Source organism: Ptychodera flava, chromosome 14 (genome assembly GCF_041260155.1).
Source record: "Ptychodera flava strain L36383 chromosome 14, AS_Pfla_20210202, whole genome shotgun sequence".
Classification (NCBI taxonomy): domain Eukaryota; kingdom Metazoa; phylum Hemichordata; class Enteropneusta; family Ptychoderidae; genus Ptychodera; species Ptychodera flava.
Window position 1 is genome coordinate 27,670,287 of NC_091941.1, and position 122,960 is coordinate 27,793,246.

A 122,960-nucleotide genomic window follows, 5' to 3' on the forward strand; every position below is an offset into this window, starting at 1 on the left:
CGTAAGCTATTCCAGGTCAATTTAATCTAATACACGAGGCTATGAAACTAATTAGTTTTCTGACTAGGTCATATTCACATGTAGAGTCAGCAGGTTTGTCTGTATGGCAGTCAGCAAGGCTGAGTGGTGGGAGGCGTTACCAGATCCACACAATTGGCCTGCATACAGAGGGTTTTACAAACCAGGTCACTTGGAATTGCTTGACAGTTTCCAAAGGATGCCCCAGCAAATATTTTGCAGATGTGATACATTGTGCATGTGCAGCAGTTTGATCACTTCTGTATTATGTGTCACCGTGGGCAGAGCATGAATTCCTGTCTGGACAAGAATTCATTTTTATTTTAAATCAACAGTACAAACACTATTGCACAAATACAACTGTAAGCACCTCAGGCATTGCATGTCATCACCACTTCCTTCTCTATAGACATCAGAAATTTCATGCGATTCTTTCTTTCATCAAAATGGTGATGGATGTAATCTTTTAAACTATTTGTAGATGGAAAATCCTGATAATGTCTGTAATTCACAAATACATGAATCCAGCTTTTGTCATTCGTCTCTTTGAAAAGTTCCAAACGGTTTGATGATTGGTTCGCAAGAAACAATCTCATTCTCATACTTTGACGGGATCATTAAATGACAAATACAAATTTATTTACAGCTCATGCAGGGTAAATTCTCCTGCCAATTCCCTATGGCATGTTATATTGCATTGATATTAGATTTAAAGTCAGTAGAAAGGTACTTTTGTTGGTCTCAGTGTTCTGGTTAGGTTTTCATAAAACTGTGACGACATTATCAGCGTTACACCTTGAGATATTCTTTATCACATACCAAATTATTTCAATGGTAGTCTGAAGATACTTATTCAGTGGCAAAAATGCTACAAGATTGTCTTGAGTTATCCTTTGGCTGACCAGAGTGATAGTGGCAAGGACATGTAGGTTCATTGATTTATACAATTTTCCGAAGAAATGAATGCTGCAGCTTTTGACAGACTTGCACGGACAGTAAACGTAGTCACTGGTGTGTAATCACTCAATGACATAATGTTCATCTGTGAGAAATTATCCCGTTACAACATATATTACAGCAAAAGTAAGTGCTTTTAAATCATAGAACTCTTTCAACAGCCAGTCTGCAGTTTGTGTCAACATCAATCAAACATCACTACAACAATGCAAACTACACATCATTCTCACCTTAGTACAGAAGAAAGGGTATTTTATTGATTACTGCTGCGGAATTTCATCACATTGTACACATATTTGTCCGGTTAATACACATGCAAAACATCTGGTTGGTTCAAAAATTTTACATCGGATGGAAAGTGCATGATTGGCCTCATGCTATTAAAATCCATAGCTTAGTTATCCGTTCATTTTCTAGGCGTACAATTAATAGCAGAAATCTAGGCCTCAGGATTTAGCACTGATCACACAAGTAATGATACCAGTAAAGAGACTTTATTACTAGCTAGCTCGCTACACCACTTTGTTACTCTGAAGTTACAAAATGAAAGATATCACCTCTTTCAGAGTTAAACGCAAAACAACTAAAATTCTTTTTCCTTCACAAAAGTAATCTGATATGGTGCAAATCACTGTTCGTCGACCAACTTTGTAAAACTACAAAGGCAGACTGATTTTACTTTTCGGAACATTTCTGTTTACCACTACTACACAAAGACGGAAAAAGAATTCAAGATGGCACTATCAGGCACTGGAAAGTATGCGGGTCTCAGAATTCTATAGATATTGTAGGTATGTATGTTAAAACTAATTATTGGTAAACTATGCATTAATTTTGTGTTACTTACAAAGCTTTTGGCCATACTTCCAGCTTGCAAACTAAAGACAAGTGAATTTTTATATATGACTGAAGGAAAAAAATTGTTTCTCTCAAGAAGTGAGAAAATTGATTTTAAAGTTTTCCTTATTATCTGATGTTGCTGTGTAATGAAAAGAAGAGGTGGAAGAAGTTGGTGTTTATGTTCTGGCTGAATTCATGGAAAATCAAAATTTAGGAAAATATTTTTTAACTAAAATATCTATGCAAAATACAAAAGCAAAAACTTTGATAAATTACTGGCACTCATGTAGATTTCAAGGATACTGTGGTGAAGAAAATGTACATTTCTCTCTAAATGTTAAAAGTGTGCTAAAACCTCAACTTGGTTCCAAAACAGATGCAAAATGTCTGAATCTCTCCTGTACGTAGATTTTCTAAAGAACCAGGTACTACATCAGCTCTGACTGTCTTTTCAACAATATAAATGGCACATACCCAGAACATGTGAATATTTAAGCAATCATCTCTGCTGCGGCAAGCAGGTATACACAAGATTTGGGCACGATGCAAGACATATGGTGCAAATTCTGTTGAGGTTATTGCTATTCTATCAACATTTCTTTAATTTTAAATTGTTGTTTTCTCCAAAGTGTTATAACCCAAAAAAGGAGAAAGGTGAATCAAATATTGAGCAATTGTCGTCAAATGGAAATTCAGCCACTCGACATTGATACAGATGACACCACTGATTTCGCGAATTTCTATAAGCAATATTCTCTATGTTGAAACTATTCTTGTAATGATCACCATGTACTTAATCATTTACTTAGTTTTAACAATATTAAGTTTTTCCTGTATTCTAAATGATCTTTCTCTGCATTAAGAATTTCTTCATTTACAGTGTCACTGTAAATGTTGCCGGATGGATTAGCCGTTTTGAAGACGTGCAGTGATGATATTTGTTTGACTCACACCTTCCACACAAATCTGCATGTGTCATATATACTGCATTGCTACTGTATCAACAGGTAGACTTTCCCTTTTGTTAGTGTTGCAAAGACAGTCATTGAAGATATTACTGCGAAAAGTTTTAATCAGAAAACTTGGCTCTGATTTCAAGCTGATTAAGTATACATGTATTTTGATATGATAATTTCTACATTTTTTCATCACATAACTTAAGGTCTGATGAAACCTTGATGCTGTTCCTAAAAGTCTGAAGACTGGGAATGTTGCTCACACAGGATAAAACATTACATAGCTCCACAGATCACACAGAATCCCTGACATCTTGACTTTGCCCTCAGGTTAGAATACACTCCATTGAAAATATGCGCTATATCTTCCAGGAAAACATGCCCTAAAATCAAGGTACACTGATGGCCATAGTTGAATACAATGGTACACATCATCCATCTGATCATAGTGATACGTATTTAACATATATTCTTTCTTTACAACTTTTTTTTTGTGTCTCGATTGATAATTTTAAAATACACATTTCACTTGATACTTTTTGTCTGTAAACGTTTCAGCCTGTCTCTTCTTTAAGTTGCGCGATTGAATTTCGGAGCAATTGCACTTGAGCCTAAAAAATGGAAAAAGAAAGAAACAAAAAAATTTGAGTTTCGTATCTGTTAACAATACACTGAGGAAGCTGAAATAACTTGTATGATCTTCTTTACCTATGCATATCCTTGATCAAACTCAACATTCTGATGTGAATATTTATATACCAACAGTTGTAACACTTATTGTTCTCAGAATTATTCACAACAAATTATACACTTAGGATGTGCATCTACGCGATAGTACTGCCAGAAAATGCAAATACAATTTCTCATCTGATATATGACAAAAGTTTAATTCTGCTGAATATGAGGAAAATCTTGTTTGTGAAAACTTGTCCTGTTCCTAATACAATTACTGTAAACCTATCATCTAATACTAAGAACAGAAGATTAAATGAACCGCTTTGACAAAAGTTTAATTCTGCTGCATACCTTATCAAGAAAATCTTGTTTGCAATCACTTTTCCAACAGTCATTTTTACACCAAAAGAGCATGTAATGTGAACTTTTCCTCAAAATACAACTCTGCAATGCATTTGCCAGATACCGTATTCCTCCGATTCTAAGACCGTTTATAAGACCCCCCAGGATTATTTTATCAATTCGTAATTAGCTGTTAGTTCGTTTATAAGACCCCCCAGGGGGTACACCCGAATTTTGACTGGAACAATAGAGCCATTGTCATGTAATGAGACCAGAATATCCACAACACCTACGCTGCTTATCAAAGTCACAAACAAGTGTCAAAGTGAAGTATCAAACCTCACACACACACGCACACTAATGTTGGGTTTGGAACATGTCAATCGGGAACAGTTCTATAATTTCCTGGCGATAAAACTACACTTGGATTTCACTACCCAAATGAACAATATAAAAGAGTTGGATTTTTTAGCGTCTCGATCTAGTACAATATCGTCTTTTTATTACTGTCATTTTGCTACCATCAAAATAAGCAGATTTTTCAACATCTGATTATGTACGAATCGAACATTTCGATGCAATTTGGCTACCATGAACTGAACATTTAGGATCGTCGGGTTTTCGGACTTGTCGATCAAGTACGATTCGCTCATTTCATCACGATCAAACAAACACAATTTACACTCATACAAACACAAAGTATCAGTAAGTATGGGTATCAGTAGTTCTCTTTTTGGAGACTGTTGTGGCCCTTAAAAGGGCCGTTTCATTTTTTTTTGTAAGCGGCATGATTTGGTCTGTTTTAGTGAATATGTACGGTGAAAACAGTACCTCGGACTGATTGCTTTAGCAGAGGTACAGCCGCATTATTTGCCAAAACACCGACGTGACATTTCTCTGCCATGCCAACTCTTGGAGAATGGATGAATGCTTTCTTCTTTGCCTTCAAGTAGTATTTTTGTTGACTGACACGTCACGATCGATGATATTCGAAAGTAACCGTGCCCGGTATGAGTGCTGCATCTCGCTTCAAACTTTCAACTTTGCAACTATCTTGAACAACGGCTACAGCATTTCGATCGTGTATGTTGTTTGCATCTCGGCGAAGTTCATACGGCAAACCAAGTTCTAGCTGATTGCGACGGTAGTTAGGCATGCCGACAGCGAGAATGTTTTTAATAATTACTTTTTTTCTTGCCCATGACGACCGTGCACTGTCTTATGACTTTTCAGAAAATAAAGTCTACGATAAATCGACGCATTTTTATAGGATCTTGTGACGATGTCGGGAAATCCTTTTGTTGCCGTTATCAATAGAAAATTTGGGACGTGTGAATGACACGAGCTTTGAACTTGCTTCACTCAACTTTTACACTTTTGTTTTTATAGTACTGAGGCAAAAGACTACTGCACATGAAAAAGTTGCTCTTTAAATGGTGTGCTTATAAAGATTTTTTCAACAGTTTTCTATCAGGTAAGGTATCTTTTGTGATCATTGTGAATAGCTGCACGTTTTCCCTTACGTTCAAATTTACCATTAAAGTATAAAAGATTTTTTCAACAGTTTTCTATCACGTACGTTTTCTTTTGTGATCATTGTGAAGCGCTGCAAGTTTTCTCTTACGTTCAACTTTACCGTATAAGCAACCAGTGAAAATAGAAATATCATTGGCATCGTAAAATTTTTCAAAAAGACTTAATGACGACGATATCGACTTCGACTGGTTTGACTTAGATGAAGAGGGCAATTATTGTGTTGACAAACGAAACGCGATATCCAAAGTTTCTTCCGCGCATGAACTGAAAATTCTTTGAATTTCTTCCGTTTATGTTTCATCAATTTTGTAGTTTTTCTCATATAATGAAGGTATTTATTGTTTGAACGGCATTTGTTTGTGTCCTTTCCTGAACACAATGAGTAGAACGATAGTGTAACAGATTTTCAAGATTATGCACGCTTTCGAAGTCTTGCGAGGGAAAAATACCCAACTTCATAAGCTAAACGGCCCTAGGCACTTACAGTTAGAACAAAAACGTGCATGATCGTACCATATTCCGAACAGTTGATCATAGATGACTGAATTCCACATCAGGAGACATTTCGGTCATCGATACAAGTAATAAAAAAACTTCAGGGTGTATTGCCAAAAATCAACACATCAAATATAAAGCAGATTGGCGCAGCAATCTTTCGTCTCGGCCAGCCGATGCCTCAACACTTTACCTGTTCGAGCCTGCCTGTTCGTAAGATCACATTTCGTTTCGAGATACGGTTAGACTTTTGAAAATAGAGCAAAATAATAAAACTCACGACGTGTAATTGATTGTTTATTTTAAGGAGTACAGTAAATGAAAATCGTACATAGAAAACATCGGACGGACACCATACCACTGAACAGAATTTACCTTGACCTCATGCACTGACACCTTTGACCTATTGCGTAAATTGACCAATCACAGCCAGCGGAACTTCAGGGACTTTCCTTCACTCATTGTCTACCTTTGTGGCCATGCTATGGGGAGCTAGCTGCTGCTGAGGAACGTACTTGTTGTACAAAGTTTCGTGGTGATTATCTATTCACGAAATACAAAGATTTATTGCTATCGTATTGTTTAGTAAAAGAAGGTATGGCAAATACGTTATATTTCAAGACTTGTGGATCTCCATTAATTTATACTTGTACAGATTCGACTGCCAGTATCTACGCAGCATGGCCATGAGTCGATATCACAAAGTATGAGTTGTCTGTAGCGTGAATCAAAAAATCATTGGCATAAAAATTTGCATAACATTGCATAAATTAGCATAAATTAACTTCGACGTTCGATTTCGCGGTAACATCCGTTTATTAGACCCCCCATATCTTTTTCGTCACCTTTGGTTCTGAAAAGGGGGTCTTAGAATCGGAGGAATACGGTATTCATAGTATGACTTGCATTCTTTGTAATCTTTGAAAATTGCAGTCCATAACAGCTTTGATTGTGAACACCCCGAGCTGCCACTGCAACATATATGTTGATGACACTACCTCCCTTTTCTACTACTGTAGTACCTTTTTAGCCTTCAATTACTTTCAATGTTGTAAATAAAGCTCAACGCTGAAAGTAATTCAATGTTTAATTTTGTTTACAACAGCAAATGAGAAAATTATTTTGTGACAATAAAAACTAAAATAATACATGTGATAAGATCAGCCAGCTGAAACACTGAGAATTGTTCACCTACCTTTGCATGTTTCAATTCTAATTCTGCTAACTCTACCAGATTTTTGCGATATGCACTAACACGACGGGTTTTGAAGTCTGTCAGCTCATGCTTTGCAGTATCTGAAATCTTCTCAAACTTTTCACATGCCAGTTGTTGGTTTGTCTCTGCCTGTAACACCATCAGTCAAAATAATTTATTGGTTACCTATAAGACTGCAGTAGGTTGTAGACAGCAGTACAAATCATGAATCCTGTTGCACAACCACACATATTTGCATGATTACCTACCAGTCATGAACTGATAAAACTTACATTGCAGATGATACAAACTTTGTGAAAATGTACTAGTTGACTGTCGTTGTTACAATCGCAGAGACACTGACATACCAAATTTGTATATTTTCTGAAAATTGATTGATAAAATCATACCTGTTGCACATCTTTGTTTTTGGCTCTTGCCTTCTCTAGTGCCTTATTGGCATTCTCATAATTTGCCAAACATCGTGTCCTCCTGTACAAAAGATTCTGCAGTGAAATAATAATTGATTATTTGAATGAAATACTAGATTCAGACTGCTAAGGGTGCAACAGTGTAAAAGGTATTGTAATATAATCAGGCTTATGTCTCATGATATTCAATGAGGATGTCTTCGCCCATTTAAGACATAGATGTTTCAGGGTGTTGGAGTCTTTGACAGAAGATGGGAAGTAGAATGATGGTTTAGGAGCAACTGAGATTCAAAACTGCCAAACTATGATCTGAGTCAGTAAGACTAACGGTGCTTGACGTTTGACCTGATCACCTTGACTGATAGTGGCAAATGAACCTAGCAGCACTATGTTTAAGGTATTGACGTTCCAGTTGACAAACATTGCCAATATGAGCAATTCTGCTCAACTCACTGAGAATACTGAACCACCATAAGACTACAAATTTGTAGTGAGAAAAATCAAGAGCATGCAAAGAACAGGGAAGTGCATGATTACATATGAATGCATTTCCTGCAGTCCATAAGTGTTTAGTACAGATAGGAAAGTAGGATCCCTACCTTAGCTGCCTGTGAATCTCTCATGTAGTACCTTAGCAAATCTGCTAACTTCAGATCTTCATCCGAGGCTACTCTAGCTTCGAGTTTCTGTGTGCAAAATCATTAAATACAAGTCATCGTTGATGACACAGTCCCCACTTGTTAATGGGTACTTTGATTACATGTCCTCAGAGAGGATAGAGTCCTCTTCATTAATTAGATCTGTGATAAAAATACTTTGATACAGATGACGCTCAATGGCCAAGAATGAGTTCCATGGTGATGAAACATAAAACCAATGTAGGCCACCATCCTAAAGTTCAGAAAATGAGTCAACTAGGAATTAATCAACAGGATGTGCAAAACATTTGTGCACACAATTCTAACACTTGACAGATTATCACTGGTACCATATTTCATAAAGTTTGATGCAGTATTTACAACACTATGAGATTAACATCTGTATCAAGTTTCATCACATTTGACGTTGTATAATTTATGGCTATATCACCCTAATTAGGAAAGTTCATTACTTATGCAATTACAAATTAATTAAAATGACACTGATAAATGTCTTTTTCAATGTTAAAGCAATGTGAGCTTAACATCAGTTATCATCTGTATAAAGTTTCATGAATTGATGCAGTACACATTTCTTGACATATCAGCCTACTTACGAAACTTCAATAATTGAAATGTTACTGCTACATGACGTGAAACAAATTGACAAGCATATGTATGAAATACCGTAGGTCGATGTCCTTGTACCAACTTTGAATGATACTGGTGGAAATATGTCTGATTATGGCTCTGTACATTTGAAAATTGTAACAAAATCACCGCCATGCAGCAATATTTGATCTTACTGTTTCAAAACTCAACACGTATATGTATGACGACGTAAGTCAATGTACATGTACCAACTTTGAATAAGATCAGTTGAGACTTGCCAGAGTTATGGCTCTCGACATGAAATAACCATAACAAAATTGCTACCATGTGGCCATATTGGACCATCTCGTGAAACCAATCGACATAAATAAATAAGTCAATGTCCTTGTACCAACTTTGAATAAATCGCTTGATACATGTCTGAGTTATGGTTCCAGACATGAAAAAATCGGAAAAAAATGGCCACAAAACAAATCAATGTGCATATGTATGACATAGGTCACTGTCCTTGTACAATGATTAAAATTGGTGAATAAAATAAGTTGAGACATGCCCAAGTTTTGGCTAAGGACACCAAAAAATTGTAACAAAATGGCTGCCATGCAGCCATATTGGATCATATCATGAAACAAATTGACATACATATGTATGACATAGGTTAATGTCCTTGTACCAACTTTGAATAAAATCGGTTGAGATATGCCTGAGAGTATTATGGCTCTGTACATGAAAAAGTCGTAACAAAATGGCCGCAAGGCAGCCATATTGGATCGTATCACATAACAAATTGACATGCATATGTATGACATTAGTCAATCTCCTTGTACCAACTTTGAATAAAATCGGTCGAAACATATCTGAGTTATGGCTCTGTACATGAAAACATCGTAATAAAATGGCTGCCTAGTGGCCATATTGGATCGTATCACATAACAAATTGACGTATATATGTATAACAAATTGACGTGCATATCTATGACATTGGTCAATGTCCTTGTACCAACGTTGAATAAAATCGGCTGAAACATGTCTGAGTTATGGCTCTGTACATGAAATAATCGTAATAAAATGGCCGCCTGGCGGCCATATTGGATCGTATCACAAAACAAATTGACGTGCATATCTATGACATTAGTCAATGTCCTTGTACCAACTTTGAATAAAATCGGTTGAAACATGTCTGAGATATGGCTCTATACATGAAAAAATCGTAATAAAATGGCCGCCTGGCGGCCATATTGGATTGTATCACAAAACAAATTGACGTGCATATCTATGACATTGGTCAATGTCCTTGTACCAACTTTGAATAAAATCGGTTGAAACATGTCTGAGATATGGCTCTATACATGAAAAAATCGTAATAAAATGGCCGCCTGGCGGCCATATTGGATCGTATCACAAAACAAATTGACGTGCATATCTATGACATTGGTCAATGTCCTTGTACCAACTTTGAATAAAATCGGTTGAAACATGTCTGAGTTATGGCTCTATACATGAAAAAATCGTAATAAAATGGCCGCCTGGCGGCCATATTGGATCGTATCACAAAACAAATTGACGTGCATATCTATGACATTGGTCAATGTCCTTGTACCAACTTTGAATAAAATCGGTTGAAACATGTCTTAGTTATGGCTCTGTACATGAAAAAATCGTAATAAAATGGCCGCCTGGCGGCCATATTGGATCGTATCACAAAACAAATGACGTGCATCTGTATGACATATGAAGTAATCCTTGTACCAAGTTTGAATGAAATCGCTTCTTGCATCTCTGAGATATCTGCGTGAACGGACGGACGGACGGACGCACACACGCACGCACGTACGCACGCACGCACGGACATGACCAAACCTATAAGTCCCCCCGGACGGTGTCCGTGGGGACATTTAAAAATGCCTCATTGTGACTGAAAGAGTAGCTATAGTTTTATGAACAGCTTTGCTTGTAAAAGTTTGTACACCAACAAAGATCACTGCAATGATTGAAGGTATGATTGCTGCAATCTCGAAGAGCATAGGCTGTTCATTGAAAGGCAAACGTAAAGTGACACCATGAAGTAAGGCTTTATACACATCCCTGGGGTGGCATTACAAAGGTAAAGTCAATCCTGATACTTACCCTTTCTTTTTCAAATATTTCTGCTAGTTTGTTGAAGAATCTGAAAATACAGGCAAAATTGGGAAAACATTACACGTGAATTGCCATAAGCGTTTATGGTCAGTATTATGACTGATTCTGTGCTGTTAGAAAGGTCAAACATAGGCAAAAAAATTACTCATACAGGTATGAAACGCTCATTAATTTAATCACACTGCATAATGTCTTTCATGTTTGGAAAACAGGAAATAAATTGGGTAGAAAATATTTACATATGTGAACTGCAAACAACAAATTGAACAATACAAAAGTCGCTGAATACTTGCTATTGATTAGTACAGTAATCGATCATATAAGTTTCTTTATTCACAGTTAATTCACAACGGACCATCCACATATACTTTGCAATTCCTGGGTCAGTTGGTGTTCATAAGAATATGAAAGTGGAAGTTTATCAGGCCTCAATCAGACTTTCACTTTCTCTCCATATAAAAACTCTAAAACTGAAGTTTTTACAACCCAATATCGCCTGATGTCAAGACAAAGTCCTGTAGCATTACAACTGGTGCAGTGCATGAACTTAATGCCACACAGAAGAACATAAGTATGGGATGACGGCAGAAAGGCAAATAAGAAAAGACAGAAAAGAAAGTTGGTGAAGCCAGGCCTACCGTGAGGTTTCTCTGCCTCCATTTAGACTGGCGTGAACAGTAAATGGAGGACACAATGGCAATATCAGTTACATGGAATATGAAAGAAGAATGAAGATGCCTGAGGATGTTTACAAGCTATTTACAACAAAGCAGTGATGTAGAATGGACATCGGGATTACGACAACAGAAGACTGCAAAGTTGCATTTCAAATGGACACTGCAAGTCAATTGTGCAGATTCGAGTGCAAAACAAAGACGAAAGCGAGAATTCGGAACCAAAGACAGTCTGTAATTTGTGGCTCATTCTGTTGATCAAAGTTGCCTAGATGGCTTCTACCACAGTGCCTTATTCTTGAAACAGTTGCACTGGTTATTTTGTTGTGACATATGCTTGCTAAGTCAATTTTGTTATATCAACCATAACTTCGTTCACATTGGAGTAAGATGTTGCAATGATACAGTAGTATCTGCTCAAACTTTTGTTGTCTGGAAACCTGCATGTAGTTTTAATTCAATGCATCAGGTTGACTGTTGTCAGTTTTTATTTTCTTTCCTCAGTACCTACTCAACGTTAGGCAGTGGACAATCGGTGGCAAAGAGGTGATAAAATGAGATACAAAATTACAGACTTGGTCACATTTGCAATGCGGAGTGTGCTGGTATAATGTACACTAATAAGCACAGCGTTTGTAAAACTCACTTGTCAAGATTTGTGTTTTCAAGAGTTCCTAAACCAACAAATCCGCCAGATATCTTTATATAGCTATCAGCAACATCTGAAATAATAACGGTATTCAGCACTGTAAAATCACATATCGTCAAATGTATCGCTCTATATGTATCTCCCAATATCCTTGGCATGTCATGATACATCATGTAATTGTTCTGTTAAAGGGACATAAGCTGTAACTTGTGGCAAGTTTTTCAGTTCGAATTCTGCTTCTGTATATAAACTACCATGTCTGACCCTAATCCGTTTGTCGTGCTAAAATTTCAAGTATTATATTTGTCAACACAGGTTGTATGTGTGTAGTGATCACTGTTTATTGTTTACAAATGCTAGTCTGGACTTGAATACAATTTTCAACAATAACAATGTGGATTATACTCATATAGGTTGTGTTGATATGTTAAATACTTAGTATTAAATTACAGTTTAGGTATTTAATGCAGAAAGTGTAGGGAAACCACAAAACAAAAGTTAAGAAAAAATAGCCGAAAGATACAGCTTATGGAGCTTTAAAAACTCAACTGTGGTACATACTGCAATATTCCACTGAAGCAACAACTATTAATGGAAGGGACTCTGTGTCCATGTGTATGAAATAGGTAGATAATCTATTATGAAGGCTATGTCAATTTAGTGTAGAATGGGAGGAATACAACTGATAAGAAAATCTGAAAATAATAGAGTACTTTGAGCTATGGGTAAAATGATATAAACATGGACTGGTACACTTTTATTGACATCATAATGTCATCATTGGTAGAGTGGAATATTTTCAGACTACAGGCAAAGTAACATGGAAAATTTATGTGTTCCTAACACTCTACTGGTGGACTACATTCACATGAAATTGATCACTCATTGAAGTATTCCAACACAAGGCAGACTGTATGAAGACAACATTTGGTTTACATGATGCACTCTGGCCCATGTGTCTTATTTTGATTATGGAAGACTTATGGATTGTGTTCGTTTGAATGTTCAGAGGTTACAATTTGTGATTGGGTTGTAAATGAAACAAGGAATATACAACATTTTCAGATGCACTAATGAAGTCAGGGTTATCCAACAGTGTATCAAAATACAAATATGTCAAGCATGAAAGCTGATGACAGAAAGCTTATGAGATAGCGAAGTACATATTTAAATTTTCAAAGTAAACCAACTAAACTAAGCTCCTTGAAATAGAAGTAGGGTGTACCTTTGTGTTTCCTAGTCATTTTATCGCACTTCATTGTGGAGTCTTTTATTTTCGTATGATAATCTATTAAGAATCTTTTCTCCTGTTCGAAGAAGCTATCAACATCCTGCAAAGAAATCAATGCATGTCACACACAAAGATATTCACACAATATATGGACTATCTGCTGTCAGAAGGAAATCAAGATCTAACATAGAAATAGTATACTGATATCACACATATGCAGGCATCACACAAATATTATTTTTGTGATATTTATCTCAATTGAATGTTGATTTGAAGCACAGAAACTACTTGTAATGGATGATATATAGGTGGTGCAAGGCAGATTTGTAAATGGGTTCATGACCAAGCTGCAGAATAAACACTAGTTTCAAAGATACTGTCGGAACTGTCCACAAGAAATTGACTGGGAGATTTGTAAGTGACACTTTTGACAACACTAAATCAAACAATCAGACACAGTGAAGGTTACAAAATGGAGTGTGGATGAAAGTGTCTTGGAAACCACACTACTTTTGACAACACTGACTGGACCACACAATAAAAGTAAATGAGGGTTACACTGTAGACTGTGGATGAAAACACCTTGGAAAACTAAACTTTCAAGTGTACTTACTTTTTGTCCAGACAATAGCACCTCATCGACAGATTTTGTTAGAGTTTTGAAGATGCCAGTGACTCTCTCTTTCTTGTTTTTTCCTCTTACACTTAGCTACAAAAAAAAAAGACAATCCAAATTTTATCAGCCCTATGAAAGAGAAGACAGAACTTCTCAAATACTCTACATTAGGATCAAAGAGAAAAACTGTTATACGAGTACTTTGAATGCGTTTCTCATGTCACCAGATTTTTGTTTTCCCATGTCACTGCCTCAGAACATGATTAACAAGTCATTTTCAATAACATAGTCCCCACTTGGTTGTTGAATTTGGAAACCATTGACGGAAATGATGGTGAAGTGGTATTGGTCAACAGATATCCGGAAAATGGTGGAGAAAAGGTTGTATTGATGTGTATGTGCAATTTGATGTCTGATGTATGAATGGAATTAATAAGCTAAATTTAAGAAATATTGGCCGTGTAATCAATGATTGCAATGTGGTTATATGAAGTCTGAGTGTTGGTTTGTGATAAAGATGGATATGGGTGGACAGATCTAGTAGACCCTTGCATGGAATGTCTGTAGGTACTGTAATTTTTCTAAGTTGTTGACCTTGCAGAGTATGAAGCTCAGTTAGTTGTGTGTGTGTCAGTTACTTAGTGACTTGACTTGAAGTACTGGGCAGAAAGGGAAATAGGGGCTGTTAATTATATCTATAAATGTAACAGCTTTATCGAATATGGATTCAGATTCTTGCTAAGATTCAGCAAATTTCATTGTCCTATTATAAGAAATTTCCCTGCATGAAAGGCAACTGACATCCCTGTAGTTCAATTTCATTCAATGAACAATCATAAAAACTAACAAACCTGTGTTTCACAAACTGTATATGATATATTTTAACTTAGAGTTTTTTGAACCCTCATGGTGAAAGTCAAAAATTTAAGATTCGTATTTTGAGTAATTTCATTGCAAACTACAAGAGCTGACTGAACCACATTTTGCCTGGTACAAAGTACTAAACCTGACATGCTTTCACTCATTTTTATCCATTATAACACCATCAGCAAAATAACATGGCTGTTTGGCAGCCATATTGGGTCATATTGCTAAAATAATTTACATCCAAATGTGAGTTACAGTACATTGTCTTTGAAAGTTTGAAAGACATTGGTCAAAACCTGTCTGAGCATTCATTGGCTGTATATATAAATACACGAAACAAAATGGCTGTCACACAGCCATATTGAATCATATCACAAAACAAATTGACATGCACTTGCATGACATAGGAAGTAATCTTTGTGTCAAGTTTGAAAGGAATTGCTGCAGGCATCCCTGAGAAATTTGCACGAACGGATGCACACACGGACACATAGACATGACAAAACCTAGTATAAGTCCCCCAGACTTTGTCAATGGGGACTAACAAATCACTGGTGTTCGAAAGATTACATTACTGTCGTATGCAGATAAGAATGGACAGTGAAATTGATCTAAATGTTATCACACTTGTGTAATTGGTTTGTAAAGTTGTTTCAAAATTTACTACAGGATCGGTAACTTTAGTTGAGTTACGGCAAACTAAAGACGGATGATAGTGTTGTTTCACAGTAGGCTTCTGCTGTAATTGTTGATGTAAAGCAATAAAGTAGACACTGATTAGTGTCTGTGTGTGAAGGGTAAAGATTTCCTGACTTTCTATCCCCGTACATTTCGACAACTTTCTCACTTACTACTTCTGGCGTATGTACACCTCTTTTCCTGTGATCGTGATTTTTTTGCCAAAGAACTTCATACAATGCAAAGGCAACGAGAGTCTAATGACAACTAGACTCTGACTTGGCTGTGATACAATGTAACTCAAAACAGCGGTATATGAGGAATGTAATATGAGTCTGTGTATGTGAAGTGCACTGCAAAGTGTACTCCCTGGTGTGTGTTTATTATGGGTCCATAAAAGCTCTTTGATTTTCACCACAGTTATAACAAGTCAGTGCAACTTCTGTGGCAAGTTTTGGAACAACTTTACAAACCAATTACACAAGTGTGGCAACATTTAGATCAATTTCACTGTCCATTCTTATCTGCATACCAGTGTAATTTCCATACTGGTGGATACTTACTTCTTGATCATACTCTAAGAATACTCTAAAATTATGATCAGTTCTCAAAGTAGGATGGGCTGCTAATCTCTGTAAAAAAACTTCATGCATAGCAACAGTCTTCTTGAACGTTGCTAAATATTCCCTATGGAGTGTGATGAAAGAAGAAAAGGTAATTAGTTTACAAAAATTGATCACTCTTAATAAAACAGACAGTATGTTACCTGTTCACTCTATAATTTGAAATTGCTGCTGGAAGGTTTACAATGATTGTAGTAAATCTTGCGAAGATGGGCACTTTAAAATTATACATAAAATTAGCTCTTCACTGCTGATTTAAACAGTTACAGCCTAATATGTTTCCAAACATTAGCAATTGGAAACCCAGTACACTACTATATACAAATGTAACTGAACATGTCATTCTTATCACTATTGGTGATCTTCACTTTTTGATGAAATTTACAAGAGTAGTTGCTGACTTTTGTTGCCCACACATGACCTTGAAGAAAAACTAAAGAGACAAGCAGAGTCCACTTATTTGATCAACTCACGCTTCAAGTTCTTGCTTCATTTTGTTGAATTCTTCTTTGGTCATAGACCCCTCTCCTTCTCCTAGCTTTTGAAGTTTTTCTCTGGAAGCATCAAAATCTGGTCTTGGTGGAGGTGGAGGAATCTAATGAGCAAACAAATCATATCACGTTACACTTTATACTTCACTTAACATTATCAGCTAGAAATGATCAGGTGATCAAGTTTTTGTGAATAAATTATAGCTGCCATGCTTATCATAAAGGGGTACTCTGTTGGATACCTAACTTACGAAAACTTGCTATGTACACTGAAGTTACTATAATATAACATTTATGAAAGTCATTTAGCATTTAAATGAAGTACCGGCCCAAAACTGAAACTTGCCATGTATATTGATGAAACAACAGTACAGGTGAACAATATTTTGCATTTTTTTTGTCGACTAATTGACGATTTGCATAATTAATGAACTCTTACTGATAAGGGTGATAAAACTGAAACAACTTGATCAACGTGGATGTTGATTTTACAATGATATAACAGAAGTGAAAGATATTGAACACTCTCTTCTATTGCTGAACTATCCCCATTTATTGATTTTTCACTGGGACTTGACCAAAATTCATGAAAGTGCTATGAATGTTAATTATACAATTTGTATATATAATGTTATTTTCAAATCAAGCTATAACCTAATGAATATTGCTCGTGATGTTAATTCATATGAAGTTGCAAACTTGCAGCAATAATGTCACAGAGAAGTGCAAATTTACAGACGACTGCAACATGAACTGAAACATGGGAGCATTTTCAGTTCATACCTGTTTTGGACAATATCACTGAGTGATCAGGTGAGTGATCTGGAAACATACTAAGACAATATTATACAGAATGATATTGTTTGCTGTGAGACATGTTGCCTCTAGATATCACCTACACTATATTTAACACTCAGTAAATCAGTTATCAATGATTTAATTTAAGGTAAAAAACTTCAAATTTTATCATATACTTACAACAATACCTGCATAATCTTCACAGTCAGTATAGGTGTCGTGTAACCATACAAATTCCTCATGTTGACGGACCACAGAGAATTCACTCTCTCTGAATTCTGGTAAAGTTGTCTGTTTTAAAATGATCAAAGTGAATGAGATGCAATATTTTACCAAATGTGATTGTTAGAAAAGTACATTTTTCACAACAATATAATACTACTTTTCCCTTTTTAATATTTGACTATTGGCATTTGGTCTTGTTAAGAAAAGTAAGGTTGGAGCAAATGATATCAAAACTTTCACTGCAGGTACAGTGAGCTCCCTATGCTGATATGATGTTATCCATGTAACACAGACACCTGAGAATTCGCCTTCATGTAAATGAATTGCTTTGCAGCTAAAACACTGTAATTTTGTAGACTGATGACAAAACAGACAGGAATCTTGTGTGATAGGTGTTATAGTGGTAGATATACCTGACCTTTACCACAAGTCTTCCATCAGTGTTACTCTATCACATGCAACTTTGTTCGGTTGAAGGTTTGCTTACATAGAGTTTGGGCAACATAACACCTTGACATACCTTTGTATGTACGGTAAACTTTACTTTATCTCTTTCACTCAGTGCATCTGAGATATCAACGATCAGTGAAGTATCCGTATTCAAATCAACAGTCTCTGACCTCCCCTACAATTCAAAAGGAAAACATATCGACTGCAAGTATTCAACAGTATGGTACAAACATTCTAATATTTCAATGACAAGTTTTTTCCAGTACGTTAGTTAGTTATGTTCAAAGTGATGTTTAAATTAATTTGCATGCTTGTAATTGACACTGGCTTGCATGTTCTCATAATTATGAAATGTATGAACGATGAAAATTCCCTGTTCACAGACCATTTTTAAATCAACATATTTATCAAAAACCAACTGCCATAATATATAATATAAATAATACAACCTACGATGGTTGAAAATTCGACATAAACCTTATCATCTGCCTGATTATTAAAATAGGCTGTGTGTCAACAAAATCAAGTATGCCAGCTTGGTCAAAATGAAGTGTTTATTTTCTTGGAGTGTTATATTTTGAAATAAAAATATCAAAATTTAAAAAAGTGACTTAACGCAAATAAAGACAAACGTTACGCTTTCTTTAACTGAACTGCGTGTGGTATACCTCTATAATGAGTCTAATGTTGGCCCAGAGCGTAAGGGGGTGGATGTACAACATGTCACCAGCGGTGACTATGTATGGTGAAGCCGAAGCTTCAGACAAGGGTTAGTGTCAACAAAAACTGCTATAGAACAGTTAGAAAGACGAGTCACTTCCTCCACTTCAGTTTGCTCGTGATACCTACTGACTTCGTACAAGACACAAACAGAACAGTAAATTTGATGTTCTTGCTACCCTAGGGAGTATGGTTTACGTGGCCATGGGGGAGGTAACGTCTTCCTGTTTCACAGTGAAGGTAAACGTACAGAGACCTGCCATGGCATGACGAGGGCGATTTGATGATAGTGTGAGACTTTACCTTATTCTGGTCCTCGGAGAGGAGGTCAGGATGATCATCCAGTCCGTCCTGTTGGCAAAGAAAATTTTGCAAATTACTAATCATGTAAAAAGCCAATAAATTTTGTAAAAATATTTACGAGACAGTACGCACACCCACCATCATGGCTGCTACTTGGAGGGTTATCACGTGATATTGTGACACTTTCGCAAAGGACGTTGGGACTTACTATTAATTGGTGGCGCGAATCATTCGCCTGGCTGTGCTGCAAGAGTTCGTAGCTGAGTAACGCCGCCGACATACGTACCGTCATCCACGTTCCTCAAAGATGCCTGGGGAGAGACACAGGTGATGGTCTCGCTAAATCATGACAATGTCACAGTGTATTAATTTTAAGCGTAACCTCTTGGCACCTTTGCAGCTGACAAAGGGAGTCTCCAGGGTGCGGCCAGTGTATTATTGAAGGGGAGGGCTGTACATGTAGACAGATTGCACAAATATCATCATTAGCCCTGCGTACGATGCTGTGTGTTCCGCTACAGCTAATCGCCCCGAGCTGTAGCGGAACACACAGCATCGTACGCAGGGCTAAATCATCATTATCAACCATTATATTTTAGCAACAGCTATAAGTTACTATAACTATAGACTATTTCCGAGGGTCTGCACTACCACTGTGTGAATTTATCATAAATACTGATCATCATTCTGAATTCCAGTGCAGGCTGGGTACAAATATATGATCAACAATATTCATAGTCACACATCCACCATCATGACTGTTATAGCTGTGATTAATATGCAGCGGTGCTGTGGCGTATCTGTTGCGCTTGGGTTGAGGGTCATCGCTACTGAACCGCTGCGAGCCAACCCATAGGCATCAGGGCCTGAAAAATCAGATTTTTATCCACTTGTCCCAGGACAAGTAGCCACCTTTTTTCTACTTGTCCGTGGCTAAAACTCACTTGCCCTGAAATTTTCTGCAAAAAATGAATCTGCTCTTACCCTCAGGTATCACAGAAACAAAGCCTTGATTTATTATAGAAATAACGGGTGACGCGCTGACCATTAACGTTTATTTGTGGGCAAGGGCGAGAGGAAAGCCAAAAATTAACGGGCGAGGCTTGCCGAGCCCGTTAATTTGGCTTTCCTCGAGCCCGCGCCCACAAATAAACGTTAATGGTCAGAGCGGGAGTCTGTTATTTCCATTATATTATCAGCGAACGCAAGAAAACCGTCAAAATGTCTGAAAATTTCAGGATGCGAACGACAACAGGGCCCCAAGAAACTGAGCAATACGCGACGCACTGTCACGCGCGCTGTAAAAATTGGCAAATCCGGAGATGTTTTCAGAAAAAAAGTATCTCAACTTGACCTACAAGTGCTCTATTTTATTTTGTGATTGATTATGATTTACGTTTGAGCTGTAAACTTACGATACTTTGAGTTGTTAATCTTATTATCCATATTCACGGGCATGTAAAACAGATCATTACTGTGTATTTGTGGTCAGTCACGTGGTTCAGCTCGACCAATCAAAATGCGACGGGCAGGGCATGGTAATATAAATGCAGTATAACATAACTGACACAAGACTGTACATTGTAAGATGTATATCACATCATTTAAGCTTCAATAAAGAAGTGTTTCACTTTGCAGATTTTTCTAGTTCGTACATTAACACAAGGGCAAGGCAATTTGTGACCCTCTACATGTCTGTACCCCTCACAACTCACTAGCCACCTTGCTATTGCAACATCAGGGTTGAAGGATTAAAGATCTGGACCTTCTGATATTACAAATAGTTGTGTTTGGTTACAGAGGCCCCCGACCATCGTCTGAAGCCATACTGCCCGCGGGCAGAAGAGGGCTTGTTTGTGCTTGTCCGTATTAGAAATCAGTCTGTCCCGGGCGTCGGGCAAGTGGATATTTCAGGCCCTCGGCATTCTTTGTAGTTTACTACGACATTGATTGGTGTCGCTGATTTAGCTTGCAAAATAATGAAATATATTTGTCTTTTAATAGGTCAACATGTACTGCTTTATTATTGACTAGCTATGATTCATTCTCTACCCCTGCTAACTACCTCGACAATGTGTTCTCCACTGTTTTTCCGCGAGCCATCGACAGTTTCTGCTCGAATTTGAACTTTTGACCTCCAGCATATTCAGTGCGTTGTACGCGAGTGGGCAAACGTCACAGAACTTGTTCTTATTTCATTATTTTGCAAGCTAAATCAAAGACACTGATTGGTGTTGTAGTAAACTACCAAAAAGCCTATGGGTTTGCTCACACTGATATTGTGGCGATGACTCTTGACCCGAGCGTGATCAATATGCCACAGCACCGCTGCGTGATCACAGCTATGACTGTTAATGCTTTATGACCCTGTGGTTAAATCAACACCATTGTCAGTCGGGCAATTTTAGAGGTAAAGTCCCATCCTTGAAAACGACATTTCAAACCACATTAAAAAAAAATGGGTCCATGACAAGTTAAGTGGACCAGGGCTTGACAAACATTATGGACATGAATTAAAACGTGTTTCCAGAGGGCCCCTGGCTCGTAACCCATCTCCAACTCTTACCCTAATGACTCCCTAGGTAACTAGTGATCAATATAATATGCTCTTTGTGTCAACTAAGCTTTACTCTTAGTCTTGTACTGTGTCTTCCATTTATATAGCATCTGATCAACAACAACAAAAGCAACTGTTATTATAATTATAATTGTTGTTGCTGCTTTTATTTCACCAGCTTTACTATCTTGAAGTGTATCAACAGATTAACTTCTCCATCGACCACCTTCAATTTTTCCATACAATTCCACTTGCAAACAAGAGCCAAAAAATGTTAAATCTGTAGACCCAGTCTGCTTATGTATCTTTAGTACAAGCAACAAGGCCTGCACTGCCAGTGATAAGATAATAAAGGCATCATGCAGTGCAAATACTCCTGAAATAATGAATTTTGGATATGGTAATGAAATGCTTGACCATTTACCACCTGTGAGCAAAGGTTTATTTAGTCACTGAGTGAGTGAGTATCAAGTGGTTACGACCGGATAGCATATAGATGTTATCATGTAAGCTATATACACATGTGATATTTTTCTTTTCTCTGCAGGTTGTGGTGAATTTTCATTTAGGAAGCCCCAGAAAGTTGTATGCAGGTTCATCAAATGAAAATCCATGATGCTATCGGCAGTGAGAAGAGGACCGTTGGAAAGCATACGTCTGAACATTGGCGGAGTGTCCTCATGGAATATTGACCAATGCATGCCTAAGCTAACTAATAGGAGCTGCTATGGAACGTCAACTGTCAAGATCATCAGGATTGGGCCAAAGGCAGTGCAGGGGCTTGAGACCAGAAGGAGAATAATGAAAGTGGCAAAGAAAACGGATGCCAGTGTTGTGAATGAACACCTTGACCCTGTCACTAATGAAATTAATGAATTGAAGACAAAAAGCCTTGCAGTATTTCCAATGTTGCAGGCAGCTGACTTCAGGAAAGAGGACTGGAAATATATTTCAACTCACACTAAGAAGAGCAAAAGGTTCCCAAGTGTTACACACGTATTGAAAGAGACAATGCCTTTGAACAATTTCTTAATGTTGCTCAGATGGAAACAAAAGATGATTAGAGAAATGGGTGAAGAGGGCTTCATTAAATTCAATGATCGTAAGTAAAGACCAACAGTGGATTGGTTGTTTGTCCATCGAATGTTTTCTCAGTTCAATCTCTTGGAATATATTATTTTGATAAGTTAAGCTGAATATTTTCATTTGGTTCAAATAGATGATGAATATAATCAGTCATCTGTGAATGAATCTATCACATGTTGTACATCAAAGCAGGCAAATTAACCATCATAACAACCAAACATAACTGGACTGTTAGTCCCCTTGGACAAAATACAGGGAACTAAATATGAGTACATGCACTTATGACTTGTGTGTACTTGTGTTGCTTGTGTGTGGAGTCATTACTCAGACCAGCCCGAATCTTCAAATCTGGAGCAAGAACATGGTGTACATATATGAAAGCAAATATTGCCCAAATTTGCCACTTTGTCATGATTTTATTCAAATTTATATATGAATTTTATACATATGATATATGTACTGTACAAAATACATTCTTAAATGTGGAGGCTTTTAATTATTTGCAAACAATAGGAAAGGTGCATGAGAGAATAATGTTATATGTCGTCCTGATATTTGTCACTATTCATCTGTAGAAATGCTCAAAGAAGGCAGAGAATTACATAAATGCATTCAAATGTATTTAAGTGGTACTCCTCTGGATGACATTGATGTAGATGAAGAAAACCAAGGACACTGGAAGAGCTTATCACAAATCTTACCACAGATCACCGATGTCGTTGCAATAGAGAAGTACATACGGCATCCAATCCTCCAATATGCAGGATATCTAGATTGCTTAGCTATGTACAAGTGAGTGTTTTCAGAACCATGGTAGTCTGTGAAATGTGGTACCAGCAAACAAACTGCAAGCTTGCCACATATTGCTGATTAACGTATTTGATGTTGTTATTCCAAAAGTGTCTAATGTGATTACAACCACTGCAGTTCTCTTTCAGAACATGATTCTGTCCACTTGCCTGGTCTAAAACACTTAGCATGTGAAATAACTTACAGTATGGCAAAAAAGTATGTAAAGTACATGCTGAACATTGATGGGGGGTTTGACCTTCTCTCCTTTTTTTTTTTGGTAATGTAATAATAATATTACAAGAGGCAAATTCCAAATAATCTTTTAACTTTCTGAAGATATTGTGTAGCTGTGAACTTTAATATTCTTCTGTCTCCATAAAAAACAGGGGTAAATTGTGTGTGATAGATTGGAAGACATCCAAGAAACCAAAGCCAACACTGTCCAAATGTTATGATTCTCCTTTGCAAACTGCAGCCTATACTGGTGCTGTAAACTTTTGTAACCAGCTTGATGTTGAGGTAAGTTGATTACTCCATCAATTCAATGTCCTCAATGTGCATCTTTGAATAAAATTGACAGTAAGTTTACAAGATATTTTAATTCTTTTTAGACAATAATGCACAAGAAAGAACTTTCTGAAATACTCTGCAGATGACGGTTGAAATAAAACTGCCAAACATGGCATGTATTAACCCTTTGAGCACCAAAGTCAATTTTTGTTGCCTTTATAAAATATACCCTGGTCAATTTTTTTTCAGATTTTTGCCAAAGTCTTGATATAAAACTGTAGCCAATTAATTATAATGTCCATTTTGTTCAAAATTATTTTTAAAAAAACAGAAAAATTCATAAAAATTGGTTAAATGTTGCACTAAATTTTTGGTGGGAAAAATAACAGCACTCAAAGGGTTAAATGAAATTTTCCTATCAAATGCTTTAATTTGTGCTATTTGTATATTCTTTATGTGTGTGATTTCTTCCTTGTGAAAACTCTTTCAGGTAGTGAATTCTTTACTTGTCATTGCATACAAGAATGGTCAAAAGGCAGATGTTCACTTCATGCCGGTGAAGTCGACCCAGTTTTACTGGGAAAAGTGGTTGAGAAGACTGTATACATATCAATTACTGAAAGTGAAAGAAGAGGAAGCACTGACTGAGAGTGATGAAGACTGAAAACAGAACTCACAGAACCTGTAAGATATTTACTCAGGACTCAGTAAACACTAAAGATTTTCTATGCCAGTTGTTCATTGGTGCTTGAGGCTTGACTAAGTCAAGTTTTTTCTCGTGAATGAATAAGGGCATTCTGGATTAAGGGAGCGTTCAGTTTTTACGGCCTGGGGGGGCCGGCAAAATCTTGTCGCCGGTGTTCAAAAAAATATAGACCCCCCCTGCATTTTTTGTGAAAAAAAGATGACCCCCCTTTGTCAGACGAAAAAAATTGATGACCCCCCCCTGAAAAATAACCAAAACCCATATGTCAAATTTACCCGCATGGTTTGGATTTGAACTCCGGTACGCGGCGCACTTTATTCGATGCCAGTGCACAAACTTCTCAGCCACATCCATTGAAACGTCTGTTAATTAGGACGACTGTAAGGCAATTTTTAACTTCATTTCCATAGACAACTCATGTCCATGGACATTGTATAAAGTAAACTTTATTGGAGTGGTTCGCCAAAGGCAGCCCTCCGGTTAAGAGGGTCATGGGCCATTACGTAAAGTCAACTTTATTCTAGTGGGCCACCAAAGGTGGCATGCCTGTAAAGAGGGTCGATCATGGCTATTGCATAAAGTAGACTTTACTGGACAGGGCCGCTGAAGGCGCGCGGCCATTACCATTATTCAGTGCGTGATCCCAGGGGTCCCTCAAAAATGTTTCTAATACAAGCCGCGGCTTCAATTGGGAATTTTACGGTAAGATTGCCGTGGGGTATTACATAAAGTCAATTTCTTGTAGTGGGCCGCCGCAGGCGGCCCGCCGGTAAAGAGGGTCAATCATGGCCATTGCATGAAGTAAACCTAATTGGAGTGGGCCGCCAAAGGCGTCTGCCCGTTAAGAGGGTCATGGGTAATACATAATGTATATTATTGTAGTGGGCCGCCGAAGGCGGCCCGCCGGTAAAGAGGGTCGATCATGGCCATGGCATAAAGTGAACTTTATTGTTGGTATTATGTTTTTGAAATGTGGTGACCCCCCCTTTCCTACCAGTGAAAAAGCGATGACCCCCCCTTTGCGGATTCCAAAATTATGATGACCCCCCCCCCCTGGATTTTGCCGGCCCCCCCCCCCCCCCCCCCCCGCCGTAAAAACTGAACGGTACCTAAGGTTGTTAAGTTTATTCTAGTAAATCAATAAGGGCATTTATTTGATTTTCAAATGCGAAATTGGCCACGATTATAAATGTTTAAAAAACAGCAATAGACACTGAAATGTTGATTGCATGTTACTCTGGCATTTTTAATTTAAACCATCATGAAGATGACACAGAGATGTTATTTTTTTATGTGAGTGCCTATTGAAATTTACCAGTACCCTAAGTTGTTGCTTGTAACCAGTCTCTTGTGTGGTTGTGTGTTACTCACAATACTGCCATGGTTTGTTTCACATTTAGCCCAAACTGCCGAAACTTCAGATCTTTTCTCCTGGAATATTCACAAACTTGACAAAGGGTCAAAAATGGGAAGTATTTTAACCATGATACTTTAAAACCTTGCTGCACAGAGATGTTTTTGTTCACATGTGCACCAATGGTAAGTTTTTTCAGATTGCTTGATATCACTTGTACCACAAGTTATTTGACAGTTCCCAGAACTTTGATGTAGTTCATTTTATCCAGTAAAAGTTGCAGGTTGCTGCCAAGGCTACATATTGAGTTTATTCCGAATTGCTACACTGCCAGTAATCCTTGAGTGCTAATGTTGTGTGATAGATGTTTACAATAAGAATGTCCAAGTAGTGTGCAATACATTTTCACAGTAAGTAGTAAACAGCCTGGGAAATGTTACAGTATTGAGGACTATAACAAAACGTTTTATTGTGTACTTGCTTTGGTATACATTTATGTCTGAAACAGAAAATTGTTTCAAAGTCTGCAATAAAGTGGCATTGTGTAACATTATTGTAATTTATGCAAGAAATATGTAAAGTTGCCATAAAAAAGTGATTCTAAAGGGAATCAAAATAAAGTATACCAATATGTTTGAAGGTCATATGGTGTCTGCCAAGACCATTGTTAACTACTTTTGGTAAAAGCTATAAATAGGTTGAATAAAGTACTGTTCATTATTTGGAATAATGCACATCACATAAGTAGTATATTTGTTTATGCATTAATTCTGTGTATCTTTGCTATAATGTATAGGAAAATGACAGTCACTTGCGCATATAGTTAAAAATTGCGTACCAGTAGTCATTTTGCACAGAATAAGTTTTTCTCTAGCAACTGTTGTATCCAGTCTTGGCTGGTCATCGTAACTATGTTGAGAAGGAAACATGAAATTATGCAATTCATCTCTTGCTAAGTTCAGGGATTCTGTGAACAAAAGTTGTTATATTCTCAGTCAAATTTGATAATAAAATAAACCATATTGCAAAATAAAAATCCAATGGAGAACTTGCCCATATATGATTTTGTCAAATTGTGTTTGACTCAATGCAGATCTGTAAGGTATTCAGTCACCATCTTGGCCACATTTCTTCCACTAATGACTGAGCCTTCCATAGCACTGACAACACTTTCCATGGTATTGATATTGTACAAACCATTGGCCAACTTTATGCTTTGGTACTGAGAATCTTTTGTCAGAGGTCCCATGACAGGAAATGTGTATGGCCAGAAGTGGTCATAGACCTGGACAACACCTATAAAGATTTCATCTAAGAATGTTGTCATGTTGACATCGCTGAATATTTTGTAGATGTTGACCATCCCAGCAGTGTCTAAATACTGTATGGAAACCCAGGGTGTGGAGGCATTTGATGTTGTTAGGATAAACTCTGGCTCAGTCCAGCTTTCATTCTGCCCAAAGTGGCGTGGATTCACACGTGTGGCAGCCACTATTGTGACAAACCAGTTTACCCAGTTGCGAATGGGTTGACGTGTTGTTGGCTTGAAATTGATAAATTCTATTCCTGGAACAAGAAATCCAAAAGTTAAGACATATTGTGAGTGTAATGATAGACTTTTGTTTTGATGTTTACATTTTTATCCAGATTTACTTGAGTGTTGTCATTTCTCAAATAAAGAGATGACTGGACTCTGTCAACAGACTTCATTACATTTCTGTGTTTAGCCAGTTGCAGAAGGATTTTTCTAATTATCGATAACAGCATTCTGATCTTGTCATTTGTATATTTTTTTTCGGTCTTTTTACTTCTTCTGACACTTTCTGTACTCTGCGAATCCATGGAATATCTAGTGAGATTAACGTCTAGTAAGGGGTCTTTTAACCTGCTCACCCCTCAGTTCCCTGTAAACAGGTCCACAATCACAATAGATAACAATAGCTTTGGGCCGAACCATAGTGATGAAAAGGTTAAAATGTAGTTGATATTTCATGATTATCTATGTGTTCAATATATATATTTTGACTATTTGTGTTTAATAGGTAGCTAAGTGTTTGAGCGAAAGTTTGCGCTGTTTGAGGCAGTTGAACTATAAATAGCAACAGCTTTCTTCTCAGTCTTTTAACCATCTTCTCTAAAGATGGGACAAGTATATAAAGGGTACCTGAAGTAGATAGTACCGAGCCCAAGTATGAACATTTGCAGGGTACACGCAAAATGATGGGATCCCTTGAATCCAGAAGGTATGTAAGCCAAGTACTTGCAGACAAGGAGTAAAGAATAAAACTACACTGTACTAGTGTGAAAGGACTAAAGACTGTCTTTTTCTCATTGAGAGATTGTGCTTATATCAAGTAGTGTGCGATGCTGACCTCTCTGTTAACTTGGCTTGTATTGGTCATGAATGCAAACATGATATTTTGGTCCATGGCAAGTTTCCATCAAACCACTCACCTGTCCACTCTAGAGGAGCTGCAATGACAACAGCATCTGCATGTACTGTTGCAGTTTTCCCAGTCTCTGTTCTGTAATCAACACTGTATGATTTGTCAGTATTCTGAGTGAGTGAAGTGACTATGGACTGGTACTGGGCGGTAGCTCCTGAAGCTGATAGGAGGGCCATTGGTAGCTTGCTGTTTCCGCCTTTCACTGAGTATGCTGAAAGATAAAGATATTTAGTCATCATAATGTCAAAAACGCTGTCTGAAGCAATATGCCATAAGAGTGTTGTGTCGTGATCAACACAGAATTCCATTCCTCACAGATTAAGCTGAAAACATTCTCTATCTTGCCAACACACTTGCTCATCATCTTTCATGAGAAGAAAACTGATGGAAAGTGCATCGAGACTCAGCAGTTGCGCCAATATCAAGAACGATAAAATACTTTGTGGTTGCAAGGGGAAAGCAGTTCAACCAGTCAGTCTCCAGTTGGTGATTTTAACCCAATGACTTCTTGTGTGATGAAGGTCACATTTTTCCTTGTTACACTGCATGTTCAAGTTGCGTGTGAAAGTTTTAGACTGTCACTCACTCACCTGTTTCTGCTGCACTTGTCAAAGTTACCAAGCATGAAAAAGCGTGGGTACTGTCAAGTTGCTGGTGGTAGATATGTCGAATCATTGGGTCCATGCCAGCGAATTTCAGGTCAGATCGGATTCCCTTAAAGAAGTCCTTGCCACTTGCTGACACATAAGATGTTAGACTCCCTGTCTTCAGAAAATCAGGAATGGACAAGAAAGGTTTGTCTGTCAAATCAAATTCCAAGTAGTTGAGTTCAAGCCTGGTCAGGAAGGCACCCAGTTCAATAGCGACTTTGAGAGTTGAGAGTGTGTTGTTCTGCAGCAATTCTATGAGATCCCAAGATCTGTATCCATCCCATGATATCAGGGACCCTTTGTTCACTGTTGCCACATTTTGCAGGTTCACACCAGCGACTTCAACTGGAATCTGAAGTTCTTTAACAAGCTCTACCAGATACCTGCATTACAAGAATATTAAAGACTTGGAAACTTTTAGAAATTGATAAAGTAGTGATATGTGTGCATTTTAACAGTTTGGAATAAAAATTTGCACCAACATTAAATGTCCGATTTCACTTCCAAGTCCTGAATCAAAATAGAGTGGCCTGTCTGTTGTTAATGAAGTAGTATGGACACCAATCTGTCACATCTCTGATAGATTTGTCATTTAAAATAGAGAGGAGCTACCCTTTTCTTTAATTCTAAGAATATAGAATGCTCCATCGGGAACACAAATTGTGAGTACACATATCAATAAAGATACCAATGCACTCCTTGATTGTTGTCTAATTATTTGTCTGTGATTTGAGGGATGAACTTGTCATTTGTTGTGACTTTACACGTCACTTTTTTTGCAAATATATCATTATTGTTTTTCTACAGAAAATGTGGATGCCGAAAAGTCTTCACAGACATTGTGTAAACTTACCTGTTTGATGTTGCCCATGCAGCAGCACCGACTTCAATCACTTTTCCGAAAACCTTGATTGTCTTGATTCTACCACCTGTTGATACCGGGGTGTATACAGTTACAAACAAACATTATGTCAACCATGGGTTTTGGCAATAGCTTGAACTTGGACTGAGAAGTGACATTAGTAGAAACAGGCGTTCGCCTGTCATACAAAACAGCATAAAGACACATACCAGTTTAAATTATTTCCATGCGTTGGGTCAATAACCTTTGTGATAATAACCCTTCGGTCATGACCTTCGCAAATCGCTTCCCGCTACTTATAAGAAAAGCGATCCTTTGTTTTTATCGATTGCAACAATGAAGAAAGAAATTAGGGTTAGTACCGTGGAGTCTTGAAAGACTCACCTACATTTTCTGTCGATTCGAGCACAGTTATAGAAGCATTTGGGTATTGTTTACGGAGGTAGTATGAACAAGACGTGCCTCCAATCCCAGCTCCGATTATTACGATATGGCGATTGCGTGACGTCTCAATATGAAAATCCCTCTCGCTTTTACATATAACTGTTGCTATCACCAATAAGCTTATAATGGTGTACATGGAAAACTTTTCATATGAAGTAGATGCCGCAGTCATCGTTCTCTTGGTGGTACAGATGCGAAACCTGGTTGCGTCGAAACTTTGAGAACGTTACTTTAACCAGTTCCCCTGTAAGGTGATGACCTGGCGTACTCGCCAAGGACGACGCTCAGCACCGATGAAAGAAGGAAGGGGAAAATGAACTTTGACACGTATTGTAAGGTCAAAGCATTAAAAGTCAAAGGAGGAAATGCTGACCGATACTAAAGCTACCTTTTCATGCATGCCGACAGTGAGATTATATTGTACAGGTAGTATTACAGCTCACTAATGTCTTCCAATCAGATATTAAGCTTACCCTGCGAGAGAGGTCGTCGCGATACATGAGCGCCGTGGTGTAGAGACTCTCAGTCTTCAAAGTTAATACCGGTTTATTCTTTCATGTAGAAGTTACATTTATTTATTTATTTCACATTAAAGTGTTTTCCATTTACATACTCAAACAGGGGTAAAGACTCCTATAAGGTTGTAATCTGCCATGGGCTCCTACATAAAGTAATTATAATATTAAAGTTTACAACATGAAAGTAAGTAAATAAGTAAAATCAGGACAGGTAAACTGTTAAAACGGTGCCTACAGATAAAAAATATACAAAAACATTATTATATATATTACATATCGACAAAGATATATACAGAAGAGCCCACTGATGATAACGGCTAGGCTGCTATACCAAACCTAATATCTAACAATATACTTTCGTAAATTAATTACAGTGGAATTTGATCGAGTGTCCGTTTTGCCTTGCAGAGCTCGACAAGTCTACATGTTCCTTATCATTAGAAAAGTAAACATTTGCAACAAATTGAGTATTTGGTGTTAGATTACAGCGCACGCGGCGAACGTTTCCCAGACACTGTCTCGTCTACAATAATGACAGTCGTTTCAGCATGCCACTCATGCACAGCAAGCTTGACACCGCACTATAGCTATAGCACATCATCAAAGTTTTCTTTCAGCTACAGCTTTGTGTACTTTGATTTGGGAAATATAACTCAGACAAAACTCACTGGCATATTTTTCGAGTGTCGGATCTATATCTCGAGGAAAGTCCTCAACATCAACCGGACTGACTCTCGGCGTTTTATTACAGTGAAACATTGTATTTTTTCAGCAAGGTAAAGAATATTTTGAAGGCAGAGAGATATCATCGTCCCCTCCATGCTAACCCGTTGCCGTGTATGATGCCGTCCGGGAAATTAAGTGCCAAAATACGGTGAATTATTTCAGAAACACTTTGTGTGTTATTCAATGGCACAAAATGTACCGTGTTGATGAATTGCACTTGCCTGTGCAAAATCAACACTTTTCTTCAAGTCTATTTTGTAGCTCAGAGAAGTGTCAATTCAGAGAGAAGTGTCAACTGAGAAAGTTTCATTTAGCTGAGACAAAAGAGAAAGCGGGATTAAAGTTTCATTTAGGAGTGTTTAGCATTTTCTGGTTGACAATATCAGTGTTGTATCGTGTCAAACTTGTTGATAGAGTAGACTGCACTCGCAATGCTACAGACTGCATGCTGAAGGAACTGTTGTCGTGATTGCTGACATCGAGAGGAGAAGAAAGTTTTTTTCAAAGAATTTTTTTTTAAAGAATTTACTTGTTTCTTCATAAAGTTCCCAATTTAAAGTAAACACCTAAAAGAAAACTGATGGTGTGCATGTAGTGCAGTGTTATGCTTGTTGTCAGTGACATGCTGAAACGACTGCAGTGATCGTGATGAGACAGTGTATGGGAGACGTTTGCCGCGCGCTGTAATCTAACACCAACCAAAGACGAAGACTCAATTTGTTGCAAATGTTTACTTTTCTAATGATAAGCAACATGTAGACTCGTCGAGCTCTGCAAGGCAAACCGGACACTCAATCAAATTCCACTGTATAAATGTTTCCAATTCACACATAACTGTTCGAATTCATGGTGTCGGCTTACGTAAAATGCATTGATGGCTTACATAAAATATATCAGCCTTTGTAGGGATTAATATGTAAATTTATGAAAGTCCTGGAGGTGTGAATCATCTCCCCTACAACAGCATAGGCAATAATATATAGAGATTCAAGCACATGCGTTAAATATAGGAGTGAGCCTAGCGGAGTGAACGATGCTACAGTCAATGTACGTCTTATAACAAGGTATATACCACAGGGAGCATAGTACATTGTAGTATAAATCTAGATCTTGCTGTTGCTGTTTATGTTTATGTTGACATTAGCTAATAAGATTGAAGAGCTAATAAGATTGCAGGGTTCGAAATTAGCGGTAGTCCCGCGTCCACAGACTACCAACTTTTCTCTGGTGTTACCAAAATCCATGAAATGTTAGCCTACACGGACTACCAAAGCCTGGGACCTGAAATACAGTCAGTATTTCAGGTATTTGGCATGCCATGTCTGGTCTGTCACTTTGGGACCAGCTAAATGCAGTCAAACCTAGCTGGACACAGAAATGCCAGACTATGACTTTGTTATGCAAATTGCGAAGATGACCGTGCGGCGGAACTTTGCAATAAAGTTTCATTATCTGAACTGCCGTACTTGATGACAGACACAGGAAATGATAGCCAATGAAAATGCATTTTTGTTGCATTTTGATCATAATATATCAATCACAATTACACAGAAATTATATGCCTCCCAACAGAAAGCCCGTGGTCTATTGTTAGCCCTGCTACAGTATCTCAGTGCTGAGAAGGTCGTATCGATATCGTTGTCATGACAACTATCAAAATTTGCATACAACTTTGCCAGTGAAACCGGCCGTCAATAGGTCACCAAACTTTTGAGTATCACTAACATCCACTATACCTATTTCCTTGGGTATTAAAGGGGTGCAATATTCACATCAAATGACTAGAAAATTCACTTTATGGGCAGAATCTTGAAAATAGCTTTTTCTTGTTCGGTTAACGAAAAAAGATATCCCTGAACTAAAATATGCATGGTCTATCAGCCATTATCATTGGGCTACCAACTTCAGAAAATGGTAGCCCAAGTGGACTACGAGGGGGGAAAGTTAATTTCGAGCCCTGGATTGAAGGGCACAAAGTATAGCTATTGTTTCAATCGTATTGATGTCGTTGCAAAATAAGCTGAAATGCAAGGGAAAACCGTTGATAACCAAGGATTCCAGGGCAATAATTTTGAAGTAGTGGCCTGGGAGATAGGCCCTTATTAGTATAACGGTCCTACCTACAGGGTCTTAACATTTATTTCTATTCCATGTAAAAGTTCTCCTTAAGTGTGGGGGAAATTTCCCATGTTATCAATCCATGTTTACTTGTTTTTGTTTTACTGAAAAGTCGACTATGTTTTTGGGTTTTGATGAAAAAGTTGCTCATTCAACCTTTCTATGGGCGTTTTTCTTACACAGTGGATAGAGGGACTGTGACATAGGTTTACATATAACTTCTTATATTTTCGGAACATGGCACGGGCTCCTTTGCGCCTACAGCCTTGCAACTACACATATCAATTGGACATGATTTGGTGCACAGCTTTTCACTACATGCAAAGAAGAATACGAGAAATAAATTTCAAAAATTGTTCAGAGGCAATGACACTAAAATGTTCGAGTTCGCGCCATCGACATCTTTACTTTGCCGATTTTGGAATGCCCCCAGTAATCTAAAATAATAAGCTTTTAATATTAAAACGAACTAAAAATTGTATTTTAATATTACATGTAACACTTTATTGTTTAAACAACACACTTCGAAATTGCAGTAGAGCATGAACAAAACTAAACATTGCATAAAACATTGTTGTTAGTACCCTATACCTGCAGCTGCTGGGGGAAACATAGTGTTTGTAATATATTTCATGAGAGACAGCTTATCATCTGAACTTAAAATGTACAGAAACTTATCTCTTTCATTTAAACTATCAGATATTGGATAATACAACTTCATTGAAGAAACGAGAACTTTTCTATCACTACTAAGCTTATATTTACTACACTAAAATAGGCCCTACCGTAAACTCTTACTGCAATACTATATTCCGGCAGACATTGAAAACAAGATTAAGTGTGTCGGTATTTCAAGATATGTAGGCCTCATGGCCGTAACTTTGCCCTCAAAGTAGTAAATTTACCGTTTCCCCGAATAAAATAATTGTTGTTAATTCATTATATCTTGCCCCGAAAATCCGAAGGAAACCAATACATGTGTCAGTGTTACAGGCTGGCCTAGGGAATGCTATATACTTAAATTTCCGAGTCGTTTACATTCGACTTACTTCTTTATCATCTATTTCCAAAGTTCCGAGGCCTGCAAATACTCGGAATACAAATACGAAAGTGGTTCGAGGGAAAAGCTCCATGAAACTGAAATAAATGCCATGACACCGAACTTAATGAAGTATTAATGGCAACGCACTTAAAAATAGTACGAAAGTCAATGAGTTTTTTGCCGACGAATAATCTTCAGGCATCGCCACGGCCGGTCACGTGATATGCAAATAATACGACCCCACGTTGACAACAACATGCAGACGACATCCGACAGACAAACCAGCGGCGCATGCAGCAGACGACAAAATTCAGGGTTTTTCTTAAAGCAGTAGCGTGTATTTCATATGCTGTTCCTCACTTACAACGCTGTAAAATACCGTTTCAAGTACTGCTAAATAATGGTGCGCACAAAACAAGCCTTGAAAAGAAACAAACAACGTGAAGTAGGAAGTGCAAAACCTACCGTGTTCATTCAACAATGTGTCAAGGTTATCAACAAACGTGGAGGCAAAGGAAAGTATTTATCATGGAATCGTGTCGGTGGAATGAAGCGACCAGTCAGATATCGTCCAGGTACTTTGGCATTGAAGGAAATAAGAAAGTATCAGCGGAGTTGTCAACTACTGATAAGGAAGTTGCCGTTTCAACGACTGGTGAAGGAAATCGCGCAGAATATTTATCGGGGAATCAGGTTCCATACAGACGCATTATTTGCCCTGCAGGTGAGTTTTTTGGAAAATTGTAGGTAAAACAGAAATGAATTACAGTAGAAAAGTCGGGAAATAGTCAGGGTCACTCATGAATTCAAAACCAATTCTTGGCAAAACGTTATGACATACTTAAGTTAGGGGTTAAATTTCAATTTGGACGGAGTTCAAACAAACCAGCGCAGTGTTCAACTTTCTCCAGTGTGTAAATGAGTGCAGGATTGTGCGAACCCTCCCAGTACAAAAGAACTCGACCCCGTAACACAAACGCAGGCTATGTCCCGCCCCCCCCCTCCCACAATGAGATCTTGATAATATAACCTAAGAAGACATCAGCAGTCAAAATTGCTCGGCTTAATCCCCATACTTAATGAAAGTGTGGTTTAATAATATTTAAAAGATGGAAAAGAATGAGAAACTGGAGACTGTCTTTTATTTGATATTCAAATTTAAATCCAAGCCATGGAAAAAGTAGAACGAGACAGATATATTCGGACTCTCAAACTTTTCCAATTCTTTTCTGATCTACCACTTGTGGGGGTTCATGTTAAAGCTCTTGGTGTAAGAAAACTTTTGACTATCTTAGTTTTTCGAAAATCGAAAATTTTTATTTTTCCCCATAGAATTAACACAGGGATGGTGGCCATTTTGAATTTCAAATATTGAGTAATTTCAGGTAATTTGTCTCTCTGGTACCAAATTTTGCAATGACTCCTGATTTTTCATTTTGATTTGCTTAGAGAATGGTTGAAAGCTTCATTGACGAAAGTTTGAGCAAAAATTTAAGTCTTTCACTTTTGAGGTGCTAATACATTGCATGTACTACAGTCAACATCCCCCCTCCCAATACTATAAAGAGAAACTTGGAAAAAACACTGAAATCACTTTAGCTCAGAAATGACATTATCTGATGTCACATTACTTCCTTTTCTCATTCTCAATCTCTTATGATCTTATTCCCTTACAGGAGGCAGCAGAAAGTTACTTGGTTGGTGTATTTGAAGATAGTTATTTGTGTGCAATTCATGCAAAACGAGTGACCTTGATGCCAAAGGACATAGCATTGGCAAAACGGCTCAGAGGTGAAAAATACTGAGAGATGGAATTGTGCCTAAGTATTCACTATGCTCCAGCATTGGCAAGTTGGAAAACGGGTTTAAAAACATGTTTTACCAATATTTTGCCTGAAATTCCACACCACATATTCAATATTTTGATCATAACTTATTCTATTTGCAAGTTAACCACTGTAATATCCTAAAATCTGTCGGCATATGGAAGAACACAATTTTAACTTCCTTTTCTGATGCATCAGACTCTTTATATTACCAATGACAAAAAAAATAACTCCATATAACTAAGATATAACTTTATATTTATCATAATGTCATATTGTTCATAATCAGAGGTTATAGACGGCAAATGAGGGTAGTTGGTTGCAGATAAGATAAGACCTCTGGCATTAAAATTAGTATATTCGGTGGGAATTAATCACTGAGCCAAGAGACTATTTATAACTCATCATAATATTATAAAGGTGAATACAACCGGATGCAAAGTTAAGAGGAGGGTTACTAGTCATGCCAGTTGAGCAGCCTCATGCAAACTGTACAAGAACATGTCAGTACAAGCCTTGTATGCATGCGTGCACATTCAATTTCATAGAATCAGGTAATGCAACGAACAGCACAAGGCAATGTTTAAAATCATCAAACTTGAAGAATTTTATTTGCAAAACGCTCAACCAGAAATGGAAAACTAAGCAGCTGTTGATTGCAATCACTTCATGTACAAGCTCTTAATCAGTAAGTTCATTGAGCCACTCCATACTAAATTTATAGCAAAATCAGCTGATCAGATAGCCAGATTCAATCAAAGCATATTATAATATAAATTATATCATACCAGTATATTGACAGCATAAATACAGTGATCTGATTAGTCAAGACATGAAAATAACCATGCTATATTTGCAATATAGTACAGTTGGCACATAAACATGCTCTTGGCAAGAGCAAAAATGCTTTTTTGATGTTAATGCAAGAATTTCAATATACAGTTATGATATAATGGCAATAAATCACACCACTTGGTTTTGACCAGTCCACTTATTATACCCATTCACTATCGCTCGTGTATGTATTATACCCATTCACTATCGCTCGTGTATGTATGTCTTTGACCAGTCAAAATTTAGTGCTATATTGTCGCTGTAAGTGATTTATTACTTATTATATCATACCAGTATATTGATGGTGCAAATACAGCGAACTGATTGGTCGAGACGCGAAAAGAACCGTGGTATATTGGCGATATACCACGGCTGGCATACGTGGCGAGTTCTCAGCTTGAGTAAAAATCCATTTTTGACGTTCCAAACCAGAATTTCAACATACTGTTATGATATCGCTCGTGTATATATGTCGTGAACTGGTCAAAATCTCGTGGTATACCATCGCTGGGTGTGCTTTATTGCTTATATAAATAACACATAACATTATTTTATCATTACACGGACAATATATCCAGTTTTAATCGTTTCAGTGAATTTTAATGTAAATTTTTAATTCTAGTATACATTCCCTTTGTGAAAGAAAATCACAGCACAACTTTAAAAAAAACTAAATTAAGAAATCTTGAAAATACATGAATGACATAGGCAGGAAACAAACAAAAACCAACACTGACGTTATCTTTCATATCATCAACAAGACAAAATGATCTGTATAGTAGAAACAATGGGTGTAGTCTTCTTCTTCTCTACTTTCCAACTTACTTCCTGCGGGCACTACTTCGATCTAAGCAAGAAATGAAAGAGTTTATTACCAGTATATCTGTTTACTCTTGTAAATGTTGACAATACTAGAAGCTACTACATGGAGATGAAGTTGGCCGTTTTTGAATGTGGAGATACATTACACCAAATTGCCCCAAAGTGAATACCTCTGTCTTCCATTTCATAAATCCTAAGTAAATGCTTTGTACTAATGACAAAAGGAGAGCAGCCATGACCCATGAAAAATACAGTAGGAGTACTGTGTGTTTGTTATTTTATCTTTTCACATATGGTAGACATTTGTGAGCAACAATACGGCAGCACTGTTTGCTAGTTATTTTATCAATTACAAACATATAAATGTAAAAAGATACACCATTTTGTCTTTGTTCTTAATATCAAATTTATATCACGATCCTTTCAGTTAAAAACTTTGATGGAAATAAAAACAATAACTTTACATTTGCTCTATACAGTAACATGCTCTTTACATTGCATATATGCCAATTACCACAAAATATTACACCACTGAAGTGTTAACCATCTAAATCTTTATTAAACATGATACACTTAAAATAAGAGTGTTTTGAAATTGTGCACATAAAAACAGACATGTCACGTCTTACAGAACAGCTCAGAAGGTAAGCATAAACGTCTAGGGTTTGCTATACATTGTTTGCAGGACATGTGAAGTTTCTTTGTTGCAAAATTTCAAACATAACATGCATTCTCCCTGTATAAATGTTGAATGACTATTATTGCAAGTTATCTACAGTGCACTTTGTGTTATCAGGCAGCACTTTTAGGCGCAGTTAGTTATCAGCATAGCAGTGCTTTTGCGTTAATGGTAAACAGCTAATCATGCCATCCCAAGTACCGGTAATGATGTTGGTATCACAGTACCAGTACCCACCTCATTACCTATCTAACTTAGATACCAGTGCTAAGACAGTGTAATGTAAAGGAAGAAAAATACAGAGTTAGGAACACAGAATAGAGGCAAAATTAGGATCTGTTGTTTCAGTGAAGGCAAATTCTTGATGTTAGTAGAAATTGAGCTTTGGTTGTGGTGATATCCCGTGTTAACTAGTACATGTAAGTACTTGCAACAACACAGGTTTGTTTTTCAGAGCCCTAAGAAAACATTATTTTAGGTAGAAACCCCGGTAGAAACATTCAGTTGTTAACAGACAGCTAAAAGATTATGCATTCCAAACTACATTATACATGCTAGTTTTACATTATACATGCTGTTGTGTGAAGATAAGAATGGACAGTGAAATTGATCTAAATGTTATTACACTTGTGTAATTGGTTTGTAAAGTTGTTTCAAAACTTGCCTTAGAAGTTGCACTGACTTGTTATAATTGCGGTGAAAATCAAAGAGCTTTTATGGACCCCTAATAAACACACACCATGGGATTAAACTTTGCGGTGCACTTCATGATACACAGAATCATATTACATTCATACCGCCGCCCTGAGTGTCACAGCCAAGTCAGTGTCTAGTTGTCATTAGACTCTTGTTGTCTTCGCACTGTACGAAGTTCTTTGTGCAAAAAAAATCATGATCCGCGGGAAAAGAGGTGTACATACGCCAGAAGCAGTACGTGAGAAAGTTCTCGAAATGTACGTGGATGGAAAGTCATTTCGACAGATATCCAGTAGTGACTGGCATTTGCAAGTCATCAGTGTAAGACATGCTGTGAAAGTCATCCTCAGAAATGAAGACGGGCACTATCCGTGTTTGGGAATAGTATGAGAACTCAACTTTGAACATATATTGATTGTCCTGGGGGACAGGGCTTGGCGAAAAACGAGGAGAGGGAAAGCTACTGAATATATACTCGGCCATGGCCACTACTGAAATACAAGTGTGTGTACGCTTGTAGGAAACATTTATCCCACACATAGACACTAATCAGTTCCTACCGGCGACAGGTTTTATTGCTTTACTTCAGCAATTACAGCTGAAGCCTGCTGTGAAACAACACTAACATCCGTCTGTTCTTTGCCTCAAGTTAATTACAAGTACTGATACTGCAGCAAGTTTTGGAACAACTTTACAAACCAATTACACAAGTGTGATAACATTTGGATCAATTTCACTGTCCATTCTTATCTTCACACGACCATAAACGCTGGACTGTAGTAATCTTCGGTTGAGGTAATTATTTTCATACAAAAATATTGAAGATTTATCAAAAATAATGATGCTGCTGCTTGTGACTTGAGATTGCAAAATATGGATATTGCAGTTTTGCTGCCATTCAAAGACTGAAATCATATAATCAGTCAATTTTTCAAAATTTAAACATAGCATTGTATCATGGAGAGGAATACAAGTTACTAAATTGGTAGATTGTAACATTGACTAAAATTTGATAAACTCTTGATTAATATTATAAATTCAAAGCTGTTATTTGACACAGCTGCAGCCAAATTCAGCAAAACATCAAAATGAACAAAATAATTATGTCTCAGAGTTTCCAATACTTCAATGACACCTGTATGAAGTGGACACCAACAGGCTGTTATCCATACTTGTGAGTGGACCAGGAAACGTTCATGTTTCTCAGAATGCAGAAATCAACAATTTGTTTTAATGTATCAGTTTGAGTGCAGACAAAAGGTTAGTTCTCAGGGAGCATTTAGAAACAAATTTACTGTAGTGCAGCTCTTACCTTTCAGCTCTTCTCTTGCCTTGTTCAAATTCTCGTTTGGTTTAGTGTGTTCAAACTTACGAGAGTCCAGATAATCCCTGAAAGCAGTTGGTGGCCTGGGTGATGTATGAGGCCTGCTACTCTGTCTGCTTTCTGTTAATGTTAGAAAATGCAATTCAGTTACAGTAACAGAAGAAACAACTTCATTGAAACTGACAGAACACTAAAGTAGCATATATATCCAAGTACTTTATAAGGCAAGTGGTTGTGGACACTCTGTAAGACTTAATGTGACTCAAAATCATGGCCGTACAGTTGGGCTTTCTTTTACCTGGATGACCAGGGAAGCAGCTGATATAGCATAGCAACATTTCACTTTTGGCATCATACTGACTTACCCATAGTTTTGTACAATGGTTGAAAAAGCCATGCGATGCTGACTGCATGCAACATTTGCTTCCTATCTAAGCAGTAGGTCATCACATTGACTCACCTACAGGTCGTCTGTTGGCAACTGTTTCCAGGAATGTTGCCAGCAACACAAGCTCCTGCTGAAGTTTGTCAGTTATGTCAGATACCCTTTGTTCCCGCTTGTCAGTTCTTTTCTGCAGCTCTGTGATGTCATCTAAAAATGATTTATCCCGCTCTGCAAATTCTTTCTCCATGTCTTTGTCTTCCTTCCAACCTTCTTCAAGTTTGCCTGACAGGTATACAAACAGTGTATTACAGTGATATCAATCGTTTTGAATGAAAACATTTTAATCCTCTTTCTACCAGGCTCATTAGACAAACCATAGAAATGAATACAACTTGGGAAAATGAGGATTTATTAATTTGTAACACAAAGTACGTAAGACATACATATTAATATACTTTCTGCAATTCATTGATTTGTTTATTGGAATGGTGAATTACAATCATCTGCATGACTGCAAGCATAGGGCACTCTCTCCTACAGCCTAATACAGGCCAGGCTACATTTGCTTCACATATAATCAATGGCAGAGAAACTAGTCTGCAAAATATTACATATAAAAGGAAGTAAAGCTTTCTTGAAATACATGTAAGTTGGTGATACTGTATATTTGCAAGGCTTTCTACATTTTGATGAAAGTTGAAAGGAAAATGCTACCATTGTTTTATTATGGGTACGATTCGATGGGACTTGCTGGATAGCTCTGATTGACTTTAATGACAGCAGGTTCAAGATAAAAGTGTGCATAACTGAAAGAACGATCAACTTTGTTCAGCAATCGAGACATTCTCCATTTTACTTGCAACTTACCTCTTTGTCTAGCCACTTCTTCCTGTAGTGCCTCCTTTAGTGTAGCATTTGTAAGGGTTTGCTGATCAAAGCTTGCTAATTCATCGTCCATTTTCTTCATTTCCTGGAACATCATTACAGAAAAATCATTACCGAAAAATGACACTGAAATAATTCTACGTGTTTACGAAAATCTTGAACTTTGCTGTGTTTACTGACATATAATTTAAAAAGAGACAGTAGCACTTTAATAATCCTTCAAGCACCAAGTCTTTGTTCCAGCCTTCATTGGGTACAACAATACCTCAACTGTGTGACTGTACCTGTTTTAAAGGAAATATGGGTGAAATGTTGACAACAGATGCATAGAGTAATATTATTCATGTATACACTGTATATTTACTTTCACATTTTATATGGACCCCATAGCAATAGAACTGCAAAACTGCCCTCCCTTTCTAAATATATATCATGCAACAGTCATAAAAGTATCCAAGTATAGGGTATGTGTTAGGTAGTAAAGAGAAGCAAACTGTTTAACATCAAGGACTTACCTGTCTGAATTTTTCGTTTTCTTCAATGACTGATTTTAACTTTCTACCAGCATGATAGATCTTTTCTTCCATTTCTCTTGTTTCCTTTGCCTGTTCTCTCATGGTCTGAAGTGTTTTGATTCTGTTCTCTTTGAGTTGTGCACGTAGCTGGAGCTAAGGCATTATGATACAGCTTTCAATGAGTACATGACTTGTACAATGGAAACACCAATATATTTAGTTAACATGTACATGAACATGCAACAGGAATGTAAATGAACTTAAAAAAACAAACAAACTTCACATCAATATGAACATGAAACAGCAATGTAAATAAACATGAAAAGGAAAAAGTCTTCTTATTTGCATATAACTACCAGTAATAATGGACATCATACTCTAGCATTCACTAATGTTCTTTCAAACTCTGGAGAAAGTAGGAATACTATACTGCAACATCAATCTGGATGCCGTTGAAGAAACACCATTACCTTTACAAGAAGGTAATGGCAAATACTAATAGTCTTTAAAACCCAGACTGGTATATGTACATAAAATAAAAAGTTAGTTAGTTAGTTAGCGAAACAATGCTGATTCGTGAATATTTATGTTGGTTGGACAAAAGATAGGTCATGTTAGAGAGGTTACACATGTGCCTTCTGGTGAACAAAAATTGTCCACTCTGGTATTAATACTCCGCTGGTATTTGTTTATGTTTACAAACATTCAAATGACAATATTTGTACAAATGTAACAGATAGTATAAGATCAACATGAAAAACAGGTACGAAACAGTTTTCTTTTTTCATTCAACAGCCAGTGTTTAGTTAGTGTCAGTTAGTACGTAAATACATAATTCCAACAGCAAACACATATACTGATAGTAGTTTGGATTAACCTTGATTGTTGGGGCACCGTGACTCTTCATGGTAAAAAGTGTGTTGTAGTCAGAAGCACGCATGCAAGCAGAGAAAGAAATGGAAAGGAGATGAAGTGATTAATGCAAGCATATAAGAAGTGGAATAAAATGACAGCAAAGTTGATTCAGGATGCCACCATGATAGGCATTGATATTCCTGTATGATGCCAGTTAACGTTTTTATGCAGCGTAGGCATAGATAGACTACTGCATTGAGTGAAGATTTAAGGCAGAACTGGCACTGCATATTTTTAAATATGCAGTCATGATGCTGACAGTGGTGTAACTGTGAAAAGAATGTCTATGGTTTGAGTCATTATTTGAGGCATGCTTTATATAGTATGAGAGGAAATGTTACCACAACTTGCAGCATAATAGTGGAAAAAGCGATTAGAAATTATGCAATCAAGTGGATGGAATACATTTATGCAACTGGTAAAGCCATCCGGGATGAAAAAGTGTTGGCTGACATTTCAGGAGAAACAGGCATATAAGCTATCATTAAAATATGTGGTGGTACATATGGAGATCAAATGAACCACAAAAGACAAACAATGTGGAGTTGTGCATGATACCATTGAAATGGGCAGTCAATTCACTATGGGTAACTCATAGCATTTGTGACTGTTATATGAGAGGAGTTTATGATGTATCAATCTAAAGTAGACTCAAACATAGGGATAGGCTTTCCCCAAAATCAAACATGGGTTTCTCAAACCACCCTCTAACAACATCCTTTTTAAGGCGATACCAAAGGATTCAAATTGCTAAGCACAATTGCTAAGGGTAATTTTCAAAATCAATCAAAATGCAAAGTTTTCATGGTTTTCTTTGCATAATAAAGATTTATAGAACTATACAATTCCAAAAGACGGATGTTTGTCGCACGATTGATCAGTGACATCACTCATTACAAATTTTCACAGCTCTATTTTAAAACGTTTCAGCTCCTACAAATTTGCACTAAATTTTCCAAAATTTCAGAATGTAACACATGAGATACCTGTTTAGAGCCCCTAGCATGGATTAGGTTATCTGTTCAGGTACAAACGATTTTTGAACAGGAAAATATCTACTGTGTCATTTTGTGAAATTTTGAAGGGTTTTATACGGTGATATCTGTCCGGAATTTTAGAAACGCATGCTTATCTATATTCCCACCTATGACTTCAATAATCCTACAAAAAATCAGCTAAATTGGTTTACAATTGAGAGAGTTGAAAGATTTTGAGCATTTTCAAAATACCAGGAGTCGAATATCCATAGAAAACAACGGAACGGTAAGATTTTGCACGTGCAAAAGTGCGCGTTTGGAACGTTGCCAGCGATAGCAACCAACGCGCGCTTTGAATCTTTCGGTATCGCCTTAAACTCTAACCTTTTATTACTGTATGCAGGTAAATCACAATGAAGAACTATTACAATATGTTGCAAATATTTTAAATGTGAACAAGTTCACTTATCATCAGTCTTGCTTTAAGCAAAGCAAAGTACTACAAAGAAAATGTGACACTGGTCAGAGAAATAGTAAAAGCAATCTCTTATACCTGTGGCTTAGAGATTCGATCGATATCTTGTTTCTTCCTTCTTGTCTCATCAGAGAGTCCGCCCCTTTTGTTTTTCAGCTCTGTTACAGATAAAAAGAGGGAGATTCAACTATACGCTGATGTACTCCATCATCACACACAAAGCAATATTGAATACTGAAAATACAGGCTATTTAAAATCTTGCTGAAACTTTTGAAATGATATACATGTGTCTTTAACATTCTCATTTCCCTATACATATTTCAGCGTAGACTATATACTACATGCACCATTTGGGTAAAAGGGCCTTAGTCAAGACAGATGCATCGTGAACTGTGGTCAAGAGGAAATAGCTTTTGCACCGTAATAGTTAGACCAACGAATTTGGGTATAGAATTGCATATTCCCACAGCACTTATATGCATGTCCTTTTGTTTGTACCACAAGCACATCATTGTTTTTGACCAGTGTCCATTGAAGACCTGTGAGCATAATTTTATACCTGATGAGAATTTCTGTGTTAAATTTTCCCTGCCTGTACTGTCAGTTGATGTAAAGTCAGCAAGTAGTTGTTACCCTCCTCATTGGAGCACACTTTTATTTATTCTATGGACAATGACACTCACTGACAATGTTTTTCTTCATGGAGTCAAATTCTGTAGTCTTTTCATCAAACTGTGTCTCAAACTGATTGTAATTTGGTGTTTTATCCTCTATGATCTGTTTTTTCTCTGCAAGCTCCTTCTCCATGTACGTAATGTCCTCCTGAAATTAGATAAATTTCACAAAGGTTAAATTTGTGCTACTGCACCATGACTTAGTCATATGCTGAAATGCAGTGGCATTGCTGAATATCAAAGTATCACAAAAATACATGAAAAATACACTGAGAAAGCAATTTCTGATAGATAAAATGAGAATGCTGGGATGGTGTATATAAGATCTGTAACAGTTTTCATGAACGTCATCAGGTATTCCATGTTGATATGAGTTACAGTGATGCCATTTACTCTTTATTATTTAGAAACATCTAAGCAGAGTTCCACTTACTTCTAGTCTTGTGACAACGCCTGTCAAACTTTTCTCCATGGCATGAAATTTGTTTGATGCCTCTTTCAGTTCCTTGTCTAGTTCTTTCAATCTAACGTCATCTGTCCGCAAATCCTTCGTCAGTTGTGCATTCTGCAACCAAAATGTTGGTGAAAAAGTCATGATGATAAAAAATTTTCAAACACAAGGAATTAAAACGGACAAAGTTAAAAAACTACATATACATGTATTCATAGTCAGGCTATGTACAATAGTATGTAACCTTCTCCACAGATAAATATGCATTTATCAATGAAGTTATTGGATTGGTATTCCCAAAAAGGCGAATTTAAAGTGTAAATTTTGGAGGAAATCTTCATGCCCATCTAGAAATATTCCAGCGAACATGACGTGATGAGTTACATTCATATCAAAACTATACAATTTGCCAATAACAACAACAACAATAAGTTTCTATGTAATCGCATACTCAGTCTGTCATAAGAGGGTTCAAAGTCAACAATATCGGTTGCTAAAATATAATCTATAAAGTATGCCAAGCCTTTGGAAGTAAATGAGAAGGGAAGACTTTTTGAATATGTGGTTTCATTCAAACATTGCTACTATAGTTATCTGGGATCATGAACTAACTTACTAACACACACACACACTCTCACACACACACACACTCTCTCTCTCTCTCTCTCTCTCTCTCTCTCATTTGAAATTTAGTGAACTAAAACTTGTGAATATAATATTTCTCTTATGATTTCAGTTGCAAAATATGACTAAGGAAAAAGTTGGCTGAAATTTGACAAAAATTTGAATGTAAAAAACTAGCAAAAATATTGGGTTGAAGCATGCAATGTGAATACTGGATTGCAAGTTGTATTCTGAGTAAGTCTATAATCCACAAAACTGAGATACTCCATGTTTATGTACAGTTGCTAGAATTTTACATGCAAGAGGTTGGAACAAAAGTTCATATGCAGAAGCTTACTGATGGGAAATATACTTCAACAAATTGTATCAGGAATAACACATAGCTGTTCACAGTTGTAAGTTTTTGCTTGTCATCCTTGTGAATCTTTATGACATGGATCAAGTTTGGAAACTTGTCGCATATCAGTAATGTTACATTGAGAATACATCAAATTTTACCTCAGCTGTAAGATCAGCATGTTTCTGTTTATCGTCTGCTAGTCTGGTGTTCATGTCTTTCATGTATCTTGCCAGGGCTGACCTAAAATCTTCCAGTTCTTTTAGAGCGGCATCTCTCTTCTCCTGCAATTCAAATCTTTCCTTGCGTTCTTTAGTGAGAGCCTCTCTATAATCTGTAATCTGTTTATTTAGCATAGCCAAGGAAGCTCTGTTATGGGAAAAAAGCATCTCTGATTAGAATTACAAAAAGAAAAGGCAAAGAATAGTCTAAATGATGGTCAGTTTAATCTGGCCATTGAGGAAAGTCATTTTGGCTTGAAGAATATGACTGAATTCCATTAACAATAAAGTTTTCTGTTTAATTTGGGGTTTCATATGACATGGATTAGAAAAGGCAAATGATAACACACTATGCTAGTTTGCACAGGAGAATGTAAACTCAAAAGCCAGTTCTCCAGTCAAACCATTGTTCCTGCTTCTGTGACACGGTCAATATGAATACAAGCAAAATAACTTTATGTACATGAGCTCAAGCCATATTAATGCAATATGTGCCTTGAAAGTGAAAGTCTTAAACTTATGCTCAACCTTGCTTCACAGAAACTTTCAAACTTTCACTTTCAAAATAAAGAATAAAAACCATGTGTCATCATGCAAATTTGGATGCCAGAAAAACGATTACGGTATCCCAAATTTACCAATATTTGAAATTAAAGATGGCTGCCAGCCCTGTATCAACAACTCTAAGAGCTAAAAATTAATTTTTTACTCAAAGAGCTCCAAAACAAGCCCTAATAAGTGTTAGATTAAGAAAACATTGTAAAAATTTGAGAGTCTGAATATCTGTCACAGAGGTGCATGCTATTTTTACTTGATTCATGCCAACAAAAGTGACATCATCTTCACTTACTCATGATTTTCCTCTAACAGATCAATCTGTTTCTCCATATCGTCATTTTCCTGTTTCATTCTTGCCATGTCTTCTGCCTTGGTGAGTAGCTCTTCCTTCATTCCTTGTAACCTACAAACAAGACAGTTTTTCCTATCTTTCCTCCCCTTCATCCCACACAGGTATACCCATGTCACCTTGTCTACTGTGATGTTATGTATTTATTTGCCACCATGTTTACCCTTGTCACATTCAAATGTTCTATTAATGGTTGAGTTAGTGGTCTTTTCATTACTGGTGTAGTGTCAGAAGTCCTTTTTAGGAGTCAAAAGCACCCAAACATTTATTTCAACACATCAGTGACATTACAAGTGAATGAAATGCAACTCATGTCCCTTTTAAAACCGCAACATCCTAAAACACCATTATATCCTTCACACCCTAAAAAAGCATTTTTGTATGATAATGGGTTTTCTAATCACCAAAGACAAAGCATTTAATAGCACTATTGGCAATATTATAGTATTTCCAGTATAGAAATTTTACTAATTATGGTATTACTAAAATTGTTGATCTCTCACTGTACTAGCTATTTTCACTTGTTAACAGAACGATGAAATTTGAAATAACATGCAGACATTTTCAAAGGAGCTCAAGTTTCCAATTGGTGAGGTACAACTTAGGTTAAAATTCACATTTATGATGGTTCTGAATCAAAGTTATTAATTTTTGAATGCAAGTATTAGGAACATTCTAAGAGCTAAAGGTTACGCAGTTGTTAGATGTATTGAAAGTAACAGCTACAACTATTACTATCTGCTAAGTTAGACTCTACATAATACGTATAGTTGTTAGAATTTAGTTTACTGATGGTAAGTATAATATATATGCTGAAAAAAACTAATTTGGCGTATTGGAAATATGTTTTGCCAAAATTTGGAAAAAATGAGAACAGTTAGTGGTTAAAACACCTTCTTGGTTACTTGCAACTGTAAAAGTAGTAAAAAAATAACAACAATGTAAGTCTTCTTCCAAGCAAGCTGTTGCTATTTATTACATGCTGCAACACAACAATGCCATAAACAGTATGCCCACGTGCACACAATGGAACACCACATGTGTTAGTGAACTTGAACAAAGAAGAATGGAGGACTTACATGTCGTTGAGTTCCTTGACCTTGGAGGCATCATAGCTACGTGCCTCCACTGACTCCCTAATTTCTGGAATGCACCACGACACGTGTCAGTCATCATGGCACAAAGCCAAAGACAAGAGATGGGCGAATGCACATAACGATGAGAACTCCGAAGAGAGTGAAACTCCGGGAAAGGCACAAGAACAAATAAATGGAACATCTGTATGTGGAGTCGCACCTCCATGTGGATGGTTTTCGGCAATTCATGCAGGGTGGCAGTGAAGCAGTTTGATGTGACATACAAGGACAACACACAGTGGATGGGGTGGTGGGTAAGTTGGATGGGTAAGTTCTGGTGGGTGATCGATGTTTACTTGGGGTGAATTTATTATTGGGGTGAATTCATTATTGGGGTGCATTCATTATTGGGGTGCATTCATTATTGGGGTAGAATTCAAACAATGGAGCAAGCATTGCCAACCATCCATAAGGGCATTGTGGTATGCATTAGGGGACTCGTCACATAGAGATGTATCAAACAACACATCCATCACCGTGCAAATGCAACAAAAAATAATCAAATGTGATGTTCAAATCTGTACATATCAATGACAAAGCTGATCACTGATTGTCAGAAATGTTATATTCACTTGAGAATGACTTCAGCACTTTGTTAAGGCCTAAACTTCACTCTGTAAGAATGATCTCATCAAATGGGTGAATTGGTATAAGTGAACAAATGGTACAAAGGTGTCCATTTCTGCATTGGTGGTTCAACGAGTGAAAAGTGTAGCAAATACGCAGTGTGCCTTTGCCAACAACAGAACATGTGTTGAATGATTTCTGTCTTCATTTTTTGAGAATAAGTCATATACAATGAAGACTTATTCAATATAGCATATATCACAGTCCCTCATCCACCGGTCTGGAAACGTGGCTGGTTTCTTTGTGACACTCCGTGATATGAACCAACACACGATTCACACCTTAAACAAAGGACACTGACAATGTTCAACTGGCCGCTATATCGATGTCGCTACCCCACGATCCTATGACAGCCGCAATGTGATCGTTCAAAAACATGACGTTTGTGGGTTGTTATTTTCAGAATATCACAAAACATTACAACTTGTTCACTTTAGAAACACTAAACAATTTATTTTTTCATTAAATGGGTAACGTTGCCCCTCTAGATAAAGCTTGAAAGGGACCACACATTATGGTTGCATTATGATCACGATCGAAAAACAAAATGGCCATGCACTGTTCGCAAGTGTCATGGACTATTGCCCGAAATCAAGAAGACAGGCAAAATCAGCTGAGTAGTTCATTACCAAACTTGTTATTGTGTTGACATGATAGCATTTTGTAAAAGGTATTTACTGTGCCTGAGCGCGAGCGTACGTATCGAGAGTTCGCCATATCACAGTCCCTCTAGTGGATAGAGGGACTGTGGCCATATTGACGCTACATGGGAAAATGCTAAAATCATCAAAAATCTACGTGCATTTCTGCAGTTGTCGTTCCTATTCTGCTCAGTAACAGACATAATTTCACAGAATATTACACAGAAAACATATTTAGATCATATTTGGAGGCACTGACTACTAGCATTGCAAGAGAAATGGACGACAAATTTTCCGGTGTGTTTCCAGCCGTGCCTGAGCGAGCGTACGTATCGAGAGTTCGCCATATTGACGCTGCATGGGAAAATGTGCGACCACACAACTAAAATCTACATGCATTTCTGCAGTTGTCTTTCCTATTCTGTTCAGTTAACAGACATGATTTCACAGAATATTACACAGAAAACATATTTAGATCATATTTGGAGACACTGACTACTAGCATTGCAAGAGAAAGGGGCCACAAATTTTCCGGTGTGATTCCAGCCGTTGCTTGTGCTACGTATGTCAACACACTCGCAGCGGTCAACCCCAGAAATTATCGCACACTATCATCATTTACGATGGGATAAGGATCACGAAAAACACACACCGGTTTCAGGATATGATAATTTCTGTCTTCGTGTCGTAGATAGACGCAGAGAACACTTAATAGAGCCAAAAACAGCGAAAATTCGAGAAAAGCGTACACACAATCGGGGACTGTGGCATGCAGGACAAACCCAAGCTACGCATTATCACGTGACTGGCCCTCGTATCGCGGTTCGGCTGTGCGGTCTAGGTGATTGACACCTTTTACAATAGGCGTTTCCAGACCGGTGGATAGAGGGACTGTGCATATATAGAAGTTATAAAACCAATGCAACTTTGTAAGTTTTCAAAGTTCAATCAGTCATACAAGGCAATAATATGACCCATGATAGAATTCTTGAAAAAAGCCAAAGACAAGATGACTGTGTACTGTTACATTGATAAAACACGCAATGATATTGAATTTACCTACTTTCACTAAAACATTTTCATCATATTGTCTGTTGCCTATACACACAATTTGTAATCATGTATATGAAGTACCTTGTATCAGATCGTATATTTACTCTCTTCCTAAAACATAACATCACTTTGATTCAAAGCAAATTGGTTGCATAAACATAATTCATAATTTATCCATTTTGATTTCCGTAATATAGAAGTGAAAATAAAGAAATCAAAAATCACTAGGTTACCTAGTCGTAGACTTTGTTGTTTCTCATACAAATAATCATAAGAGAAGGTGGCTTTCTCCATATCTGTTTTCAACTGCAAAAAAGAAGAAAGCCTGGTCACCGGGTGATGAGATAAAAAAATGCAAATCAAAGATACAAATCTCCATTCTGTAAAAGCTACTTTTGCAAATACACTAACAACACTAATTCACATTGAAATTGTTAAAATAAGCTGGATGCCAAAATTGCTGTTCCAAATGTGTATTTAGAAAGAATGCCAAGCTATTAACATTTTGCTAATGTCATATTAAATCACGTCCATATGAACTGGGTAAGCATTACTATTTGTTCTTAATCACTGCACAATTATTCATTTATTCATATGCCTGATTCAATTATGTTAATAATTTCTTTCAATATCCCTATGAGATGCAACTAATTTTATCAGATCAGATCATATCAAGGGAAAATGACTTTTGGGATATAGGTAATGGTTTAACCAAGACATCACACAGCTATTTCAAACTTTATCAACGAAATCAGTCTCTCAAAGCCAGCCAAATGGCAGCCAAATGGCAAACTGTTATCTATATCTTACATGCTCCATTCTCTTTGTTAGGATCTCCTTCTTACTGGCATATCCCTCTTCCAGTTTCTCTCTCTCCTGTCTTATTTCAATCCTGCAGACAAACAAAAAAACGGGACAAACTGAGTTGATTGACGTTAGATCATTTGTGGCCATCAGTTTAATACTATTAAAAGAGCTAATCACTGGATTTGGAGCAAGCTTCTAAAAGTCATTATTACCATAGCTATGTCGATTGTGACAATGAGTATGTACCAAACCTAACATAAAATAATGTAATTTGATGTACACAGATGTAGAAAAAAAGGTATACCTTCAAGTTCAATGAGGTACATTTGCTAAGATTAATCTAACAGTTCACGTGACTACATTTTGTTTGTGTCTCTGTGAGCATACCCAATGACAACTACACTGGGGACATTAATATTTTTACAGTTTAATAAATACAATTGATATTATTTCTATGTTTATGACTCTGCTTTTCAGTATACGAATACACAGAAACACTTTGTATGATAGCATTTTGGCGTAATTACCCTTTCTTCTTGAGCTCTTCATTCTCCTCATGTTCAATTTCAAGCTGCCTTGTAAGTTGCTTTTCTTGCTGTTCTAGCCTGTTACGTGATGTTTCAAACCTGCGAATACTCTGTAGCCACAAATAAAAATAATTTGAGTCCATGCCTCCAGCTTGGTGTCACTTGTACAGATGACATATTTGTCACTGTACTTTACCAACACAAAATAAAACTTTGGTCTTCAAAATTTTGACAGACTATATTTGCATTACAGGAATTTTAAGTTGTCTTCGAGATTTGTAAGTAAACAGATTGCATATCACATTATGCCAGCATTAGATGTTGCTAAAACATCTCTGAACTGACACCAAAACTTTATTTCACTGGCATATGATCAGTAACAACAATAACAAATTTAAAATATGCATTTTCAATTGAATAGTTATCTTGTTACCTTTCTGATGGTATGCAGCTTGGTTTCACTGTCTGTTACATCCTCTTTTATAGCATCTAGCTCTTTCTTCTTGTTGATGTTACTCTCTTTTTGTTTTTTGGTCTTCTTAGTGGTATCATGCTACAGTGGAAAAAAAACCACATTAAGTTCAAAACAGAGGATTCTGATTCAACAAACTAGTCAATACAGTCACAAATCTAAGAACTGAGTGATATCATTGTTTGTGGCATACAGCTGAGTTAACCTTTTCACCTTATATCCCTGTGTGTTAGGCTGCCAACTCTATTGAAAATGATGGGATGTACATAAGTCGGCTGTGAAACTGAGTACACAAGTAAATTAAAGGCTGTAAAACAGCAGTGAGCATAGCATAATAAAATGTTTTACATCTCTCTCATGGTCTTTGACATTGACACAAAGGAAAACTAATGACAGTTTTTCACTTTTGTCTGGACCCGGTCATGGTAATCATCGAAAAAAATCGATGAAGCTCGCTAGATTTAGAAAACACATTGGACAGTAGCATGTGAAAAGACATAACTCTGAGTCATGGACATGTATATGTATCTGAAATTGAAATCAAGCACGATGGTACTGACAATTGTTGTAAGTTTTGAATGATGACCTGTCATGAAAGCAAGCCTAGAATTTCAAATCTGTTCAACAGGATCAGCCCACTAATTGTGCTTATGTTAAATCAGAAGGTTGAATGAATAGACAGGGCACTGATGGTAAAGGATTAGAATACCACTATTGTCTCTCTGGAAATTATACTGAATTTTTGTTGAGGTGGATACAGGGCGAACATATAAATTTGTTGGACAAAGTTACATATTTACTTCACAAACTTTGATGTACCTGGAATAAACTATTTTCATCTATGCTGGAAAGCAATACTTACGACGGCTTGTTTAAGTCTCTTTTTTTCCTGCCTTGCATCAGCACGTTCTTGGATCATGTCTTCTTTCAGAATTACTATGCCTGTTTCAAGGTCAACTATCTGTAATTTGTACAAGCATACATTTAAGTAGATCTCAAGCAACATTTCAGCATTGCTATTTCAATAATTTACCAAATGAATGACTTGAAATTTAGTATTTTTTTTTAAGTATATTTGAAAAACTCTCTTTTTCATGAATAGCAATGATTGTCAACATTCTTCATATACCAAGTTCTCATTACTAGTAAATTTAAAGGTCTGGTGAAATGGTCCCGTTCTTGAGACTGAAAATCTTCCAGGGGGGCAATACTATTACACTCGCAACAGAATTGCAACCTATAAGTACGCGCAAGTGTTATTTTTTTTTTGATATTTCTATGCGCGGCTTTCATCGGGTCATTTTGCGACACCCAGGTCACGCCCTCAGCGGGAGTCAAGGTTGGCCGTCTGTGACGTCACAGGTGTTTTCATTTACATCGAATAGCGGTCCCACGCCGCATTATCTCTGCCCGGTATCCGCTAACAAAACACCGGTGCTCGCGCTGCCTATTCGCCACGTTCGTCAATGCGAATCGAAATCCGAAGTGGCGAAAAAAAAATGATCCTAATTTGACACAGTGGCGAAACTGATTTTTGTTTAAAAAATATGGCAAAATAAAGAGAAAACGTGGCTGTTTTTATTCTTTTGTTGACCTGCGCTTCTCTCTCGGCGATTCGCAAAACTGTATCTTCCGTATTGCGTTCTTTCGTCGTACGTATTTGCAATCGAGCCAAGTCTCGCGAGAGATTCGACGTTATTTAGTCTAGTCCACGTCCACAGCATGCATAAATAGCTCTCGCGAGAATTGAAACTTAGACGTACGCAATCGAGCCCTCGCGATAAATTTGACATCACTTTGTCTACTGTACTGCAGGCATAGGAACGCCCGCTCGCGAGAATTGAAACTTTTGGCTATAGGCCTACATAGCAGACATACGAATTTTAATCGAGGCCACAAGGTTCGATGTTGCAGTTGATTTGCATTGCGGTCTGGCTGTTCCGTCTTGTGCATTTTAATCCATGTTGCGGTCGATTTGCGTCGCGGTCCTCGTGGTCCGGTATTCCCTATTGTTCTTCATTTTAATGACCTCCATGCCCACAGTCCAGAGCTGCAGAGGGACTGTGCTCCATGATTTGTACTGGGTATTTGTATCGTGATCTCCACTTTCCGTGTTGTTGTTCGTTTTAATGGTAGTCGCAACGTTCAGTGTTGGTGTTCATGCAGTTGATTTGCATCGCAGTCCCAACTGTGTAGCGAGTCAGGCTCAGGGACCGTGGCTGATCATACGAACCAGAAGAGACAAGCACATATGGTTCAAACACTCAACATTTGACGGGAACTTGAAATGTTTACAGTTGAGCCGTTACGTTCTTGCCACTGTCACAGCCACCAAAAGAACAACGTCTTCCCATAGTGAAATTGAATGACGACACTGTCCTGATCATGTAAGCGGAAACCCTAGAAGTTACCCCCCGTGGGAGCTTACGGAGGTGTGAAATAGTTACTTCCCGTTATGAGATACGGCGTCGGGCAAACTTCGGAAAGCCGAAAAAAGTCGACTGGAGAGGCTTTGGATACACGCCCACATTGCATTTTTCCTTGCTATCTTTCATAATCACGCACACTAAAAGAAAAAAGAAATGAATGTGACTATTTTATAGACCATCAACTGTATTTCTGTGATTTTGCAACATGGGCATTTCACCAGACCTTTAATGTACACCTTCTTCACACATGATCTAGTTTCTGTTTGGTTAAAACATGGAGGCTCTCTACTACCACCATGGTTAAAACTTGTTCCATCTACTGTCTGTGGTTGGAAACTGTCGTTGAAAGAAACCCACTCACCTTCTGGTTGGTTTCCCTTAATCTGTCTCTTGTTTCATTCAAGGTGATTTGTTTGCTGAAATTTTAAACAAACATAAAATCACCACCATAGTCATAGAAAGAATTCAGTGAGTGAGAATGTGTCAGAGTCATGTAGGAATGGATTCAACTCAATCAAATATGCCGAATCATCTTCAAGCCCATGTCACGGATATAAAAAGTGAAGACTAAGTATTTGGGTGTTGATTTTGAAGAGTTACAAGTATCACTTACCTTGCTTTATCTGCCATCCTTTGATTGAGCTGTGATATGACTTCTTCATGTTGAGCACGTACCATGTCACGCTCAGGACTAGGAAAAAAAATACAGAAACCAACTCAGTCTTTCGCATCAGATTCACTAATTACATCATTACTGTACATCTCCCCTTACTATGACAGAATGAAGCAGAATATCCATGCATGTGAAAGAATGAAGCATTTAAAAACATGAGAGTATGGTCTAATGAGATTATACTTACTGAAGGATGGCATTTTGTTTTTCTAGACTTTTCAATCTCTTTTCCAAGTAGTCTATACTGTCATTCAGAGTTTGAAGTTGATCCTTGAGTTGTGCAGAAAAAAAAAACAAGAAGAATTTATTACTGTCAGTCATATTTACAATGTACATGAATCACAATTAATATGTAGGAGATTCATACCTTGCTAAGCTGCAGGACTGTTTACATCCTTTCCAATACTATAGGACAGCATATGTAACTGCTGAAAAAAAATTTCCTTCCCCCTCCAGTCATTTTTAGAAACTTTGTTCAAAATGTGGTAGAATTCAAAGCAGTAGGAAGAGCAGCTTATCACATCTAGCCATTTTTTAAAGTTTAGTACCTTAAAACAAACTATATTGAAAGTAATTTCCTCCTCCTATGTTACGTATCAGGGAAACATGTAAACTAGGTCACTGTACCGTACTTTTGTCTTCTTTCGTAACTGATTGTACCTGGTTTGTTTACAGTCTACATGTATGTCTGCGATTTATTATTGTCAAAACTCCATAACTTTATAAATGCTTACAATAAAACTTGAAATTGTGTTTCCTGATACAAAGTCATGCATGTGCGATGGTCTACTTGGGTAAAAGATACTCTGTCTGTCACTTGTAACAATTGTAAGACTATCTGTCCTTACAGTCACGTCAAGATTTACTTGTGATGTTGAATACAAATAGATCCCTCTGCTCACCTGTAGCTTTTTCAGTTCATCAGCATTGGACTGTCTTGCTGAAGCAACGGCATTTTGGATTTCTTTGTTTATTGCGTGAGGTGACATGAAAAGCTTGTGCCTCAGTATGCTGGAGTGGATGGTTTCTGTCTCAAGCAGTTCATGAGTTTTCACTCTTTCTTTATCCTGCATAAATTGATGAAGTGAAATTTTCAAAGCTGATAAGATCATTTTGAGTTGAATGTAATGCATGGTGACTATTGCGTCAATATTTTCCTTTGTGCAGCACCTTGCATTTCATTGTAGAATATGTTAATAACTGACCTCTGGCGGATTGGCAAAACCATGCACAACCACTGACAATCAGTGTGTCAAAGGTCATAAATCATAAAAATATACAGGAAAAGTGAATGTATACATGTGTGTGTAACAGGCACTTGTCTGTACAAATGTAATCCTGCCTCAGATGATTTCAGCAGCTTTTATCTCAGAACAGCACGTTAGTTTAATTAGTTTATTCAGGGTGAGTCTGTTGCCATTCTATGTGATAATACCGGGTATTATCTTCACAGCTCTGCTATGTGTTTTGCAAACTGAGTTTGTATGGCAGAAGGGCCCGAGCATGCATAAGGGCCCATACACCATATGACAGAGGTCAACAAAACCCATATTAGGGTTGTAAATGCCAAAAAGGAAAGAAGGAGCATTTGGGCTAATTTCGTCTTTCTTATCTTTTTGCCCCACACCCCAGTATGGCATATGTAAGAATTTGAGGTGAAATAGTTAACAGAATTTCTATTGCCATACTCACCAACTCTTTGACAGCTTCAGCAATCAGGTCAAGAATTTCAATATCTGGATCACTAAATCCATAATCACCGAAACTTACATCTTTCATGCGAAAACCTATGGGCAGAAGACATAATAGCATTGATCGCGATTTCAGGGTTGTTACTAAATATAGCTGCATGAGTGCGACTTTCGGACAACGCTGCCTAAAATTCGGACAAACATTGTTGCTGCATGCGCGGCTGTTGTTGCAGCTTGTAGTCTGAGCCATAAAATACCACGAACTAGCGTGACTCTTAGTAACCATTGTAACGCTAGCAGGTTTTATTTTTGTCGTTCATGCGGAAAATGCGACAAATATTTATTTATGCATATTAATGAGACAGAACAGTGACATCATTTGAGATAAGTGCTATTCGATATTCCTTTCCATATTTGCGTTGTTTTTTGGTACACCAGTCCACATACTAGACTTGGTGATTTTTCCAGGTCTTTGATAGATTCTGCAGTTGCTTTGTTTTACTTTCACTATTTTTGAACAGGTTGCAAATAGGAATACGGCTAATGTGTTTGTTGAAACTCTATTGAGCAGTCTCACCCACTTGCAGCAATATATTCAATTATTTAAGAAATTTGAAAACAATCTATTTTTCGACTGCCAAATGATTCAGCTAAATTATTTCACAATCTATTGTTCATTATTTACAATTCAACCGATTTAAAAAACAAATACAGAGACAAACAGTATTTTTATTTTAGAAGACAATATTGACTCACTTCTAGAAGATGTTAGCCCTCCTGTTCATGGTGCTCGCATGACAATGAAAAGGTATTGATAAAGTTGAACTTGTTCAAAGCAGTTCAATCCTCCCTTTAAAGTATTTGAATTACATGGAATTGGAAACTGTCAAATGTGATTAACAAGACTTATTGTATAGCTAGAAGTATGGGTAACGTTTGCTTTCGATAGATGAGAAAGAAGTGCGGCAAGCCACATGTTAATCTAGGCCCGGTGATAGATCTTCCGATACGATTACATTGGCAATACATTGCAGTGGGCTGCACATTTCAAACTTCATGGATGCCAGCCCTGCGTACAGGTCTGTGTGTTCCCGGCGTTATACGGCCTCCACCACAGCCCTGCGAGGGTCCATAGAGATAACTGGCGAGATTCAAAATGGCGATCTCCATGGGTAAACAACTTGTCGAGTACGTATATGTTTCAGAAAACGAGCGGTTTTGGACTTTAGGAGAAGTTAATCGCATCTTTTCTGGGGTCGGTTAGGAGGTAATGGTGGTCAGGGAAAGGATTTTGCCCGATAGAGCAGAATTTCGGCCAAAAAGAGTCTTTTCGTTGCGGTCCAGATCTGGACCGCATTGTCGCCAGTCATCTCCATGAACCGTTGCAGGGCTGTGGTGGAGGCCGTATAACGCCGGGAACACACAGACCTGTACGCAGGGCTACATGGATGCCAGTAGTGCGACCTCGCGATTACGTGCGTAACCTAGAGACGAATCTTGTCTGAAACGTGTATCTATCCTCTGTTATAACGAAGCAACGACCTACCAAGTTCACGCAAGTGCTCGACGGCACTATTTACACCCGGTGCCTCTGTGGTTGAAGTCATGGTAGTACCGTTTCACCCCATGGTTACCAATGAGCGTTCCCTGACACCGCTCCATGGGTCGCCATTGTTTTGAAAAGTCCTATTCCCTTTCCCAGTATGCATTGCTGTACAGGTCCCTCCAAGTAACCGTTTTTTAACTAATTTATTAATTACATTTATTGATTTTCGATTGGTTTACGTATTGGCACCACATGGTTGGTTTCTCACCAAAAATATCACTTTCGAAAAATCCTAAACTATAAAATATTACGCTCTTTTGATTTCAATATCGAACTGTATATATATCACTATCTTAGAGAGCCCAGTCAGTAAGATGGCGGTTTCCATATGACAGAAAAAGAATGTGCTGCTCTACTGTCAATGGTAGTACTCTTCTAAACGAAGTTTTAGAATCAAGTATGGTGCAGCTCATAGTATTGATTTAAACATTCCTGACAGCCTGAAAATGTCGCGAAAAACACAGGACAAGCTTTCCACAAATATTCACAGGACAGAAATATTCGTGGAGACCATCCACCACGACGGGCTGTGTGCAGAGTTTTCTGTGATGTATCCCATTTCTACTGGTCCTGCTTCTTCATTCATTTGGGCAGCTATTATTGCAACACTGTTGTATTATATGTTTTATGTTTTTGAGGTATGCTCTCCCGGCCTTTTGTGTAATATAACTTTTTCACTTTTAAGGATACATAAATAGAAATTGTAGGTTGATGCACAGGTGCCTGGAATTGCAGTGTAATATACCCTTCTCACTATGTATTCTACACTGGCAAGCCCAGGCACCTGTGGGTTGATGAATACCCAGTGTTCATTTTAGGATGTAAAAATCAGGGGCCACTGTGGTCCCCTACTCCTGTTCCAAGGGGGCCTTTTTAGAAAATCGGGGGCAATCATCAACACGCATTTAAAACCTGTGAATTTTCTGCAGAAAATACTATAGTCTATCAAGTCAAGAAAAGGAGAATACTAGAATCAGGCCCCCTGTAACCAACTAAGCCTACTGGAAAGTTGTCCCCCCTGCGTACGCGACAGGCCCAACAATGGCAACAGCAAACTAACCGTTTTGATTTGATTCAATTGTTTACATAACCTACGCGATAAATTATTGATATGTCCGACTTGAACAACTGTACAAATTGCTAACGACTTTGATTTTGACTGTTGAAACGATCATGATCAAAGCTTAGCACACCGGTAGGATTTCTCCAAGAGTGGCCCCCGATTTGCACGTATCAACAATTACTCATACACTGCAGCACAAGAGAGTTACCCATACGACCACACATCCGTGGAGTTGCCATGTAGTATACATAGCCCTTCTCTCTATGTATACTACACAGCAACTCCACGGACATATGCATACGACCTACATAAAGTGATCGATACATCAACTTTAAACATAACTTGTATGCATTAGCAAATTTACGATCATTGGTTCTGACCAAAGGGTTTTACACAGCGGTGTTGTTCTATGCATAGAACTGGCTACTCTGTAAAAAGGCAAACTAGATAGTGTCGGACCTAAAATATTGCTCTTCAAAACGATCATCCAGCCCAGCATGGATTCTTTCCTTGCAGTGTTCAACGTTTGGTTTGTACAGATGGTAGATGTTGCAAACGCTTCAATTTAAGGGACTGCCCGATCATCATTTTCTAAAACAGGGGTTCATCAACTACACACATACTGGCATTAAAAATCCGAGTGGCAACTACTAGCTTTTTGCCATTACGCAGTGGCTAGTGCCGTTGTTTACATTCATCGGCCGTGCCACATACGCACGGCTCCAATACACCGTTGCCCCTACATCAGTCCTTTCTACCCAGCTTCCTATGCACCACCGTATATGCTGTACTGGGTATTGAATTATGACTGAGGTGATGACCTTCGGGGAGCCCATCTTCACTATGCGAATGTGTGAACTACTTGAACTCTGCGTGATCAACCCATTCATATAATGTTGCGCACTTAGTGGCGCATCAAACGGTGAAATGAGGGCCATTCAAGATTTTATTGCGCGAATTGTGCAATGGCGTGTCTTAGAAATAACTCTGAATATTTATAATAACTCAGTATTTATAATGAATCAGTATGCTGTTTGCATACTCGAACTTTGTCAATTCACACATTTTGCATGAGTGAATTAATGTAATATATGCATGGCAAAGGATATTTGCCCTGTAGCAGGGCAAGTACGGACTTAAGAAAATTGTAGGACGACGTATGGTTTTTGAGTTCTTCAGCCTGCAGTGGGTTGTATTATTTTTTTTAATTCCTTATTAACCCCACTGTGGGGTGAATTTGATTTTTTTCCGTCCTTGTTTGCGCCATAACAGGGCAAATAAAATGTTTGTTTTTTCAATCCTTCTGATTTGCATTGCAGCAAGGTGAGTAAGGACAAACAAAAATTGCAATTTATTTACCCAACGGCAGAGTGAATAACAGTGCACTTTTCAGTCCTAATTCTCACCACAGCAGGATAATAAGGACTGAAAAAAATTCATAATCAGCTCATGTCGCAGCAGGGCAAAGGAAGACTAGAAAAAAATCATAACTCTCTCTAAAACTTACGACTGCATAGTATAAAATCAAGTTATGTTTGTCAAAATCTGTATAAGTTTGTGTTCCTGTGAAGTTCTTGTGTGCGAGTCTTCATTTTATTCATGAGTAGTACTGTATAGTGTGTGTGGGTAGTTGCCTGTATAGGTTTTCTTTCATACCCTTGCGGCCTGTAATTTTGGTAGGGAAGTTGCTGTACTTAAATGATTGTATAAAGTACAACGCAAGCCTTTCAATGACCCATTTGATTGAAATAACTTTTGTTGTGTTTGACTCTTGGCTAGTTAGTGTCACGAGAACAACTGAAATGTTAAGAGTAAATAATATTCAATCAAATGCATGTGCAATGAAGTCTAAACGTATGTACCACTGTCACTGTATAAATGTTTCATAGCAAATTAAGTGAAAATTGTGAATTTTTTTTATTTGAGAATTCAAGTACCATGACTTGAAACCAGAATTGAAACCATGTCATGTAGTACTAATTTCATTGGATTTCATTTTTTTTTCTCTTGCAGAATACAAGCTTGTCTGTAACAGTTCTTTGTGCCGTCCTTTTGTTCAGCTTTGTATATTGTCACTTTATTAAAGTCCATAAAGGTAAGGTAATTTTTCCCCAAACAAAAAATATTCTACTATTCAATTTGTATTGAAAATGGATTTATTACTTCTTATGTAAATTTTCAAATGCATTATCATTAACCCTAAGAAATAACACCTTTTCAAATGTTATTTGTCAGAATCCTTACTTGTGATAGCTTCAAGCGGCATACAGTATATGACAACATACAGAACAGGAAGGCAGCTGAGCTTGTTCATTCCAATAGATTGTGTCCAGGATGTTGTCATCAATGAAGGCATCACCATGGTAATATGCATAATACTTTCTTTGGTTCACAGTGATACTATTCAAATTTATTCAAAGTGTGCATTAATCCTGATGATGACATGTAATGGAACCAAATTTCACCAGTGGTTGCAGTCAACTTTCAAAGGAAGACATTTTACTCATTTTAACTCAAATTGTTTTGTACTGATGCAATCAGTGTACTTCTTGGGTGCAACAATTTTCAAAGCGTTATTTGCCCCAATTCCCTGTTGACAGGTCTGCAATCATAAATGAAAACAATTGGTCTTGTCTGAAGTATACCCTAGTATGGAGGCAATAATGTCCAGAATCAGACATGTTGGCTGGTAACTTTGTGTTATTCATTGGTTACAACAGCCTGACAGTGCGAACATTTCATAGTTTCTGAATGTGCATAAACTTACTCCAAGTCTGTGGGCATATACCTGTAAATATCAAAACAGAATAAATTGAAGGAATAAACTTAGCAGACTGTCATGTTAGTGATAGGCTGTTGAGTAGATCTTTGGATGAATGCATTGGCCCACTGGCACTAGGCCACTAGGCCAGCCAGTAACTATTGCTGAGAAAAGCCAAGCGACAGGGGCCAGTGTATGTGTATGTGTATGTATATGATATGTAGAAAGATACGTATGTATGATAAGTGTCATACTTTTTTCTAGACCAGAATCTGTAGCTCCCTTTCTCTATTCACAGCACAGTGTTATTTATTATCTTGTGGTGCTGATGAAGGATCCGCAAAATGGCAAAGCAAAATCCCTACTTCCAATATTTATGGTAAGTTAATGGAATCCTGAAAAAATATTGAATTTTAAAACATTTCACTTCCACAGAATATAGAATTGAAGTGATGCTTTATCAAGATTCACTGATGCTCAACAGGCACTTGACACTTAAATTTCACTTTTAAATGCTCAGTTCACAATGATAACTATATCATACCAGTATATTGATGGAAAAATTAAGGCAATCTGATTGGTAAAGGCATGAAAATAACCCTGCTACATTTGTGATATAGCATGGTTGGAAAGCTCATATATGGTGTGAACTTGTCTAAATCTTGTGGTATGCCCATTGTTGAGTGTGCTTTACTGCTTGAACAGTGTATGATGTTGACACACTGGCACTACAATCATTCCTTCACTGCGATGGTATGAGTAATTGTTTTCTTCTTTGTCTGTGTCTCTGTGACTTTATTTTAACGAAATATTCTCACAGCTTGCAAGACAGCCAATAAAGGGAAATCTTTTTGACATCATGCATATTTACAAGTATACTATTGTGTTTGTGATATTAACATAGCTAGCATAATTTTTTCTGGTCTGAACACAATTTTAGAAAACGAGTCCAAGAATCAATACTCTGCGAGAAATCTACCAAGGTATTCAAGGTATATTATGGAGTAGAAAGCACAGCTTTTCTCAGACAACAATCAGCTGACTTCATAACAAGGCTGCCTTTCAGTATACCAGCAAATAGAAGTAGTAAAGAGTGCAGCATTTACATTCTTTTACAGGTAAATTTTTATTATGTTCTTTTGTATGATAAACAATTTTTTATGTTCTTTTTTGTTTCATATCATACCTCAGCGATATCTTTCCATATTTTACACCAGCTATCTTTGCTGTAAAAGAAACTGTATGCAATTTTTTAAAATAAATTATGCAAGACACTTTGAGTTGTCCCAAAATAGGTATATTTTCATTTGTAGTGTTGTAAAACATACTTTGAATACACACAAACATAGTCTGGAAAGAAATGGAAATTCAAAAGTCAGATCAGATAACATTGTAACTATTTCATTACTGATTGTTTTTACCCTGTTTGTTTGTCATTTTCTGTAACCAGTATGAACTATATTAGTTTTATCTATTGTCAGTCTGCATATGTATGATGAACTGTTCAAAGTGTCTGTGTCAAACTTTCTAGGTTGTAATATGTCTGTTAGCTTATCAAAATTTACACCTATTGACTGATTCGAGTATATGTAAAGTTCTGCATATTTCTGTTGCCTTTATGTGAACATTATTATGTTTTTAGTGCATAATTTGGTATGGAGCTTGCCTTTGCATAAGACTCCATCAAATTTACATTCTGTATTGTGTAAGATTTTTTACATTCCTGTACATTTTTCAATCTTCAAACTTTCATGTGTTTGCACAAGTATTTTTCATCCAAAATAATACATTTTCTCTTGACAGAAGATCAGGCAATGGCTGTATTTACCAACTGTGTGTTGTTTTCATGAAAGTTGACATGTTAAAAAATGAAATTCTGGAAATGAAATCGTGACATGAATATTATGATGAGGCTGTTTTGTGTAGCAAATGACAGTATAATTAAATGTACAAACAATACACAAAAGAGTGGTATAGTATTATCATGAAATAAATTGCAATTATATCAATAAATGAAAGAACCACAAGAGAGTACAGTAATGAATATTTGTTATAGTGCTGGGAATTGACACTTACTTGTTGTCCAGATTGTCAATGTTGATAGCTCATGAAAAATGCATCACTCTTCTTACATTGTCTCTTTTGCAGGGTATTTGAGAAATCAGCAGATATAATTGTAACTTTTGTAGTGTCCACAAATTGTACATTAGTGTAATATTTCCTTCATAAACTGACAGATAATCAAAGATACTCATGACTTTATGCAACTTGATGAATGAAAAAATCTTGTTGGCTTCTTAAAAGCATTATGCATGTGACAAATTTTTGCAGTCATAAACTTTAATTGACTTTTGAATGAATTCAATGCAAGCTCACTCAATGCAGAATTTATGAGTTTAACTCTCTCTGGTTCAATGATGCAAATACAACAGTTTAGTGCCTTGACATTGTGGCCAGTTGATCCAAGTGTAAATCAGACAGCAATATTGAACTTGGAGATTGATTGGACAAACTGATCACTTGGACAGCTTGACATCTAGATTTCAATTTTATTTGTTCAGGATATCTTCATCTCTGCAGCGGAAAGCCACTGATGACAAAATGTCATTTACTCAGTTATGGCACAGGTTTTCTCTACGTTGTGAATCTTGATGCAGTCACCTTTTGGTTTAATCATAGAAACTCAAGAGTCAGTGGTTTAATCCAATTATTCAGAATGGTGTAATTGTACCAGTGTACTATGGACTGGGGGTAAAAGGGATGACTGTTTACATAAATTAGAGAAATTAATTCCTTGGTACCCTTTATAAATATAAACTATCATGTCACTGGCTTGATTCAGACTATCTCACTCTCTGTGTTTTATGTGTACTACTGCACACTTGTCTGTGGCAGAGCAATGTTATATCGCTCATCAATAAGAAAAGTCTGTGTAGTCTTTTTTTTTCAGTTGATTTCAGCCTCAAAGATGTGTTCAGTATATTTATCTTGTCAACTTTTGGCAAAGCAATATATGCCATGGGTGTAGTTTGTCGGCCACATTGATATACAGATGTGCTGAACCAAGGCACTGACTGTCTTGTTGATGTAAGGTGTATATGATTTAATTTGAAAGTGAGTGTGCTGAATTTCTGTAACATTAAAGACAATGAAACACACAATATGGAAACCTGCATCAGGTTTTATAATGTTTTATTGCACAAGACTGATTCGTCAATCATTCTCATAGTTGCTATTGAAACCATCCCAGAAGAGGAGAGAGGATGCCACTGTATAGCACCGTGAGTGTCCACAGCAGGACAATATATGAAGCATTGATGGCCAGAATCTTCCAGATGCAAAGTTCCACTTTCCTGGGCTCATCAGTGATCCTTGAATCCTGGCTGTGCGTTGGAAATTTTCCAGTACTATAGAAATGAGACAGCATGTGTTCCTTCTCCACAAATCGCTGGTACATCCACTTAGTTAGGTCATCTGGGTCTGTGGGTACATCTTTAATAGGATAGTACCTGTAGTGCACCGTGGTTGAAGTTGGCTCCCTCCATCCACCGACCCAAGTCTGTAAATTCATGGGTCTAACATCTGGATAACCTGGGAAACCAATAGTGATGTCAACCACCCATTTTAACGTTTTTCTTGAAACTGTAAGGACAAGAAAATATGTGATTATGATATTATATTTCACCTTTTAATAGCACGCGCAAAACTTTTACAAGGTACTAACATTTTTCAGGCATTATTTTATGTTTAACCATAGACAGTGTCTTCTGCTCCACTGTATATGGTTTAACTACTTAAATTGGACATCCCTCCTCTTGAGTGGCTACTTTGGTAATGGTATGGTCCAGGCTGTTCAATGACTTACTACTGGTAGTACTCCCACCAAGATTTTCACACTTCTGGTACACTTAGCATTGTTACATTTGCATCTGCACATGAACTTGTCCATTTTATCAGCTAAGTCAACAGCCAGCGGCTGTTGATTTAAATGCTGTCAGCCCTTCCCATACACTTTACTTTCAAATTGGTCATTGGCCGTGGTTCTGAATCTCCTTGCACAATCATATCAGTCATACTGAGGTGCCATTGATTATTTATTATTGATTATATCCATAGTTACTCTACCCCACTGGGGTAGAGTAACCAAGATTATATCTGACTGTGTCGCCCAAACACTACGACACTTTATCCTACCATATCTTCCACTTATTTCATTCAATACACATGACTACAGACTTCACTTCCAGACGCGGTAGTATTAGGTCATTCAAGATCCACATTGCCTCACATTTCAGGCTGGCCAAAATGCTTCCCATGGCCAAAACTAATTACTGTATGTAATTACCATTTTGGCATAGGAGCATAAAAACTGCAAGTTGAATGAATGATTTGTGGTATCTTAGATCTTAGTTTTCCAATGTTACAATAAGCTGTTATTTTATAGATAATGATTCTTACCTCTGGTACATGTTGGTCCATTCTGAGCACCTTTTACTGTCGTGGGATCCCTGAGTGTTGATAGTATGGTCTTCACAGCACCAATCCTTGGCAACGTGATGTGCTCTAGCATTGGTAAATTATTGAGTCTTGCATACCTGAGCATGGTAAAAGTGTGCATTGCAAGAACAAAGAAACAAGAAAAACACCATTTAGTAGCTGTTTATAAGCAATGATAACAATAATTTCTTGTTTCCCTTATTATGTCCTGTCTTAGTTATTTTTTTTGCTTGTACCCATCGACATCAATATAATCAATATATGATTGGTATAATTCATGTTCAATTCTGTAAGTTGGATTATAAATACGTCATCTTTTCCAGAAATATTGCTCAAGCATTACAATGCTTCAGTTTCATATCTAGGACAACATGCATTGCCTCCACTTACTGCCCAATGCCATGTTACATGCTCCCAGAATAAAATTTCATGGCACACATTTTGAATATTTCTGACAGAGAAGAAGTTCAAAAATTAATACCTCTGGTTAGCAGTCCTTCTTTTTCTCAGGAACCCTCCCTCTGGAAAGAGGACTATCCATTTCCTATATCTGCTGCAGTAAGTGTTCAGCAAGTGATCCCTGAGCAGTTTTATTTGTGAATCTCTGTACTGTTTACCCTGTAAAAGATAGATAAATATGTAAAACTTGCATTTGAGACTTGTATATGACTTCATAGAAAGTGATTTCTTGTTTTGATCTAGGCATAGAGTGGACTTTTAGCATGCAGAGTAGTCATGTCGTAACAGGAGACTGTAGAATCACAGAAGAAAATTTCAGAAAATTCAGAAAATTTGATGACGGAGCCTACAGTGAAAGTAACATTAACATGGTTAATGGTGCCTAGCCTGTAATATATACAATGACTATCAGTCAGGGTGGTTGTACATGTATAAGTACGGGTAGAGTGGGTTGGCATCCAAACAAAGTTCTAATATTATTGTCTTCAATTTTCCAAGTTCATCTGTCACTATCAGGGCATGTTGGTTAAAACAGTGAGGCATAACATTTCCCATCCACACGTTGCATTGTAACGAAGAGTTTAAGGTGGTTGGAAAGGATATTTTTGCACAAATTCTTTTCTCAGAGTTAATGTCAAGTTTCAAGTGTTAGAATCAAGATATTTAGTTCAAATTTCAGGATAACTCCCTTAGTTAATATTCTCTCCAAAGAATATGAAAATTGTATATTTGCAGCCATGGTTTTGAAATATGACACCAGTAAATATTAAAATTTAATTTTTCATATTTTTTTTACATATTTGAATTTAATAATAATTGGATAGTATCAATATTACCAAATTAGTTATAAATATGTTGACACTATTTATTGTAAGATTTGTACGGCAGGATTTGTAAATAAAATTTGTTTTTATGATTTTACATGGGTTTATATATCAAAAAATTATTAAAAATTCTTTCAAATTTCAAAATGTGATTTTTCAAAAAGTACTTCAAATACAGGAAAATTGTGCCGTACAAATCTTATCTGTAACCTTGTTAATAGGCTGTAAAAATTTCATGTCCATATCTCATTTCAAAGTTGGATTAAATTGGTATACAATTATGTAGGAAAACTGTTATTCTGTCAAAAATGTTGAAAACAAGCCATATTTGCACCCCTCTTTTGAAGTCATAGAGCAGTTTTTTTTGGTTGATCTCACTTTTGACACCTCTTTGACACTCAAAGAATCTAAAAATGCATTTACAATAGCAGTCACTCACTCTGAATGCCAGCACTACCTTGTCTAACTTTCCTGAAAACAGCAAATAATGACTTTCCCTTTTCAAACATTTTATTAACAGCTAGGGGACCTCTACCATAGTTAATACACTAAGGACTCCCCAACTTCTTCTTATTTGGTCAGTTTTTCAGAAGTTTTAACAGGCTATAACTCTGCAATGCCTTTGTGCCCAAATGTCTAGTTTTTTTTATTCCACAGAGAATGTTGACTACTTTTATATTTTAGTAGTTTTGTTGAAATTTATAACTGACGCTCTAGCCTTTCCAACTACCTTAATAGTTGCAGGCCCCTGAAAACAGCGACATTGCACACATGATTTTTACAAACTTGACCTGCTATGATGTACATGCAGAAGTATGTGAAAACACTTGTAGGTTTTTACTCAATACCATGCACTCTTTGTCTGACTAATGGCAGAGGGTATGTGACATGTCTGGCAGGAAAAGGGTTTATGGCGATCGGTTCAATCTGGGAAAAAAATATTTATCACCAGTTTTTAGGACCATTTTTGGTGCCTATATGAGGAACTATATCTTTGACTATGCATATTCATACTCATATCACTGAAATACTTTAAGCCAAGCCAAACCATCTCTCTGAAGAAATATCTTCCACAGTGATTTCATATCACAATAAAGAGGTTGCCACTATTGTTTTGACAATTTGTATGCAAATGCTCTGACCTGCCCATTTATGATAACAGATCAGTTGTTTGTTACTGCCTGTTTTTGTTCTGTTGTCGAGCATATGTGTCTTTAGATCAGCAATTTTCTTTTTTGTCAAAATTGGCTATAATAGAATCAGTACATTGGAATAATTTAAGCACAAACAGGTATTGTCTGCCCATGATGAAACTAGGAAATGGTTACTGACGTCATTGTTTTGTCCCTGGGCTGGTGAAAGTGGTTCCTTCCCTTCCTGCTGACCAGAAAGTCAGATGTTGAGTTTATTTATTGCCGTCATTAAATCTCATAATTATCAATGTCAGAGCCTATCGTAATTGGAAGGGCAACATACCTGCTGAATGAAAAAATCTCCATGGAAAAACGATACTGGTCCAAAACTAGGTGCAATTAAGAATAATTTGTCCATGAGCCACATGATGTTTGGCATAACAGAGCCCTTGTCTAGCAAGCAGGTCATAAGAGTGAGTATGTCCCCAGTAGATTGATGGTTCACCATGACAACGGCTTCATCATCCAGTATCCCCGAGATATCCTCTCCTGTTTCCGTAACTGTCAAAGAGGAAAATCAAGTACAGTCTGAACATGATTTGAACAGTATTTGGGTTTGGGGAAATGTGAGTTTTTTGATTGGTAAAGCATGAATAAAGCTATACAAATCATTTCAGCATTAATAACACTTCAGAAAAATCACATTTTATGAAAAGCAAAATGGTTTACAGCACTGTACTTGTTTGAAAAGACAATAGCGTGGCTGATTGGCAGTGGCAACAAAAATTGGTGTGAGATACAATTCTGCTATGTGGCAAACTAATGAGTTGCTGTTGAAATACAATTGGTAGCATATCATGGATATCGACTGAAGATGTTCAAAATTCAATGTGTCATGATAGTAGTGTTGACTGGAACATAATGCAAGGTTGAAATGTGTTATACAGTGTATTTATTTTGCATATCAATTACATTGACTGATAAATTTCAGTAGAGATGATTGAATCAGTCACTGAAAGGCTAGTCTACATAAGGCTAATCTTCTAATTTGAAAAATAATGTTATAAGTTTACAATCTTCATGCTGTGTATTTCAAGTGTAAAAACACTTCTGTATTTGACAAGATTGTGTGGTGGAAATATGCAGATGTTGTTACAATAAATGTAGTCTTCTAAAAGAGTCTCAAAGGTTCTTGTAGTTAATAAACGTACCAAAGTTTTGCCAAAGGCAATTTATGGTACCGGTAATCATGTATTCCTTTTCGTTGACATCCACATTTTGAATTACATTTTGTTCCAAATATTGTCAAGGGAAAGGTGACTATAAACTTGAAGCTGTGAATGAATACTTTCTGGATGCTCAATATGGCGTGAGAAAGGAATATTTATATCTCTTTCTCAAAACTGGGAACATTCCAATATTTTTTATGAACCAGGCAAATATCGGTCTTACAAGAGAACTAGTTTCATGGAATCAAGGATATCTTATACATGTACACTGTCTGATTTTATGACAGCATACACAGAAGCCTCATAGATATCATGGATTCCAATTGCAATGAATACACAACATATCTTCTTTTCTAATCCATGTTTTTTGACTCTCAGTAAGAATTTATGATTCCATGTATTTGTCTTTGACATACTACTGTTCACAAGATTTGTAAGTTTTTCAGGGCAGTTAAAAACATTGTTAATATGTCTTTTGCAACAGCTCTGTACGTCACAAAGGTTATACTAGTACTGCCATGTAAAAACACCTTTTTGCTGATTTCAGAATGACCTCTCCTTACAGAAGACATTTTGAAGCAAAGGAATACAACATTTTGAAACATTGTTACTAGAGGATCATAATGTAACTCATTGACCATATGATCCAGCAGTATCATCCTCACAAAATCTTGGAACAAGGCGTTTATTTGTACTAAATTGTAGAATCAATTTGAGGCCAAAACCAAACTGCAAAAAGTTATCAGTGCAACCAAGCTATACTCCCTGAGGCTGCTTCACAGTGTGAGCAGGTTATTGATCGCTTGCAATTCCAAAATGTCGGAAAGTGGAATAGTTCACCCGAAGCGAGTCACTGTTACATTTCAGTTTCTCTGTACACCTGTCAGTAGATCAGTTTTTAGAATAGTGAATCAGTGATGAATGAAGATCATAGAATGTGTATCAATTCTCAAATGCAACGGAAACTTAATGCTGGCAGTTTGCCATTTTCCATTTCAGAAGTTGAATAAGGCTCATACAAAACCCTAACGTGCTCCCATTATTTCCTTTGACATGAATATCTCATTGTTGCTATGTTTGATAAAAAATGTTCAAGCAATTTTCAAAAAGGACCAATTTCGCTACAAAGAAATTCTGATTTGCTGTACGTCCAGTATGTTATAAATATTGTGAGTGCCCTTTGCCCCTTGCTCCTAGATATGAGAAAAAGAAAATGGCGGGATATTTGCCCAAATCAAATCTACACTACAATGTTTTTATCATTGTCATGGCAGTATGTAATGACTAATAGCTATTTTCATTCTCTTGTTGAACTGGAATTGAGGTTATTTACTCATCATAGAAACCATGGTGATAGGATTAGTCTGTAAATTAATGTACACATCCATCAGCTTTATACAGTCTTTCATTCTTCAACATCTGGGTTTTGCAATAATTGGATCTTGTTCAGTTGACAGATGGGATCTGTTTTATACGGGCTGCGGAAAATGAAAGGGCTTAAGTATATACTCAATCACATCATGCATGTTCAAAGTGGTGTACGACCTGAAATATGTTTCGTGTATTCAAGGTTAATGCCTTTATGTACATTTTTACTCAGTATTATACATCTGTATTTGAGCTGCAGTTGAAATTATCCCTTGTATTTTCCAATATTGATAATATTGCCCACTACAAGTGATGCTATGAAAATCAATGGGATTTACTAAAAGGCAGTTTAGACAGTCTGGCTGCATTTTTCATGACAAGAAAAATGGGTCGAGATCTGAGGTTAATTTCCATTTGCTGTTTTCACCCCACATATGGAGAGAACAGTGCAGAATATTGGACTGGTTAATCATTTCTAAGAGCTGCATTTGAATTGAAAATGTAAAATTTATTCAAAAGAGGAAAATGTCTCAGGGCACAAAATGTTCTACAGTAAACCACTATCAGCTTTCAGTATATTAGTCAGGGCAAGTTCCATTTATACGCATTATTCTCATATTTTAACCCTCTGAGTGCCAAAGTCAATTTTTGTAACCTATATAAAATATACCCCAGTCATTTTTTTCAGATTTTTGATATAATTTTTATATGATATAATTTTTATAAAAAACATTTGCCAATGAAATATGAAATCCATTTGGTCCAAAATTATCAAAAGAATTACAGAAAAATTGAAAAAATTGGTAAATTGTTGCACTAAAATTTTGGCGGGAAAAAATTTCAGCATTCAAAGGGTTAAAGACGTGCAACATTTTGCAGAAACTCACTGCCCTTCAACCATTTGTTGAATGTTTTCATCCTGCAGTTCATATACTTACAGGAAATATTTGCAATGTATTATTCCGATGAAAGGATTTGGAAATTACCCAAACGAAAAATTACATTAACTTTAGTATCAAAAAAGCTGCATATTTTTGCAGGTATTAGTCAAGAAAACTGTGTTCATTATAAACAGAGACAGTGAACCGCAACTTTTACCAGCTACTGAGTTCAGAACCAGAAATAATCAAGGATTAATTTGGTATGCCCCTATTACAGGAAAAAAGCACATCTTTTTTATCACTTTCAATGTCATGTTGAAATGAATGTCTTCTTAAAATCAATAACACAAAATAAATATCAGCACAAGATATGACATGAGTCAAATGTAACATCACTGTACTTTCATGCCATATTGTCTGCAATATTTTTGAAGCAGCCATTGAGATGGACCATTATGGTGGCAAATATTGGGGAAATCTAAAAAAAAAATGTAGAGAGCAAAAATTTGAAATCTTCTGCATCACACTGAAAAATACAGAGTAGAACTGTACTCTCATTTGCCATTTTTGTGTCATACCATGACCAAAAAATGTTCTCCCATTTATAATCCCTTGAACATTTTATGCCCCATTGTTCCACAGTGCAGAGTGTTCAATCAATCATGTACTACAGATCCTATTTATTTTGATTTAAGTCTTCCTTTAATTTTCTGTGTCAACAATCTAATGAATCATAATTTTAATGTATCAACAATGCCTATATAGCAAATTTTAAATCCATAACATTCTACAAGACATGCAGTTTATTTTGTGCTTTATTACAGTTTCATGTACTGTCAAAGCAGTTAATTTTCACAGAGTTTGAATTTCAGTGTGTTAATGTTGTCTTCATTCAGATTTGAATTCACTGGTGTAACTGATTTACCAGAAACGACCGAATCTATAGTCATGTAACATATAACTTACATTGCCAATGTTGATGATATATACATATACACACACATACAAATACACACATTGCATGTGTATACATAGAGGAGAGAGAGAGAGAGAGAGAGAGAGACAGAGAGAGACAGAGAGAGAGAAACCTGTCAGGAATGGAAAAAGTGTCCTTAATACAAAGGTGTCCTTAATAGACAGGTGAAATTCTATTGAAAGTGTAACTTTTGGTTTGATAAATCTGTCCTTAATAAAGAGGTGGCCTGATTAGAGAGGTGTCTGTAAGGACAGGTTTTGCGGTACATGTATACAGATAGATAGAGAGGTATAAATTTATTCATGTATGTATTCTAAAAACACATTTTTTTATGTATCATCACATTCTGAAAATGTAAACAGAAAGTGTATTTTTTATTCACTCAGTGAGCCATGGTGACATTAATCATTTTTATAAATATATTATATCTCAATATTGATGTATAAGACATGTTGTCTTATCCTACACCTATCTCAATTATACTCTCAATATTGATGTAAGACATGGTGTCAGTTGTCTTCTCCGACATCTATCTCCATTTGAATTTCATGTTTTTGTGTTTGGTTGAAGGTTCACCACACAGTGACTTCACATTCTTGTGATCTATTTCCTGTATTCAGGTTATGTGTAAAATGTATACAGACAGCTAGGCTGTTGGCAAGTGTAGTGGCAGTGTCAATTTCCATGGTTTTCTGATTTTGAAATCTGTACACATTTTGCATGCAGAGTTCATCACAACATGTACTCATGACTGTTGTCCCAGCTTTCTTCTTTTCTAATGCTTTAAATGTTGCCATTTTAAGGCTAGATAAAAGTCTTGAGTATTATTGATTTCAGTACATGAATCGTATATTTACTAGGAACTTCCTGGTATTTTGCAGCTTGGAAAGGGTTTGGGCTACTTTATCTTTACAAACCACGACTTTTACTGTCTGTTTTTATTACTAGACTAGAAAGTATTGAAATAACAATTGTATATACAACCTTGCCATAAAATGCATTTATTGAATTATGGAATTTATTTGGAAAAAAGCCTAATTCACATGAGTATGACATTTCTTGAAATTTGATAAAATGTAGAGAAAGTCCCACTTGAAACAAATATCACTATTTATAGCAATTGCTATGTGAGATACATGTACATTCCACTGTGTCAGCAAAATCACTCATAACTCTAGTAGAAGTAACGTTTTGCAAGCGATGCTTAGATTGAAAATATGTTAAAAAATCAAACCACCCATGCAGTTACACTGTACGTTACTTTGGGCAATGCCATTCTTCTGTTTACGATATTTCACCCACACATTCCAGGTATGCAGGTCCTGGTCCCAAATGCTAGCTGTACAGTGGGACAATCTAGCAGGGCTTAAGCCAAGGTTAATTATCCACGATAAATCATGTGTGTGGCCAGTATCTAGTGTTTGGCAGAAGAAGTGTCAATATATCTGGAAATGTTGAGGTGGGACAGCATTCTTCATGGGAGGTGTATTAGAAAACTTAGCAATGCATATTTCTCAAACAATTTTGTCTTTCTATTTTTTTGCTTTTCTTTACGAAGACAGACAATCTGGCAGGCATGTGAATTAATTACTTATTAATTCACCTGCAAGTTAAATTATTCATAGCATGTATGCAGTGACATTTTAACACAACAAGATAATTTTTGGAGAATTCAGCTTAGGAAAGAAAGGGACTCCCTCCCAAGCGATCATATGCTCAATGTCCAATAGTTTCATTATTCGGGGTGTATACAACATACTTTAATTAATTAAACATTGAGCAATCCTTCCAAGTGTCACTGTTTCACCTGCACTTCAAAGCAGTTTTACATTTTCCTTTACACCAATCCCATTATGGTAAAATGGATTTTGAGGTTTTTACTAAAGCTCCAATGCCATCATTTACATAAATGATGCAGGGATTTGACCATATTCAAGAAGAACATGTGTATGTAAAAGTCACACATTTGTGTACGATAGTGTTGATTTAAAAGCAGAGAGGAAACTGACGACATTCAAAGCATAGAGGAAACAAGACCTGTACAATTTTAAGAAAACCAGCTGTTGAAATTTCCAGTGTTATAATGTAAATTAAGAGATGTACAGTCCATCAGAAAATGTTGATAACCAAAAAACCCATCTTGTTATATTCCAAGTCTGGATTGGAAAATTATGTGATTAAACATAGAAACTGAAGTAAATCACTGTACAATATAGTAATAGCATGTTTCAGTTCCCTCAACAACACTTTGGAGGACATCAACCTTATCAGCCGATCACCAGACAACATTTGAAGCTGTGAAATGGAGATAAAATATGCTAATTTGCTGATATCCATTTTTAATTTATCAGTGCATGGATATAAGGTCCAAGATTAGTTGTGTCAATCATCAGTGAAACTACTGCAAAAGGGCAGAGAGGCATGCAAAAGGGAAAACAGTTGCAAATGTTGATGTACGTGACTCAACGGGCAGGCTGTCATCAGAAGTTCCCTTCAGAAACCAAGTTTATGTACATAAATATCATGTTTTGTATATATGAATAAATCAAATCAAAATGACAGGCTGGAAACAAAGCAGTAAAGTGAGAAATTGTATATCATCCAAAGATCTTGGGTTTTTTATACGGTCTGCAAATTTACATGTCATTGTAGATTTCAAATGTTGCAGAAATGGACAACTGAAACACACTGTTATTTTACTAAATGGGAAATTGTCGCTTTACAAAACAAAAAAGTCGTCTCATGCTCTAATAATGCAACTTGTTTGTGAACATGTTCACTGATGATGTAGCCAGAAGTTTTTTTGGCCATGTAAATCACTAGATCCCTACTCAGTACATTTTGTACATGGCAAATATATACCATGATGGTGTGGCATTTTGAATATATCCGCATATAAAATAGAAAAAATCTCGTTTTGTATTGAAGTGTCTGTCTCCAATGATGAGTAACATTATAAGATATTGTAATATATCACATTTCTATTGGAAATAATTTTTGTAATTGTTGCTAGACTTATATCAGTATATAAAATAGAAAAAACCTCTTTTTGTATGGTACTTGTGCATAAATGTTGGCCAGGCATATGGTAAGAACAATTTATATCCATATTTTTCTTCTATGTTATTTGCATGTTTCTCAGTCAATTAGCAATCTCACCAACATATGTTGAATAAAAACAACAGAACATTGACAACACTGTCACAGACAGGTCAACTTCAAAAAGAAAAAAAAACACAGCATGAAAATGAACAAGTTAGTTTGAAAGTTGATATTCACTGCTGTGGCAATAAAGACTGTCGTTATCACGGCTTTGATACAAAAATCCAGTCAGCAAAAATACCAGATATTTGGTTGTCCTTGTGACATCTTTAATTTGATTATTTCATTAAAGCTGATACTACATCTTGATGGAGGAGCCAGAATTTCTTTTTTGTAATATGTCTTAGAACTGAAATGTGAATTTATTGCTAAACCGAACAAGAGTCCTTATCCTGGAGAAGCTTCAAATTTTCTCTTGTCAAAAACAGTATAAGCTGTGTTTGGAAAAAATATAACATATTACAGATCCAATTTTCAGGTGGTAGTACCATATTAGTTGGTCAAAATTTAATCATGTTATTCATATGAGTCTAACGAGCACAAAAATCTAAATGAAGACAGATTGTATCATAGCCTATAGATATACCCAAGATTGTTCAGAATGTTATTTTCCCCATCTGTTTTTACCATGACTTGTGACAGAGCAATTCTGATTAAATAGGAATTGTACATTTCCCCATAGACATTGCTGTATAAAATGCATATTGTAAACCCTGAGAATAAATACAACATCAACTGCGGCTTAAACCACGTCCAGTACAAATCTATGAGAAAAAACCCCAGATGGCATCTCCTACAGCTGTATTTTAGGATACGAAAAGAGAATATGCAGTGTATGGTGGTGAAATTCTTCCCAAGAGCAGTTCATGTTTAATTTGATTTGGGTTTTCCTGAAGTCAATCAATATTTTTACAGTGTAAGAGTCCACACAACGCCCTAATCAGATAACCTTGTTCAGATTTTTCATCAGTATGAATTAATTTCTGTTCATAAATAGGGCGGGTTTTTTTTAATGAAAGTAGGAAAGCTTTAAGGGATCAATATATTTGAATCCTTCCTGTCATAGAGGCCTACAACATTGATCCCAAAAATTTCATCGGTTCGTTTTTCATCAGAGTTGTTCTTTATTTCCCTTTGCCAATTTTCCAATCAGTGGACCATGAAGAATATATACAAACTATTGTAACACAAACGTTTACAGATTTAATAATGAGGAAAGAAATGGCAGTCACGTGACAAACATTGAATATTTCTGCCCTACTTTATACTTTAATGGTAACCCTTCACACTAAGTAGACACACAATTTCCTGCTCTGTTAGGTCTGAACTCTTCTATCAGCTGATTGACTTTCTATCTTATTTGAACTGCCTCATTTTTTGGCATTGTTATCGCAAAATTATTTATCCCAGTGTGTATTTATCACATGAATATGTGAGTTAAAAAAAAAAAAAAAGCAATGAAAATTGTTATCAGAAATACTTAATTTTACCTTACCTTGACGCTTTTTTCTTTTTGAAATATTTAAAATGGATATAATTACCTGTGTAGCCAGCACACCAGCCCCATGATGCAACAATCGCTATCAGCCACTTGAAAAGAATGCCTTCCACTGTCCAGTAGAGTTTAGGATGTAGCCATCGCAGAGGCAGCAACAAGAACGCATAACCGATGTAAGCCACGATGTAGACATGCTGCGAGAGGATGACGACACACCGCAGAATAACCTTGCAAGCCAGGAAGGTGTATTTAGCGAGACAGCGAAAGGTGAACATGGTTGTAATTTTTTTTCCAGAAGAATACCAGCGAGAGAGAATGCAGACTCAGCAGCTGTGATGTACACCTCACATAAACATCCTTTTGCGTGTTTGGCAAAAGAGGAGCAATTAACTCACAACAGTTTGTATTGATCCTGGAAGAGAAATTCCTGCCATTAACATTTATGCACAGGTGCCTCAAAAGGATATCTGTGAGTGTATCAGCCGCAGATATGCACTTTGTGCCATTTTCTAGTTGTCGGTTCTAGTGTTCATTGTCACTTTGTACTCAGATCAACTTTGCTGCGTTTCCATCATGCCTATCATGCATGCCAGAGTTCTTTTTCCCAAGTGATGCGATTTCGACGTATATCCGATGACATTTGTATGCAGATGGCACATATCTCATATGTCCTTTTGGTTAGCCACCTCATTGAATTTAAAAAAACCTATAAGACAAATAAAAATATCCTGGTGTGCATCAGATGAATGGTGCTCCTTTGAATGCAGAACACGAGGAATTCATCAGTGCCAACCTAGGTAAATGCAAATAATTTAATGAGATGAATCTTATATAGAGAGGGGGACTGTTCCACTTCCCTCAAGGGGTGGTCCACTTTTACTTTTGTTGCACGTCTTTCAAGCACAATGCCACTTAGGTTTGTGATTGCTCACAAAACAGTGGCATGGTCCAGGTATTAGTGATAAAACGTCGCTACACTCATTGTAGCACATGCGGGAACAGCTCTGATTCACTTACGTCTGCAGGCTGATAGATATCAGCAATCAGCATATTTATTTTAACTCAATGGTCAGGATGGTGCACATCAATGTACAATATGCTGCATCATTACCGGGAGAGATTCCTTTCACTGATATTTTCATTTTGCTGAGCAAACTCCAATGACCCAACTCTGTTTACCTAAATTGATTATTGTGATTATGTAAACTGAAATGACAATAAGGACTGAGTATATATCGTGGCGCAGCACTGCCTCATGCTCCATGCATGTTTATCAAAGCAGCTGTATAGGCTATGCAAGGTTTTCTTCGTATTCATCGGATTCCCCAATATATGTGAAAATGCTCAGTAGACAATGATATAATGACAGTAAAGCCTTATTAGAACGTCTTTTCCACAGTGTAAAAATATCACCTCGGGAGCCAGCACACACAAATGATGAAGGTCATTGATGTACGTATTCCATTGGGTGTCCTTTTAGTAGTGTGGTAAATGCCTGATTCACTGAGTCAAGGCAGTGTTACATTTTCCCAACAATGGAAGCATTAAACAAATCAAGGTGCACAAAGTCACATCAATAACATTGATCCCGTATGGTCTTTCTCTTCTACTGTTTCATCACCTGATGTTAATATTGTGAGCTGTTTCCACAATTTCCTGCTGAAAACATTAAATACATGTATTAATGCATATTTTTGTATGTCTTGCTTTCCTTATCACAACATTAATTTCCAAACTAGACTTGAACACAAATTATATGGACAATTTGTTTTCATGTACTGGCATGGTTCTTCAAGGTTTGTTCTTTGAAGGTGGGCTAGCTGCTTCACAAATTTACACTGTTTGTAGAGAAGCCATACAGAAGCCACCAAGCTTTGACCAACTCAGAGAGTCCAGTGATTCTGAGTAAAACACGTTGTTGTGCTCTTTCATGGTGGGCAGCTTCAGAAATTCACACTATGTGCAGAGAAGCCAGTGATTTCTCACCACCCACTCAGTCCAGACAGCTAGCTCACGGTGAGTTTGCTCAATGTGACACTGTGAATCCTGTAGTCTTCTGTATGCTTTCAAAGCCTTACCCGTCATGAAAATGAACCGTTAACACTATTATTGATTGTGTAAGTCTTCTAATACAGGTGTCCTCAGTTGAGTATTATAGGCCACCTTTACCATCCCTCAGAGGTGGCTGTTTACAAGATACACACTGGATATAATTGTTTTGAATATGTGTTTGCTAAAACCATCACACAACTCTCCCACATTGCACCTCCAAGGAATTGCTTCATGGTCACTCTCATGTAGAAACAACTCTATATACCACACACACACACACAAATAAATAAATAAATAAATAAATATATATATATATATATATATATATATATATATATATATATATATATATATATATATATATATATATATATATATATATATATATATATATATATACAGATGAAGTACCACAGATCAAAATTTAGTCATTAAATTCAGTTTCATGGATTCACCAATCTTCAAATGACAAGCGGAATTCAACAAGTTAATACTGCAAAACTCGTAGTTTGTAGTTTGACTAGTTTTTGATCTGCACTTGATATCTATTTCTCATGCTTATTTTATACATACATACATACTTATATATATATATATATATATATATATATATATATATATATATATATATATATATATATATATATACACATATATATTATATGAAGTAATTTGTGTTATTAATTATAACATTGCTTTTAGCACCGAGCACTGTAGTTAATCCCACAAGGACATCTGTATACTCTGAGATTTATGTATTTATTTATATATTTATTTATCTATAACCAAACCTGTCAATTCAGGCTTAACACATATAAGTACAGTGACAATATTTTCAAAAGTTTATTTCGCCAGGAAAGGGGCAATTTTACCAAAACAATACTACTTGAGTATATACACACTTGTGATGGTATCTCTGTGTCAGTGTTCTGCTCAAACAGTTGTATTATCATCTATTTGGCCACCCTAGCTTACTTTCACCAAGGTGGTTGTGCATGTTCAGAAGCTGTATATTTTGGATATGTGTTTGTGAAAACTATCGGAACTCCCCCAGGTAGCACCTCCAGCAAATTGCCCTCACATAGCTACCGGCTGTTATATGGATGCATTCACAGAACGCATGATGGTTATTTAATCCAGAGCGGTTTTCCTTCATCTAGACCACAGTCATTATTTTCAAACGTCACTTTTTTCTGGTGAAATCACATATCGTAACAGACAAGACCATGTAATATATCAGTATTTTTGCAGTTATGAGTATTCATAATTTCCATGTAAAATAAAGAAAAGGTGAAAGAAAGTGTGATATTTTGTGGGTGATGTCAGATTTTGAAGCTGCTTGACAAAGGTGTGTGAAATGTAGACAATAGGTGAATAGATGACTGGAATAGACAGGCTGCTGTCCATGAAGAGAATTTAGTTGATGAAGCCTTGAAGTAGATGGACATGTAATTTTTAGCATCTTATATTTGTAATAATGTGTATGGTTTGGTTGATAGTAATGGCTTGTTTTCTTTGTTAGATTTTTTCAGCTAGCTCTTCTGTAACTTTTTATTTGCATTTCCAGTGCTCTGTGTAATTTGCCGCTCCCATCGTTTTAGTGAGGCCCTGCTTTAAAAGGGTTGCAACAAATAAATAAATAAATAAATATGCTTAGCTCAAATCTATCCACCCGATTTGCTGGAGCCAGGGTTTATATTTTCAACAAGAAGACCTGCAACATTGAGAAGCTCACGCAAATTTTGAACCCCAGCTTGAGAGCTCAACGCGCCACTATGTCAGACAGGTCTACTGCTTGAGGTTAATTTTGATTGATAAATTTTAGTCTGGTGCAGCTCAATGAACTCACAAATGAAGAGTCTGTACACGCAGCAACAGTGATCAAACAGCAACATAAATTTTTTAATGTCCTAGTTGAGTGTTTTTCAAGTAAAATTCTTCAGTTTGATATGTAATTGATGCGTTTTGTTACCGTATTGTATTGAATCAACTGTGCATGTGCAGGCGTTCTGAAACATTCTTTTTAGAGTTTCTGTTGAGGTTGGGCTCTGAGCTGAACCCTCATCCAAACTTTACGTCCAAAACTGCAACATTGTTCATTGTTCATTGTTCACAAGTTGATGATAATTGATTTCAATATATATACACAATTTAACTTGTTTGTCATCATTTGAGAAGTGAGTATTTTTTCCATCATTATTGTAATTAGTCAGTAAATATGGACTGGAGCCTATTGGAAATTGTGATTACATGTGCTTCCACGTAATGGTAGAGGTATACCTTTGTTATAATAAATACAAACTTGAATGTCTTATGGTTGGTACAATTTCTGAACTCTTATCTATTGCACGGTAAAGTGAAAAATATATTGAAAAGAAGATATTCTGTGGAGATCATTGGAGTATTCTCTCCTTTAGGTTTTTGACAGTTGTAATTGGAATAACAAAGATAAAAGGAAGTATTTGACATGTATCCTTCAAATAAAGCGGAAGCTGTTGTAACGGTAATTCCTTTGACACATTGAACTATATAGGAGGAAGGCCATCAAAAATTGAAATTGTTCAAAGGCATTTCATAAACCACACAAACTATATGGTAAGTTCAAACATGTTACCTTTTTAGGGCTGCAATGTGAAGTAGCGGGAGATTCATTGGTATGACATTAAAAGTCAGCTTTTTAATGTCATTTCTGAGTCCAAGAAACTTAATAAGTGCGTATTTGTTTCTAGAATTTCGAATAATAACTTTTTTTAAAAATCTGATAAATTTTTATGCCCTTCTTATAAGACATGGTCATCCGGTTGTTTATTTTCAGAGACATGTTTTTCCACTGGTGTTTCATACTGTTACACAGAGTCAATAGACCCTCCAAAAGGAGGGTCTATGACCGAGTGAGAACAAAAACAAACTGAATTTATTGACAAATTATTGGAATCAGTAGCACTAAGGCACATCGTTACATGAAAGAGGCATGCTAACAATTTAATTTAACTCGGGGAAAAAAAGGATTCTGACATTTTAACAAGAGGAACACAAGACACCCTCAGCACAAACGGCAATGAATCTAACGAGATCTGGAGATGGAAATTGTTTCGTTTGACCGCGTGGCGGCGCCTTCGTAAAGCCAGACATCTCATCACGTCACATGTGAGGGGTTGTCCAATCACTGTACATGTACGTTCGCTCAACGTTTAGTCCGCCATATTTAGCATGCATGGTAAGTTGAGTTCGCAGCTTTCTCATGGCTAATCGTCGCCGGTATACATGACATTTTCGATAATTTAACTTGTGCATGAAGCAACGATTTATTCGGATTCATCTTAATTAACTTTGTTGTGGAATGAGCGTACTATTGGCGCCCAATATGTCTTTAAACCGCAGTGACTGCACAGTTGCTTGTTGCCTTCCAGATCATGACAAAGTCGTCGACAATGGCGATGTAGTTTGCTTGGAAGTTGGCAGCGAGAGCGAGTTTGAACTATTCCCAGATTTACTTGACGTTGGGAGCCCTGATACCATTACGTTGCATCAAAAGCAAGAAGGTGAACGTGCTGCTGGAAATAAAGTGGGTCCTGTTATTAAGATAAAGATGCAAACGGACGAGGACGAGAAGGTGCTGATGGAGTATCTGTTGGGCAAGTCCAACCATAACGTGAGCCCAACCATAGAAGTTGTGAAAGAAACGCCATCTTACTCTCAAAATGAGTCGAGCAATCAGGGACAAACTATTGTCAGTTGCAAGGAGACATGTGCGGTCGAAGTTACATCCACGAGTCGTCAAAGCAACCTGGGGAACGGATCACCTATCAGCATTGCGGACTTGCAAAACGACCCATCTGCTGGGGACTCTCTCAATAGAAACGCGTTGAACGCTCGACTGAACAGATTAAAGAAGAAGAAACATCTGGAGGGATTGGAAACCTCCGTGAAGAATCTGTCTTCGGAAAACGCACAGCTCAAATGCCAGGCAAAAACTCTGTCTGCCAAAGTTGAAGCCCTGGAGACGGAAGTTGATTATTTGAAAGGGGTGTTGGCCAACCAAAGTGAACTGGCGTCCTTATTGTCTAACATTGGTAACACCCCCGGTGTAAGGTTCCACAGTTCACTACCAAGTGGTGAAAAGTCAAAAGAACTGCAGCAGAGAAAGAGGAAAGCCGATGAAAATGGTAATAATGAATGCAGCCGTCGTGTTACTAGGGCAATGAAGGTAGCAAAAACAAAGACCTTTGACAGTGACATTGGATCTGAATCCTCGAAAGATTCCTGTCAGTGTGATTGTGAGGAACCAGAAATTGGCGCGGAATTGGTTGTGCCTTCCAAATCGGATGCTGCAGGTGTTTGCCTCCATGTGTCAAATGGTGCAGTGACATTAGAGTTCTGTTCTAGGTGTAACAACGTTGCAAAAGGTGCAAGGATGGATGAGTCTGCTGGAAGACAGAAGTAGAAGCAAGACTGGTGGAGTATCTGAAAAGAAACTTGACAATGGTCTGTGATTTTATTCGGGTCCAATCAGAATATTGTTGACACTAGTTAATAAAAGGCCATTCTTAATCACATCATCCCAGACATTGCACTATGTTCATAGAAAATGGCTAGATGGAGACACTATTACAATGAATAGGAACACTGAACATTATTTTTCCAAGCAATCTCAACCTTTTGTAACAAGGAGATCAAACATTCTTTGTAATGTTTGATGCCTTTGAAATTTGTTTTTGTTTTGTGAACTTCAGTAGCGTTTTTACAGAACACAAAAAAAATCGCTTTCAGAGTGTCTTTCTGTTCTCTTTCAGATAAAACAAGAAAGAAGAATCTGCAATGGTGAAACAAATGGGTACAGTATACCATGACAAATGGTGTGTTTCCATTTTACTTTACTCTCAGATACTTTTGTGGTGAACTCCAATTTTTCGACGCTGAATGAACAGTACAGTTCTTTCACACATGTAAATGTTGAGATGCTGTCGACTTTACATCAAGCTTAGGTACTCTCAAAAGTCTTCTCTCTTTTACAGACGCAGACTTTTTGAATCTCCTTTACATTAAAGGAGTGTACGGAAAGCAAACCGTAACAAATGGTAAATGGCATGTTTTTTGTCTCTCAACTGGGATGGACCAGAAATACAGGACTTCAACATGCACCATGAGGACCAAATTACTTGAAATTTACTTAAACTCTGCATTCTGTCATATGAAAACAGGTCTTCTTCAACTAAGCGTACCTATTTTTTCTTTATCAATCATCAACTTGGACCTAAAATCTCACCAGGTGAAGTTGTAAGTCCTGTACTACCACTATGTACTAGATTGAGGAGAAATTTTCATGTCTTCAAGCGCTCATCGTGTAACTTCATCATGAAGAATATTTACTATGTGCAAAATTTCTCACAGACAGAACAGTCAACTTAATTTTACATAGGTGACTTCGTTTAGCTCATGGTTGGTCCATCCCAGATATTTTGCCAGGCCTATACTTTACAACAGACTTACACTATTTATCTTTCCTTTTTAACGCTGGTATGTGAACTGAACATAGAGGAGTGGAAAAGCACATTATCCTGTGCATATACTTGGCCTTCGTTGCACCCTCTTGAAGGGCAAGTGCGTTTATAGGGTAAGAGAGTAAGTATTAGGTTGAAAGGTTAAAATATTGGTAGGTATGATGGAAGCTTGTCCTCCAGTGGTGAAACATATCTCCCTGTATCCCCTTTGCTACCCGGTCACTTCAGATTCAATGCAGTTTAACAGATTACCATTTGAAGACTACAAAAATGTACACAAAGATATTTTCTTGCTTGTCTTGCTATGTCATAATGACAGAAATAAAACTTGTGATTTTGACCAACTCTATCCAGTAGTGGTACTACCTAGGTGTTGAATCTGAATTGCATGGCCTGAAAGGGTTTAGTATTTTTCAAATTGATCTTAATTACCACTTGTGAAAAGTGCATTACTGGAAAGGTGACCAAGTGTCAATCATGAAAATGCCCGACTAGAACATGTTTTGACTACAAAAAGAGTGCTGGTGAGAATTTCACTGAGCTTGCTAAATTTTAAAAGAGTATAATCCTGTTCACTTTTATCAAAGGTTGCACCAACCTCAAATATAGAAATCTTATCGAGAAAACTGGCAAATTTACTCCAGTCAATGGACACATGTCAGCAGAAAATATTATGGGCACTTTTCTGATGGTGGCTATAGTCACAAAACACGCTTGACTTCCAAAGCTATTAATTGTTCTGGCTCACTTTATTTAACGTTCAACTAAAGATCAAGGAATATCTTCAAGCAGTGATAGTATTCAGCTTTCAGCTCCTATCCATAGGGAAAGGCTTTGCAAAACTTACAAAGTTACTGTGTGTATGTTGAAATAAACTTTCATTGTGTAACGCTGCAAACTTTCAGGACTGTGATAGACTCTGGGATGTTTGTACTAGCATAAAGTAGTCAAAAATGTTTGAGTATTTGTGAAGCTTTTTTGTGTTAATCCCAGTTAAGATTTGAACACAGGAGTTGAAAACAAATAGAAGTGATATATTTTACGCCACTTTGTAATGTTATTTCTTTACCGTAGTAGCTTCTAATTTTTAGATTACACTGCTTTTCTTGAAAGTGTAATAGTCACAACTTGCATCCATTGAAATCAATTATTTATAATGTTATGTAGAATATTATATTACTCCGGAGAATCCTGTGTTTATATGAAGACACCAATTTCGCCACTACAAACTTTGAAGAAGTCACAATCACAGATTTGAATTTTTATTGCATATCCTTAGTCACAAAATTTCATGTCAGAACAAGTTCCTATTGTGTAAATAACAGGTGCGGATTTTTTTTATTATTATTGGTTTTTTGAGTCTGAATGAAATGAAGTCAGCAAATGTAAGATTCTAAACCAGCGTGTTCACAAGCAGCACTGTAGCACCATAGAGAGCAAGTGAAACTATAGCGTAGCATGAATGAAATTTTGATGCTTTATGTGTATTCATACAAAAGTAGAGAGCTTGGCTGTTTCATGCTAAACCAGTCGAACGTCAAAGTTTCTGTTGCAAAGATGATGCAGACATTTGTTTGAGAAAGGGCACTTTCAATGACACAAGTTGCATTCAAATCATATTTGAACAATATCCAGATTTTAACAGGACTTTTGTTAGCTACACAAGGGTACTTGAATGATAGCTATTCATTTGTGACCTTGATGTTTGTGATACTCCTCCCCGGCATCATATCAGTTCTGAATGCAATTAAAAGGAATCTAGCAACCACTGTTCTGTGCATCCAGCATTACTTGTTCTTGAAGGCTGCTCTGGAAATGGAAGCTTGTCTGCGCTGATTAGTCTTTCACATGAATGTTAATAAAAGAATTAGGGAAGTCCCTGTTGAAAGTACTCCCTGACCAGTGTTTGTCTGTGTGCTGCTGGCATGCTTGTGCTTGAATTGTTCATGTGAAAGCAGTGCATCAGCAGAAAGTTCCCATTGCTTAGCTACTATAGGCTGTGTCTATAGAAGCTATTACTATGGGTGGGTGTTTGGCGTCAGTGTATGTATCTGTGTATGAGAATGCCAAGCCACTCAAAACTCTTGAGAACCGAAGAACTGGCAAGGGAGGTCATTGCAAGCATGAGTGTCTACTGAGATAATTCATCAGCCATAAGAATACTGTCAAGTGACCTTTTGCAACTGGTATAATATGCTGTGGACATCTTTCATGCCACTGTAGTCTATAGTAGCTGCAGTGCCATTGGGCCAGCTTGGTTTCAACTTGTATACAACTTGTGTAACCAAAACATGGTGTGTGTGGATGGCATGGGTAACCTCGCTACTTTTGAAGCCTCGGAAATTCATGTTGTCATCCATACTCTATTTAGAACATTTTTCAACCTGCAGGACCACCGCTCAAAGATGGCTGTTCAGATTAGAGTGACCGTTGTAACACGTCTTTCTCCAAGCCATCAGTCTGACTGCTCAATTGCACATGAATTTGTCTGTTTAGCTTATTGCAAATCAAGCTCATAAAGTGGCAACCATGAGATTATAACATGTTGAACTTTTAGTGCCGTTCTCTCCACACTGAGTCTGTGAAATATCTGATCACTGTTACTGTTTCAGATGCTTTAAAATTGCAACAATTGCTGATCCCATTGCCCTTGTTCCACTCTACTCTATGCTGTAACATAGCACAGCTCACAGGTACTGCTTAGGTGCTAGAATTTATGTATTCACATCGGTATGAGTACAATGTCAGTATGTTTCCTTCCTGCCTTTTTTTCTGTTCAGTGTCTCAAACTTCTTGCCCAATAGCTTTGCTATTTTTCCTATAGGGATAATGTCTTTCTGGCTTGATAAAATTAAGATGAAATTTGCATATTGCGAGTTATTTTAACATTTCCAAATTTTCTGTGTTTTGTAAGAGCACCTCTGAAACTGCCGACCCAGACAGTCTCCAAATTCAGTCATTTGACTTTAGAGATAACCTTGGCCTATCTTGTTGAAGTTGTGTATATATATACATATATATATATATATATATATATATATATATATATATATATATATATAATATATATATATATATATATATATATATATATATAAACAGACACGCCAAAAAGAGCTTAGATGGTAAGTTGGTGGTTTCTGTATGTTTGTATGTATGTTCATCCATACCAAAAACAGCACCAACCATCTTAGTATTTGGTGTACAGGTGCACCCAAAAGGTAGAGATCTGAATTTGTTCAAATGAACATGTTGGTGTAAAATATATGCAAATGAGTATGAAAACCAAATCCTGCTAATTGCTAAAGTTATGTTGCCATATTTTTGGGTATTTCCCCCTTCTTTAGGTCAAAACAAATCATCTTGGAAACTGCATGTGTGATTGCTTGTTATGCATATTCCTAGGGACAATCATGGTTGATTGTCTTCAAATTTAGGTAAAATTTTCATATATATATTTGGGGCAATATTTCCATTTTGGTCAAATATCTCTGAAACAACATGTCTTATTGCTTTGAAACTTTATTTGCATATTCCTAAGAGCAACCTTTTTTGATTGTCTTCAAATTGAGGTGAAATTTTCATATATTTTTTGGCAAGTTTTTCAATTTTTGGTCATTAATCCCTGAAACTTTGTGTCCAATTTTTGAAACTTGGTGTGCATGTTCTTAGGGGTATACTTAGTAGAGCATGCTAAAATTTTGGTGAAATTTGTATTGTCAGGTCAGGTCATTGTTTTCCTGTTTTTGGTCAAAAAATCTCTGAAATTGCTTGGCCAACCACTGTGAAATATGATATGGTTCTTAGCGAGCTGTCATTATTTATGGTTTGGGAGGGGGTCGGAGGAATTACATCGGAAACTCCAAAATTTTGAGTAATCCTGCCGGCAATGAAGAATTTGAGTAACCCCCTCTCTAACTCTGAAATTTTGACTGATACCCCCCCCCCCCCCCGACATAGAAAAGTTAATACCGATACATGTATTTGTAAAAGCAATAGTAAAGACCTTTCAAATCCTGATGTACCCCGCTAGAATATCATGGGTTATCTCATGACATTTGAAATAGGTGAAACCAACAAAATGAAATTCAACAAAATACAGATATAAAATCTCACGCTATAACCAGTATCCAACCATATAGCATATTTTTTAATTTGAATTGGTATCATGACAGGGTTTTCACCAGGAAATCTGACAGGGTAGAATTTGAAAGTACAGGGGAGAACGCAAGTGGCTGAGGGAGAAAGTGTCAGAAGGGGCTGTCCCCTATCTTGCATGGAAAATTGAGAGAAATTTATGTGTACAATGGTGCAATCTGAGGTGTTTTTAATGTTTTTTCTACTAAGTAAAACTGTAAGACACTCTAAGGGGAGAGCACGAGAGGGGGCTCCCACTTTCGTATAAACAAATTTTGAGAAATTGATGTGTGTAATGGTAATGTAATGGAGAGGTGTTTCAATTCATTTTGGACTCTGTCAAACAAAAAATGACATTGAACACTGACATTTTTATTACATTTTTTGCATGATCAGTGTTTTAGTCGCAATATTCAACAACCAAACAATAACAATACAATTTGTGAAAAACAGTTCTCATACTGCCAGAGATTGAAGACAAAAGAATATACAGGAATGGAAAATCTGAGACCTTGTGTCATTTCTCCAGCTGCCAGCTTCTAATGAAAAGTCTGAATACGGTATGGTTAAATGTCATAATGTTTATTGAACTGAAGTCAATTAAAATATATACTTCTGTGACAGTAAAGAATGAATTCTAAACAGTTCAGTTTTGTCCTAGATCCTGTGAAAAATGAGAAATTGATGTTTGCAATGATGTAGTCTGATGAAAGCTGAGAGGCATTTTCAATTTGTCTTTTGCTAGTGAAATTGTTAGGACACCCTAAGGGGAAAGCACGAGAGCAGGGTGTCCCCCTCTTGCATAAAAAAATGTCGAGAAATTGATATGTGCAATGGTGCAATCTGAGAGGTGTTTCAATTCATTTCGCACAAAAATTGAATAACTCCCTTCTACTTCACATTTTGAGCAACCGCCCTTGAAGTTTAGAATGTATTGAGTGACCTGCCCCCTCACATTCCTCCACCCCCCAGGCCGTAAATAACGGCTTCCTAATAGGGATAATCTATCACAGTTTTGTTCAAACTGTTACAAAACCAACGATATTGTATTTTTGAGACAATATTTGCTGTTTTTAGCTCACATGTTCACATACGTGAGCTCATGTCGCAGCAATGCCTGTTGGTCTGTCTGTCTGTCTGTGGGCCCGATATCTCAAAAACGGCTCATCAGATCAGAATCAAATCTGGTACACAGATTCTGTTTGAAAATAGCAAGAACTGATTAGTTTTTGGTGGGCGAGGCTTGCATATTCATGCTCATTTGCATAATTAATGATTTTAGAAAAACAGACATACAGTGAGAATTGGATGAGATTTATTACAAATGTTGATCACACAAGGATTTCTCCCATAAAGGTGTGACATCATAGTTAATAGCTAATTTACATATTTAATGAACTTCCCTTATTAGGGTTATATATCTTGATTGGCATTACAAAAGTTAACGAAACTTGTTATGTACATGAAATATACTATAATACAACATTATTGAAAGTCACTAAACATTTTCACTTCAGCCAATTCCTAATTTGCATATTTAATGAACTTTCCTAATTAGGGACATATATCTGAATTGACATATGACAGTTGACGAAACTTGGTATGTTAACGAAACTTGCTATGTCCATGAAATACACTATGATATAACATTATTGAAAGTCATTGTATAAGCATTTTCACTTCAGCCAATTCCTAATTTGCATACTTAATGAACTTTCCTAATTAGGGATATATATCTGGATTAACTTGACCAAAGTTTATGAAACTTGTAATTTACATTAAAGACACTATGATATAACATTATTGAAAGATGAGTTTGCTTGGAATACCAGTATCAGTCCAACCAGGGTATAGCAACACCAGCGGGTCTGGAGACTTGGACTTGAATAGGTCATAATCGAGTTTGTTAAATAAACAAGTCACTCTCAGTCTCTTGTTGTACATTGACTCCTTTTATTCCTAAAGCCGACGTTTCGAACCCACACGGGGGTCCTTCTTCAGGGCACTAAACAAATGAAAGAAAACATTAAAAGCGAACATACAAATACATTAATGGATACAATATGCAATATAATAGTTGCAAAAAATAAAGAAAGAACTGATAAGGAAATACACTATTTACAGTGGTGAAACTTACATTGTAGGAGCGTCGAGCCGATAGTGTGTGGCTCAGACTCTAGGTGGAACAGAGTGTGAATGAGAGGGCTCCCTAGTATTGAAAGTCATTAAGCATTTGTGCTTCAGCCAATTCTTAATTTACATATTTAATTAACGTTTCTAATTAGGGTTGTATATCTGAATTAACCCCACCAAAGTTGACGAAATTTTCTACGTATATTGAAGATACTATGATACAACATTATTGAAAATCATTAAGCATTTTTATTTCAGCCAATTCCTTATTTGCATATTTAATGAACTTTCCTAATTTAGGATATACATCTTGATTGACTTGACAAATGTGACGAAATTCGCTATGTATATTGAAGGTACTTCGACACAATATTATTCAAAGTTATTTCAGCCAATTACTTATTTGTATATCTAATGAACTTTCCTATTTAGGGATATATACCTTTATTTACTTGATCAAAATACACAAAATAAGCTATGCACATTGATGATACCAGGTTAAACAATATTGAAAGTCATTTCGCATTTTTATGTCGGCTAATTCATAATTTGCATAGCTTGTGAGCTTTCACAGTTTGGCATATATAGCTTGAAGGACTCGACGAAAGGCAATTACACTTGCTATATAAAGTGGTGATAAATAACTGCAGTCAAAGAAATGTAGTATATTTATTTCAGCTTACATATTTGTATACTTAATGATTTTTGGAATTCATCTATGGTGAATATTGTTCATGATGTTGATCATAACACTTTCAATGAAGTTGCAAACGTGGCCAAAGTTTAAATTTACACACAACTGCAATATATAATGAAACACGTGAGCATTTTCAGTTCATATCTGGTTGGTTAAAAAAAGCCACATATCTCGCTCTTAGATTCCCTGTTGAAATTTGTTCTCAATGACACAAATACCTATTATATAACCATGAACAGCGGTACACAACAAATCTTTGCTGATCTGAAACTTCTGACGCCCACATGAGTGTTGAGTTTGTGGCGAGAGGAAGGACATTCAGTTTGCAATACAGCTTTGGGAACATATCCGTCACGCATTCGTGGCAATATTTACACAATCCCCTCTTCTAGATCACTAAATTCAGGACCCTACTTGTCACTTAGTATATTCACTTCATCCAGCATAATTCTGTTTAAACACTCAAGCTCGTTGCCGTTGAAAAATCACAGTGACCGCGTCGTTTTCATAGCTGTCTGATAATACCAATATTTTATGAGTATGGCCCAAATACGTATTGATAAAATATCATCGCTTCAAAACATATATCCAAACGAAAGTGTTTTTCTAATTCTAGTGATCGGTATATTTAATAATTTAGTATTTGTGATTTCATCAAACTACCACATTCAGATGTACGATTGAATGAAAGGTGCTTCAATTTACAATGTGGGCGTGTTTTACAAGTTTCAGAAGTATATGGTACTTTTCATATTTGGACCCCAGTTTCAAAGGGATAATTATACATTCTATGAAACGTTTACTATAATGTCAATATTTCCAGAGTGATTTTGGTCAAATGATCTGGAGGTGTTCACACTGTTATACCTACTAGTAAAGGTATGTCGAGTCATTCAGCAAATACCATTTACCATGTTTTGTGCGTGGGCTTTGTGGGTGTTTGGTTCCTGTTTCTCACTGACTCTCCATTGACGTTTATCGCTATCGGATTGCTCGGAATAGTTTCAAAAAGTCTAAAGACACTGAAATCCACGTATGGCAGCTCATTAAATTGTCAATTGTGAAATTTTGAGAACCGCTGCACATTTCACTCTGTATATATGGTATGTAGATGCATGCTCAACTGGAATATGGAATTTTTTCTTATAAAGTTATCGTTTGCCAAAAGAATGCCAATAAGCAGCAAAACGTAAATTTGGTGAAAATCTCAATTACTTCCAGTCAGAATTTTACATGTTGGTGATGATTTGTACAGAAACACAAGCAAAGACCTCCAAGCCAATAGTAAGTTTTTTTCCTTAAATATTACTGCTTGATAAATTACCAAATATGGTGATTCCATGCCATGATGATTCCATGCCATACACTATTATAAGAGGACAATGTACCAGGCTGCATGGTGATGTATATCTGTGTGTCCATTGCAACAGCCGCGAACCATTACATACTTCGCTGTGGTATTTGATGGACTGTGCATCAAAATGTGTTCAAATGCTATGAAATATCATACGTACACTCACTCGGGCCTGTCTGATTTAACCAAAAGTGAGCAGAGTGTTATTGACGATATTTTTGTTATTTAGATCTCTTAGTAGAACCACCTTGTCCGATAGTTTCAGTGTAGGTCATTAGGTCATAAGAATGACATCATTCTGATTGAGGTTATCTCACAATTTTTATTACGTCATGGATAGTTTATCACCTGGGGTCTGTGAAATTCTCGCAATGCCCCGTTCAGATTTTGCCATCTCAGCGTCTGTCTGTCATTCATAATCGTTAAACGTTGAATATTTGAATGGTTTTTCTTTTAAACACTTAAAGATGCTATTCAAGACTTCTTCATATGCGAAAATTCACAAGTACTGATTAGTAGATGCTGACATCAGAGTCATATCGTACATGAGCTTGCAGACACTTCACATCGCCAGAATGTAGCATTTTCAAGAGGTCTATAAAGGATGTACTCCAGAAAGTATCGCGGCTCGCCGTTTAATTTACTCGAAAATGCTGAAAGTTTACTCACAGTCCAGAGGGACTGTGGTTTACTCGATCATATTGTAACAGGTATTGATGACAATTATTTGAAACTGGCAATCGCCACGAAAGTACCCTTCACAGCAGAACTAACATTCATGCACCATGCCAGTTGTGTTAATGTGTAATCGCTTTTGTTGATATAGCGCTCGATCTCCATGGGGAAACTCTCAGGGAAATGGTACCATACGTGTTCCCAAATCACGGAAAAGGGGAGTTATTTGTTCGTCAGGTAAGTTTGTGAAAAGATATAAAAAGGAGCATTTTTTGCGAAAGTTAATCCATGTAGGAATTGGAACAGCCCTTTGAAAGCTGGTAGATTATTTTTTTGATGTACAACCATGTCAGCGCTAAATTGAAAGATGATTTTTACAGCGACGTTATGTACGCTCTTTTCTCAAACCTTGTCATGTTGTTCCAGGCAGGAATAGTGGTCAGCTGGTAGAGACAACAATAGCCTGCATAGAACATCAACATGTTTGTAACTGTTTTTGCATTTGTCTCTCCCACTCCTATAGATTTTCTGAATAATGGGGTGTTTTCTGCTTTATTTTTCTCTAATATTTCTCATAATATGATTGCCATTTTTGAAAAAATCAAAGGTAAGGGGTGTTATTAAATTTTGCGGAACACATTGGGACCAGCATTTCCTCTGAGCGCCACTAATGGTTAAAATGGGGTAGATACAGATATATTTATGATCATAAAACGAGTCCATCGACGCACAACGTATAAAATTTTCGAAGTTTAAATATTACGTCCCGACCTAAATAGTAAGCTTGAAAATTTCTGTCACAATGTGGGCGTAAAAATTGTTATTTCCTCATTTTTGTTCGGTGAAGGGTCTCGACTTATCATACAACTCCAGAGCGTGAATATCACGAACGGAAGTAATAATAGAAACAAAGGCAACACGAATAGTACATACAATGTATACTCTTTTGAGAAGACGAGTTGATATGAAATTTTGCTATAGCCTATACGCTACTGTGAGCTCAGGAACGTTTTTCACTCCTTTGAAACACTTTCCTTTAGTTCACTGCGAACGAATGAACACATGTTAAATTCCAATAAAATGTTTAGATAAGTTTGTTACCCGAGTGATTTTCTTTTGAAGGTTCAAGCTAATATCATCGACAAAAAATGTAAGGGGAAATTGGTTCTCGATGACAAAATTACCTGAAATATTTCACCAACACCGGTACACAAAAAACTTGCCGATCTGAAACCCCTCAGTGGAGTCCACTTCTGTGTTGAGTTTGTGGCGAGAGGAAGAGACATCGTACAGTTTGCAAGTGCAGCTTTTGGAAGATATCCCAGTTAAAATACGCATTCGTCGTCATATTTACAAAATTCTTCCTTCTGGATCGATTCATGATCCTATATCTGAACATACTCACTTTGTCGAGCATAAACGCTCAAGCCCCTGAAGCTCGTTGCCGTTGAATTCCAAAGACCACAGTGATGGTGGCTAGAACCCAAACATTTTGTGGGTACGGCCCAGGGGTGTTTCCTATATGCACTGTCAAGTATTGATGAAATATTATCGCTTTATATCATATATCCAAACAAAAATGCTTCTCTTATGTAGTGATCGGTATATTTAATAATTTAGTAATTGTGATTTCATAATACCATGGCATTAATATTCAGATGAACGATCGAGTGAAAGGTACTTCAATTTACGGCATGGGTGTGTAGTTTTGATATTTGGACCTCACGTTCAAAGGGATAATTATACATCATAAGGGATAATCATAAATTCTGTGAAAGTTTAACTACATTGTCAATATTTTCTAGAGTGATTTTGGTCAAAGATCTGAAGGTGCTCACACCGTTATACCTATGTACCAGAAAAGGTGTATCGATTCGTTCGGCAAATCTCATTTGCCATGTGTGTGTGTGTGGGCACAAATGTGTGTGTCTTTGGTTCCTGTTTCTCACCATTAACGGTTTACTCTATCAGACTGCCTAAAATAGTTTCGAAAATCGTAAAAACACTGAAATCCATAGATAGCAGCTCATTAATCTGATAAGTCCGATTACGTTGAAGTACAAATGTGCCCACCCGATAGCTTTTAATGACTTTCACTACTATCCTTTTACTGGACAATTTATGACGTTTCATATCTGTTTTGGACCGATGAGTACACACAGAGAAACACACAGAATATATATATATATATATATATATATATATATATATATATATATATATATATATATATATATATATATATATATATATATATATATACATATATCTACACATAACCACACACACACACACACACATATATATGTATATATATATATATATATATATATATATATATATATATATATATATATATATATATATATATATCCCCCTTTATGTCGTCAACCGTCTTTCCGTGTGCTACAATCATTCTGTTTTTCATCTTTCATGTCTTTGATTGAAATGAAAACTAATTTGCGTTTTACTTTCAACACGGAAACGTTGCATTGTGTCACTGAAAGTGAAATTATCTCTTACGGCCACTCACTCAATGCGCGGTTAACCTTGAATACCTACGGATGGCATTTCCGTGATGCAGAGCTCGAGTGACTCATCGGGGTATTCCCGTTAGAAATCCTACTCATACGCGATAATTTCATATTTTTGTCTTCCTAGCACTGCTCTATTTAAATTTATTCCAATCCAATTGCGTCTAAACTTCTCCATTTTGAATTCCCTCATTACCTTTTGGCCAATTTAAGTCACGGTTACTTATCATGAGGAAGCTATTAATATTTAAATGCCTGACATCAGAACTCGAAATCGATTGACGATGTATCACATGACGCTGGTCACATGACAGCATTATACGACCTGAATGTTGGCATTGTAAAATCATTGTGATGTGTACAGTCCCGGCGAACTATAAATAGGTGTCGTGACCATGTGAAATCTTATTTGTCAGCTCTGTAGCGCAGTGCTAGTAGAACTCCATTCGTTGACTTGTATCATCGTGGCGTTCGGGTGAACGACTGGACAACATGGAGACTACACTTCTTAGCTCAATAGTTATAGTCATAGGCCTATTGTCTTCACATGTTTCGGCAGGTACGTCGTAACACTCAACTGACTCAAGATTGTGTACATAGCACGGAAGGAATGTTTTACAAGTCTTGCGATACTGACCTTCACGTTTCATCGTGTTTTGATGCCATTGCAGAGGCACCCTAACAATTAAAATGATTTTTTGTTTGTTTGTCTGTTTTTCCGCCAGATTGGGAAGAATATGCTGAAGAGATAAGGCGACTTAGCGAAAACAATACTTCAGCGCAGAGCGCATTGCGAGCGAATTTCCTTCGGGTAAGTGCTGAACCAGTCATGGTCCCTAAAAGAATGCGACGTCAATACAGAGCAGCCCCGGTATATAGTTTATAGACCTCAGATAACTATGGAGGTAGTGGCGGCGACGTCTCTTTTTACCTCCATGCCCTGTCACACCACAGTGGTACTTTCAAACGATAAAATGGACCACAGAATGGAAGTTCAGAATCATAGACCCTAGAGGAAACTAGGGTCTATGTCTGAACGTGCCACTGTCGCCCATGTTACCAAACCCCTGTCGGAGATACACAAGGGAAGGTGCGTCACGGTCATCTGAGCATGTATGTAATAAATAGATCGGCTGACACAATGTCTCCAAATGTAGGTCACTTAAGAAAAGCCCATAATGTTTACATTGAACTGGCCAATGCGACCTATTTTACTGGTAACACTGTCGTATTTCGCGTGTTGTCGATCAAGGGCATATTTTCACAGGCGCACGGAGCGTTCAGTGTATTAAAAGTAAAGAGGCAAAATGGTGTTATGTCTTCCTCTTTTTCTTCGTACACCACATTGACAACCTAGCGCCTTTGATATTTGCGGGTCAACAATGCGATGATATGTGTTCGCACAATGCACACCAGTGCATGCTGAAACGGCGAGTGTATCGTCCATCCGAGTACCAGCAACCGTGTCAATCCTTTCTACCCGTGCCACACTCCGCAAACAGATTGCCATGTCAGAGTTTATTTACATGTGAAATAGATAGGCCAATAAATTCATATTACAATTGTGTGATAGCCGAAAATATATTTGCGTTTTTGGGGGGCACTTATTTGGCGAATTTGGGAGTTCGGGAAGAATGTATAAGTGAAGAAATATCTTGCATTTTCTCACCTTACAGCGCTAAAATTATGTGTTGACAATGATTTAGCTGTACAATTATTTGTCTAACTTCCTGAATGGTTTAGAGAAGTATATGAAAAGTGTTACCTAAAGAGTGAACGGAAAAAACAACATCGCGATTCACTTATTAAAACTTTGAGATTCGGTCGTATACGGGTGTTCCCTAGTGTTAGGGATCGACTTGGCAGCCTGATAGTACCCGTTAACGACGGAATCTTTCAACACCATGTATGCGCTCTTCATAAGAAATAATCTGACACTGTTGAGGACTACCCGGAAGGAAAGGGAGAGAAATTGGAAGTGTTCTCAATTGAAAGCCAGTACCACGAATGCTTTGTCTTTCTCTCCGTGTTTTATTTCCTTAGGTTCCTATTCACGAAAAAAAAAAGTTACATCCGTGTACCATCAATCTGTAAAAAACCACACCCACTGTTGGTAATCAACCTTGTTCTAGGTATGACCATAGGCGGTGTAGGGCAAATGTTTATTTTCTTACTCCCTGTCTGGTAACGTATATCCCGGAACAATCCTCTATTCCTCACAGATATTTACCCGTCTTGCGCGTCATATAGTTTGTAATGAGAAATGCTTTATGAAAAAATATCTTTTTTTTCTTCGCAGTCTTCCAAGGCAGTTGGAATGAAGAACTTCCCCTGTAGTGTTTCCGTGTCCAGCGGTCGCATTCCAACCTCAGGTAAATATATAACTTCCGCTGATTTTTGTACGAAATTCTTTACGAACCTAGTAAAGCAAAATGCAGTGACGTACAGAGACCGCTACGTAGCTGTTTTTAATCCGCGCCTTATTTAGACTGAAGTTTCGAAAGATCGGACAATTGTGTACCCTGGCTTTTGATTGAACCCACTTGAGTTCCTACGCATAGAAGGGCGTTATAATAAATGCATGTGATTTTGATAACCCGTACACTTGCCCTTTAGTCTGTGGGCGAAGTTATTAAACGCGTAAATCTCAGCAATTTACCGTGGGCTTATCAGTATCTTTAACAACAGAGTAAATTTATGAAATTGAAGAAATAAACAGCGAACGCTGTCGCGTTGAAGGCTGTGCGATCGTAAAACCCACACCATGCAGTAACCGTGTACGCAATAAGAATGAACTCGATAAGAATGAACGCAAAATAGTGCGCAGGAGATCGCGATTTCAGGTTTTGTTACTAAATATAGCTGCACGCGCGCGACAGCGACATCGGACAAAATTCGGCCAAATTTTATCGTTGCATTCGTGGCCACTTTTGCGGCTTGTAGTCTAAGTTACAACAGAGGTTTTATTTTCGTCGTTCTTCTGGGAAATGCGGACAAATATATTTATTTTTACATATTAATGAAAGAAAAATGGCGTCATTTGTGATCAGCGTTATTAACCACCATCGAACATCACCGTTTATTCCATGATACTAATGGTTGTGTTTCAAGATGATACTGATGATAGTATATGTTTCTTCTCTGGTTACCTCGTCACGTAAAACGCAATGATGAAATACGCAATGTGACTTAAAGTATGAAACCTAGCTAAACTAATGCGTTTAATACCTTAATCACAAGGACTTTTATGACTTCCGCTTTTGTTCGTTTCAGTTCACGAACTCAGACCAAGTGATATAAAGGTCATTGGTGCTTTAGGGGATTCACTGACCGTAAGTATTGCCAGTTTCTGCATATAAATCTTCAACTTCCTTAATCTTTAATCAGATGTATATTCGCATTTCATGTCGTTTTGTGTGAGTTTGTTATTCTTCATGTTGTAACATCATGCACAAAACGGTGACTCTTTGTATAAACCTCTCCCCCCGTGTCTACTTTAGGCAGGCAATGGAATCGATGCGTCATATATATGGCAGGTATTGAAACAGTATCGAGGGCTATCATGGAGGTAAGTTTTGGCTGTCGCTTTTTCCGCGTAGGAGAGTTTTCAGCCCGCATCATAATTCAAACGATTTCCAGGTGTAAAGCTATTAAAATGAATATATCCTTTCCATCTTGAGTAGGCTTTTCGCACAAAATAGGCAACTGTAATATTTTGTGACTGGATATTGGTATCGAAGCTTGCAATTAATAGGCGTGTGTCTGATGATAAAACACGCATCTATAGATGTTCTTATTCACAACCGTGTTGCACTTTGTCCACATTTGTGCCGCTCGCGTTTCCTCATGCCTTCATAAAACCTATGTTGAATTTCATGCACCTCCACATGTGTGGACACACACGTTCTTCGCAATAAGATTGGGAGAAGGGCGCCCTCAGTGTTTCGATTTGTGATATTGAGAATCGAAAAAAAAATCTCAGGAGTTACATTTTATAACAAGTTTAACCTAACAGTTTATAATAAGTAAATATCTAAGCCAACTTTTTCAAACTGTTCCTATTTCTAAAGCATCGGCGGTGACAAGCACCTAGAAGAAGTCACGACATTACCAAGTAAGTCTATATATCATAAAGAATCGTCGGAATTGCCTGGGATGAAAACTCTGTCAGACCGTTTTTTTATCCTGAATATCAACATTTATATTCTAAAAATGTGTTTGTCATGATATTTTTATCCGCAATAGTGTAATTTACGTGGTGTGGTTATCGTATGGTCGTCTGTCTGTGGCGGTTGTATTCCGCTAACTGAACGGATTCTTACATAGTTTCTTTAACATTTTTTCATCTACTGAGAGCATCGGATACTTTTAACAGAAGATCGGACTGCCCCTATTGTAATGCACACTGACATAATGTTTCCTTAAGGGAAAAATTCGTCCAGCGTGCAGAATAAAAGAAATTGTAGATTCTGAGTTAATACTGTGGAACTTAATCTTTGAATATTAGTCCGGAGATTGCGCTCACTTCAGAGCGAGCTTGATGATATCCACAGCAATGATTCTCCTAGACACAAGTTACAGGACTGGAATTGCTGAGTTCTCCGTAATACATAATGTTTAGATTATCATTTTTATTGATATTGTCAGATATGCTCAAGAAGTACAACCCAAACTTGGCTGGATATTCGATAGGGACAGGATCTGTCAAGAAAACTGAAATTTCGCGTCTCAATGTGGCTGTGCCTGGATCCGAAGCGATGTAAGTGCCATGCCATGCTGTGCCCACGGTCTCATCGACCAATCACAGAGAACTTTATAATAAGTCTTGTTTAGAGAGAACAAAACACAATTTCAAGTAAACAAACAGCAGCTTACGAACAAAGAGAACAGAATTCAATCTAGACATTGTATGGTAAACATATATACGACATAGCTGATGGCGCTAAAATTGTTATACAAGAACCTCTCTGGCGGTCATCCAGGATTTGGGAGAAATGAAAACCCTCTTCATTCGTGTAGGTGTTAAAATTGTTCCACGTTGTATCTGTGTAATTTGTTGACAGAAATATGGTTACTCAAGCCAGGATGATGATTGACAGAATGAAGGCAGATAAAAAGGTTGATTTTAACAATGATTGGAAGATGGTCACTCTATTCGTCGGTTCAAATGATCTTTGCGACTGGGTCAAACATCAAGATAAATTCAAACCCGAAAATTACATCGCAAACATTAAGAGTGCCCTTGACCTGCTCCAGAAAGAGGTGGGTAACCTGTTAAATTTTGAGACTTTTTCCAGTAACAAGGGAGTCACAGAGCGATATATATTTGAAGGGATATTGAGAGCTCCAAGCGGTTTAAAAACCATGGAGGAGGCTCGTTTCAATCGTAAAGTTCGATACCCCATCTTGGGGTTTTTGGCACTCAGTCTCGAATATGGCTTCAGATGTGCCCTAGACGTGTCAAATGGCAAAGCGCAAACCCCGTTAAATAGGGGAGGGTAAAAGTCTACGATATTGGTCAATTCTTAGGTCAAAACTCTACACTTTCTACAAAATCATAGGTCAAAAACGCTAACGTTCGGCCTACAGTTGCACTATACTCGTAAAAACAATGATCGAAAGTCAACATATTCCATCAATATTTCTGTCGTCCAACGTCCAGTAGTTGAAAGAAGGGGTTGAAACCTGGTAAATATATTGATTTAATCTTGCAGTTTGTTGCAAAACAAAATGTTGGGCTGCGTGTACACCACCTTCCCCGCAAACTGTCGAAAGTATACGCACAGCGTCCCTATAGCTTTGGTCTGATAGATAGATAGATCGCATACTCTTTAGGTAGTTGGGACGATTTCAAGACCGTCGGACACCAGGGTGTCATAAGTGTAGACGTAAGTTGAAAAATCCTCTTCAAAATTCTTAAATAAACCAAAACTTACTACCACACCACAAGTGGATATAATCATAATCGATAAATCATAGGCACTGTAATGTCATATGTTATCTTCTCTCAACAGATGCCGCGTACTTTTGTCAATTTAATGCAAATTGCAGACGTGTTAGAACTCGCCGAAAATCAACGTATTAGCTGTAAAGTCTTGCGTCTGTAAGTTACCTTTTTCATATTCGAACGGTACTTAGTTCCGTACTGTAATTTTTGTGAAAGATACCCACTTCGACTATAAAGTTTTGTGGCGAGTAAACCAGATCCTGTCAATTTTACATTTACCAGCCCGATGGATATACAGCATGCAGGATACAGTTATCATAGAAAGTATGACTTTGTTTTAGCGGGCAACTTTTCAAGCTCAGCATGCACGTCTTGCTGTTATATTCCACGTTTTTCCTGCATCGCCTTGTGTATTTGCATTGTGAAACATAGAATTAATATAGGCTTACCATTAAATGTCCGTATGTCCGATTTTAGTTTCCGTAGCAATAATATTCGTTTCTTTCTCAATGTTATTCTGAGCAAGTTTTAAGACCACTCCCCTTCTTCTCGATACAGATATCTATGTCCGAGTGCAATTTTTTCGAAAAAAGCGCTCGTACCCGTGATGGCGAAATACAGAGTAAGTTTTCCGAAACGTTCACACTGGTTCCATTGTTCGTCTGTTTTCCATGGCTTTCCTTTTTGTAATAAGCTTTCTCATGAAAATTGGTGATATGAACAACACATTTTGTTTTAAATGACATTAATCTACAGTAGCCGTAACTTTTTAATATCACGTGATGATAGTTTATTAATTTTGTTAACGGAAAAACGTACCTTAATGTTGCTTTTTCTCCGTGTTGTACAATATCCAATGCTATTATTGACAAATGGATTCTAGTCGGATTAAACTTCAGTTGCAGGTAATAATACTGAAAATAACACATGTTCACGCTGGATCGACAACTTTGTCTCTGGGCATTTCGAGATGATTTTAGGAGCAGAACAAATCATGATATTTTATCAACACAACAAAAAGTACGGAAGAGTATATCTAAATTTACAGCAAATGGAGTATAATAAACTATCAATTGATAATTGCATTGATAAAAAATACATGATGTAAACATCTTTGTTTGTTTCATTTTACCGTTTCATTTCAACGTTTCTACAGCAACTGTTAAGAGAGCTGGTGGCAAGCGGCGTTTATGACGTGAAGGATGATTTTACTGTAGTTTTGCAGCCAATGTATGAAGAAACCAAAATTCCAAAGAAGAAGAATGTGAGTAATCCTACCGATTTCTAGACCGGCCGTGTGCGTTTTGGCGTAAAGTCGATCACTGTATATGCGGGCTAGTATAATTATTCATCTTGATTTAAAGGCCTTGCCATTCTATCCTAGATTACAGTAAATGGTTTAGTTTCACGTGTAGGCCAGAGCACCACGGTGAATTATGTATCCTGACAGGGTCATATTCCTTGTTTAACTTGTGCGTTCTCCTTCTCTTGCTGCAGTTTTCAGTCTTGTCTCAAAAATTCTGAGACCACCTGTCGTAGTTTTTATGATACGGACCCAGCTTCAAAGGGAGCAGTTTGAGCGTGTGGCGCTTCATATTCTTCCGTGCACATTTCCAAGAAAGAATAGAACCGGCAGAGAAGAACTTGTCGAGTACTATTTCATTGTGTTAAGTGGGATAGTCGATTTCACGTCAATTTTTTTTTCTTTCCAGTCAGATGAGAATGATAGGTCGTATTTTGCCCCGGACTGTTTTCACTTTAGTGGTAAGGGTCACGCTGCAGCAGCCAAGGCTCTTTGGAACAATCTGGTACGTATCAAGTTGAAAGTTTCAAGACTTTGGTTCTCTAGTTCCCATTCATCGAAATTTATCAAATCACACCCAAGTAGCACGTATCATTTACACTTCCGCCCACTTCATGTTGTTGAGAAGTGTTCGTATTGTTTTCTTGTACTGCTGTATTTTGCGTTTTGAGAGGATCTGAGAGGGACTGTGCTATAGCGTACGAATATGACGTGCTCGATTTGCTGATGGCAATTTAGCAAGGAATCCCTCCCACTATACTTTGGAGCCATTACCGTGGATTGCAAAGCTTATAAAGTCTAAAGGAGAGTTTCTGTCGTCCAAATCATGAACGAAGAAAGTAATTACAGTTACAATGTATTATTTGTTGACAAGGTATATTGTGCAGTGGGCTGTGTTTAAATAATAAAAGGAGTCATGTGTATTTACTAGACTGGAAGATGCGTCGCTCGAGGGCGCTCTCTACGCCCCCCAACGGATCTTTCAGCCTAGTGTAATTACATGTAAGTGAATACTAATAAGGTCCTGTTGTATATTGTCTTATTTCCAGTTTGAACCTGTTGGAAAGAAGACGAACAGTTTTGACCCGAGCAAAGACATAGTTTTGGAATGTCCCTCAGGGGTGAGATAAATATTTAAATTTATGAAACGACATATTCCAACTGAAAGACGCACAGGCACATGGTTATAACCATAATGGTCTGGTTTAGCTCTAATGTTGACACTCAGGAGCTGATGTCATGCCGCTGTACGTCTTTCTATGTACGTCCATGTGTCTGCGAATACGAGATCTCGAAAACTGCGTTTTACTGAAATTTTGTGAGCAGGTGTTTTGTTGGCAAGGTTTGAAGAACTGGAATGTGTTTTGTTGGCAAGGCTCGCATAATTTGCTTTAATTTGCATATTTATCGACTGACTTTTGACATTTGTAGATGTCTTGACAACCGATGTCAACAAAAATGATGAAATTTCACTTGTAGCGTCGTAGTGATGACTTTATGCCGATTTATTAGAATGAACATGGAATTTGCAGATATGTGGGTTTTTCAGGATTTCGACTCATTTCGGTCGAAACTTCTTCTCTGGCACTACATATTCGATAGGTTCAAATTTATGTGAAAGTGCCTAAGATTGACTTCAATCAGATTTGAAAAAATAACAGGGGAACTTGCGTTAGTCAAAACGCCATTTTATCCATAATCGCAAGCCTTTACGCGTGGTATGTTGGTTCGCAGGGAAGACTCCGAACGTGTTCGACTGATGGCAAAATTTCCGACTGATGGCAAAATTTTTTGATCAGTTTCCTTTTGGTCAAGGCATATCTTGAAGTTTTTTCCCAATAACTTTCGAATTTGATGTTGTAGGTTTTTACTGATGAGTTCATTCAGATCTTTTAAAAAAATATGACAAATTTGGAAGATGCAAACTTTTTTGCGGCAGATTTTCTCCTTTTTTTGTCGAAACACGATTGTCTCCTAAACCAATTGTGCGCTACACGGTAGCATATTCAGTTCACATCTGGTAATTGTTGGGGTCATAGACTCGTACGCTTATAACCTTGTCTAGGCTAGAACGTTTTGATTACTTTTTTTCGTTTCTTATGTGCAGTATCTTCTAATCTGCTTCTATCCCGTGGAGAATTTCCGTTCTGCTAAATCACCCAACGACCAATACTCATTTAATTGAAACTGCGTCACCTATATCTTTTGATGCATTTCCTGTTATTTTTGTTCTTATTCTCATTTTAATACGAGACTCACGTCAGGATCACCTAGCGTTGAACATTTCAACACAGCCTGTACACGTGTAAAGTCCAATGTTATTGTCGACGACTGAATTTTAGTCCGAACTTGAATCAATTTATCAGCACCGACATTGAACGCTATTGAGATGGCAAGGTTTGTTTCAAAACATTCTAGGGAGAATAATACGGAAAAAGTAATGAAATTATCGTCAAAAGTTAAAAGTTTTTGACGCATAAACCTTGAATGCAATCGACGTTTCCTCTTGTTACTACAGGAAAATCCATACTTTTACACCGCGAAGAACAGCCAACCTAAGCAACTTAAGAGTGCCGCAGCGGCTGCACCCGCCCCCAGCGACGAAAACGACGGTTCTCGACACCCAGTCGAAGACACGAAGTCGAAGGAAACTGCACCTTCAGCTCTCCCTGTAGCATTCGCCGTAGTTGGCGGTGTCTTAATCGTTTTGTGCATCGTGGCTGCCGTTGTTATGGTGATGCGAAGGCGGAGGACTCCTGAAAGTGAGCAGACATGGCTGTTTTCAACTTCTACTGCACAGGCATGAAGTATTATATTGAAAACCACCTCGTTACCAAAAACCCCACTCTTGCATTAATGCACACTCTTGTCTAGAGGGACTGTGACGAGCACTGGGCATGGCGTGGAGCAAAGTGCATGATTTCAAAAATGTGGAATAGTTGAGGAAGAAAGTTACTGATCTGTTTTTATTTTATACTCTACGTTTTGTTGCATCTCATCGTCTTCAGAATGAAAGTAACCCGTAGATACAGACGTTCACGCTCTCAAACCTTTAGCTGAGTGGTCCCGCTGTAAGATGTAAAAAATATGCCTATCGCCTTACCGATATATTAACATGTAAATTATTTTAGAGTGATCAACATTTACCCATGCTACATCGACTAGCACTTCGTATTTTAAGCCTTTGCAACTTTTCCACAACATGAGTGTCCACGCTCAAGTCACCAATAAGCAACGATGGCGACTGTGTGCCATGTGACCGCGTGGCAGCCACTGTATCGCATGTGTTCACTATCATTTGAATCGCAATCTCAAACGTATAATTTGGTTTCTTTTACTGCCTGTAATATTTCGTAACGACATTTACGTAGACGATGAGCAAACATAGTTCGTCAAGGCAACGACTGCCAGACTAGCCGTCGTCGACTACAGCGCACAACAGATACAATCGAGGAATACGGGCCAAATTTTACTGTCTGTGCGTTTCATCTCTGAGTGATATACCGAATAAAACAAATTTTACCATGAACAACAAAAGCAGAAAATAAAAAGACAGCAAAAGCATGTTCGACAGCATGGCCTTTGATGAGACAGAAAGACGAGAGTAGGCCTAATTGATTTATATGAATGACAAATCCACTGATTTTAAAGTCTGTACTTACACAAGATTGAAGTATTGATTTTTACAGAAGATTATTGCATGAATTGAAATATAGGGACAGCTTCAAACTTTTGTGATATTTTTTCAATAAAAAAGAAGTCCATCAGACAACTGTCTCCGACTTTTTTATTAATCCATCCTACAAAACTATTTCCACTGGAAACTCGTCTCTCCACAGTTATTATGTTTTTAGTTTTTGATTTTGTTTGTTAACGAATATATACATAGCGTAATTTACCAATATACTTGAAGCATGAACTTTTGAGTGTATTTGTTCCAGCAGATCAGAGTGTTAGTTCAGGTAGAGTGTGTATTCCGTTCTGGTTTTCATTTTACACTTTTATTTATTATTTAAACAAGCATACACTTCATGTTTCAGCTATGTTTTATGTACTTTATGGAACATGTATTTGTAAACAATCAAACAAAAATACCAAAACCACAACAAGAGAACATTTGAGAGTTCCCTGTGCTGTTTGCAGCGGCTGTCTATCTTTCAATCTTCTTATATCGGTATCTCATCGTCTGTCTATTTTATCAGCCACTGACGCTGAGACAGGCTAGACACTCACGGAAGGCGCAATGAAATCACTCTAGCCGTAAAAGGATAAAGTCAAGTCTTTTTTAATCTTTTTTTTTGAATGAATTTTGATATTGAAAAGTAGTTTGTGATGTTTGACTTCTTGAAACATGTCGAATTACTGGCCAACTGTAGGCACAACCTCAACACTGCTTGTAGGCCCTAACCTGAGATATATTAAATGAAACATTTTACGGTGTGTTGTGAAAATTCAAGTTCCGTTCAGAAAACATTCACCATAATGGCTGAACATACACTGTCACAAACAAAATCATCATGTTTGCATTCAGCAAAAGGAGTAATTTTTGACACTTTTGCAGTTACATGCCGTTGTCCTATTGCAACCTGAGTGACTTTTTGCAAGTATTCAAGTTTTCTTGATATCACGAAAAGATAAAAAAGAGCGACTTTGGGCCTTTAAAACATACACACGCTGATGAGTAAAGAACGCATAGGCTTGCATGCGCGTGTACATGCACAATCGTAATCAGTTGCTATTGCCGTGGCAATGCGTGCCCCTCTCATTCGCTTTTAACTATGTTGTCTTCTTTGGTACTAGGTTTTGATTGATAATGTTCAGAGAAACATGCTATAGCCAGAAGTCTTAATCGTGGACTCATATTTATTTGTATGAACAAATATTAAAGGTAGGGGTCGTCGGAAGTGCGCGTGTGCGACTTTCTTGTTTACAAACAATGTATTTCATGCATGATATCTAGATGCATCACGAAAACATAGCTGCAACATTTAAAGTTTGCGACATTCATTGTTAACAAACATGTTTTAACTTTTATCAATCCCCAACGTACACCATGTGTCGTAGGGGTCCCTGGCAAACTTAGTTCCGATGACCCCATCCCTTTTATAAAAATCGTTTCCAAATTCGACCACGGAACACCGGTTAGATGATCACATATTCTCAGCTGTCTTTTCTTAGTGTTTTCTTGTCGTGACACACGTCTCGTGATGAGGATGCACCCTGACTGATATAACAATCGTGTTAAAGTTACTCAGTAAACGTATTGGAATATGGCTGAACGAGCTGATATGTGTCATGTCGTTAGGATGCACCAGGAAGGGTGGAGGGGGAGTGCACAGACAGTTATGAAAAGGGGGCTTTTAAAGAGTTCAGGGGTACTTGTATTCTGTATAAAAGGGGATATCAACTGGTTGGGTCTTGAAAAGCGACAATGAAAACGGAGGATTTTGAAATTATGTAAACCCAGATATTAAATAGTGTTAGTAGATGAAAGGACTTTTCAAAAGGTAGGTATGAAAGTGAAAAAAAAAATATGTGGGAGAATATACTGTTACACAGTTGCATGATCAAGGCATTGTGAAATCGATAACGCGCCGGAAATTGTGAATCAGCACAGACAGGCAGATATTACGACTGTCCTGGTTGGACCGTGCTGGTACTGAGGAGCCTTCTGTAGGTTCAATAAGTATGCATGCCTTGGTCAGGTAAGCGTTTGAATAGAGGCGAAGAGTCAGAAGAGTATTGGATATTGGCAAAAACAGTGACGAGAAGTCATCTATCCCAATTCTGTTTATTTGTTCTTTAAACTTAGAAAAAAATAAATATTCAGGCACACTATAGAGCTGTCGGCTTCAAAACAGCAGCAAGACGAAGTTCCGTGCCACACGGCGTACAACCAAGCTTATATGCATCTCACCGTCTAGCTGTATTTACATCGGAACGCGAGTCCCATGATTCATGTTACTACTCGTGATCGATCTATTGCCATTCTCCGATTCAAAAAACACCAGGCATTTGACCAGTTGTTGAAAACGTATTCTGAAGTATATTGCGTAAAATCAAACTTTGGAGAGGAGCTGTTCAAGGCAGCTCCTCCTCCCCCACCGCCTCCGCTACTATTGAATAAGTTTAAAGTTTTCCCAATTCCACCAACTGTACACTTTTCCCTTTCTTCGTCTCCCCCAGTAACCTAAAACCCCACTGGCCCTCCCATTTTTACAAAAGCTCCCTGCCACCCTCTCTACACGGTTTTGTGAAATTTCAAAACTTACTGATAACCTCTGGTGACCTCTTTCCAAAACGACTATCAATTTCATGCTCTATTTCATGCAACATCTTATTACATAATCAGAATGACATGATCATCGATTACGAAAAAACGTTCACCAGTGAAAACAATATTTTCGTGTTAGGTTTAAAGTGGCAGGTTAGTTTTGTATTCCTTCGCATAAGTTGTTTTTCCTCTACTTTGCTTGGGCTTGTTTTGCTTGTGATATTGTCTGTACATCCACGCTGATCTTTCAATTCTTTAATTATAACACCGGAGTCATTTGTTAATTCGAAATTTTGCCTCACCGAATGTTTGAACTTCTTCAAGGACAGTTTTTTCAATGAACGTCCGACTTGAATATATTTACTGTCTGTCAAATATTCAAATATATCGTTGTAGCGTTGTTGACAGTGTCCACCGTGACCTACATGATGCGTTATGACTATAGAAACGTAGAGATTGGCTTCATACGTTGTATTAGAGAAGATGACAAATTCCCATTCTCGTGAGCCAGAGCATGATTTCCGCTCCGCGGACCTAGGCAAAAATCAACAGATCAAACCGTAAAGGGGCCGGTGGTTTACGACGATGACAAACTCCCAATGAGGAAGCAATTTTCATTACCCTTTGCCTCGTTTCGCATGAATTTCAGAGTTTAAAGTCTTATTGAATGCTCTTGATTGGTTTTATCATTACTAATAATTATAAGTCAAGTTTCTCAAAGGTTCATAAAATCTTTGGGCTAACTATTTGGTTTCAAGGACAAATAATGTGCTGATTCAAACGACAAATATGCAACTTTTCAACTTTTTTGCTTCGTACAGCAAGAATATTTTAGATGCTAAAACACAACCTCCATTTATGATGTTAAAAAATAGGGAGTTGTAATGCCAGTATAGCAGATGGCAGAACAAAACTTCCATCCCACTTTTTGTACAACCTAAATGATTCACTAACGGTGAGACGATATTCAGATGAGTCCATCCAATATTTTGATTGTTATTCACATAAAAGGCGACTTTCAAGGCTTATAGTATAACGCATGGACAGGACAGATAAAGTAAATAAGATTCTATAAGAAAACAAAACGAAGCACAAAGATTACAATCTAATGCCTATCTCGTTAAAATTGACAGAGCTTGTTACATTGATTAGAGCCGACATAAACCGCGATAAACCCTGTCATACGATACAGCTCTGATGTGTCAGGTGCTACGTCAAATTTAATTATTTTGACTGTCGGACAATCACGTTTTTGCAATAATTATTAAAGAATCTTGCTGTAAAAACATTTGTGCTTCGCGTTCCGCAAATAGGTGGACTAGCGATTCTTGACAGGAGAGTATGATTTAACGGGGCATGTACATACACGTGATTTGTTGTTGGCAAACTTTACGCATTTCATCTGCTCGGTCAATCAGTTTTATAATAATACCGTTTGATTCTTTATGGATCAAATGAAACCCAAAAAGTAGGTAATGTTTTACAACCACTCAAACACTATTTCTTGGCCAAGCAAACAACAAACAAATAAACATGTCAGCATCACGCAAAGCATGAAACAAACATACAAAATATCATGATTTCCAAAGCATACAATTGTGGAAAACAAGACGCTGTAATGAAATGGGTTTCAATGGGTTTTACTCGGCGTTTACTGTTTTTATTTCTCTGGACTACCAGCTAGCGCTGAGCTGAGGAGGTCATCCTCCTAGATTGGTGAGTTGTCCACCCGGTATTACGTAAGTTAGTTATCAACCTCGACTGGTATCACTGTACTTACCGCTCGATGCTATCTGGGTCAGGGGTCAATTATCATTTACCCGTATTTCCTCATAACTCAGACGAATAAAAGACAGCAGAGATTTCAACGATTCAGTTTTAATTTTTGCATTCGTTCACTTGTTGGTGAAAGAGCCTTTTCAATGAGGCACAAGATTCGTCCGGTTGCCCAAACATACACGATACTTTGTAAGTGCAGCCATACCGTGACTGCAGTTGGGACCAGATAATGCGTCATTAGCTTCAATTTAGAGGGCAAATTTACAAATTAAATGAAAAAAATCAGTGTTAGAAAGAAGAACGGGATGTTGACAGATTTTGAACAGAGACGATACAGGGGAACATTGCCAGACTTGTTACTTCTGTTTGAAAGTTCTGCTCAATTTACACTACATTACACTACATTACGCTCATTCCTACGAGTACAAACACTTGACCGAAGATGAACATCGGGGAGATTGTAACATTTATAGGTTGCTGGCAGAGGGGGAACGAACACCCAGCGGGATAGTGTGTTGCAAGAAGTTCTGCTAAAACCAGGTACGATTCACCCGCATATATATATATATATATATATATATATATATATATATATATATATATATATATATATATATATATATATATATATATATATATATATATATATATAATATATATATATATATATATATATATATATATATATATATATATATATATATATATATATATATATTTATAAAGTTAAAAATGCAAGGCCAGTATACAGCATAAAGAAGCTCGCTAATGTACTTTGGTAACGATGACTACTGCTAATGAACTTTTTCACCGTGGCATGTCGACGGATGCCTCGAAGCTGGCATCCAGCTTCTGAGTGGAAACATACACCGGCTTTGACCGTTCAGGAAGGTAGGAAACCTCAATCATTTCTGTGAAACTTTACTAAACAAGCTAAAAGGAATGACTGGTACAAATAATACTTCTTCATACTTCGTTTTCAGCTCACATAATGTGGAGCTAGTGAAAAATCAAACCAGAAGGAAGGACAAGCAACTGAAGCAAACATTATCTCTGCGCGATCTCGCAGCAACTTTTTAAGGTTGGCCCACACGGATACCAGGTTACTATTTATATTGGAGAAATAGACAAGACATACACAAACAAACGATCACATGAGGTTTGTGTACAAACACCTTGAAGATAGGTCAGAAGTGCAGCGCGAGATCGGATGATGTGCTTTACGTAATCAACCATGATAAAGCCTCCCATCACGGAGATTCTTTCAACAGTTGACTGAGAGGTGGTACCATGGAACCGACACAACTTCTTCAACGTATCTACGCCATCATCCTTCTTCACATTACATCTACACGTAGGTTTCCATCGATTTCGCTGTTTTTCATACTTTTTTCTTTGCATTCAGTCTCCCGCCATAAGGAGATTACTTACGACCATATCGTACCGTTAGAATCACAGTACAAATCTTATCATTTCAAACTATTTATTCTAGGCTCGTGTTTGTTACGAACATTTTTGCACACATCGAGAAAAGTGCACCCTATCGAAAAGAAAACCACCGTTTTTGCCTGAGTGAACAGTCATTGATATTTAATTTTTTGTGATTTTTACTATTCTTTTGCATGTAATTTTACCTTACTAGATTGCAGTTGGAACGATTACATCGAAGCCGTGTCGAAGGCGACATTTCAAGAAGCTGCTGACTTTTATTTATATTCAAACGAAACAGAACCTATACCAGTAACAGATAGACCTCCGGTATGTAACTTAGACTTTGTGTTACCATGGACGAGAGAGAGAGAGAGAGAGAGAGAGAGAGAGAGAGAGAGAGAGAGAGAGAGAGAGAGAGAGAGAGAGATGTATGTATGTAATATGTATGGATGGATAGATGTGTTGTGGTTGTTGTTGTTAACGCAGATTTTACCTTAACATCATGCGTACTCCCCAAAAACGTGACGATATTTTCACGTGGGCATTTAAATTCCTTCAGAGTCTTACTTGATGACCTGACTTGAAACTCTACGTCATCGTAATAATATCTAATATGCAAAACAGCTCCATATTAGGACAGTCACTATAGCGTGTTACACGCTTTGATATTGTCGTTTCCGTTACATCACCGAGAATCTCGTTGAAACTAGTTTGACTTCGTGATTGATTACCTTTGTATGAAAGACAGGTAAAAAAAAACCCCAAGAGACATCGAACATCTCCTGATAGGAAACTTAATTAAAATATCCCGAACTCCTAAATCTCAATGATTGCAGATTCCCTGATGGCCCCCATCTTCAAGATTGTCTTAATCTTGAGCCATATTACACCATCTCTCATTTCATTATCCCCATCGTCGCCCATTTGGTGAAATGAAAGAATAATGGAATTGACATGACCCCACTCTTCGTACAACGCTCCTTGCCATCATAATAACAAGTGGAAAATAGTACTTCGCGGTCGTATAAACAAGAAAGCAGACGCTTGCTAGAAACCGAGAAACCAAAGTTTCTTGACTTCAAAGCTGTTTACTATACCTATGAGGCTAGGTTGCTCGGAAACTGGATGTAACTTTGATATACGTTGAACAACAGATTAAATCATTGCAGTGTCTATTGAACGTTCAGAATTTGGAGAGATGGTCTTTGATTGCTTTTCCGATTGAAGTCTTTCGAAAAAAAAAACTCGTCATCCATGTCGTTTTCGTGATAATATCCTCTTAAATTGAACAATGTACTTATGCGAAAATTGTTGTAACCATACATTACTTGTAGTTATCTTGCTTTTAGTTTCGAATGTAATGGTTTACTTTATGTTTCTGTTTCTGAAAATGTACATTTGAACACATTTGGTAGAACATAACTCTCAAGGGTGTACGATCATCCCTCTTTCGAATTGATTAAATATCGTAAAGTACATACATCGCCAACTGCATCTTGTCGATTGCCTGTGCAGCCTTGCAATGAAAAAGAACATAATGTTACAAACATTTCGTCTTACTTATTCACTGATTGCACATAGGGATTGATAGGTGAACAGCTAAACCTACATTATCATTAGGTGTCTGGATTACCATGAATTTTGTACATTCTTTTCTAGTTTGATCTGTTGGAAAACATAACATGTAGCACGTCAGTAGAATTACCCGAGATCCCGTATGTGCCTGTTCCCACGCAATTTCCATGCACGCCGTTTACGCTTCAAGAACCCGCTACTTCAGGTGAGAATGAAGCTGCCTATCTGTCTCCGTTTCAGTCTGTCTTTCGACCTGTGTATCTGGCTCTCCATTTCTCTGTCTCAGTTCTCAGTCCGTGTCTTTCTGATTCTGTCCGTCTGTCTTTAAAATTTATGTTAGCTTTCTGTCTGTCTGTCTGTCTGTCTCTTCTGTCTGTCTGTCTGGTCTGTCTCTCTGTCTGTCTGGTCTGCTATCTGTCTGTCTGTCTGTCTGTCTGTCTGTCTCTGTCTGTCTGTCTGTCTGTCTCTCTCTCTCTCTCTCTCCTCTCCTCTCTCTCTCTCTCTCTCCTCTCTCTCTCTCTCTCTCTCTCTCTCTCTCTCTCTCTCTCTCTCTCTCCTCTCTCTCTCTCTCTCTCTCTCTCTCTCTCTCTCTCTCTCTCTCTCAGCTCACTGATTGGATGATGAGGTGGAATATCCCCCGTTTCTTACCGATCACTCATCAACACAACTTGGCTCAAGTTGTGTTGTACTGAATATTGGACATTTCGTCACATTAAAGTTGGCAGAATTACAATATTAAATTAAAAGCTCGATTCGTCTTGAGACGAAGGTTATCATCTATATGGCACACAATATAAGCAAAGATTAAGGAAGGGTCTTAGGTTTTAGTCAAAACAGTGACTTCAAAGAACGGATCCCTATCAAACACATTATAAGTGTAACAAGTGTATGGCATTTACTAAGGAGCAAGCAGTTTTAACAGTGGTAAACTTGAAATTAGAAATAACTTATGATGACGACCAAAGATTCGTGGAGCTGCCCTAATCAAAACTGCATCTTTTTTCAGTCCATACGCTGACTCCAAATGATATAAAAGTCGTCGGTGCCATTGGAGACTCCTTGACGGTAAGAAAAGAAGTCAATCGGTACTATTAATTTCAGACTTTCAGTGTACAATGAATTTATATCGTTTGGGGGTCGCAAATTTGAGTCAGTACCTTTTCCGTTGTCGCGTGTAATATTTAAGCTCCTATTTCTTTTCATTTTGTTTCATTTCTTGTTTCTTAATTTTACCCTTCGTCTTTGATCGCTGTTAGTAGATGTGGTTACTTTCTAAGTTATTTATTTAGACTAGCAATCCAAGTATGCCGACACAGTAATTTCCCTAATTGTATCCGTGATGTTTCCTGGGCAAATCTGATCACCCTCTTGTTTTACTGATTTAAGGCTGCTAACGGCGCCGGCGCCCAAATGATACTTGGATGTCTACGCGAATATCGTGGACTGTCTTTCAGGTAAGATATTTCCACTGACGTAATTAGCGATTATTTGGTTATATTTATACTTTCATACTCTGACTCAGAACACAAGCAATGCAAGGAAGGGCGTTTGTTTTAAAAAGACATTTCTGTGAAAAAATGTTATTGGTATTCGAGTCGTGTGGACTATTTTCACGATCTGCCATGACATGCTTGTCCCGTTTTCGATTTTAATCAAACTTCACTTCAGCCAAAAGGATATTGTGACGAGATCCTTTTTATTCGAAAGAGTATTTTAAGGAATTAAAGTAATCAAAACTAACATCTACGTCATTTTTGAAACTTAGTCTTCGGGGATAATCTATTTACTTATCAGAAACAAATTCTCTCTTGTCAGGAAGACATCAACCACCCATCAAATCTGACTATATGAATGTCCATATTTTATTTTTGTTTCTCAAAGTATTGGAGGAGATGAATCCTACAGAAGAGGAGTCATCACTTTGCCAAGTATGATATTTAAGAATTTATTTTCTCCAAATTAAGACTCACGCTTGTAGAGGGGGCAACTAGTCTTGGATCTGATTCTGTCGTCAGACTATATCTACTTGCCAGCCCAACGGCCAGCGCCATCGATTTCAAACAATATACTGTTTGCGTGAAAGTTTTACACAGCTGTTGTTATGTTGTTTCTATCGAAGCTTGCTTAATTCAGAGTTACACGCATCATACGTTTCGTAATTTCAGAAAAGCTCAATATTTCAATGATGGTTGTTGCCGTATTACTTATTTTGGTCCTCAGAAGTAAAAAAAGACGTGCGAAAATGTCTTTGACCGTACGAAAGACAGTTTGACTACACACATTATCTTTGGACACATATCTATGGTATCACAATCTCTTTTCACATGGAATTTGTTTCAATTTTAGATATACTACGTGAATATAACAGTAATTTGCTTGGTTTCTCCACCGGCATCAGCAGTAGAGATGCCGAACAATCTTATTTCAACGTTGGTCACCCCGGCGACATTGCTCGGTAGGCAAATAGTAACAATATTATTAAGGGACTTTATTTTTATAAATTTTGAAATCACAAAGGATTAAAGGTATACTGTCACCTATTCCGATTTTGCCACAGTTACCATGGAAAGAGAAAATCTAACATCACAGATTTTAAGCGGGTGGCCGCTTTTTAAAAACAGCGCCCTCACATGGGCATTTTGAATGCCAAGGAACCATATATGGGCATATTTAGATTACAGGTGACTGTATACCATCTAATGCCTTGTTTGATAGAATAATCATTTAGGTGTCAACATTTTCATAGAGATCAAGCTTCATTCTTCGTTATTCGTCATCGATGACGGATATTACGTCATCGCGAATGATAGAGAGCTCAATATGCCGTTAGTTGCTTTGCGAACCACAATTTTTTTCAGATTATAAGTTTTGTCTTCCAAGCTTCACGACTCTGATCTAATCAGCAAGTAATTCTACGTATATCGACTACGTCTTCGGTCAAGCAATGTGTAATATCTGCTTTGTCTTTCAATTTTTACACACTGTCCCATTAATACACGCAGTCCCATTGCCTTTCGAACTATACTGCACACGCCAGACTTCTTTAATGCACTCTGTTATTCTGTTTTTTTTTCTCCAACTCCATGTGATCCTCCAACAGTGACATAAAATACCAAGCTCAGAGACTTGTGGACAGAATAAAAGCGCACAAAGATGTCGACTTCGAAAATGATTGGAAGATCGTGACCATATTGATCGGAGGCAATGACTTGTGCTACTATTGTACGGACAAAAACCTATACACAGCAGAGTCGTACATTGAGTATATCCGAGATGCTCTCGATGTTCTAAAGGCGGAGGCAAGTATATCCCAGGAGTATATCTTTCCCCAAGGAACAGAAAGACCAGCCCTACAGTTTTTCGTGAAGCGTGACGTTACGATCGTCTTACAGAAAATATACCATACTTTAGTATCAACGATCTGTTCCGTCTTGTATTTCCCGCAAGCTACAACAAAGTGAGAACAGATTGCCAACTCTTACCTCAGTCACTCTCTTTGTTCGGAAGTATATGAATTTGTGAGCTATAAGTTAATATAGAATTCAAATGAAACATGAAAACAATTTACGAAAAATTGTTGGTAAAAAGTCACTTAAGAGTGCTTATATTTTCCGCTATTAAAAAGTGCTGTTCTTGAGAAGGGTGAAAATGTATTAGACTTGCACGTCCTGCCTATTTATCATGAAACATTTTACAGTGCTGACAAACATCAGAACAAAATTACAATACATGTCCACACATATATAGGATGCAAAATATGACATAAAAGCAAATAAAAACAGCCTACTAGAACTTTTGAATTGATCAAAAACGGCAATAGACAGGTTTCCGGATTAAAATTTACAATTAAACACCGATAGCGTGTGATGTAAAAAAACTCTAAATAATCTAGATTTCATGTGTTCTTTTTTATTGCAGTTACCAAGGACATTTGTCAATTTAGTGTCTGTACTGAAAGTGCCGGAAATCGCAAAGCTTGTCAAACCTAAATGTGACCTCGTTCATTGGTAAGTGTCGATTCTCACCATTCTGCTCTACACAGGCGTTATAGACGTTATTACGTGCCATGTAGATTCATGTTTTAGGGCGGTACAACATTTTGCTGTTGTCGTCTTGTAGGTTTATTCTTACTATAAAGGAGAACGGTGATTTAGAGAGAAACAAATGTGTAAATAGCGCTTGAAACAACGAAATTATAAGGTGAATGACGCATAGGGTATGTGGCGTAATTCGTTTAAATCGAAGCTAGTTGTGATGATGTTAAAACTGGCACGTTATAGCCCCACTAGCTGAATGTAACGCTTGAAATTTATTGACCTCAAAATATCTTGCCTATTCTGTCCCGGTTTTCTCTGAATTCTACCCTCTGAAGGAATATGGGATTTTACTGCACTAGGAAACCATTCCCCTGTAAAGCATTTGACAAGTAAATTCAAATTTTAATTGTCATTTTGATTTCCTGTCATTTGCAAATTTTGGTAATATTACAAAGGAAACAGAACAGTTGAAAACATTCATCCCTATGCATTATATTGGTCTACCATGTGCAGTTAATGTGAAGATTTCAGTGCAGATATGCACAGAATCCAAGGTTTTTGCTTTTCCGCATGGGACTGTGATTTAAACGATGTTTGGGCAAACATTTAATCGAAGTGTAATCTTTATCTTATTCAAAATTGGATATAGGCCTACAGGCCAAGAGGGTAGTTAGTAATAAGTGTATAAACACACATAAATTAGCAGATTCTCATAAACTTATGTTAGCTCGAAGTAAGATCATAAAAATAATGCTAAAAGATACAGCTAATGGGGATTTAAACCACAGCTCAGACAAACTGCAATATCCTACGCCACTTCTGGTAAAAGATACCAAAGGGTAAATCACGGAAGAAACCTGGAAGATCCATCGCTTGAGGGCGCTCATTCAAGTTGACCCAGCTGGATGTTCCAGGCGATCCGCAAGTATTTCGAAATTTGAAAATATCATTGTCAGATGGAATAATCATTACATAGTGACTAATTATGGAATTAGACAACGCAAACATTCTTCCCAGTATACCTGTATATGAACGCGATTTCTATATCATCTCCACAGTGGTTTCTGTAGATGTGCAAAATTTGGTGATGACCAAGACGAGTTGTTGCAGTTGCTAAGCGACTATCAGGTAAAATTCCAAAGATGTATGTATTTATTCGTTGAATTGATCATATTAAACTGATATTAATACAGCACAGTACAGCTACAGCGCAGCACTGCACATTGCCGTATTTTCACTGAAAATCAGTCTTCTGTCATTCACGATGTAAAATGTTATCCTTGTTTGCGTTTTAAAATACATTTTGATTTTGTCTGTTTTAGACAATGACTAATGAACTGATCGAAAGCGGGCGATACGACACGTCAGACGATTTTACGGTTGTCGTCCAACCCTTCTTGGAACAAACCAGCATGCCATACGATGAGGTCAGTCAGAAACTTCAATCTACACAAAGATCAAATTCAGAGAGTATCGATGGAAGTTTCTCGGGAGTTGCTAACGAACGAATTTTGCGTAGATTTAAGTACGATTTCGATTAGGCAAACCGTGAGTTAACA

General features: G+C 37.2%; 10 protein-coding genes across 16 annotated transcripts in view; 6 read left to right on the forward strand and 4 right to left on the reverse strand.

Moving 5' to 3' along the window:
• Positions 1-1,198: 1,198 nt before the first annotated feature.
• LOC139149995 (sorting nexin-6-like) lies at positions 1,199-19,341 on the reverse strand. The gene is made up of 14 exons (XM_070722131.1): positions 19,298-19,341; positions 19,160-19,207; positions 18,207-18,311; positions 17,642-17,752; positions 16,646-16,767; positions 16,113-16,236; positions 14,002-14,097; positions 13,383-13,488; positions 12,155-12,230; positions 10,823-10,862; positions 8,045-8,131; positions 7,425-7,520; positions 7,015-7,164; positions 1,199-3,382 (listed from the first exon to the last, which is right to left on the reverse strand). Exons 1-14 carry the CDS (start codon positions 19,301-19,303, stop codon positions 3,326-3,328), a joined length of 1,224 nt encoding a protein of 407 aa, XP_070578232.1. The 5' UTR covers positions 19,304-19,341; the 3' UTR covers positions 1,199-3,325.
• Positions 19,342-19,346: 5 nt separating this feature from the next.
• LOC139149996 (mitochondrial genome maintenance exonuclease 1-like) lies at positions 19,347-24,958 on the forward strand. The gene is made up of 5 exons (XM_070722133.1): positions 19,347-19,486; positions 22,264-22,818; positions 23,378-23,594; positions 23,981-24,113; positions 24,595-24,958. The coding sequence occupies exons 2-5, from the start codon at positions 22,329-22,331 to the stop codon at positions 24,766-24,768; spliced, it is 1,014 nt and encodes a 337-aa protein (XP_070578234.1). The 5' UTR covers positions 19,347-19,486; positions 22,264-22,328; the 3' UTR covers positions 24,769-24,958.
• Positions 24,959-26,447: 1,489 nt separating this feature from the next.
• Positions 26,448-30,889, reverse strand: LOC139149994 (prenylcysteine oxidase 1-like). Of its 2 annotated transcripts, none has more exons than XM_070722129.1 (5): positions 30,508-30,889; positions 30,115-30,190; positions 29,202-29,644; positions 28,619-28,822; positions 26,448-27,730 (listed from the first exon to the last, which is right to left on the reverse strand). In XM_070722129.1, the coding sequence occupies exons 1-5, from the start codon at positions 30,737-30,739 to the stop codon at positions 27,249-27,251; spliced, it is 1,437 nt and encodes a 478-aa protein (XP_070578230.1). In that variant the 5' UTR covers positions 30,740-30,889; the 3' UTR covers positions 26,448-27,248. The 2 variants fall into 2 exon arrangements, with proteins under 2 accessions (XP_070578230.1, XP_070578231.1); XM_070722130.1 differs by having other exon boundaries at positions 30,586-30,862.
• Positions 30,890-35,256: 4,367 nt separating this feature from the next.
• LOC139149998 (uncharacterized) lies at positions 35,257-36,877 on the forward strand. Its single transcript, XM_070722138.1, has 2 exons — positions 35,257-35,695; positions 36,648-36,877. Exons 1-2 carry the CDS (start codon positions 35,372-35,374, stop codon positions 36,774-36,776), a joined length of 453 nt encoding a protein of 150 aa, XP_070578239.1. The 5' UTR covers positions 35,257-35,371; the 3' UTR covers positions 36,777-36,877.
• A 1,327-nt stretch (positions 36,878-38,204) lies between these two features.
• On the reverse strand, positions 38,205-60,278 carry LOC139149997 (coiled-coil domain-containing protein 175-like). Of its 4 annotated transcripts, XM_070722135.1 has the most exons (24): positions 60,122-60,278; positions 58,577-58,671; positions 57,787-57,951; positions 57,072-57,154; positions 56,825-56,902; positions 56,573-56,627; positions 54,645-54,743; positions 53,744-53,863; positions 53,311-53,420; positions 52,787-52,868; positions 52,210-52,282; positions 49,599-49,662; positions 48,463-48,573; positions 47,553-47,760; positions 46,413-46,544; positions 45,989-46,127; positions 45,383-45,462; positions 43,815-43,838; positions 42,938-43,090; positions 42,405-42,507; positions 41,613-41,819; positions 41,141-41,272; positions 39,370-39,399; positions 38,205-38,478 (listed from the first exon to the last, which is right to left on the reverse strand). In XM_070722135.1, exons 1-23 carry the CDS (start codon positions 60,180-60,182, stop codon positions 39,374-39,376), a joined length of 2,400 nt encoding a protein of 799 aa, XP_070578236.1. In that variant the 5' UTR covers positions 60,183-60,278; the 3' UTR covers positions 38,205-38,478; positions 39,370-39,373. The 4 variants fall into 4 exon arrangements, with proteins under 4 accessions (XP_070578236.1, XP_070578238.1, XP_070578235.1 ...); XM_070722137.1 differs by lacking the exon at positions 43,815-43,838; XM_070722134.1 differs by lacking the exon at positions 39,370-39,399.
• Positions 60,279-60,480: 202 nt separating this feature from the next.
• LOC139150000 (phosphatidylinositol N-acetylglucosaminyltransferase subunit H-like) lies at positions 60,481-66,851 on the forward strand. The gene is made up of 5 exons (XM_070722140.1): positions 60,481-60,819; positions 63,258-63,339; positions 63,480-63,607; positions 64,304-64,384; positions 64,946-66,851. The coding sequence occupies exons 1-5, from the start codon at positions 60,628-60,630 to the stop codon at positions 65,045-65,047; spliced, it is 585 nt and encodes a 194-aa protein (XP_070578241.1). The 5' UTR covers positions 60,481-60,627; the 3' UTR covers positions 65,048-66,851.
• Positions 66,852-66,944: 93 nt separating this feature from the next.
• LOC139149999 (acyl-CoA:lysophosphatidylglycerol acyltransferase 1-like) lies at positions 66,945-80,777 on the reverse strand. The gene is made up of 5 exons (XM_070722139.1): positions 80,016-80,777; positions 71,262-71,479; positions 68,984-69,120; positions 68,464-68,600; positions 66,945-67,647 (listed from the first exon to the last, which is right to left on the reverse strand). Exons 1-5 carry the CDS (start codon positions 80,245-80,247, stop codon positions 67,238-67,240), a joined length of 1,134 nt encoding a protein of 377 aa, XP_070578240.1. The 5' UTR covers positions 80,248-80,777; the 3' UTR covers positions 66,945-67,237.
• Positions 80,778-85,166: 4,389 nt separating this feature from the next.
• LOC139150002 (uncharacterized) lies at positions 85,167-89,416 on the forward strand. 3 transcript variants are annotated; one of them, XR_011556179.1, is made up of 3 exons: positions 85,178-85,241; positions 85,435-87,102; positions 87,561-89,416. XR_011556179.1 is itself a non-coding variant. In XM_070722141.1 (2 exons), exons 1-2 carry the CDS (start codon positions 85,235-85,237, stop codon positions 86,466-86,468), a joined length of 1,041 nt encoding a protein of 346 aa, XP_070578242.1. In that variant the 5' UTR covers positions 85,178-85,234; the 3' UTR covers positions 86,469-89,416. The 3 variants fall into 3 exon arrangements, 1 of the variants encoding a protein (XP_070578242.1); XR_011556178.1 differs by having other exon boundaries at positions 85,167-87,102; XM_070722141.1 differs by having other exon boundaries at positions 85,435-89,416.
• Positions 89,417-99,048: 9,632 nt separating this feature from the next.
• LOC139150003 (phospholipase B1, membrane-associated-like) lies at positions 99,049-110,077 on the forward strand. Its single transcript, XM_070722142.1, has 14 exons — positions 99,049-99,614; positions 99,781-99,866; positions 101,355-101,427; positions 102,329-102,387; positions 102,556-102,623; positions 103,126-103,169; positions 103,703-103,814; positions 104,119-104,317; positions 105,070-105,158; positions 105,561-105,624; positions 106,159-106,266; positions 106,715-106,810; positions 107,355-107,426; positions 108,824-110,077. The coding sequence occupies exons 1-14, from the start codon at positions 99,548-99,550 to the stop codon at positions 109,109-109,111; spliced, it is 1,425 nt and encodes a 474-aa protein (XP_070578243.1). The 5' UTR covers positions 99,049-99,547; the 3' UTR covers positions 109,112-110,077.
• Positions 110,078-115,469: 5,392 nt separating this feature from the next.
• The window catches only part of LOC139150004 (phospholipase B1, membrane-associated-like), a 9,178-nt gene continuing 1,687 nt past the window's right edge, over positions 115,470-122,960 (forward strand). Inside the window, exons 1-11 of the mRNA XM_070722143.1 lie at positions 115,470-115,712; positions 116,001-116,116; positions 117,449-117,569; positions 118,371-118,429; positions 118,751-118,818; positions 119,246-119,292; positions 119,711-119,819; positions 120,465-120,663; positions 121,283-121,371; positions 122,460-122,529; positions 122,724-122,828. Of these exons, the coding sequence (XP_070578244.1) occupies positions 115,649-115,712; positions 116,001-116,116; positions 117,449-117,569; positions 118,371-118,429; positions 118,751-118,818; positions 119,246-119,292; positions 119,711-119,819; positions 120,465-120,663; positions 121,283-121,371; positions 122,460-122,529; positions 122,724-122,828 (1,047 nt within the window). The 5' untranslated portion in view covers positions 115,470-115,648. The remainder of the gene's footprint in view (positions 115,713-116,000; positions 116,117-117,448; positions 117,570-118,370; positions 118,430-118,750; positions 118,819-119,245; positions 119,293-119,710; positions 119,820-120,464; positions 120,664-121,282; positions 121,372-122,459; positions 122,530-122,723; positions 122,829-122,960) is intronic.

Excerpts from the sequence above, each read along its gene's own strand:
- LOC139149996 (XM_070722133.1), top strand. The coding sequence starts at position 22,329 with ATGATGCTATCGGCAGTGAGAAGAGGACCGTTGGAAAGCATACGTCTG. Across the intron at positions 22,819-23,377 it reads CTTCATTAAATTCAATGATC|AAATGCTCAAAGAAGGCAGA; the intron begins GTAAGTAAAGAC and ends ATTCATCTGTAG. Across the intron at positions 24,114-24,594 it reads GTAACCAGCTTGATGTTGAG|GTAGTGAATTCTTTACTTGT; the intron begins GTAAGTTGATTA and ends AAACTCTTTCAG.
- LOC139149995 (XM_070722131.1), bottom strand. Across the intron at positions 14,098-16,112 it reads TCTTAGAGTATGATCAAGAA|CTAAGTGTAAGAGGAAAAAA; the intron begins GTAAGTATCCAC and ends TTTTTTTTGTAG. Across the intron at positions 10,863-12,154 it reads GAAAACACAAATCTTGACAA|ATTCTTCAACAAACTAGCAG; the intron begins GTGAGTTTTACA and ends CTGTATTTTCAG.
- LOC139149997 (XM_070722134.1), bottom strand. The coding sequence starts at position 60,182 with ATGACTTCAACCACAGAGGCACCGGGTGTAAATAGTGCCGTCGAGCAC. Across the intron at positions 56,903-57,071 it reads AAACAAAATGCCATCCTTCA|TCCTGAGCGTGACATGGTAC; the intron begins GTAAGTATAATC and ends TTTTTTTCCTAG. Across the intron at positions 46,545-47,552 it reads ATGCTGATCTTACAGCTGAG|AATGCACAACTGACGAAGGA; the intron begins GTAAAATTTGAT and ends TTTTGGTTGCAG.
- LOC139149999 (XM_070722139.1), bottom strand. The coding sequence starts at position 80,247 with ATGTTCACCTTTCGCTGTCTCGCTAAATACACCTTCCTGGCTTGCAAG. Across the intron at positions 71,480-80,015 it reads CTGGTGTGCTGGCTACACAG|TTACGGAAACAGGAGAGGAT; the intron begins GTAATTATATCC and ends CCTCTTTGACAG. Across the intron at positions 68,601-68,983 it reads AGAAGGACTGCTAACCAGAG|GTATGCAAGACTCAATAATT; the intron begins GTATTAATTTTT and ends TACCATGCTCAG.
- LOC139150003 (XM_070722142.1), top strand. The coding sequence starts at position 99,548 with ATGGAGACTACACTTCTTAGCTCAATAGTTATAGTCATAGGCCTATTG. Across the intron at positions 99,615-99,780 it reads GTCTTCACATGTTTCGGCAG|ATTGGGAAGAATATGCTGAA; the intron begins GTACGTCGTAAC and ends TTTTTCCGCCAG. Across the intron at positions 99,867-101,354 it reads TGCGAGCGAATTTCCTTCGG|TCTTCCAAGGCAGTTGGAAT; the intron begins GTAAGTGCTGAA and ends TTTTCTTCGCAG.
- LOC139149994 (XM_070722129.1), bottom strand. The coding sequence starts at position 30,739 with ATGACTGCGGCATCTACTTCATATGAAAAGTTTTCCATGTACACCATT. Across the intron at positions 28,823-29,201 it reads GACAAGTGCAGCAGAAACAG|CATACTCAGTGAAAGGCGGA; the intron begins GTGAGTGAGTGA and ends TTTATCTTTCAG. Across the intron at positions 27,731-28,618 it reads AGCTCCTCTAGAGTGGACAG|GAATAGAATTTATCAATTTC; the intron begins GTGAGTGGTTTG and ends TTCTTGTTCCAG.
- LOC139150000 (XM_070722140.1), top strand. The coding sequence starts at position 60,628 with ATGTCGCGAAAAACACAGGACAAGCTTTCCACAAATATTCACAGGACA. Across the intron at positions 63,608-64,303 it reads TCAATGAAGGCATCACCATG|CACAGTGTTATTTATTATCT; the intron begins GTAATATGCATA and ends CTCTATTCACAG. Across the intron at positions 64,385-64,945 it reads CCCTACTTCCAATATTTATG|AAAACGAGTCCAAGAATCAA; the intron begins GTAAGTTAATGG and ends ACACAATTTTAG.
- LOC139149998 (XM_070722138.1), top strand. The coding sequence starts at position 35,372 with ATGGTGCGCACAAAACAAGCCTTGAAAAGAAACAAACAACGTGAAGTA. Across the intron at positions 35,696-36,647 it reads ACGCATTATTTGCCCTGCAG|GAGGCAGCAGAAAGTTACTT; the intron begins GTGAGTTTTTTG and ends ATTCCCTTACAG.